Source organism: Zingiber officinale, chromosome 2A (genome assembly GCF_018446385.1).
Source record: "Zingiber officinale cultivar Zhangliang chromosome 2A, Zo_v1.1, whole genome shotgun sequence".
NCBI lineage: Eukaryota > Viridiplantae > Streptophyta > Magnoliopsida > Zingiberales > Zingiberaceae > Zingiber > Zingiber officinale.
This window is the reverse complement of record NC_055988.1, coordinates 2025420-2168293: the sequence shown is the minus strand read 5'-3', so window position 1 is coordinate 2168293 and position 142874 is coordinate 2025420. Positions and strand designations below refer to the sequence as shown.

Genomic DNA, 142874 nt, shown 5'->3' with positions numbered 1-142874 from the left:
AGATTGTCATAAAAAGACAGGCGACTTATGCCTCAAAGGAACTCCCACAAGCTTCAGTACCAGAATATTCAGAACCCCCCTGTCTTTCTGTGAAGTCTAAGATACATGATTCTGCTGCTGGTGGATTGGTGGTCTCAAAAGGTGGAATTGGATGTTTTGCTTATACTGACACATGCAGATCTGGCTTGATAAGGAAGTCTTCTGTTATCACAGAAGTTGAAGAAGAAAAAGCTGAGTTGACGAGAGTTGTGAAATATGAAGACCAGATGACTCAAAATAGGTCAGAACTCAATTCTATGGATATGTACTGCTTGGAGGATCCTATGGGCTTGGATGTCAAACCTCCTGCTCCAGCTAGTTCCGACAGTAGTGCTGAAGTTCCTGTGTGCAGGGATTATCCCTGTATTAGTCCAATGCCCAAGCATGAAAGTGGCATGGAACATATTGTACATAAAGATGATGACGATAACTTTTCTGGGTGCACTCTCCCTAGTAGTACTACTAATAAGGTATCTTGGCCGACAAATTGTACAGGAGATCATGGAAAACGGAGGCTTTCCACATCAAAGTATTGGAAAACCGCCACTAATATGTCAAAGTATGGTCAGATTTCTCATCATGGTATGCATTTATGCTTAATTTCCTTATTGGTGATGCCCAATTGATTTTTTGTTAAGGTTTACAATTAGTGCTTCTGAATATCACTAACTGTTACCATTTATATGATTGGATTTAGTAGATTTGATTATATTCTCCTCCCAGATCCAAAAAGGAAGGCCTTTTTACATGGGAAGCAAATGTGTTACACCCGTCAAAGAACACACAGAAGCTATTTCAAGAGGAGGTTTTTTGAGCATCGCTCTGCATCAACATCAAATGGAGGAATATTTAGAATGGAGGTTTCCAATATGCATGAGAAGAACAACAACAATGTAAAAATGCATAATCCACATGGAACTGATATTCAAGGTTTATTACATCCCAAAGATTTTCAATTCTTGCATGTTGTTTTGTGTGCTTACCTGGACTCTGATATGCTTTCATGCAGCAGATGGTGCAACATCTACTAAAGTGGAGCAAAGTTCATATAAATCAGGTGATTATCATAGTTGATTAGATAACTAAAACAGTGGGCAATAATTGGTAATTTTCATTCATATACTGGAATATCATGTCTTGAGGGATTGCATCGTCTTTCTCTTTTTTCAGTGAAATTCAGCATAAAATCTTTTAAGATTCCAGAACTTTATATCGAGATACCTGAGACTGCTACAGTAGGTTCCTTGAAGGTAATGTTCAATCTATGTGTTAGCTATTTAGTACACATGCTATTAATGAATCTGAATGATTCAAATAAATACTATGCATATTTGTAAATTGTCAAATATCATGGTGCTAACATGATGGAAATTCCTTCAATATTTTTGATAGCGGCTTATATAATATCTTAGCATAACTTGAGGTGAGGGATCAAATATGTTACTAGGTACTTGTTCCTTGGAACATGTATTTGATTCACTTTCTTGGGTTAATTCAGATCAAAACTCAATCCATTCTTTTGTATTCATGTTGATTTCCTTCATGACTTTCTGAAAAAATCTGTATGTTTTTACACAGAGGGCAGTTATGGAAGCAGTCACTGCTATACTTCAAGGTGGACTGCGGGTTGGTGTCATCCTTCAAGGAAAGAGGGTTAGAGATGATAACAAGACTCTATGCCAATTTGGTATTTCTAATGGAGAGACACTAAATAGCTTAGGATTCACACTGGAGCCGACAGAGACTCAAACACCGCCATCACTAACATGTTCTAAAAATTCCCATATTCTGTGTTTCAATGATGCTGTTGAACCATTAGCAAGGTAGGTGGATATTCTTATTGTTTATTGATCTTATTTCCTTTTATAATAATCCTTACTACTCATCTTGGAAAAATTTCTAGATGTGGTTTGTTTTTTAAAATCAATTGAATGATTTCTTATGCTGGATGTTATGATCTTAAACTTTGCATAATAGAAATTGTAATTTTAGGACATTTTAATGCGTGGTTGCAATTTCCTTCTTTTTTTTTTTTCAGGATACCTTCTATATCTCTTCCTACAGACCAGGATTCCTCTGCTGCCTCTCTTCAACCTGTAGTTACCACCTGCCCTGAAAGTGATCGTGATTCTGTTCACTCACCGGCTGATGCATTATCACTAGATAAAACAACTGAAAACAAACTGGTGCTGGTTGCTCTCCCAGCCACGAGCGTTGGAGCACTTGCTGTTGTTCCACTCTGCAAGCCGAAGCGCCTTGAGCTTGCTCAGCGACGAATCAGGAGACCCTTCTCTGTTGCTGAAGTGGAAGCACTGGTTGAGGCAGTTGAAAAGTTTGGAACTGGAAGGTCTCTTTTCTGTTTGATTCTCTTCCAAATGATCGGACAATCATTGGTTAATGCAAAGCGTGACCATTTCTCACATCTATCTCCATCCATTTTCAGGTGGAGAGATGTCAAGCTTCGAGCATTTGACAGTGCAAAACATCGAACCTATGTTGATCTCAAGGTACTTGTTATACTACCCGTTCCACAATATTATGATCCTTCTTCTTCTTCTTCTTCAATTTCTGTGCTTGTTCCTCTAATTGTTCTGAAACAAGTGCATCTTTTAAACCATCTCCATGTATTTCATGAACAGTTTGTTTTCCCTAAACATTAGTAGCAAATTTGAACACCATCAAGTTAGGAAGATCAGTTTTGAAAACCCAGCTTTTGACTAACGTGTGTTGAACTGTTGATCCATGCAGGATAAGTGGAAGACTCTGGTGCACACAGCCAAGATCTCCCCGCAGCAGCGGCGCGGTGAACCGGTCCCCCAAGAACTGTTGGACCGGGTTCTCGCAGCCCAAGCCCACTGGTCTCAGCAGCACGCTAAGCTCCAGATCAAGGAAGAACCCGTCTGCTCCGACCCAAAGCAGCAGCTCACTTCATCTTCCTTGCTGGAAGAAACCTGAGAAGTTGATTTGTCAATGTAAAATTCCTCAAAAAAACTGAAAAAAAGAACAAAATTAAAAATAAATTAGTCCTGTGTATTACTAATACTCTCTCACACCATCATTCTTTTCTAAGCCAGGATTATTTCCCCTATTTTTATTTTGAAAAGGGGCTTTCTTTGGCTCATGATGTACATGGTTGTCCAGTGATCCAGGGAAACCCACAAAAGCACTGATGGAATAAGAAAACTGTTCTCACTTTTTTTTCTTCTATGATTGAAATGTCTATCTTTTGAAAAACTAAGTTTAATATGTGGATTATGAAATTTTTTAAAATTAGTTTCTATTTTCCCTTCAGTTTAATATGTGGATTATGAGATTTTTTAAAATTAGTTTCTATTTTCCCTTCAGTTTAATATGTGGATCAGAGGAAAATGGGTTGACTCAGGTTGGTAATATGGGCCGCGGAAACTGCAGGCCCAATGGAGTACTAATGAGCAATCCGGAACTCAAAATTTCCAAAGCTCAATTTAACTTGGTTTCCCTCTTAAATTTGAGGCGGTTCCCTGCGCCTCGTCTCACTCCCACGAACGCCACTCGATTTTAGGGCTCGCTTCGTAACGCTCGCCCCCGCTCTCGGAGCTCGTCGACGACGGCGAATCGGCGAGGCGATCCGTTTCAGTGAACTGTAAGATCCTTCTCTTCGCCTCCCGGCTTGGCTTTCGATTGTGATTTATTGGCGTCGAGCTGTTTCGGATTTCAGGGATTTTGATCGGGGGTATGGCTGCGGTGGATCTGAGTCGGGGAGCGATCGCGGCGATATCGGAGGGGCGGGGGGAGGAGGGCGCTAAGCCGGTGGTGCAGGTGTGGGATTTGAGGTTGGTGAACACTCAGCAGACCACCACGGAGAGGTACCGGATGTTGCTGTCCGACGGGACTCATATGCAGCAGGCCATGCTCGCGACGCAGATGAATGGGATCGTCAAATCGGGGTCTCTTCAGAAGCACTCCATCGTCCAGCTCAACGAGTTCATCTGCAACGTCATCCAGAACCGCACGTATGTTCTCTTCCTGTTCTTTGCCTGCTGGATAACTTGCTAATATTTTGTGGGTTTATTTCTTCTTTGTTTATAGAGGGGGTACATTACAGAGATTAGAACTTATATTTATTCAAAATATGATGCTAATGCGTACAGAAATGTGATTGTTTTACAAGTGGAAAGAAATATGTTTATACTCGTTGCACTTATTTATAGTCCTACTATTCTAACAGAATTTCATTTTCACATTAGAAATAGACAAGTGATGAATTTAGTTTTGTGTAGTTTCTAAGTTATCACAGTTAATAAACTCAAGCAAAGAGGTACTGTTTGATTTCGTTTTAGCATGATTATGTTTGAGTTGGTGGATTATGTTAAGGCATGGTTTGTTTCTTACTATCTATTATTTGGTGGATTCATAGATACAATGTTGTCTATTAATTGGATTAGCAATGCTGCTAAAATAATTCAGCGCGTGATATAATGAGTTTAAAGCTGTGAAATATAGCCCTACAAAAGTCCATTTTATCTCTAGCAAGTATTTCCTAGTTTTTATTTTCAATGTAAGTCTCAACTGTTCATCTGTTTAATAGGAATATTACAGAAACAGTCGTGTTTCAGATTTTAAATAAAGAGTGTATGAACATTGATCAGATGATTGCTAATGCATTACTCTTAATGAATGTATAGAAAAAATATTCCATTTCTGAATGTTTCCTTTTAGTCAAAAATAAGTTATTTCTTGTGGCTATGATTATAGTTTATCCTTTGTTAATCATGTTTATTAATCAATGTCAAATTCCAGAATTATTATTGTCATCAACCTGGATGTCCTTGTCAGTAGTAACAGCGCTATAGGAGAACCAAAAATGTTTGATAATGGTACTTCTTTACAAAACCGAGCTTCAATGCCTGCTCAGCCATCCAGTGTAGATCAACCAGCCATAGCTGCAGCTAATCGTCAAACATATGGTCTGCACTCTGCTACTCCCAACATTGGACAGAATGTTTCTGGAGGAGCTTCTCTGCATCAGCAGGCTGAGCCCAGGACAAACAACCCATCATTTGGTGGTAATTATGGTCCTGTGGCTAGTAGGAATATGAACATTGAGAATATTGAACATCCAAAAGTTGAACATGGTACGGGGCTGTTGTCTGAGTCACATCCATATAGTGGTAACCAGAACCTGAGGTCAAATTCAACATCAGTTGGTGTGTTCCGTCCACCTGCCATTTCTAATGTGCGTCCTGCCCAGTCTGTTGATCGGCAGCCCCCTCCAATGTACTCAAATAGGGGGCCTTTAGCTAGAAATGAAGCTCCTGCTCGAATTATCCCAATTGCTGCTTTGAATCCTTACCAGGGCAGATGGACGATTAAGGCAAGAGTAACAACTAAAGGGGACCTTAGGCGCTATAACAATCCTAGAGGAGAAGGAAAAGTCTTTTCTTTTGATCTTCTGGATTCTGATGGTGGAGAGATACGAGTCACTTGCTTTAACACGATAGCTGATCAGTTCTTTGATCAGATTGAAGTTGGTAAAGTTTACCTGATTTCTAAAGGTAGCTTGAAGCCTGCCCAGAAGAGCTTTAATCATCTGAATAATGAATATGAAATCTTTTTAGAATCTCAGTCAGTCATTCAGCCTTGTTTAGATGAAGACCCCACCATTCTGAAGCAACACTTCAACTTTCGTGCAATAAATGAAATTGAAGGCCTGGAAAACAATTCAATGGTCGATATAATTGGCGTTGTCACTTCAATAAATCCTTCGGTTTCAATCATGAGGAAAAATGGCACTGAAACTAATAAACAAACTCTTCAGTTGAAGGACATGTCGGGCCGAAGCGTCGATGTGACTTTGTGGGGAAATTTTTGTACCATGGATGGTAAACAGCTGCAAAGTATGTGTGACTCTGGTGTGAATCCTATATTGGCGATTAAAGCTGGTCGAGTTAGTGATTTTGGTGGAAAATCAGTAGGTACTATCATGACCAGCCAACTGTTTATAAATCCTGATTTTACTGAGGCCCACAGATTGAGAGAATGGTGTAATGGTGAAGGGAAGACTATGGCTGCTCCTTCAATATCCAGAGACGCCACCACCATGGGTAGACATGATGTTCGGAAGTCTGTTGCACAGATCAAGGACGAGGGGTTGGGAAGGTCAGAGAAACCTGACTGGATAACTGTCAAGGCAACTGTTACGTTCGTAAAAGTTGATAATTTCTGCTATACAGCTTGTCCACTAATGGTGGGGGACAGATCATGCAATAAAAAGGTTAATAACAATGGTAATGGCACCTGGCATTGTGATCGCTGCGACCAGGATTTTCCCGAGTGTGACTACAGATACCTTCTCCAGTTTCAGATCCAGGATCATACAGGCATGACCTGGGTTACTGCATTCCAAGAATGCGGGGAGGAGATTTTGGGCGTCGCTGCCAAGGAGCTTTACTTGTTGAAATACGAGGAACAAGATGATATGAAGTTCGCAGAAATCATCCGGACAGTCATCTTCCATCAATACTTATTCAAGTTGAAAGTTAAAGAAGAGACATTCAGTGATGAGCAACGTGTGAAATCAACCGTTGTCAAAGTCGAAAGAATAAATCCATCTGCTGAGAGCAGGTTTGTCTTGGGTCTGATTGAGAAGCTCTCGACTAAAGATCCCAATGTCTCTGCGGGGGCGCACGGGACTTTCACTTCAACTTCTGAGATTTCTACCTCCATGTATGGCTCTGTTGAATCGAACTGTAATATCTATGCTGCTACCAATAACTATAGCCCCTTTCACAACCCTGATGGATATAGAATGGGAGCACCGACAAACCAATCAGCCCAGTATTCAAATAACTATGGTGGAGTCATCAAACAAAATTTTAACCAAAACGAAGTTCAACTACATTGTAACAATTGCGGCGGCAACGGTCACAGCTTCCAAAATTGTCCAAGAGGCATAAATTGGCAAGCACAACAATCTGATCCAGGAGCTGGAACCTTTGCAGCAGCATATGGCGGTTCTGGCACATCAGGAAGATTCACCAGACAACATGTAGGTGGGTTCTGAAACTCTGTTCATAGTGTTTGCCCTGAATTAGGAATATTCTAGTGATCTATCAGCATTCTTTTGGCGTTTTTGTTTTTATGATCGTTCTTTGTACAGTGGAATTTGTGTGTTGGACTAGACATTGCCCGAGCTGTTTTCTTGATGTTTAGTTGCCAAATTAACTGCCGATAGGCGTTTTAGAAGCTTTTGATTCTCATTGAACGTTTTTCTCCCGCCAAATTTTTTTATTTGTGTTGGTATATTGTTTTATTGTTACGTTTTGTTCTCAAATACATTTAGTTTGTCGTGGTATTTATTTTATTTGAATATAAGTGACGAAAAAGCTCAAAATATTTGTTTACTTGAGCAGTATGCCAAAAAAAAGATCACTCATAAACCTTAGTATATAGAACAAGCAATAGATAATACACATTATAAAAGAGGGTGATCAGCACTGAAGAAGCTGAGCTGAAACAAAAACAGACTCTTAGGGGGAAGAGGAAATAAGTTTCAATAAGTTGGTGGATAGTAGTATCCACTGGCTGCAGGATTGTATGCTGCTGGCATCCCGTAGGGCATCACCGGGATCGGCATGAGGGTGCTGTTGGTCAGCTTGGACAAGCTGGCTTGGCCCTGCATTCCATCCTTGGCGTACTGCTGCCACAAGACCTGCTCATGCACCAACAATTGTTGCTTCTTCTCAATCTCAGCCATCTGGACATAGGAAGGTGGAGGAACACTGAGGGATGCTGCAAACGGATCCTGCCCGATCGTCTGCACAGTGCCATCAGGTGCCGGAAGGGCGAGCACCGGTGCCATGCCACGTCCAGGCACTGGCAAGGCCACGCTGCTTGCACTCCCGCTGCTAGCCTGGGCTTGCACTTGCTGCCTCACAGTGCCTTGGTCATACATGCCGTTCAGCAGAAGCGGATCCAGCCCTCCGGCCATTGCAGCCTTCTGCTTCGAAAGGTTGCTGGCAGTTTCCACAAGGACGAGTTCCCAGTCAGCTTTGCCAGCTTCTGCTGCAGGATTTTGCCAGGCAGAACTCACTCCAGAATCCCCATCGGTCAATGGGAATGCTTCCCATGAGCCATTTGCGCCATCACCTCCCGATGGTCCTTGGAAAAGTGCTAATGCAAGTTTATTAGATTGATCCTCAGCAGTCAGACCGTTCTCTCTGAGATCCACCAGGTCAGGTTGTTGCGGCTGCTTGACTGGTTCCGCAGTCGCTTTCGCTGGCAGCTCCGTCTGTGGCTCCTCTTCCTTGTAGTCGGAAGGTGCAGGGAGAGCCTTGATGCTGTTCATGTCCTGCTCTGGTTCCTTGTCCACAGCAGGTGCAGCGACTGCCTCTTTGGGAGGGCTCTTCGGCCTCCTCCCTCGATCCCTCACAAACTCTTCCAGTGTCTCCAGAAGCTTGTCGGTAATGCGTTGCACCTCTGGATACTCCGACGACCTGGCCACCCCTGTATCCTTGCACCATGCATAGAAAGCACAGAGCTCGTCAATCTGCTTCGCAGCACTAGCATATGCCTCGAATGATCTAACACAGTCAGGGTACTCCATGTCGAAGAAGCGGTCGAGAAGGACTGCCAGTATCTCACATATATCAGCATAGAGCTGGAAGCTCTCGCTGACGATAGGGTAGAGAGCGATCAGAACCATCCTGCTGTGCTTTGCATTGCCAGTGGGTCGGCAGGCTAGGAAGCGCTCGAGCAATTGCTGCAAGTGATGCATCTTGCCAAACACTCTTTCTGGCTTCATGTCCCTCAGTGGTGTCGGGGGCTTCTTCTCTTCCCCATTCCGAGGTTCCTCATACCGATCTCCTCCGTTTGGGGATGAGTACGACGATCTTCCATAATTGCCATATGCATAAGGATCATGATCACCATAATCAGATCGATTCCGGCGGTCAGCTCCAAATTCAGTTGTGCGGCCGCTGCCCCCGCCTTTTTTCCTTTCATACATTATGAACTCCAAACGTTGATCCAGATACAGAGCATACGTGCGAACAAAAGCGGAGTGATCCCACGAATTGGAGTGTGCCTCATCGCGGAAATCAGACATGTTTAGGAGCCGCGTCCCTCTACGAGTCGCGTAGAGAATCTCATGTTGGAATGCAGGGTCTCCATCTGCGAGGAGACGATGAACAAGCGTGAGGGCCTTCAGGGCCACGATCCAATCACGAGTTTTACCGAGTCGCCTAGACACGGTCGCAATGCAAGCACTGACATGGCCCTTGGAGTAGGATGTCATGTTCAGGATCTCTCGCAAGTACTTCTCGCTGGCTGGTTCTTCGTCATGACTGGTCGCCTTCACTATAGCCACATCGAGCTCGGGGGCCATGTTGCTCGAGACCTTGGCCAGACTAATGCTGGTCTGGTCCTTCACTGTTCCCAGAGCCTTTCTCATTTCTTCCTATTCCTTTTCCAATCGCTTCACAAATGTATTGCCTGAAGGACTGTCTTGATGTCCTGCACAAGAAGCATAATCTCAAAACTCTACTATCGATTGAAAGAACTCAAGAAGATAAATCTTGAAGCCTGTTCTAACAAACAATTATAGAAAATATAATTCATGGCAATGTTATTATACCAATAGTGATTGCGCTTCATAGTGTTCAAGAACACATTGAATGTTTAAAGACAAACACGATCTAAACTAAATTTTCGGCTACTCGAGATTGGAATGCTGTTCGAAGATGAAGTCTTTTGCAATGCTTCAGGACATATTGGAATTGGATCCGGTGTCCTTATTCCCACTCCAAAGAAAACTCGGTCGATCAAAGAGTCAAGAGCATGAGTGATTGGGATCTCCGGAAACCTCGGTTGATCAAGAGGATTCACACAAGAATTCCGATTAGAAAAAAGAAAGGAAAAAAAAAACGAATTGAGGAGCATCTTTCACCGGCGATCTCTCACTCCGCCTGACTCCTGGAAACATCTATCTGATCCGGAGCCAGACAAGCGGAAGTAGCAAACGCCTAAGAACTGGCAGATCTACACACGGTGCTCATAAACCTAATCGAATAACGGAAAACAACAATCACCTTATCAATAGCCTCCTCTGGCGAGCGATTCCTCCCTCGGACGCACCGATCTGCTACCTCGCACGCCGATCTACCTCGGATCTCCGAGCCTTGGCAGAGTTGACTCGGCGAAGAACCGAGGAGCAGGCCGACAGAGAGAGATAGCGACGCCACTCCTCCGCTTCTTCTGGCGGTGAACAAGTACAGGCGGCGCCGGAACCGATATCCGAAGAGAGATTCGGGCGGCTGAAATCGCCGTGGCGGAGCGGCGGCACCCGCAAAAGCACTCCGAAGCGAAAGGTGCGAACCAGGAAAGGACTAAGGGGGCTGGTTTTAATTTCAATAAAAAAGACAGTAAATATTTCAGTTTCCACCCTAATTTCCCTTTTTGCTAGTTTAATCCCACAACCTTTCAAAATTATCACTTCAATACATTCTACTGACTTGAAAAAGTTTTCCACTCAGCTCTTGAACTTTAATCGGGAAGAGTTCTTGATTCCATCTGACTTAAAAACTCATTAGAAATTGTAAAACAAATAAGGAGCGAAATGATAAACCTTAAACTTTGTAGGCTTTTGAGAAAGGAAATTAAATTCGAGAAGACACTCGATTAAGTGGGCATCTTTTTATGTCTTAGTTATTAAGTGATTCCTTTCCTCACTCAATTATTTATTACCTTTTCTTTTGCTTCTTTTATAAAGGACCTCGTGATCCAACATCCAACGTTAATATCTTAACTCTTAAAGAGGGATTTATAGGTAGTTTTCAAAAGAATTGACATTTCTACACTTTTTGAAAAAAAAATAAAATATTATCTAAAAATATATAGATCGGTTATATTAACGATCTCATAAATATAGAGAAATGTACATATAAATACATAGATGTCAAATGGATGATAAAATAAATCTTAGATCATTAATTTTTATACCAGAGATATCATACATCCATCATTTACACTACGCCTAAATAAAATACTATCTAAACCTTTTAACACCAAAGGGTTTATAATTTTAAACAAAAGTCAAAAGCATCCTTTTTTATTTTGAATTATTAAAATGAAACCCAAATTATTTTTATCAAAGGAGTTTTTTTATCTCTACACGTATAATTACTCAGCTTATCCTCCCCTAACTTATTTATATTATTATCTTCAATTTTTTCTATCTAAATTGAAACATGATAATTTTTTGAAATTAAAACGTTATAGATTCTACCTCATAACTAATTGTCAAATTTTGAATAAACTTTGATTTAATATATTATTTATTGTGTAATTCAACTGGGTCAAACTAAAAAATTATATAACAATTACAAAACCACTATATTTATATAATAACTATAAAATTATAACAGTTATAAATCTAAATTATTATTAAAATGTTTTTTAAATATTCTAAATAATTTATCTTAACTTTTTTCCATATTATAAACAAATTATAGGGGGACGTTTGATTTAGGGTAATAAGAGTGGGGAATGGAAATGGGAATCATTGATTCCCATTGTTAATTTTTGGATTATAAGAATAGGAATACAAATAAGAGAATGAATCCTTGAAATTGGGTAATAACTCATTCTCATGTATCTCCCTTTCAATGAATCATTACCCTATTTTCATCAATCAAAATATTCCCTTATTCCAAAAATACTCTTGACTTAAAACTAAAATTTTCTCCATTAATATCAAATATTAAAATATATTTATTTATTTTTTCTTTCATATCACTTATCTCTCCTTATTGTCTCTCATTATATTTTCTCTCTCATCATAGTTTCTCTCTCATCATTTTAGCACACACTTTTTCTCGCCTTAATCTCTCCTATCATACTCTCTTTCCTCTTTTTTTTCATTATACTTTCTCTCTCATCATACTTTTTCTCTCCTCAATTTCTTCCATCGCACTCTCTTCTTTCTTTTTTCCCTCATCACACTTTCTCTCTCATCACACTTTCTCTCTCCGCAATCTCTCTCATCACACTCTTTTTTTTCTCATCACACTTTCTCTCTCCTCGATCTCTTTTATCACATTTCCTCTTTTTTTCCTCATCATACTTTTTCTCTCCTCAATCTCTCTTATTACACTTACTCCTTTTTTCCTCAACACACTTTCTCTCTCATCACACTTTCTCTCTCCGCAATCTCTCTCATCACACTCTCTTATCACATTTCCTCCTTTTTTCCTCAACACTTTCTCTCTCATCATACTTTTTCTCTCCTCAATCTCTCTTATTACACTTACTCCTTTTTTCCTCAACACATTTTCTCTCTCATCATACTTTCTCTCTCCTCAATCTCTCTCATCATATTCACTGTTCTCTTTTTCTATCACCATACTTTCTCTCTTCTCAATCTCTCTCATAATACTCTCTCTTCTCATTTTTTCTCATTATATTTTCTCTCTCTTCATCCTCTCCTATCATATTTTCTCTCACATCATATTTTCTCTCATCATGCTCTTTTCAATCACACTCTCTTTTTTCATTTTCTCTCATCACACTTTCTCTCTTTTCATTTTTTTTATCACACTTTCTCTCTCATAATATTTTCTCTCTCGTAATATTTTCTCTCTTATCATTCTCTTTCATCATATTTTTCTCTCACATTCATTTTTCTCTCACATCAAATTTTTTCTCTTATTTTCCTTTAAGGGTAAAAAAGGAAACTTTGATTTATTCCGATAGAAGATATACAATTAACCAAACATTGCTTTTAAAAGTGATATTCATACTCATACCATTTCCCATTCCACAATACAATGATTTCCATTCCGATTCCTATTCCTAAAAAAAAACCAAACGCCCCCTAACTATTATAACCATATAACAACTTAATTATAAAAGTTACAAAATATAATAGTATAACATTTATAAAATCATAACTAATACAACACCAAAATATTTATAATTGCTAACACGCCGATTTAAGCAAGAAAAAAATAAAATATAGATAATAATGTAAATATGTTATTACTATATAATAAAATGTAGTTGGGTAATTATACGATAAAAAATACTTTTGATAATAAGAAAAAATATACTTTTTCAATAAACAACAAATACTTTGACAGCGTATTTATAAAACAATTTCCTTCAAATAATGACATAATCAAAGGTTGCCAAGATTGTAAGCAGATCACCCCATGTACTTTTTGATTTATTCTCTGATCGATGAAAAATTTCCATTAAAATCAAATCAATCACCTAGAGATAAACAGTAAGACTAATTAGAATTATCAAATTTTTTATCTTAGTTATTACCCATGGGAAACATCTATTTAAATATACAAATGAATCAAATCACTGGTAAGCCAATCACAAGCAACTCAGTCAAAGTTCAACTTGAGCTTAAAGTTGACCAAGCTCAAGCTGAATTCAAGTCAACTCAATTAACATTCAAGCTGAACTCACTAGCTCGAAAATTCATTCACGCTTATCAAAACAAATCAAATTAATTTAATATTTTAATAATTAAAATTACTAATATTTTTAAAATAAAAAATAAATTAAAAAAAAAAGTTAATAGCTAAAATATGTCATTTGGTATATTTGAGATATACAGCTTAATTAAGCTCAAGTTCAAGCCTATATAATTTTCTCGATCTTAAGCTGGCATGAGCTAGAACCCTACATCTGTTTATAGTTTTCTCGATCTTAAGCTGGCATGCGCTAGAACCCTACATCTGTTTAGAGTCTTTCTAAATTGCATTCTATGCGCCAAGTTCCCTTAAATTTCAATTTTTTTTTTAAACTCCTTAAAAAAAATTATCAAAATGTCAGTAATTTCAAATCATGTTAGAGAGCATTAGGGTTTAAGATTAGAGAAGAACAAACGCAAAGAACACTTCAAAAAAAACCTAAATCGATCGCATGGCAACCGATCCGATTCGATTACGTTCTTAATTTTGCTCTTCACTGCAAGAGGATTAGAGCGTAAGCAGATCTAGCCCCCGAAGCCATAGAGAGTCCTTCCCTGCCTCTTGAGGGCGTAGACGACGTCCATGGCGGTGACGGTCTTCCTCCTGGCGTGCTCGGTGTAGGTCACGGCGTCGCGGATGACGTTCTCGAGGAAGATCTTCAGTACGCCGCGGGTCTCCTCATAGATGAGGCCGCTGATGCGCTTCACCCCGCCCCTCCTCGCGAGGCGCCGGATAGCCGGCTTGGTGATGCCCTGGATGTTGTCTCGGAGGACCTTGCGGTGCCGCTTCGCACCGCCCTTGCCCAAACCCTTGCCGCCCTTTCCTCGTCCAGACATGCCGCAGATTCGAGCGCGATGGTCAGATTTCTGAAGCAAAACGAAAGGAGATCAGCTTAACGCACGATAAATCAAGAGAAAACTCACTGGAGGGGAATTGAAACGATCGATTGATCGAAGTAGGAGAGAGGGCTCTGTTCTTACGTAACACTGCGTTGTCGGCGGAGATCAGATCGATGAAGAACAGTTTGGGGGTTTGTGGTATTTATTGCAACGAAGCGCAACTGCGGATCCTGGTGCGGACATGGAGGTGATTTGAACCGTTGATTTGGGAAAACTGGACGGCTGATGATGGGTTAAGGGGACTCCCACGGATAGCTGGAGGATTTTATATCAAAAAGCGCTCCAATTTTTATAAAAAATATCAATGACCGTTTTTATTTTTTCAAAAACACTATTAAAACGTCAAAATTGACTTATTTAATAGATGATAATCCTCCCTCCGGTTTTCTCCCAAACCAATTCAGATCTCATTGAATACCAAAAAAATGAGTAATGTTAAAATCGTGCAAAACGTGTCACTCTGCTTTGCCCTGCCAAAACTAGTAGCCTCGAAAATCTTTAGTTTTTCCGGGTGTATTTAATTTAAGTCATCATCATAATCTTGATTATGTGATTATCAATTAATCACATAATCAAGATTATAAAAAATACAACATAACTTATTAGGTATTTAGTTCAATTAAAATTATACAATTACTTAGTTTTACATTTACTAATTTACTCCAATTCACCACTCAAGGATTAAATATATAGAAGTAAAGTACCACTTTGTAAGGGATCACGTAGCTAAGGGTGATATTGTACTTAACTACGTTGAGTCAAAATCAAACCTAGTTGACATATTCACAAAGCCCTTACCTGAACTTGAGTTCAGTTCACTTAAAAGATAAATAGGGATGTACTTAATAGAATAAAACTTATTTCAACTTACTTTTTAATCTTAGGAGATATACTTTTTCAAAATCCCAATTTCTTAGACTTTCAAATTTTGGACTTAGTCTAGGAATTTACCCCTAGAAATCATGTTCCCTTATATTACAGCCAGAGCATCTCATAAGCACACTAGGCTTAACTTGTTTATGTTTGATAAACTTAAAATGGGTGAGATGCATAGGATACAGTCTAGACTTTAGTATACTTATTTTTGTGCATCACAGTAAGTCTGGATAATAAATATCAAAATTACAGTAATCAAGTTAAGTTATCCAGACTTAGTCAAATATAACTGGATCACTAGCTTAACTTGACTAACCAAGTGAAAGATGTTACCCTCTAGGTAATCAGCTAGTAACTATGGTTAAACTTGTGGCCAAGGAATTTAAGTGTTACTCATGTTTGGACTTTAGGAATTTTTTTTTTTTGTTTTACTTTGTTTAAGTGAAAATGACTTTAATTAAAATTTTACAAGTTTGTCAAGTTAAGCATTTGTTTTAATTATTTCCAAAAAAGGAAAAACAAAATTTTTTAAAGTTTTTTACTAAGTCTCTATATTTCAAACTTAGCCTTTAAAGCAATTCCAAATTTTTTTTGTACTAAGTGTCTTTCAAATGCTTATTAAATTTGGCAAAGTACTTATTTTCAAAGTCAAAAACTTCACTTAGCTAAAAGTTATAAAAATAAAATTAAGTGTTTTCCGAAATGTGTTTAATCCTCTACTTAAAAACTTTTATGTTTCTTAAACTTTAATTCTCTCCTTAAAAACTAAGTATTAAAAACTAAGATAAAAAATCACTCTCCAAACTAACTAAGGCAATTTATCATTATATGCTCCCTTAAATTGTTTTTATATATGGCAAAGGAGAAGAGTAGAAAAATTCAAATGTATAGAGAAATTCAAATTCATTATTCAATTCAAAGAAAATTAAAGAAAAGAAAGTTTGAAATTTGAAATTTTTAAGGGGAGCTTTTATTAAGGGGGAGTTTTTGTAAGATTCTATTAAGGGAGAGCTTTATTTGTGCGTATCATGCTTGTGCTAAACTTTTAACATCTTTATTATCTTTTTGCTTAACTTTGAATTTCTGTTGTCATAATCAAAAAGGGGTGAGATTGTTGGTACGGGAAGCATCCGACGATCAAATCTTAGTTTTGATAATGGCAAAAGAGATTCAAAGTTAAGTTTAATTGTTATCTAATGAGCTTAAACAAGTTTACAAGAAAGTCCTAACTGCGGTTAGGCAGGAGAAAAATCCTAGGGGATGGTAACCCTAGGTCCTAGGGGGTGGTAACCCTAGGTGGAGGAGAAATCCTAAGGAGGGGTAACCTTAGGTCGTAGGGGGTGGTAACCCTAGGTGGAGGAGAAATCCTAAGGAGGGGTAACCTTAGGTCGTAGGGGGTGGTAACCCTAGGTGGAGGAGAAATCCTAAGGAGGGGTAACCTTAGGTCCTAGGGGGTGGTAACCCTAGGTGGAGGAGAAATCCTATGGGGGGTAACCTTAGGCCCTAAGGGGTGGTAACCCTAGGTGGAGAAAAACTCTAGGGGGTGGTAACCCTAGATCCTAGGAGGTGGTAACCCTAGGCAGAAAAGTCCAGTCGATCTGGAGGACCGGACTGGCGAATAGGTATGCTCTCCTGAGTGGAGTAGGTGAGGATGCGTTCCCCAGAAGAGGGAACAGTAGGCATCGGTTCGACCTAGGGTTTTCGGTCGGAAATCCGAAGTCAGAACCGGACAGTCTGATGACTGTAAGACTTTATATTTATGATATTATATGCTAATTTTGTATTACAGGATATTTTTTGGACTAACGTATCTTGCAGGTACAAAGGAGCAACCTTAAGCCTCGGATGAATAGTGTCCGAGGCGCTTCCATGGAGCTTGGAGGCGCCTTGGGTGCAAAGGAGTAGAGCTTGTGCGTGGTAGAGCTGGAGCCGCCTCGGACTGAGCTGGAGGCACCTTGGACCGCAGATTGGAGGCGCCTTCAAGTAGATCAGAGAAGAAGTTTTCAGCGCTGATCCATGCGGCTGACTCGGCAGCATGGAGGCGCTTTGGAAGGAGTTTGAGGCGCCTCAAGTAGGCTATTTAAGAAGGGTAGCAGCACCTTATTCAATCACCTAAAAAGCGATCTTTCATCAACTTGCTGCTAACGAGACATTCCGGTTGAGCTACAAGGAGACTCCGACAACCTAAAGCTGCGACTCTTCTAATTCTTGTTGTCGGTATACTTTTTCAGTATTATTTTTATAATAATCTCTTGTACATTTTGCGGGATTATAGTGATCCGGATCACAGGAGAGGGGATAGAGGGGATTAGGGAGAAAAGAGGGGGCATATGCGTCATTTAGGAGTGGGAGGGTTAGAGGGGCAAGGGGGAGCCGGTTCGTGAAAGAGGAGGAGGGGCTCGCGTTTGTGAAAGGGGGCGCCGCCAGAGAGAAACGGGAGGAGGGGGGTTCGTGATTTTTGCCGCCGCCAGCCATCAAGGAGACTCTCTCTCCTTCTCCAGCTCTCCGCCGGCGCCGACGAAGCCGCCGGCGCTCCCTTCTTCTCCTCCTCTCCTCCCTCGCCGGCAGCCTCCGCGCGCACAGCGCCTCCCTCGCCGGCAGCCTCCGCGCGCACAGCAGCTCCCTCGCCGGCAGCCTCCGCGCGCACAGCGCCTCCCTCGCCGGCAGCCTCCGCGCGCACAGCAGCTCCCTCGCCGGCAGCCTCTACACGCAGAGCAGCCCTCCTCCGGCACTTACCGGCAGTCCTGGTGCCGACTTTGCCTAGTGTTCCGGCCTATGCGCCGTTGTCACATTCCGGCCTGCGAGCCGATGTCGTACGCCGGTCGTGTCGCCGTTGTATTCCGATTGTGTGTCACCTTTCAGATTCATGCCACATTCGGCTCTGCGTTGTCACCTCCGGACCCAGCTCCTCTTCGGTCGGTTCAGAGGCATCCACCCTTCCGGGTCACGACGACTCGGTCAGTTTCACGACCATCTCACTCATCCATCCGAGGGCGCCCCCCTGGGCCAGGGTACGTTCTCGTACCTTCTTTGCATTTATTTCAATATTCTATTATTATCCGGATATTTATGCATCTGTGGGATTCGCCTCGAGCACCGAGGTACCAGAGACCGGGGGAACCCGGTCGCTGGATACAGGTACAGTTGACCGGAGGAGGACTTCTGACGATCTGGTCAACGTAGAGGACAGCTCATCGACCGGGTCAAGAGGATGCGGTCAACCTTCCAGACACGTCACACCGGCAGGTTCGTCTCCTCAGCTTCCAGACAGGATCATATAGTATTGCCCAAAGTAAACGCTCAATGAGCGTAAGTCTTGGAGTAAAAGTCACCCTAAGCTCCGAACCAAGTAAAATCTTAGTGTGCTCTTCTCTGTTTATGTGTTTTGTTTTATTCCGCTGCGTTACTCATTGAGTTTTTCGAATCTGAAACGCGTGAAAGCCACGAGCGCTATTCACCCCCCTCTAGCGCGATCTCGATCCAACAGTTCGGTCGATTGATAAACCCAACGGCCGACTGATCCGTTCTGTGGATTAAACCTCCTATCGGTCAATTGATCCATGTGTTTTCCTTTTTTGCTGAGATTCGATCTTCGTGCATTTATGATTTTTAATGGTTCGGTTGACCAATCACCATGTTCAGTCGATCGAATAGTGAACTTTCTCTGTTCACCGAGATTCACATTTAATTCTTCATTAATTATGTGATCGTTCGATCAACCGATCCTTGTGTTCGGTCGACCGATCAGCCTAGCTTCCTTCTTCGCTTTGGCTCGATCTGATATCTACCATGTCATCATGGTTCGATCTACCGATAAGCCTTTAATCAAACTATATTCTGCTCTGGTCTGAATTCTGGTCTGAGTCGATCTGGTTCAGTCAATTGATCCCCTGGTTCGGTCAATCGATCAGGTCAGTTCTTATAAAACAGAGTTAAACACAATATATCCCTACAAAATAAAGTTAGAATAGAACTATCTTAATCTCAACTTGGAAACATTCCCAGTTTCTTCAATTGGATCAGGGACCTAAGGTTTGTTCTTTCCCAGGACACGACTTCACTGTCACTCCTCTCCTGTTTATTTACCTCAACTTACCTGCTAAACATTGGTCCTCAAAATTTATTTGAACTTTGTTGCTTAGCATCGAATCGGCTCACCAGGACTTCCTCTCGATCTTCAGTGCTCCAAACTTATCGAGCTACCTTACAAAGTGTCGGGTCATTTCGACCCACTTGGGCTTCCTGCCTAGCTTCCACAATTTGCTAAGACTTCCTAGGTTGAGTAAACATTCTATATACTTAGTTAACTTGTTAGATCACAATATGACTTAACGTAAACCTTTGATAACATCAAAACTCAGGTTCGATTCTGGTGCACCTTGCACCAACACTTGATGCCCTTGAGTCAAATGATGATGATGATGATTTGATTAGGTATTGTGAGACCATCCTTGCTTGGACTAAATGGAAAGACAAGCTTGTGGATGATATGTTCACGAGTTGGTAGTCATTAGTTAATTAAATATAATATTCTTTCTTGAAATTTGGGTTTCATTTCCATGTATTTGAACTATTTGATTATGTTATATTTGAGTTTATTATTCATTTAAATAGTTTGAACAATTGGATTAAGTTTGAACAATTTGATTGTATTTGGGTTTTGTATGTTATTCATTTCGAACAATTTGATTATGATTTATGCAAGAACAATGGGTTATTTGGATGGTTTAATTTCAATTTACAATGGAAGGAAAGAGGTAGAAGTGACTAAAAGTAGTAGCAAATACCAATGATGTGTTGGGCTAAGGGGAACTAGAGTGTGGGAGGAGAGGGGGGCGGTGAATAACTCGTTTGCTTCGATGAAGATGATCTTGCAGCATAATTCTTGAAGTGAAAAGTCTCCAATGCTAACACAAGAATTTACTTGGTATCAACCTCCTTAAGGCGACTAATATAGGGATCCACATAGTGCACACATGTAAACTATAAAAATACTCCTTATCGGAAATAGACCATGAGCGGAGAAGTCTCGTACAAGCTCACAACGCAAAATACACCAACAAAAGCAAGAACAAATATAATGAAACCTTACACGAGATTACAACAATGAAATCTTAGCTTGCTCTCTTCTTGTTACTTGAATCTGCCTCTTGGTAAAAGGAAATACAACAACACTTAGCTCCAAGAACACCCAAGAACTAGCGTTGAGTGTTGTGTAAAGAACGGTCACGAAAAACCCTTTTTTATGGTTACCTCAGGCGCTTTAATTGCTTAAGAATCTCTTAAGCGATTACTACGCCGGCAACCTACTAAAAACGGTTATATTTTTGAAACTTAAGTGATTATCCCAATCACATAAGGGGAGCATAATTGATTAGCCTGATTAATTTCGCTTCCTTCTACTCGATCACAAGAAAGGTCATAGACGATTAAGTTTTCCTGCTTAATCGCTTACCACAGCCTTTGTTTCAAACAAAAAAGGCCTTAAGCGATTAATCTAATCGCTTAAATCATGCTGAATCGATTCACTGGATCAATTTAGCACCATTCTATGCTTTTGCGAAGAATAACTCTTAATCGATTAAGATTATCCCTTAATCGATTACCACATGCTGAATTACTTACCTTAAGCGACCCTTATGTTTATTCATAAATTTTAGCTCCTAAGCGATTAAGCATAGTGCTTGATTGCTTAAGCACTACCAAATTGATTGTTCTAATTGATTTGACAACCCTAGCTCCTAAATTCGAGCTCCAGGGTTCCTTGTGTTAGAGTGTATACTAAAAGTCTAGCTTTTGGTATAAACATTTATCTAGAAATAAGAATCACATTGGTCAAATGTCTACATTTGTGATAAATGTAGTTGTTCAATTAATTTATATTGTAGATAACATGGTGTGTGGTGTCACACACAGAGGATCATGTTATCAGTACCTTATAAATTATAAACAGTAGCTCACGACCAAGATGGAAAGGAACAAACCATTTGAAGGTCGTAGTGTAATTAGGAATTAATTTATCTTTACTATATAATTACACTAGTACACTTAGAGTGTATTGAGTAGGACCATTAGAGGTCGTTTCTTTTATACTGACTTTATAAAGAAACAAAGACCTCAGTTATTATGGAAGTGTGTGCTCTTAATCCTAATATAATAACAAGCACATATATTTGATATTTATTTCTTTAATTTGTCAATGGGTGAGATTTAGTTCGATGAATCAATAAGCTCGATAAGTTGGGAAATGATATCACTTATAGTGTGTGTTGTTGATTATAGAAGGAAACTGTGTCCTAGAGATACTAGGTTGAGAATGTCCCCAAGAGGAGCTCAAAAGGATTGTCATGTTAAACCCTGTAGGTGGACTTAGTCCGATATGACGATGAAGTTGAGTGGTACTACTCTTGGAGCTAGATATTAATTAAGTGAGTTGTCAGTAACTTACTTAATTAGTGGACATTTGTTATCTTAAACACAGGGAGACTAACACACTCATAATAAGAAGGAGCCCAAAAATGTAATTTGGGATTGGTGCGGTAGTTCAATAATAATTCTCTAGTGGAATGAATTATTATTGATAAAATTAAGTTGTGTGTTCGGGGCGAACACGGGATGCTTAATTTTATCGGAAGACCAAAACCAATTCCTCCTCTCGGTCCCTATCGTAGCCTCTTAATTATAGAGTACTATACCCACATATACCCACCTTCTTACCCATCCTATAGGGGGCCGGCCAAGCTAGCTTGGAGACCAAGCTAGGGCCGGCCATGTTTTGGTTCATGGGTGAATTCATGTGGCCGGCCCTAGCTTGAACTCAAGCTTAGGTGGCCGGCCCTATTAAAATAAAAAGGAATTTTATTTTTAAAATTTTTCTCATGTGGATAACATGATTTAAAAGAGAGTTTAAAAATTTAAATCTTTCCTTTTATAAGATTCTACAAAAGATTAAGAGAAGAGTTAAATCTCTTTCCTTATTTGTAGATTAAAAGGTTGATTTTAATTTTGGTAAAAACTTTCCTTTTAATCATGTTCATGATTTAAAAGAGAGTTTAAAAATTAAATATCTCTTTTATAAAGCTTCTACAAGGATTAAGAAAAGATTAGATATCTTTCCTTATTTGTAGATTGGAAGAGATTTTAATTTTAAAAATAACTTTCTTTTTATCCACATGTTTAAAAGAAATATTTTAATTTATAAAATTTCCTTTTTATTGACCATCATGAAGGGAAAATTATTAGAGAAATTTTTTATAAAATTTCCGGAAACAAATTAGGAAAGTTTTAATTCTTGATTGAATTAAATTTCCCTTGCTTGGTTTAAAGTGGTCGGCCACATTGTTGATGAGAAAAAAATTATTTTTAATTAAATAAATTTTCCTTATCAATGGCAAAAGAATTAAGGAAATTTTTATTTAAATTTCCTTATTTGCCAAGGCCAAGGATTATAAAAGAGTGGGTAGAGGTGCCTTCATTGAGAACAACTCTATTATTTTTCCTCTCTCTTTTTCTTCCTTGGTGTGGCCGGCCATCCTCTCCTCCTTTCTTCTCTTTGATGGCCGAACCTCATCCTTCTTGTGGAGACCCATATGGTGGCCGGATCAAGTTTAGAGAAGAAGAAGAAGGAGAGAAAGAAAGCTTTGTTTCTAGCATCCCTTGGAGCATGGTGGTGGTGGCCGAACCTCTTCATCCTAGAAGAAGTTTTGATGGCCGAAACTTGCAAGGAAGAAGAAGGTGCTTGGTGGTTCTCATCTCGGAAGATCGTTGCCCACACAACGTCTGAGATTAGAAGAGGAATACGGTAGAAGATCAAGAGGTTTTTCTAAAAGGTATAACTAGTAATTTTTCTTTCCGCATCATACTAGTTATTTTTGGAAATAATACTAAATACAAGAGGCATACGATTCTAGAGTTTCGAATTTGTTTTTGATATAGTGTTCTTTTGTTTTTCTTGTCCTTGTGATTTGATTGTTCTTTTCGGTTAACCTAAAGTTATTTTAGGAAATTAAATATTAGCTTTCTATAAAAGGTTTTGTCTAGTCGGTGGTGGTTGCTCCCATATCCAAGAAGGCCATGTGCCTCGCCACGTCAGTACTGGGAACCGATTATGGAAATTAATATTTAATGGAATTAATAACTTAAGGTGACTTGGGTCGAACGTGTTAAGTTCCGCAGGAGATCCAAGTCAAAACCTAAAAGAACAAATAGATTAAGTTTTGGATCAAACGTGTTAAGTTCCGCAGGCGATCCAAAATTTAATTTAAAAGAACACATGGTAGCTAGGAAAAGGTTCAGACCTTTATACAAAATTTTTGTACAGTGGAACCTCTAGGCTTTCCAAGTAGCAACCAACAATTGGTGGAGGTAGGGTTGTGTCGATCTGAGTATTTGGAATTCCATACATAATTTTAGGCAGGATAATAGTAGGATGTGCTAACTTTGTGGATGCAGGATTCAACTATTATGGCTTATAGTTTTATGTGTGTGATTGGACCCTTGGACATGTCAAGGGCATTTATATGTGTGCATGATTGTATTATAAAATACAGCAGGCGTATTTAGTTTTATTAGGATTTTATTTTTGATCTAGATACATGTACATTCCTTTTATGGAATATAGGATCAAAATTGTAAAATTCTATTTATGTCGCGGATCGAATCTTGCAAAGCGTGGAACCTTCTAAGGACCAGAGGCGCAGCGGAACAAGGAGTTAGATGGATGCGACAGCTAGACCCGGTGGCGGTGGCCAAATATGGCAGCAGCTTGGGATGACAACACACGGAGGACAACTAGAGATAAAAACCATAATAGTTGAAAATTAGATTTTCTATTTATTGCTTTTATATTGTGCTGTGTGTGCATGTTAGTTTACAAGTTTAGTAGGCTAGCATAGTTAAAATTCCTCATTAATAAATAACTAAGTGGGAGAGAGATTTTTAAGTAAATCCCATGGTCTCCATTACTGGTTTGTAAGTGATGCAAACAAGCTTGCGCGTTGGCTCTGAGTGCCTTCCTCCATAACGGATGAGCTAGTTTGCAGATCACTAGAAAACTTCCATTTTGGATGACTATAGGAAGTTAATTAAGAGCGTGTGATCTTCCCCAACGGAAGGGGCATAATCTTATTAATGGACTTAGTGTCAAGTAATGGTATACACTTAGACACATCTAATAGTATCCTCCACATCGGAGTCACTGTTATTATTTGTGTGACCAAATGAAACCAACTATTAATTTGTCATAAAACTAGGTTGACAAGATAATAAAATTAAAGGGTTAAAACCCCTCTTACAAATGATTGATTTTGTATACGTCCACACTAACGTGGCATACAAAATTAACGGTGTTTGAGATAATTTTATTTGTCATAAAGTTACGTTGACAAGATAGTTAATGGGTAAAATCCTCCTCTTACAAATGTTGATTTTGTATACGTCCACACTAACGTGGCATGCAAAATTTACGGTGTTTTGAGGTGTTGGTAAATTTAAATAATATTGTTAGAGGAATCAATATTATTTTAAATTTAGAAGTCTTGACCAAATATTTGATTAAAGATAGACCAACTATTAATTTTATTCGTCATAAAGTAAGGTTGACGAGATAATAAAATTAAATGATAAAATTTCCTCTTTGAATTTGTATACGTCCACACTAACGTGGCATACAAAATTCATGGGGATTTTTAAGGAGTTGGTCTTAACCAAATATTTTTGTGATTCTTAGGATGATGGTCAATCCCTAGCTAATATACTTTAGGATAGACTTAGTGGTCCCAATTATAATTGATTGGAAATAGGATTTGGACATTAAGGTAGACTGTCCTCTTAGAACTAAGAACAATATAGGTGTATTTTATTTATTAGTTGAAACATGTTTAGTGGTGTTATTGTTAGAGTGTATACTAAAAGCTTAGCTTTTGGTATAAACATTTATCTAGAAATAAGAATCACATTGGTCAAATGTCTACATTTATGATAAATGTAGTTGCTCAATAAATTTATATTGTAGATAACATGGTGTGTGGTGTCACATACAGGAGATCATGTTATCGGTTCCTTATAAATTATAAACAGTAGCTCACGACCAAGATGGAAAGGAACAAACCATTGGAAGGTCGTAGTGTAATTAGGTATTAGTTTATCTTAACTATATAATTACACTAGTACACTTAGAGTGTATTGAGTAGGACCATTTGAGGTCGTTCCTTTTATACTGACTTTATAAAGGAACAAAGACCTCAGTTATTATGGAAGTGTGTGCTCTTAATCCTAATATAATAACAATCACATATATTTGATATTTATTTCTTTAATTTATCAATGGGTGAGATTTAGTTCGATGAATCAATAAGCCCGATAAGTTGGGAAATGATATCACTTATAGTGTGTGTTGTTGATTATAAAAGGAAACTGTGTCCTAGTAATCTAGGTTGAGAATGTCCTCAAGAGGAGCTCATAAGGATTGTCATGTTAAACCCTGCAGGTGGACTTAGTCCGACATGACGATAAGGTTGAGTGGTACTACTCTTGGACTAAGATATTAATTAAATGAGTTGTCAGTAACTCGCTTAATTAATGGACATTTGACATCTTAAACACAGGGAGACTAACACACTCATAATAAGAAGGAGCCCAAAATGTAATTTGGGATTGGTGCGGTAGTTCAATAATAGTTCTTTAGTGGAATGAATTATTATTGATGGAATTAAGTTGTGTGTTCGGGGCGAACACGGGAAGCTTAATTTCATCGGGAGACCAAAACCAATTCCTCCTCTCGGTCCCTATCGTAGCCTCTTGTATATAGAGATTTATACCCACTACATACCCACCTTCTTACCCAACCAATAGGGGTCTTAGGGCCGGCCAAGCCTAAAGGTTGGCCTTAAGGTGGTCGGCCAATAGCTTGGAGCCCAAGCTTAAGTGGCCGGCCACATCATATTAAAAAGGATTTTTTATTAAAATTATTTCTTATGTGGATATCATAGTTTTAAAAGAGAGTTTAAAAATTAAATCTTTCCTTTTAAAGCTTTCTACAAAAGATTAAGAAAAGATTTGAAATCTTTCCTTATTTGTAGATTGAAAGGAGATTTTATTTTTAAGAAAAACTTTCCTTTTTAACCATGATAATAATTTAAAAGAGAAGTTTAAAAATTAAATATTCTCTTTTATTAGTTTCTACAAAAGATTAAGAAAAGATTTGATATCTTTCCTTATTTGTAGATTAAGAGAGATTTTAATTTTTTAGAGATAACTTTCTTTTTATCCACATGTTTAAAAGAAAGATTTTAATTTATTAAATTTCCTTTTTATTAACCACCATGAAGGGAAAAATTATTTGAGAAATTTTTATAAATTTTCGAAAGCAAATTAGGAAGTTTTAATTCTTGTGTGAATTAAAATTTCCTTGATTAAAGGGATTAAGGTGACCAGCCATTACAAATAGAAAAGAAAATTTATTTTTAATTAAATAAAATTTCCTTTTTAATTGCAAAAGAATTAAGAAAGTTTTTTATTAAATTTTCCTTATTTGCCAAGACCAAGGATTATAAAAGAGGGGGTAGAGGAGGCTTCAAGGTGAATGTCTCTATTTATTTTTCTCCCTCTTTTCTTCTTTGGGTGTGGCCGGCCCTTTCTTTTCTTTCCTCTCCTTTGTGTGGCCGAAACTTTCTCATGGTGGAGTTAGCTTTGGTGGCCGGATCTAAGAAGGAGAAGAAGGAGAGAAAAGAAGCCTCTTTTCTAGCATCCCTTGGAGCATGGTGGTGGTGGCCGAACCTCTTCATCCTAGAAGAAGTTTTGATGGCCGAAACTTGCAAGGAAGAAGAAGGTGCTTGGTGGTTCTCATCTCGGAAGATCGTTGCCCACACAACGTCCGAGGTTAGAAGAGGAATACGGTAGAAGATCAAGAGGTCTTTCTAAAAGGTATAACTAGTAATTTTTCTTTCCGCATCATACTAGTTATTTTTGGAAATAATACCAAATACAAGAGGCTTACGTTCTAGTATTTCGAATATGTTTTTCGAAGTTGTGTTCTTTTGTTTTGTTTTTTTTTCCCTTGTGATTTGATTGTTCTTTTCGGTTAACCTAAAGTTCTTTTAGGAAATTAAATATTAGCTTTCTATAAAAGGTTTTGTCTAGTCGGTGGTGGTTGCTCCCATATCCAAGAAGGCCGTGTGCCTCGCCACGTCAGTACTGGGAACCAATTATGGAAATTAATATTTAATGGAATTAATAACTTAAGGTGATTTGGGTCGAACGTGTTAAGTTCCGCAGGAGACCCAAGTCAAAACCTAAAAGAACAAATAGATTAAGTTTTGGATCAAACGTGTTAAGTTCCGCAGGCGATCCAAAATTTAATTTAAAAGAACACATGGTAGCTAGGAAAAGGTTCAGACCTTTGTACAAAATTTTGTACAGTGGAACCTCTAGGTTTTCCGAGTAGCAACCAACAGTTATCTACCAGAACCTGGAGTGTAGATACAGATGCCATTAATCATGTCCGCAATTCATTGCAGGGTTCCAGGAAACCCGACAACTAAATGAAAATAAAAACACCGTCCACATGGGCACTGCTGTAAAAGTGGCAGCTGTTGCAGTGGGAGATGTTTATCTTTTGATAAAAATAAAACATGGATTTTTGAGTAATTGTCTTTACGCACCAAGTTTAGAAAGAACTAGTTTTCAGTTTCTAAACTATTCAAAGAACATGATATTCTGCCTCTTTTAATAATAAAGTTGTTATTAAGAAAAAGAGGGAAGTTATCTGTTCTGGTACGTTGGTTGGCAATTTATAAATCCAATAACTCTCACGATGCAAAAAATGGAAATTAGTAACACATCTTCTAACTTTAAGAGAAAGTAACCTTCGGAAATGAACCAATTATATATTTGGCATCTAAGGCTAGGTTATATTAACTTGAGTATGATTCATTGGTAGCTGATGAACTTTTGGGTTCATTAGTAGTGAAAATCTTTCCAACCTGCGAGTCTTACTTGGAAGGAAAAATAACCAAGAAGCTTTCAAGTCTAAGGGGTATGGAGTCAAAGATATGTTGAAATTGGTTCATTCTGATTTGTGTGATCCTATGACTATCCAAGCAAGAGGTTGTTTCAAATATTTCGTCTATTTTATAGAAAACTATTTGATATACGGATACATTTTCTTGATGTGCCACAAGTCTAAGTGCTTTGATTAGTTCAAAGAGTATGAGGCTGATGTGGAGAAATGTCAAGGTAAAAGTATCAAGACACTACGGTGAGATCGTAGTGGCAAGTACCTCTTGGGAGAATTTAGGAGTCACTTATCAAAAGTAGGGATTCAATCCCAACTAACTACACCTAGGTATATCCCAACAGAATGGTGTAGAAAAAGGAAGGTATAGGACTCTTATGGAAATAAGTAGATTGATGATGAGTAAATTACCAAATTCATTTTAAGGATATACTCTGGAAACGGAAGTGAACATAGTACCTTCCAAAGTCAGAACTCTCTACTCATATAAAATTGCTGAATAGGTGTAAGCCTATTTTGAAGCATATTCGGATTCGGGTAGTCCAGCACATATGCTGAAGAGAGACAATGATAAGTTGGACAGGAATTCACTTGTTTGTGGGTTATCCTAGAGAAATGAAAGTAGGTTTATAGTCTTAAAAATCAGAAGGTTATTGTTAGCATCAATGACCGATTTTTAGAAAAGGACTATGTAATAAACCTCATGCCCATAAGAAAATTTGTTCTTAAGGAAATAATAAAAGACATGTCTAATCTAGTACCAACTGTACAAGATGAGATACCACAAGGAAACTGCAACACGTATCACAAATGATACACAATTGCAGAAAGTGTCTCATCGTAGTGGGAGGGTTGTTAGGCAACCTAAAAAGATTTATGTTTTGGGAGAGTTTTTGGACTCGATCCCTGGAGGACATGAACCTGATCTCCGGACATATGACTAAGCACTCCAAGATAAAGATGCAATATCTTGGCAAAGAGTAATGAATAACAGAATTAGAATATATGTATTCTAATAAAATCTGGAAGCTTATAGAAGCACCAAATGATATAAAAGCCTTTGGGTGTAAAAATGTCTATATTAGGAAAAGAGGGATAGACAGGAAGGTAGAAACTTTCAAAGCAAGGCTAGATGAAAAAGGAAACTTTTTCACTGGTAGCCATGCTTAAGTCTATCCGGATTCTTTTATCTATTTGGCAAGTGGATGTCAAGACAGCATTCCTTAATGGAAGTCTTGAAGAAAACATCAATATAAAGCAACCAGAAGGGTTCATTGCAAAGGGCTAAGAGTATCTTGTGTGTAAGCTCAATCAGTCTATGGACTGAGGCAAAGCTTCAAGGTCTTGGAACATCCGGTTTATCAAAGTAATCCAGATCTATGGATTTAGTAACCGGATAAGTCTTGTGTATACAAAAGATGTGATGGAAACGTGGTGGTATTTCTTGTACTATACTTAGATAACATTTTTGGTAGTTGGAAACAATATCAAAATGTTGTCAGAAGTAAGGGTATGGTTGTCCAAACAATTCGATATAAAGGACTTGGGAGAATGTATATATTCTTGAGATCAAAGTAATAAGGGATCGCAAGAAAAGAATATTTTACTTATCCCAAGCTTCATACATCGGAAAAATCCTTGCTCGTTTTAAGCATACAAAACTCCAAAAAAGGTTTCTTACCTTTTCAGGATGGAGTAACTTTATCTAAAGATATGTCTCTGTAGACATCAAAGGAGATAAAGGAAATAAAGGCAGTTCTTTATGCTACGGATGTTGGAAGCCTAATGTATGCTATGCACGAGATCAGAAATCTGTTTTGCCAAGGGCATAGTTAGCAGATATCAAAGTAACCCTGGACAAGGACAGTGGACTGCAGTAAAGCATATATTGTAGTACCTTAGAGGCACTAGAGATTATATGCTAGCTTACAAGGCAGTTAATTTAGTCCTTGTGGGTTGCATGGATTTTGAGTTCCAATCGGATAGGGACAATAATAAGTCAACCTCGGGGTTTTGTTTACTTTAGGAGGTAAAGTCATAACTATGGAAGAGTGATAAGCATAGGTGTTTTTCTGGACTCCACCATAGAAGCTTAGTATATGGCAAGCCTCTGAGGTAGCCATAAAAGCTGAATGACTCAATAACCTCAAGATAGACTTAGATATGATTTCTAGTTTGTCCAAAAATTATTACAATTTATTGTAATAATGTTGGTGCAGTAGCAAACTCGAAGAAACCATAAGTCTATAAGGCAAGTAAACACAATAGAGCGCAAGTACCACCCAATACGAGGAATCGTATAAACGAGGAGAAGTTGTTGCCGCCTAGATTGCATCAGGTGATGACCTATAGATCCTTTCACTAAGGTCCTTAAGGCAAGAGATTTTGATGGGCATGTTGAAGGGATGGGAATCAGATATATGGCAGCAGATATGACAGCTTAGTCTTTTAGTATAAGTGGGAGATTGTTAGAGTGTATACTAAAAGCCTAACTTTTGGTATAAACATTTATCTAGAAATAAGAATCACATTGGTCAAATGTCTACATTTGTGATAAATGTAGTTGTTCAATTAATTTATATTGTAGATAACATGGTGTGTGGTGTCACACATAGAGGATCATGTTATCAGTACCTTATAAATTATAAACAGTAGCTCACGACCAAGATGGAAAGGAACAAACCATTTGAAGGTCGTAGTGTAATTAGATATTAGTTTATCTTAACTATATAATTACACTAGTACACTTAGAGTGTATTGAGTAGGACCATTAGAGGTCGTTTCTTTTATACTGACTTTATAAAGAAACAAAGACCTCAGTTATTATGGAAGTGTGTGCTCTTAATCCTAATATAATAACAAGCACATATATTTGATATTTATTTCTTTAATTTGTCAATGGGTGAGATTTAGTTCGATGAATCAATAAGCCCGATAAGTTGTGAAATGATATCACTTATAGTGTGTGTTGTTGATTATAGAAGGAAACTGTGTCCTAGAGATACTAGGTTGAGAATGTCCCCAAGAGGAGCTCAAAAGGATTGTCATGTTAAACCCTGCAGGTGGACTTAGTCCGACATGACGATGAAGTTGAGTGGTACTACTCTTGGAGCTAGATATTAATTAAGTGAGTTGTCAGTAACTTACTTAATTAGTGGACATTTGTTATCTTAAACACAGGGAGACTAACACACTCATAATAAGAAGGAGCCCAAAAATGTAATTTGGGATTGGTGCGGTAGTTCAATAATAATTCTCTAGTGGAATGAATTATTATTGATAAAATTAAGTTGTGTGCTCGGGGCGAACGCTTAATTTTATCGGAGACCAAAACCAATTCCTCCTCTCGGTCCCTATCGTAGCCTCTTAATTATAGAGTACTATACCCACCTATACCCACCTTCTTACCCATCCTATAGGGGCCGGCCAAGCTAGCTTGGAGACCAAGCTAGGGCCTCATGGGTGAATTCATGTGGCCGGCCCTAGCTTGAACTCAAGCTTAGGTGGCCGGCCCTATTAAAATAAAAAGGAATTTTTAAAATTTTTCTCATGTGGATAACATGATTTAAAAGAGAGTTTAAAAATTTAAATCTTTCCTTTTATAAGATTCTATAAAAGATTAAGAGAAGAGTTAAATCTCTTTCCTTATTTGTAGATTAAAAGGTTAATTTTAATTTTGGTAAAATCTTTCCTTTTAATCATGTTCATGATTTAAAAGAGAGTTTAAAAATTAAATATCTCTTTTATAAAGCTTCTACAAGGATTAAGAAAAGATTAGATATCTTTCCTTATTTGTAGATTGGAAGAGATTTTAATTTTAAAAATAACTTTCTTTTTATCCACATGTTTAAAAGAAATATTTTAATTTATAAAATTTCCTTTTTATTGACCATCATGAAGGGAAAATTATTAGATAAATTTTTTATAAAATTTCCGGAAACAAATTAGGAAAGTTTTAATTCTTGATTGAATTAAATTTCCCTTGCTTGGTTTAAAGTGGCCGGCCACATTGTTGATGAGAAAAAAATTATTTTTAATTAAATAAATTTTCCTTATCAATGGCAAAAGAATTAAGGAAATTTTTATTTAAATTTCCTTATTTGCCAATGCCAAGGATTATAAAAGAGAGGGTAGAGGTGCCTTCATTGAGAACAACTCTATTATTTTTCCTCTCTCTTTTTCTTCCTTGGTGTGGCCGGCCATCCTCTCCTCCTTTCTTCTCTTTGATGGCCGAACCTCATCCTTCTTGTGGAGACCCATATTGTTAGAGTGTATACTTAAAGCCTAGCTTTTGGTATAAACATTTATCTAGAAATAAGAATTACATTGGTCAAATGTCTACATTTATGATAAATGTAGTTGTTCAATTAATTTATATTGTAGATAGCATGGTGTGTGGTGTCACACACAGAGGATCATGTTATTAGTATCTTATAAATTATAAACAGTAGCTCACGACCATAATGGAAAGGAACAAACCATTGGAAGGTCGTAGTGTAATTAGGTATCAGTTTATCTTGACTGTATAATTACACTAGTACACTCAGAGTGTGTTGAGTAGGACCATTTGAGGTCGTTTCTTTTATACTGACTTTATAAAGAAACAAAGACCTCGGTTATTATGGAAGTGTGTGCTCTTAATCCTAATATAATAACAAGCACATATATTTGATATTTATTTCTTTAATTTATCAATGGGTGAGATTTAGTTCGATAAATCAATAAGCCCGATAAGTTGGGAAATGATATCATTTATAGTGTGTGTTGTTGATTATAAAAGGAAACTGTGTCCTAGAGATACTAGGTTGATAATGTCCTCAAGAGGAGCTCATAAGGATTGTCATGTTAAACCCTGCAGGTGGACTTAGTCCGACATGATAATAAGGTTGAGTGGTACTACTCTTGGACTAAGATATTAATTAAATGAGTTGTCAGTAACTCACTTAATTAGTGGGCATTCGATATCTTAAACACAGGGAGACTAACATGCTCATAATAAGAAGGAGCCCAAAAATGTAATTTGGGATTGGTGCGGTAGTTCAATAATAGTTCTCTAGTGGAATGAATTATTATTGATAAAATTAAGTTGTGTGTTCGGGACGAACACGGGATGCTTAATTTTATCAGGAGACCAAAACCAATTCCTCCTCTCGGTCCCTATCGTAGCCTCTTATTTATAGAGTTCTATACCACCTATACCCACCCAATAGGGGCCGGCCAAGCTAGCTTGGGAACCAAGTATAATTGGGTTGCGGGCCTTAGCTTAAACCCAAGCTAGTGGGGGCCGGCCAAATTAAATTAAAAAAGAAATTTAATTTTAATTTTTATTATTATGTGGAAGATATAATTTAAAGAGAATTAAAAAAAATATCTCTCTTGTAAAAGATCTACAAAAGATTAAAGAAAGAGATTAGATCTCATTCCTTATTTGTAGATTGGAGAGATGTTTTATTTTCTCTTTAAAAATTATTCACATGTTGATAAAATTAAAATTATAGAAATTTCCTTTTATCAACCATGAAGAGATTTTAAAGAGAAATTTTATTTTTTAAAATTTCCGGAAACAAATTAGGAAGTTTTAATTGTTGATTAAAACTTGTCCAATTTGCTCTCCAATGATGTGGCCGGCCATTGAAGTTTAATTTGGAAAATTTGTTTTATTTTTCTAAATTAAATCATGTCAAGGAAATTGAGGAAATTTTATTGTAATTAAATTTTCTAATTTGCCTAGGCCAAGGAATATAAAAGAAGGGGTGAGGGTGCCTTCATGAAAAAAAAAAAAACCTCTATTGTTTTCTCTCCCTCTTTTCCTTGGTGTTGTGGCCGGCCATCATCTCTTCTCTTCTTCCTCTTTGTGGTGGCCGAAACTCTCTATTGCTTGGAGGTCTTGTGGAGGCCGGATACTACTTGGAGAAGAAGAAGGAGAGGAAGCTTGCATCTCTTAGAGCTTGGTTGGTGTTGTTCTTCTTCCTTGGTGGAGCTTTCTTGTTTTGGCCGAACCTAGCTAGGAGGAGAAGAAGGTGCTTGGTGGTTTCTCATCTCGGAAGATCGTTGCCCACACAACGTCCGAGGTTAGAAGAGGAATACGGTAGAAGATCAAGAGGTTTTTCTACAAGGTATAACTAGTAATTTTTCTTTCCGCATCATGCTAGTTATTTATGGAAATAATACCAAATACAAGAGGCTTACGATTCTAGAATTTCGAATATGTTTTTCGATGTTGTGTTCTTTTGTTTTTTCTTTTCCTTGTGATTTGATTGTTCTTTTCGGTTAACCTAAAGTTATTTTAGGAAATTAAATATTAGCTTTCTATAAAAGGTTTTGTCTAGTCGGTGGTGGTTGCTCCCATATCCAAGAAGGCCATGTGCCTCGCCACGTCAATACTGGGAACCGATTATGGAAATTAATATTTAATGGAATTAATAACTTAAGCCGATTTGGGTCGAACGTGTCAAGTTCCGCAGGAGACCCAAGTCAAAACCTAAAAGAACGAATAGATTAAGTTTTGGATCAAACGTGTTAAGTTCCGCAGGCGATCCAAAATTTAATTTAAAAGAACACATGGTAGCTAGGAAAAGGTTCAGACCTTTGTACAAAATTTTTGTACAGTGGAACCTCTAGGCTTTCCGAGTAGCAACCAACACATATGGTGGCCGGATCAAGTTTAGAGAAGAAGAAGAAGAAGGAGAGAAAGAAAGCTTTGTTTCTAGCATCCCTTGGAGCATGGTGGTGGTGGCCGAACCTCTTCATCCTAGAAGAAGTTTTGATGGTCGAAACTTGCAAGGAAGAAGAAGGTGCTTGGTGGTTCTCATCTCGGAAGATCGTTGCCCACACAACGTCCGAGGTTAGAAGAGGAATACGGTAGAAGATCAAGAGGTTTTTCTAAAAGGTATAACTAGTAATTTTTCTTTCCGCATCATACTAGTTATTTTTGGAAATAATACTAAATACAAGAGGCATACGATTCTAGAGTTTCGAATTTGTTTTCGATATAGTGTTCTTTTGATTTTCTTGTCCTTGTGATTTGATTGTTCTTTTCGGTTAACCTAAAGTTATTTTAGGAAATTAAATATTAGCTTTCTATAAAAGGTTTTGTCTAGTCGGTGGTGGTTGCTCCCATATCCAAGAAGGTCATGTGCCTCGCCACGTCAGTACTGGGAACCGATTATGGAAATTAATATTTAATGGAATTAATAACTTAAGGTGACTTGGGTCGAACGTGTTAAGTTCCGCAGGAGATCCAAGTCAAAACCTAAAAGAACAAATAGATTAAGTTTTGGATCAAACGTGTTAAGTTCCGTAGGCGATCCAAAATTTAATTTAAAAGAACACATGGTAGCTAGGAAAAGGTTCAGACCTTTGTACAAAATTTTTGTACAGTGGAACCTCTAGGCTTTCCGAGTAGCAACCAACACCTTGTCCAACATTCGGTCAACCCTAAACTGTTGGGACTCTTCATTGCCTAACATTTGGTCACCTTTGACCTGTTGGGACCTGTTGGGGCTCTTTTTCTTTTGTAGATCCACTTGCATCAAACGGCTTTTACACCATCAGGTGGTTCTACAAGCTCCTAGACCTTATTAGAGTACATAGACTCTATTTCAGAATTCATTGCATTTTGCCAAGATACTGCATCTATATCTTGGAGTGCTTCGTTATATGTTCGGGGATCAGGTTCATGTTTACCCGGGATCAAGTCCGAAGACTCTCCCAAAAACATGAATCTCTCAGGTTCCCTCACAACTCTTCCACTACGACGAGGCACCGTCTGTGGTTGTGTATCATGTGTGACACGTGTTGCAGTCTCTTGTGGTACTTCATCTTGTACTGTTGGTACTAAAGTAGGCATGTCCTCTCTAAGTTCTTCTAGAACAATTTTGCTACTAGACTTGTAATCCATTATATAGTCTTCTTCTAAAAACTGGGCATTGGTGCTAACAATAACCTTCTGGTCTTTAGGATTATAAAATAAACCACCTTTCGTTCCTCTGGGATACCCCACAAACACGCGAACTTCTGTACGAGATTCTAACTTATCAGCATATGGTTTCAACACATGTGCTGGACTACCCTAAATCCGAATATGTCTTAGACTGGGCTTTCACCCATTCCACAATTCTGTGGGAGTAGAAGATACTGATTTAGAAGGTACTAAGTTCAGAATATGCGCTGCTGTTTCCAGAGCGTATCCCCAAAACGAATTTGGTAATTCTGAATAACTAATCATTGATCTAACCATCTTCATAAGAGTCCTATTCCTTCGTTCTGCCACACCATTCTGTTGGGGTGTACCAGGTGCGAACAATTGGGATTGAATCCCAGCCTCTGATAAGTAATTCCTAAACTCTCCTAAGAGGTATTCGCCACCACGATCAGACCGTAGTCTCTTGATACTTTTACCTAGTAGTTTCTCCATATCAACCTTGTACTCTTTGAACTTATCAAAGCACTCGGACTTGCGGCGCATTAGGTAAATGTATCCGTATCTTGAATAATCGTCTATAAAAGAGATAAAATATTCAAAACCACCTCTCGCCTGGATAGACATAGGACCACACAAATCAGAATGAACCAATTCTAACGCTTCTTTGGCTCTATACCCCTTGGCCTTAAAAGGCCTCTTGGTCATTTTACCTTCCAAGCAAGATTCACAAGTTGGAAAATTTTCCAACTCTAATGAACCCAAGAGTCCATCGGCTATAAGCCTTTGAATCCTACTTAAGTTAATATGACCAAGCTTTAGATGTCAAAGATACGCTTGGTTCATCTCTGAAGGTTGTTTTCTCTTATTAGAGTTAGAAGATGTGTTATTAATTTTCATATTTTGCTTTGTGGGATAAATTGGATTTAAAATATATAAACTGTCACTTAATGCACCAGAACAGATAATCACTTTATTTCTCTTTATAACTACATTGTTATTAAAAGAAACAGAATATCCATCCAAATATAGTTTAGAAACTGAAATTAAATTCTTTTTAAAACTGGGTACATAAAGACAATGATCATGTCCAAACGCTGAATCAATGGACGATGGGCACGTGGCGCTCTCCGCGTTGCTGACGTAGATCCCCGACCGATCGTACGATCCTCCGGCGAACCTGCAGGGAAGTCGGGCCGGGAAGGGGTTCCCGGCGACGACCCTCCGACGCTCAAGTCAGGTAAAGCTCAATAAAGAAGTGACTCCAAATATCGTAGAATGCGTACCTCCGGTGAAGGGTGAGGCCCTTTATATAGGGATGGAAAGGGACTCACGCACACATATCGAGGTGCATACGTGTCCTCAGCCCATACCTCCATATGGGCTTGTCAGGAAAGCTTACCTGACCCCTTACTGCTACAGTCCGAGCACGTCTTGACGGGACAGCGGACCCCTGTCATAAGATCCTGCGTATGGCCTGCTCCTCGAACATACCCGCTGTCAGAGGATGTTTCCTTGTCCTATTCTCCTTACTATTTGGCGAGTATTCGGCCGGTCGGTAGTCCCTTTTCATCCGGCCGGTCATACATGCTGGTCCACTTGAGATATTCCCGGTAGTGTGCTATGTAGACTGATCACAATATTGCTACTTTATGCCTTCGGCCGAGTGGGCCACCCGCTCGGCCGTAAAATCCTGTTCAACGAGCGTCGGAACCCTGACTCCTCGCCGGGTGCCTTGGACTCCGGTGGGACCCCGTTTGGCCGACCGGTCTCCTCTCCTCCGATCGGTCGTTCGTCCCTTTAACTTCCTTGACTTCCCTCAGATGTGGGTCCCTATTCTTATCGCCGGATCAGACAATTTCTTAAAACTAATTTTCTATTCCTATCAAAAGATAAGTAGACATCTCCCACTACAACAGCCGTCATCTTAGTAGCATTGCCCATGTAGATGGTTATTTCTCCTTCATATAGTCGTCGGGTTTCCTGGAACCCTACAAAGAATTACAGACATGATCAGTGACTCCCGTATCTACACACCAGGTGCTGGTAAATAATACCGCTAAACATGTTTCAACAACTAGAGAATGAGATATACCTTTGTTGTTTTGATTCCTACGAGGACAGTCCGCCTTCCAATGCCCTAACTGCTTGCAGATGAAGCACTTGCCCTTCGGCTTCTTCACTCCAGCTTTAGGTCCTGTACTCTGAGATTTATTTACCTTCTTTGCTGAGCTAACTTGTTTCTTCTTCTTCTTTCCTTTCGGTTTAGAAGTAGAACCATTTTCAGTATAGTGAATATGAGAATTGTGACGAAACAAACCTTCTGCTGCCTGAAGTTTGTCAGTAGTTCAGCCAATGAATATACCCTTTTATTCATATTATAATTCAGGCGGAATTGCTCAAAACTTCTAGGTAGCGTTTGGAGGATCATATCGATCTGGGTTTCCCCATCAATTTCTCCTCCAAGGATTTGTATTTCATTTAGATAAGTCATCATTTTTAGGATATAATCCCTCACAGGAGTACCTTCTTGCATGGTGGCCGTCATTAACTTTCTCATGGCTTCTTACCTAGAGGCCCGATCCTGGTGACCAAAGAGTTCCTTGAGATTGTTCATAATATCATAAGCTGTTGGTAAATCTTGATGCTGATGTTGCAATACATTTGACATTGAAGCCAAAATGTAACACCGCGCCATCTCATATACTTTTACCCATTTCTTATGATACTCAATCTCCTCTTGGGTAGATTCACCATTAGGTGCATCAGGGCAAGGTTCAGTCAATACAAACTTATAGCGTTCAGTAGTAAGAACAATGTACAGGTTCCTTTTCCAATCTATGTAATTAGGACCAGTAAGTCTGTTCTCTTTTAGTATGGTGGCCAGTGGGTTGAAAGTCATCCTAAGAATCACAAAAAACTTTGGTCAGGACTCTAAATTTAGAATAATATTGATTCCTCAAACAATACTATTTTAAATTAACCAATACCTCAAAACACCGTGAATTTTGTATGTCATGATAGTGTAGACGTATACAAATTCAACATTTGTAAAAGGAGGATATAACCCATTAATTTTATTATCTTGTCAATCTAATTTTTTGACAAATAAAATTAATAGTTGGTTTTCTTTGGTCACACGAATAACAACAGTGACTCCGATGGGGAGGATACTATAAGACGTGCCTAAGTGTATACCATTACTTGACACTAAGTCCATTAATAAGATTGTGCTCCTTCCGATGGGGAAGATCATATGCTCTTAATTAATTTCCTATAGTCATCCAAAATGGAAGTTTGATCTAGTGATCCACAAACAAACTCATCCGATATGGAGGAATGCACTCAGAGCCAAATGCACAAGTTTGTTTGCATCACTTACAAACTAGTAATGGAGACCGTGGAATTTATTTAAAAAAGGTAGATCCGCTACCTTAGCGGCCCCCCTAGTGTCGGCCCCACGGATATGGAGGGAGGTTCATGCAGGTACACAGGCCATAGGCGCATGGTGGGGTAAACCCAGGTCGTCAGTTCCTGAGAATCAACCCCTGGCCATTACGCCAGAGATACCATGCGCCCACCGTCTGCGCTACGCCCTGGGGGCCCGTAGAATTTATTTAAAATCTCTCTCTCACTTAGTTATTTAAAGTGAGGAATTTTGACTATGTTAGCCTACTTAACATGCATACTAACAAGCACACACAGCATAACATAAAAGCAATAAATAGAAAAACTAATTTTCAACTATTATGGCTTTTATCTATTGTTGTCCTCTGTGTGTTGCCTGTTAGAGTGTATACTGAAAGCCTAAGCTTTTGTAAACATTTATTTTGAATAAAGAATAACATTTAGTCAAATTGTCTACATTTAGTTGTAGTTGTTCAATTAATTTATATTGAAGATAACATAGTATGTGGTGCCACATACAGAAGATGATGTTATCAGTACCTTATAAATTATAAACAGTAGCTCACGACCAAAATGGAAAGGAACAAACCATTGGAAGGTCGTAGTGTAATTAGGAATTAATTTATCTTTACTATATAATTACACTAGTACACTTAGAGTGTATTGAGTAGGACCATTAGAGGTCGTTTCTTTTATACTAACTTTATAAAGAAACAAATACCTCAGTTATTATGGAAGTGTGTGCTCTTAATCCTAATATAATAACAAACACATATATTTGATATTTATTTCTTTAATTTATCAATGGGTGAGATTTAGTTCGATGAATCAATAAGCCCGATAAGTTGGGAAATGATATCACTTATAGTGTGTGTTTTTGATTATAGAAGGAAACTGTGTCATAGTAATCTAGGTTGATAATGTCCCCAAGATGAGCTCATAAAGATTGTCATGTTAAACCCTGCAGGTGGACTTAGTCCGACATGACGATAAGGTTGAGTGGTACTATTCTTGGATGAAGATATTAATTAAATGAGTTGTCAGTAACTCACTTAATTAGTGGACATTTGACATCTTAAACACAGGGAGACTAACACACTCATAATAAGAAGGAACCCAAAAATATAATTTGGGATTAGTGCGGTAGTTCAATAATAGTTCTCTAGTGGAATGAATTATTATTGATAAAATTAAGTTGTGTGTTCGGGGCGAACACGGGATGCTTAATTTTATCGGGAGACCAAAACCAATTCCTCCTCTCGGTCCCTATCGTAGCCTCTTATTTATAGAGTACTATACCCACCTATACCCACCTTCATACCCATGATAAGGGGGCTGGCCAAGCTAGCTTGTGGATAAAGCTAGGGCCGGCCAAGCCTTGATTCATGGGTGGCCGACCCTAGCTTGAACCCAAGCTTAGGTGGTCGACCCCCATTAAATTTAAAAGAATTTTAATTTTAAAATTTTCTTATGTGGAAAATATAATTTATTGGAGAGAATTAAAATTAAAATATCTCTTCTACAAAAGATTAAGAAAAGAGATTAGATCTCTTTCCTTATTTGTAGATAGGAAAGATATTTTATTTTTTCTCTTTGTAAATTATTCACATGTTGAAAAATTAAAATTATAGAAATTTCTTTTTATCAACCATAAAGGGATTTTAAAGGAAAATTTTATTTTTTAAAATTTTCGAAGACAAATAAGAAATTTTAATTGTTGATTGAAATTGCCTTGTTTGCTCTTGTTGATGTGGCCGGCCAAGACTTGGAGTTTTAAGAAATTTTGTTTAATTTTTCTTAATTAATTCATGTCAAGGAAAGTTAAGGAAATTTTATTGAAATTAAATTTCCTTATTTACCAAAGCTAAGGAATATAAAAGAGGGGGTTGGGGTGCCTTCATGGGAGAACAACCTCTATTATTCTCTCCCTCTTTTCCTTGGTGTTATGGCCGGCCATCCTCTCTCCCTCTCTTCCTCTTTGTGGTGGTCGAAACCTTATTTTGCTTGGAGCTCTTGTGGTGGTCGGATACTACTTGGAGAATAAGAAGAAGAAGGAGAGAAAGCTTGCATCCCTTGGAGCTTAGTTGGTGGAAAAAGTTCTTCATCCTTGGATTTTGATGCTTGGCCGAAACTTGAAGGAAGAAGAAGAAGGTGCTAGGTGGTCCTCATCTTGGAAGATCGTTGCCCACACAACGTCCGAGGTTAGAAGAGGAATACGGTAGAAGATCAAGAGGTCTTTCTAAAAGGTATAACTAGTATTTTTCCTTTCCGTATCATACTAGTTATTTTTGGAAATAATACCAAATACAAGAGGCATACGATTCTAGTATTTCGAATTTGTTTTCGATGTTGTGTTCTTTTGTTTTTTTCTTTTCCTTGTGATTTGATTGTTCTTTTCGGTTGACCTAAAGTTATTTAAGGAAATTAAATATTAACTTTCCTTAAAAGACTTTGTCTAGTCGGTGGTGGTTGTTCTCATATCCAAGAAGGTCATGTGCCTCGCCACGTCAGTACTGGGAGCCAATTTTGGAAACTAATATTTAATGAAATTAATAACCTAGGTGATTTGGATCGAACGTGTTAAGTTCCGCAGGAGATCCGAGTCTAAACCTAAAAGAACAAATAGATTAAACTTTGGATCAAACGTGTTAAGTTTCGTAGGCGATCCAAGTTTAATTTAAAAGAACACATGGTAGTTAGGAAAAGGTTCAGACCTTTGTACAAAATTTTTGTATAGTGGAACCATTAGGTTTTTCGAGTAGCAACCAACAATTGGTATCACATTTGGTCACCGGAAAACCATTAGCTTAGGCTTTCAGTATCCAAGCCATAATTGTGGGTCCGGAAAACAATTATGGCTTGGATACCATGCGCCCACCGTCTGCGCTACGCTCTGGGGGCCCGTGGAATTTATTTAAAATCCCTCTCTCACTTAGTTATTTAAAGTGAGGAATTTTGACTATGTTAGCCTACTTAACATGCATACTAACAAGCACACACAGCACAACATAAAAACAATAAATAGAAAAACTAATTTTCAACTATTATTGCTTTTATCTATTGTTGTCCTCCGTGTGTTGTCATCCCTAGCTGCTGTCATTTTTGGCCACCGCCACCGGGTCTAGTTGTCACATCCATCTTGCTCCTTGTTCCGCTGCGCCTCTGGTCCTCAAAAGGTTCCACGCCTTGCAAGATTCGATCCGCGACATAAATAGAATTTTACATTTTTCGATCCTATATTCCTCGAAGGAATGCACATGTATCTAGATAAAAAAAATCCTAATAAAACTAAATACAGCTCCTGCTGTATTTTATAATACAATCATGCACACATAATAAAATGCCCTTGACATGTCCAAGGGTCCAATCACACACACAATACCTATAAGCCATAATAGTTGGATCCTGCATCCACAAAATTAGCATATCCTACTATTATCTTGCCTAAATTATGTATAACATGTGCATAATTAAACTAATACCAAATACACATAGGCAAAAATCCTAGCTCTGCTACCAATTGTTGGTTGCTACTTGGAAAGCCTAATGGTTCCACTGTACAAAACTTTTGTACAAAGGTCTAAACCTTTTCCTAACTACCATGTGTTCTTTTAAATTAAACTTGGATCGCCTGCGGAATTTAACACGTTTAATCCTAAGTTTAACTTATTTGTTCTTTTAGGTTTAGACTTGGATCTCCTGCAGAACTTAACACGTTCGATCCAAATCACCTAGGTCACGAAGACAATTAAATATCTATTTCCAAAATCGGCTTCCAGTACTGCATGGCGAGGCACTAGGCCTTCTTGGATATGGGAGCAACCACCACTGACTAGACAAAGCCTTTTAAGGAAATTAAATATTTAACCTTCCCATAGTAACCCTAGGTTAACCACTAAGAACAATCAAATCACAAGGAAAAGAAAAAAAAAACAAAAGAACACAACTTCGAAAACTAATTCGAAAAACTAGAATCGCATGCCTCTTGTATTTGATATTTTTACAAAGAAACAAAACTAACATGATGCGGAAAACAATTATTAGTTATACCTTTCTTTGTGAATAATGACCTCTTAATCTTCTACCGTATTTCTCTTTTAATCTCGGATGTTGTGTGGGCAACGATCTTCCGAGATGAGAACCACCTAGCACCTTCTTCTTCTTCCTTCAAGTTTCGGCCAAGCACAAAACTCCTAAGGAAGAAGAACTTTTTCCACCAACCAAGCTCCAAGGGATGCAAGCTTTCTCTCCTTCTTCTCCAAGCCAGGATCCGGCCACCACTTGATCTCCAAGAAAGAAGAGAGGTTCGGCCACACCAAGGAGAGGAGAGAACTTGAAGGGGTCAGCCACACCAAGGAAGAAAAGAGGGAGAAATAGAATAGAGGTTGTGTCTCTTGAAGACACCCAAAAATCCCTCTTTTATAATCCTTAGCCTTGGCAAATAAGGAAAATTTAATAAAACCTTCCTTAATTCTTTTGCCATTGAAAATAAAATTTTTAATTAATTAAAATTAAAATCCTTTTCTTAATGTATATGGCCGGCCACATCAAAACAAGCAAACAAGGAAATTTTTCGCTAGAAAAATTAAAGCTTCCTAATTTGCTTCCGGAAAAATTTTAAAATAAAATTTCTCTTTAATAATCCCTTCATGGTTGATGTTATAAAAGGAAATTTCTATAATTTTAAAATTTATCTTTTTAACATGTGGATGATTTATAAATAAGGAAAGTTTTTATCAAAATTAAAATTAACCTTTTAATCTATAAATAAGGAAAGAGATTTTAACTCTTCTCTTAATCTTTTGTAGAATCTTATAAAAGGAAATATTTTTAATTTTTAAACTCTTTTTTAAATCATGTATTCCACACAAGAAAAATTTTAAAATTAAAATTCCTTTTCTATTTTTAATGGTCGGCCACACATAGGTTGAACCCATGCTTGGGCCGACCACAATCAATCCTATCTAAACATGGTTTGGCCGACCCCTTGCTTGGGCTCCAAGCAAGGCTTGGTCGGCTCCCTTTAGATGGGTGTGAAGGTGGGTATAGGTGGGTATAGTACTCTGTAATTAAGAGGTTACGATAGGGACCGAGAGGAGGAATTGGTTTTGGTCTCCCGATAAAATTAAGCATCCCGTGTTCGCCCCGAACACATAACTTAATTTTATCAATAATAAGTCATTCCACTAGAGAACTATTATTGAACTACCGCACCAATCCCAAATTACATTTTTGGGCTCCTTCTTATTATGAGTATGTTAGTTTCCCTGTGTTTAAGATAATGAATCCACTAATTAAATGAATTACTGACAACTCACTTAATTAATATCTCAGCCCAAGAATAGTACCACTCAACCTTATCATCATGTCGGACTAAGTCCACCTGCAGGGTTTAACATGACAATCCTTATGAGCTCCTCTTGGGAGCATTCTCAACCTAGATTTTTAGGACACAGTTTCCTTTTATAATTAACAACACACACTATAAGTGATATCATTTCCCAACTTATCAGGCTTATTTATTTATCAAACTAAATCTCACCCATTGATAAATTAAAGAAATAAATATCAAATATATGTGCTTGTTATTATATTAGGATTAAGAGCGCACACTTCCATAATAACTGAGGTCTTTGTTCCTGATCCGGTTGTAAGAACATAGGCCCCCCGTCCGGTGGGGTCAACGCCACGTGGAAGTCAATGTAACGACCACCCTTCTTACTACTACTACTCTCTAAAGATGACCGTTACTTAACTACTAACTCTACTTAACCGGTATGATTAAAAATCACATGGAAACCCTACCGAAAAATTTCGGCAGAGTCTCCCCTGTACCGGTGACCAAATCAACAATACAAACAAACTATACTCAGCCACAGGCGGCTGGAACATATATTTTCACAACCAAAAGGAATAACATCACCACGCAGTTTAATGAAATCAAAGCATGCAAGTAATAAATAGCGGAAACAAAATAAAAACATACAGTTAACTAACAGCGGAAGACTAAATGACTCATCTAATACATTCTTAATAAATTCTTAAACTAAGTCCCAAGGCTTCCATAGTCCTGGCATCACACATCCCTCGAACACCTCCTTGTCGCCTTCCTTTCTATATCTTTTCCTTTCCTGTATCTGCAGTAAGAGGAAGTGTAGTCTATAAGCAAAATTTGCTTAGTAAGCGCTATCTAACTCACAAAAACTCGATGTGCATGTATATAAATAAAAACATGCTAAAACTGAATGCTAACATGTAAAGCTACTCATGCTCATAAATAGCAAATAACAGTAAGCTAACTCATGCTCTTCTAATAGTAAAGAAACATACTGAAAGGCTAAACATGTAAGACAAGTCTATACTATCATGCTAGCATAAAGAATTTAACTTTCTGAATTCTAAACACTTTCTGATTCTTATTAAACTTACTTAAAAACTTATTCTTTTATTTCACTTATTTAAACTTATTCTTTAATACTTGTAAACTTTTGTAAACACATTGTTTTATTAGTTCAAAAGCTTATACTTATAATACTTCAAAATAATAATCAACTTCTTCTTGGGTCCAGGCGTAGTACCATCTTATGCGCGTTCCCTAATAGGTTGGGGTAGCGAGCCACCAATCCTAAAAGAGCAGACCTCGGTCTACCAGGGCCAAGACCTCGGAATTGGACACCTGGATTTGTTTAACGACAACCTCGGAAGTCGGGTACTAGCCTCTTCTTAAAAGTAAAATACTTATAATCTTAATCACTTCTTCTTTAAATGCCTTGGCATTTTAATAGACACCTTGTGTGCCAAAAATCCCTAAAGTCTTGACTTTGGGATCTACTTAAGGCCTCGGCCTTTTCTTTCTTTTCTTTATCTTTCTTATACTTTTCTTTATCTTTCTTATGCATCTATGAATGAAACTAACTATGTAACACATAATCATGCATAGAATACGAAAGAAATCTGCACATACAATACTTATCAAAAATCTGCACTAATGCTTAACAAAAATCTGCATACTGGCTTGATAAAAATCTGCATAATAGCTTAATATAAATCTGCATACTAGCTTAACAAAATCTGCACTTGCTAAAGGAAATAAACTGAAATTCAAAGGAAACTAGATATTTGATGCAAGAATCTGAAATGCTTAACGCCTACTGTACATGTCCAATTAATTGCAACCTAACTCGAAACTGAATTACTAATCTATCACAAGATTCCAGCAAGCATAACATGTTTATAAAGAAAATTCCAATACTACTAGACCGTGCTCATAACTTTAGCAATGCCATCAACTAATTTGTTTCCAGAAGAGTTCAACCTAATTCATCTATATAGGAATGCAAACCAAGCCTCTCCATGGAAACAAGGTCTGTAACAAGAAGGAAAACTCATCTACTGGTTATGTACAGCCTAAGTCCAATGCTACTATGGAGAGATCAAGTTAAGCTTGCTGTAAAATTTAAAACACAACCTATGTAATCAAATTCTCAACTTAAACTTTTGCAAGGCAACCAAAACTCCCTACAAATCAAAATCTGGAAACTAGGGAAACAATTCCTCCTGGAACTGTGGTATGGCAGGGAACCAAAAAAAAATGAATGTTATGCTGAACAAAACATTACAGCACAAATCCAAAACCTAATCCAACCAAAACCCCCTTTTATCTTCTTTATGTGATACACGGCAGCAACCCTAAATCATCAATCTTCACAACAAAATTCTAAGGCAAGAAGAAACTAAATCCCTAGAAATTCCGAGATTCTTTACAACAAATCCGAAAGCTTTAAAAGGGAAGAACAATCTTCTTTATAAAACTCACGGCACATTCACAAACAGAACAGAATCCAACAAAATCTAAAGCAAGCAACTCACGGCAGCAAGCAATCCCAATCAAAGAAGGAAGCTAAAACCTAAATCAAATTTGTCCTTCATGCCTAAACTAAACTAATTCTTCTCTTCTTTATTTAGGGTTCGCGGCAGCAAACAAAAACAAGTTTCTTCACGGCAAAACTCAAGGAAACAAGGAAACACCAAAGCAAAATCGGAGCAACTCTTACCGCAGGTGAGTAGCGACTTACCTTGCTGTTCTTGAGCTTACTACCGAAAGAGAAAGGCGGCTCTAGGGTTCCCGAGATACTTGAGTTCCCGGTTCCTCCTCGTGCCCACAAGCTCTCCTCGACGAGAAGATCACAATGGTGTAGAAGACTCTCGGCTTTGATCCTAGGCTGGCTGCCGGAGACCAAAAACCCAGCTCCTTCGCTGTCGCCCGAGCAGAAACGCCGCACGCAGACGGAATCGGGAGGAGGGAAAAGAATTAGGTTTAGGTTACGGAAAATTAAGGCCTTAAGTTCTCCTCTCTTATAACCTCATATTCTGTTAACTTGTTAATAAATTTTCTTACCTTTTCTAAACAAAACCGACGGCTGGATCACTTGGTCAGCCGGATTTTGACCAACTCTAAGGTCACGGTTTCGATTCCTTAGCCGCGCACTTTCCGTTTCGATTTATTTCCAATGTTCCTAACTATACCTTATATACATTTTATTCCATATATAATTAACAAAACCTTTGCAGACCAGTTGGTTGGTTGGGTTCGGTTAAGACACGGGCTAAGTCCGAGGTCTTGGGTTCAAAACCTAGCTTCAATACTTTTTTTTTTCTTTTTTTTTTAACTTCTTCCGTTTGGTAAAAATACCAAACGAACTCCAAAAATTACATAAAAATACTCTATAAATTCCTAAAAATCTCTAGAAATTTTCTAAAACATTTCTAGATTTTAATAAGGTCTTTTAGAACTCCAAATCATGAAATTTGGGGTGTTACAATCCTCCCCACCTTATAAAAAGTTCGTCCTCGAACTTAGAATAATTCCGAAGATTTCTATCTCATACTATCCTCACGTTCCTAAGTAACTTCCTCATGCTTCTGATTCTAAATGACTCCCACTAATGATACTCTTTGTTCTTTAATCTTTTAACTTCTCGGTCCTCTATCATTTATCTCGCATCGTACCCATTAGTGGTCTTTGGAAGACTTGATATCTTCCCTATCCTTTCTAAACATACTTATATATATATGAATATAAGAGAAACAAAACTAAAATTGTCTCTATTCTTTCTAAGCATATGTATCAAAACATAGAAAATTAAAACATGAATTTTCTCCTTTCCTAAGCACATATAAGCAGATACTCTATACTATAAATAATAAAGAAAGCATAAAAGAAAATTAAATACTTTCTTACTTGAAGACGGCAAGGATGGTGCTGATGTATGATGCTGGAGAATGGGAACTGCTCTGATACCAACTGTAACGACCACCCTTCTTACTACTACTACTATCTAAGGATGACCGTTACTTAACTACTAACTCTACTTAACCGGTATGATTAAAAATCACATGGAAACCCTACCGAAAAATTTCGGCAGAGTCTCCCCTGTACCGGTGACCAAATCAACAATACAAACAAACTATACTCAGCCACAGGCGGCTGGAACATATATTTTCACAACCAAAAGGAATAACATCACCACGCAGTTTAATGAAATCAAAGCATGCAAGTAATAAATAGCGGAAACAAAATAAAAACATACAGTTAACTAACAGCGGAAGACTAAATGACTCATCTAATACATTCTTAATAAATTCTTAAACTAAGTCCCAAGGCTTCCATAGTCCTGGCATCACACATCCCTCGAACACCTCCTTGTCGCCTTCCTTTCTATATCTTTTCCTTTCCTGTATCTGCAGTAAGAGGAAGTGTAGTCTATAAGCAAAATTTACTTAGTAAGTGCTATCTAACTCACAAAAACTCGATGTGCATGTATATAAATAAAAACATGCTAAAACTGAATGCTAACATGTAAAGCTACTCATGCTCATAAATAGCAAATAACAGTAAGCTAACTCATGCTCTTCTAATAGTAAAGAAACATACTGAAAGGCTAAACATGTAAGACAAGTCTATACTATCATGCTAGCATAAAGAATTTAACTTTCTGAATTCTAAACACTTTCTGATTCTTATTAAACTTACTTAAAAACTTATTCTTTTATTTCACTTATTTAAACTTATTCTTTAATACTTGTAAACTTTTGTAAACACATTGTTTTATTAGTTCAAAAGCTTATACTTATAATACTTCAAAATAATAATCAACTTCTTCTTGGGCCCAGGCATAGTACCATCTTATGCGCGTTCCCTAATAGGTTGGGGTAGCGAGCCACCAATCCTAAAAGAGCAGACCTCGGTCTACCAGGGCCAAGACCTCGGAATTGGACACCTGGATTTGTTTAACGACAACCTCGGAAGTCGGGTACTAGCCTCTTCTTAAAAGTAAAATACTTATAATCTTAATCACTTCTTCTTTAAATGCCTTGACATTTTAATAGACACCTTGTGTGCCAAAATCTCTAAAGTCTTGACTTTGGGATCTACTTAAGGCCTCGGCCTTTTCTTTCTTTTCTTTATCTTTCTTATACTTTTCTTTATCTTTCTTATGCATCTATGAATGAAACTAACTATGTAACACATAATCATGCATAGAATACAAAAGAAATCTGCACATACAATACTTATCAAAAATCTGCACTAATGCTTAACAAAAATCTGCATACTGGCTTGATAAAAATCTGCATAATAGCTTAATATAAATCTGCATACTAGCTTAACAAAATCTGCACTTGCTAAAGGAAATAAACTGAAATTCAAAGGAAACTAGATATTTGATGCAAGAATCTGAAATGCTTAACGCCTACTGTACATGTCCAATTAATTGCAACCTAACTCGAAACTGAATTACTAATCTATCACAAGATTCCAGCAAGCATAACATGTTTATAAAGAAAATTCCAGTACTACTAGACCGTGCTCATAACTTTAGCAATGCCATCAACTAATTTGTTTCCAGAAGAGTTCAACCTAATTCATCTATATAGGAATGCAAACCAAGCCTCTCCATGGAAACAAGGTATGTAGCAAGAAGGAAAACTCATCTACTGGTTATGTACAGCCTAAGTCCAATGCTACTATGGAGAGATCAAGTTAAGCTTGCTGTAAAATTTAAAACACAACCTATGTAATCAAATTCTCAACTTAAACTTTTGCAAGGCAACCAAAACTCCCTACAAATCAAAATCTGGAAACTAGGGAAACAATTCCTCCTGGAACTGTGGTATGGCGGGGAACCAAAAAAAAATGAATGTTATGCTGAACAAAACATTACAGCACAAATCCAAAACCTAATCCAACCAAAACCCCCTTTTATCTTCTTTATGTGATACACGGCAGCAACCCTAAATCATCAATCTTCACAACAAAATTCTAAGGCAAGAAGAAACTAAATCCCTAGAAATTCCGAGATTCTTTACAACAAATCCGAAAGCTTTAAAAGGGAAGAACAATCTTCTTTATAAAACTCACGGCACATTCACAAACAGAACAGAATCCAACAAAATCTAAAGCAAGCAACTCACGGCAGCAAGCAATCCCAATCAAAGAAGGAAGCTAAAACCTAAATCAAATCTGTCCTTCATGCCTAAACTGAACTAATTCTTCTCTTCTTTATTTAGGGTTCGCGGCAGCAAACAAAAACAAGTTTCTTCACGGCAAAACTCAAGGAAACAAGGAATCACCAAAGCAAAATCGGAGCAACTCTTACCGCAGGTGAGTAGCGACTTACCTTGCTGTTCTTGAGCTTACTACCGAAAGAGAAAGGCGGCTCTAGGGTTCCCGAGATACTTGAGTTCCCGGTTCCTCCTCGTGCCCACAAGCTCTCCTCGACGAGAAGATCACAATGGTGTAGAAGACTCTCGGCTTTGATCCTAGGCTGGCTGCCGGAGACCAAAAACCCAGCTCCTTCGCTGTCGCCCGAGCAGAAACGCCGCACGCAGACGGAATCGGGAGGAGGGAAAAGAATTAGGTTTAGGTTACGGAAAATTAAGGCCTTAAGTTCTCCTCTCTTATAACCTCATATTCTGTTAACTTATTAATAAATTTTCTTACCTTTTCTAAACAAAACCGACGGCTGGATCACTTGGTCAGCCAGATTTTGACCAACTCTAAGGTCACGGTTTCGATTCCTTAGCCGCGCACTTTCCGTTTCGATTTATTTCCAATGTTCCTAACTATACCTTATATACATTTTATTCCATATATAATTAACAAAACCTTTGCAGACCAGTTGGTTGGTTGGGTTCGGTTAAGACACGGGCTAAGTCCGAGGTCTTGGGTTCAAAACCCGGCTTCAATACTTTCTTTTTTTTTCTTTTTTTTTAACTTCTTCCGTTTGGTAAAAATACCAAACGAACTCCAAAAATTACATAAAAATACTCTATAAATTCCTAAAAATCTCTAGAAATTTTCTAAAACATTTCTAGATTTTAATAAGGTCTTTTAGAACTCCAAATCATGAAATTTGGGGTGTTCTGTTGTCCCATCGGAGACATGCTTGGACTGTAGCAGTATGGCGTCAGGTAAGCTTTCTGACAGACACATACCGAGGTATGGGCTACGGACACGTATGCGCCTCGGTGGATGTGCAGGAGCTCTTTCACCGCTCTATATAAAGAGCCTCATGCTTCGCCGGAGGTACGCGTAATGCACCTTTGGAGCCACTTTTTTCACTACTTGCTTGCCTGACTTGAGCGTCGGAGGGTCACAGCCGGGAACCCCTTCCCGGCCCGACTTCTGTGCAGGTTCGCCGGAGCTTCGTGCAACCAGTCGAAGATCCACGTCAGCAGCCGGGGAGCGCCACGTGCCCAGCGTCCGTTGGTTCAGCATTCGGACAGGATCAGTTCCTTTATAAAGTCAGTATAAAAGAAATGACCTCTAATGGTCCTACTCAATACACTCTAAGTGTACTAGTGTAATTATATAATTAAAATAAACTAATACCTAATTACACTACGACCTTCAAATGGTTTGTTCCTTTCCATCTTGGTCGTGAGCTACTGTTTATAATTTATAAGGTACTGATAACATGATCCTCTATGTGTGACACCACACACCATGTTATCTACAATATAAATTAATTGAACAACTACATTTATCACAAATGTAGACATTTAACCAATGTGATTCTTATTTCTAGATAAATGTTTATACCAAAAGCTAGGCTTTTAGTATACACTCTAACAAGTCCGTATGGGACTCAGGCCGAAGATATACATCACTCCTTCGTGAAGCAGCTTTTTGATGTCAAGGCGCAGGCCGGCTAGCATATTTGCAGCATGGAGGTAGTCCGGTCGGGTCTTGAATTTCTTCAGCTCGGGAGGGGGAGGTAGGCTGACCTGCCACTAGGTCGGGAAGTTGGCCCGATCGGGCATACGGATGTAGAAAAAATACTCCTTCCAATGTTTATTGGAAGAGGGTAGTTTGTTGAAGAAGACTAAGCCGGGCCGAGCTTGGAACATGAAAGTGCCCCGCTCAGCTTGCTTGGGATAATAGAAATAAAAAAAGACCTCCGGTCGGAGGGGGATGTTGTGAATCTTGAACAAAACAACAACACCACAGAGGAGACGAAAGGTGTTGGGTACCAGACTGCCGAGCGGCACACCGAAAAAATTACAAACATCTATGATGAACGGATGTACAGGGAAACACAGACCGGCAGTAAACTGGTCGCGGAAGACACAGAAAGCTCCACGCGGCGGCTTGTGCGGGCGAGCGGAAGGACCGGCTAAACGAATTTCGAAATCATCTGGGATTTCAAAATTGTCTGTCAGAACATCGAAGTCCCGCTGTTCGAATCGGGACTGCATGGTAGTGTACCATGGACCGAGGGGCTGGTCTTCAGGATGAGAAGAACTAGTCATGATCCGAGCGGGAGAAATCAAAAAGGCAGAAAGGTAGAAGAAAGACGGTATCAAGTGAAAAGAGCACCCTGAAAGCGAAAACTGGGGAAAGAAATGCGAATAAAGTACCGGAGACGAGAAAGAAAAGGAGAGAATCTTACGGAAAAAAAAGAGGATCGAGGGAAGAACACCGAGGATCAGCGAAAGCAGGAGAACACGATCGCCGGAGCTCTAGAACGAGACGAATAACTGGGGGCACGCGCAAGGAGGAGTGAGGCAACGGTGGAGCAAACGAAGATTTTATAGGGTGGAGGCCGGGAGGCCTTTACCGTTGGATCCAGTCACAGGAATCAAAGTGCACATCGCGTCGTCCATTTCGAACCGCCTCGATCCCATCAAAGCACCACACCGCCTCCGCCGTACGATGACGATAGTTCGCCATGTGGCGTTAAGCCATTCGAGGCATTTAATGAGCGCATGCTCAGCCTTAATGTCAAAGATTAGCACGGGGTACGAGGAGAATCGATGAAGGTTGCTGTTGACTAACCTTAAAGGCCATCCCTGTGAAAAGCCGAGCGGATTAGGGGTGCCTGAAGGCGCCGCCCGGCCAGGCTAACAGTCCAGTCAGTCGGACTAATCGCCTCCTTCGACTAGACTTGAAGGGGAGGCAAGTGATCCGGTTGTAAGAACAGAGGCCCCCCCGTCCGGTGGGGTCAACGCCACGTGGAAGTCAAAGTGGCAGGTGGCCGGCCGGAGAAGGGTGGGTTCGATCGACTAGGCGGCCGGTCGGTGTCCAGTTGATGGTTAAAGGCGCCCTGTCGAAAGTCAGGGTTCCGGCGCTCAGCGGACAGGATCGCAGGGCCGATCGGGCCGCACGCTCGGCCAAAGCCATCATGTGACATACTGCTAAACAGTCCCTCCATAGCACCCTACCGAAAATATCCCCAGCATAGCGATGCCAACGGCAGGCCGGATGTGATGTGAGTGCCGTTCGGCCGGCGCGTAAGATGAGGGTCTTCGCCGGGAAGATGAGGTCGGACGTGTATCACCGAGCGGGAGTCGGAGTGTACTCCCCATCCAGCCGGCCTGCCGGGCGCCCTAGCCTGTGGTCGGTAGAGAAGGACAAGAACATCTTCTGACAGCTGTCAAGTCCTATGGCTAGGCCATACTCCCAGTCTGACAACGAGGTGTTCTGTTGTCCCATCGGAGACATGCTTGGACTGTAGCAGTATGGCGTCAGGTAAGCTTTCTGACAGACACATACCGAGGTATGGGCTACGGACACGTATGCGCCTCGGTGGATGTGCAGGAGCTCTTTCACCGCTCTATATAAAGAGCCTCATGCTTCGCCGGAGGTACGCGTAATGCACCTTTGGAGCCACTTTTTTTACTACTTGCTTGCCTGACTTGAGCGTCGGAGGGTCGCCGCCGGGAACCCCTTCCCGGCCCGACTTCTGTGCAGGTTCGCCGGAGCTTCGTGCAACCAGTCAAAGATCCACGTCAGCAGCCGGGGAGCGCCACGTGCCCAGCGTCCGTTGGTTCAGCATTCGGACAGGATCAGTTCCTTTATAAAGTCAGTATAAAAGAAATGACCTCTAATGGTCCTACTCAATACACTCTAAGTGTACTAGTGTAATTATATAATTAAGATAAACTAATACCTAATTACACTATGACTATTTCAATGGTTTGTTTCTTTCCATCTTAGTCGTGAGCTACTGTTTATAATTTATAAGGTACTGATAACATTATCTTCTGTATGTGACACCACATACTATGTTATCTACAATATAAATTAATTGAACAACTACAAATAAATGTAGATAATTTGACCAAATGTGATTCTTTATTCAAAATAAATGTCTACAAAAGCTTAGACTTTCAGCATACACTCTAAAAAAAAGATGTCTTTGATAGTTGGATTAAGGTAACATTTTCTATTTTTGTGTTTTTTTCATTTCTTTGATGATTGGAGTTTTTTTTTGCTAACGATATATTTTTAATTTAGAGTCATCTGGTTGCTACTAATTTAAGGAATAAAGAGTCTCCTATCTTGATGACTTGTGGTCAATTTACTTAGAAAGACAGATTCACAAACTGAGGAAAATTTTCCACGCGAAAAACTTTTCGTTGTTTATTTTATAAGGAGGGATGGATTATTTATCCTTTCCCACGTTTACTTGTTATGAAATAATGGATGAATGAATTTATGAAATCATCCGCTGATCAATTTGTTAACAATTTTTTATCCACCCAAAATCAGGTGGAGCGTGTTCCCATCGCATCTCTTGCATCCCTGTCCTCAACCTCGCGTTCTTGTCCTCAATCTCGCTCCCACCTTGTCCTCAACCTCTAGAGTCGCTGACGACCCTCCTCTTACGACAAGAATAGCTCATTCCTCGTCCTTGCTTGATTCAGCAGCACACAAATTTTTCTCACCAAGAGTTTGGATTCGAACAGGGTACTGAAATTCGATCTGAGAAGTTGCTACCGCCTCTTTGTCCTCCTTTTACTCATCGTGTTGCTTCCCGAGCAGGTGTTGCAGTTTGGTCATTCTCCTTTTTCCCTCAACCTCAAATCGAATCAAGAACAAAAAAGAAGAAAAACAAAGGAACATACAAGCAAAAAAGATTCTTCGAATCACTGTCAACTGAGGGCTTGTCTTAAGAAGATGAATAAAGCAAGACACGAATTTATATTATGAATGAAATCTGAAGTGTTTCCCATCAAAACCAAACCTGCAGCCATGGAAATCGAAAAAAGTGAAGATCTTAAGATTTCCCGACCAAGTTATTTTTAAAAAATCATATTTGTATTTTGAAATATGAAGTGCTCACAGCCACTCACAACCGCTTGCGAGCACGACCGCTTGAGATCGAACCATCACAGAAGAAACAAGGATTAGAAATATTTGGGAACAGAAATCGGAGCTTACTTTGCTTGTAATTAGAGGGAGGCTTCTTCACGAAGAAGCAAATGAGGTTGATACTTCTACTTCCAGTTGTAAGGGTGGATTGGCTACTTTTGCAAATCGAAGATTGATGTTTCGAGGATACAGAGAGGAAGGATTTTGAGGTGAGGGAGAGATGGGCCTTTCTCTCTTCCTTCTTTTCTCTTCCCTTTCGTTCTTTTTCTTTTCTCTTCCATTCCCAAAAGGATTTTTTTTCCTTCAATGATTCCTTTCCTTCCTAAATCTATGCCTCCAAGTAAACAGAGCACTGATGTTTGTGTGGGGGAAATATTGCATCACATAAGCTAGTGCAGAAACCCCAGATGCATTAGACTAGATAAATTTATGCGATGAAAAGACTGACACGTTTGAGTGTGAAAAAGACAAACATATTGAAGGTCACGGAGATGAAGAATCTAATTATGACAACCAAATAATAAGGAAACCTGAGACTCCAAATTCATCAATTTATCCATCAAACAAGAAGTCAACCATCAGAAAAAAAAAATGAAAGTCTAATGATGTTCTAGGTGACTTAGTGGAAGAGATGCAAAGTATGTCATTGAGACTAATGAGGAGATAAAAAGAATTTCCACATATTTCAAGAAACAAACCAAAAGTAGTGATAGAAAAATGAAAATATATGATGAGCTTATAGAACTTTTTTAATTATCTGAGTAAGAAATTATGGATGTTGGAGAGTACATTCTCAAGGATGAACACAAAGTTGACAACGCATTGCCAAAGACATTTTATGAGAAATTATGTGGTGAAAAAGCTCTCTGAGATCTATCCAAATTAAAATGGATTAGATATTTTAATTAGGATGTTGGTACTTATATTTTGATGTACTTTTCGACGGTAATGATATTATTTTGAACTTTGATGAATGTGCGATTAGAAAATTTATCTTTTTGTTTTTGTTTTCAAAAGGTCTCATTCTTCTTGAAGATTTATTCCACATTTTATATGGTTTCATTATTTGTTATATACTCTAGAATGTTAATTGTTACATGGATAATTAGATATTTGATGAGATATTGACATCATATTGTGTTAGCTATAAAATGGGGACGGGCGCCCCCACGGGCGGGATCAACTGGTTATGACATGGATTCTTGCAGCATGAGTCGAGAGGTCGAGGGTCTGCGGCAGCAATTGCGATAACATCAATATCTGTCCGTGCTAAACACCTAAGACCGCCATGTCATAGCTGGGCCCGTATTCACCGTGATTTACTCCCTCTCATACTTGTGGGGCCGGGTTGAGTGGGCCGCTAGGTTGGCGGTTCCAACCTTGCAGTATAAAATGGGGACGGGTTATAAATAGTGTCTGGAGTGAACTTAATTACCTTTTGCTACATTATAAAATGTCTATATATATGTCATAAATATCCTTTACACAAGACTCTATCTTTATCATGGAAACTATCAAGTTCAAAGTTGCCTATTGAACAATCCACTCTATGATGGCTACTCTGCAATCCAGATTGATTCGGCTAGGGTCCAATCCACCTATCTACACAGTTTTAGAGTATTTTTAGTGATTTGAGACTAGATTTCGACTGGAGTTTTGGCACTACTAGATTGTTTGTAAAGAGGAGGATGTTCCTTTAGTAGCTATTTTTTTCAGAAAATATTATCTATATTTTTTAGAAAATAGATATAAAAAATATAAATCAAACATAATTTTTCAAAAAATACATATTTTTTAGAAAATAAAAATAGAAAACTCGCAAGTCAAATGTGCCCTAATCTTCTTAGGATTCGTTAAGATCTTGCATGGTGTCTCTAGTCGATCGGCTCAATCCTTTTCTTTTCTCCTTTCGATTAATTGACCTGCCATAGCTGGGATTGTATGCATGGCTAGTAATGTTCCAGATCAAGCTGCCTTGGACGTAAAGATGGAGCATCCAAAATTTATGATCATCGAAAGGTTTTGTAATTCAATGTTCGGATCGCAGACGAATGCACATCTTAAAGTCTTGTTTGTTGACGTCGTCCAATTCCATACTTGTGAACTAATTGAACCCGTCCATTTTACAATGTTTGTTTGTTTATTTGTAAATGGACGGGTTCGATTAGTATCCTTGCTTCTCTGCTAATTAGGCCATATAGCCTGCACCACTTATTGGGCCTTGAATTAAGCCCGACTACAATTTTCTATTGGGCCTTAATTGAATTGGCCGGATTGGATGCGGTTTCGGGTCCGGGGGATCCTTGGTCAATTATACTCAACAATCCTGACCGTCGATATTGTTTACATTATTTATGAATCTAACGATGAAGACAGTAGACAACTCATCGATCCGGTCACGAATCATTCTCCCCAATCACCGCTCTTCTCTCTATATAAACTACCCACCCATCGATTCGTTCCCATCTCCAAACGCCATCTCGATCTCTGTTTCGATTCCTCGCTCCTTCGTCGATAACGATCCCAATGGCGCCCAAGGCCGCGGAGAAGAAGCCCGCGGAGAAGAAGCCCGCCGCCTCCGACAAGCAGGCGGAGGAGAAGGAGAAGAAGGCCGCTGCGGAGAAGGCGCCGGCGGAAAAGAAGCCTAAGGCCGGCAAGCGCCTCCCATCCAAGGACGGCTCCGCTGCTGGCGTCGACAAGAAAAAGAAGAAGGTGAAGAAGAGTTCCGAGACCTATAGGATCTACATCTTCAAGGTGCTCAAGCAAGTTCATCCCGACATCGGGATCTCCAGCAAGGCCATGTCCATCATGAACTCCTTCATCAATGACATCTTCGAGAAGCTCGCCCAGGAGGCAGCCCGCCTGGCTCGCTACAACAAGAAGCCGACCATCACCTCCCGCGAGATCCAGACCTCCGTCCGCCTGGTCCTTCCCGGTGAGCTCGCGAAGCATGCCGTCTCTGAGGGTACCAAGGCCGTCACCAAGTTCACCAGTTCTTGAATTGAGCTACGTCAAAATTGTTTCCTCATTGATCTCGTTATCTAGGGTTTGTAATATAGTACTTTCTGATTTTCTCCCCAAAGTTTCGTTGAATTTACCCGCTATTTTCCCATGACTTTTTCTAATCTTGATTGTAAACATTGTCATGTTTTAATGTCAGGTCTTCAAATATCATACAAAAATATCAGTCAGTAGGAAAAAAACAATAACACATCAATTTTATAATAATTTTAAAATAAAGAGTAAAGAGCAAAGATTACAAAATGCAGATGCAGTTCATCATAAGAAAAACCCACAATTTCGGACACTATGAAATTTAAGTGTTTCCACCAAATGTTAGTAAGAAAAGATTTGATACGATCTCAGATAAATCCACCTTCTGACCACTGCGAAACAGAGTGCCCATTTTGCTGGGAAGCCTTGTTTGATGAATTGTAATTGTACTTGTAATTGCCATATTCGTCGTCATTCTTTGCTTCATTGTCCCAAGCTGCCCAGCCTTCGCTGCTTTGCTTTCCATTGCTCGGCTCTTCTTTGACCTCCTTATCGTCCCAGTCGTCCCAGGGGCTGATGGAGTTGTAGTGTTTGTTTGAATTTTCTTGCACAAATTTTTCATAGTAGCTGTTGTTGCTGGGGTTCTCGTCGCGGGGAGGCCACTTGTCCATCTTCCAGTCGATACCTTCTTTGGTGTATTCCTCGACTTTCTGCGACGCGATTGCCATGACGCCTCTCATGATTCCCCAAGTCTTCTGCCCGAGTTCAGTGGTTTTGGCAGTTACCACACCAACTGTTTCAGTGACTTTCTGATCGTACCCTGACTCTTTCATCTGGTGTTATCAAATCAGCAATTACAACACAACAAGAACTAAGATAAGCAAAACAAAAAACCAAGTTCACATTGAAAAACAAGACATCAATCATCTCTTTATCCTTGTTAAGAAAATCAAGTCTGGTTTTTTTCCTGATAGATCAAGCTTTTAGATTTTTAGTTACCCAATTAATTTTAACATGGTGAAAGAGCTGAGTTGAAATTATGTCTATGTTAAAACTAAAATCTCATCTATTTATGAGCTGAGCTAGTCGAATCAAGTATGCTTGCTCATGGAGCATTAAGAACAGAAATATTTAATTTTGTGTCTTTCTTAATAGCTCGAGCTTTTAGAATAAATGGCAAAAGTAACATTCACAAAACTTTCACACACCCAAATCAAATGACTTTATCTACTTAACCTTGTCACTTCCAACAATCATTCAATGCCAAAGTAATCTTGACATTGGATGTACTAAACTAGCATTGTCAAGATCCTTAAAAGTGTCATCGAACATGAAGTTATACAAAGTCCTCTTGAATCCTGTACGCCTAATTTGTGGAATTTAGACTATTTAGTAGCTTTGAGGATCCCAATTTGGTCCAAGGTTAACACCTTAACATAACTAGTGCAGCTAATGGATGAACTCCATTAACCTAAAAAGCTTACTTATGAAACTCTGCAGAAGGTACGAACCATAATGGAGACATTGTCAAATTGTACTAACTTCCTTCGGCATCAATCACATAAGGAAAAAATAAAAAAGAACATGAAACACTTCATACTCCATTTGACTCTGAACCAATATATCATTTCAAATCCTGGATCCAACATGATTGGGAAAAACAATGGTCATACCTAACTTTAGAATAAAAAAAAACTATAGTAATTTTTTTAATGTCACAATGATTCTAAATAGCTCAATTAAAACAAATGCTGTTAATTCAACAAACATTTTAATCTGATAATTAAGAGTGGATCCATAGGAATATGGACACATGGAGGAAACTAAGGATGCATTTGATTTATACGTTTTCCATTTTTATTTTCTGAAAAATACGTATTTATGAAAAATGATATTTGATTTGCATTTTCTATGTATGCTTTCTAAAAAATTAGATACTATTTTTTGGAAAAATATAAAATGTCTAAAAGTAATTTTCTATTTTTAGAAAACGGGCAAACCAAATGCAGCCTAACTTTTCCATACAGTTATGTCAAGAAAAATCTTATAGCAAGTCATGTAGGAACTTAGTTGTCTAAGTCGAGAATTAATTGAACTAACAGTTGTCTGTTTGTTATGGAAAACACCACCAAGGTCATAAGTGAAACTAAGTTTTTTTTTTTTTTTTATTTTTTATTTTTCACTGCTAATTGCAAAGACAACAAAGATAAAATAGCAGTATCTGACATAGTAGAATGCGTGTGCACAGCATACTGTCAGTAAAATCTATACAAGAAGTAGCAGTACCTTGGATGACAGCTCCTTTGTTCCTGCTTGAACAACATTAGCAGCAGATTGTGCAGCAGAGCTTGCAACTAAGGATAGTCGGCCAAAACCCTATTGATATGAGCAAGTAGTCAGTCAATTTATTTTCTTAGCATCGGTTGTAAGTTATTCATTCAAATACTAACGACAACAACAAAATTCAATTGAGCATAACTGAAAGGTCAACTTAAAATTTTGTTACCTAATACAAATGTGATAACCATACAATAATAGGTTGGTGTTAGAAGCACATATAACAGATTTAGTTAATTTCAGTACTATATTTGATGGAAAAGTGATGTGATGCATGTGGCATATCTGCCAAATAGTTATTATGCTAGGTGATGTTATGCATATGTGGCACACATTAGGGCATCCACAGCGGTTAGAGCCCATTATTGAGAGCTCCTTCGTTGCCACGTCTGCACCACATCAAAAGTTAAAAACCTCATACCTTTTTCCACTATCAAAAAACCTCTCAACAACTCCTTCATGGGTCCCACACTTTTCACTATATATAATTCCCATTTCTCCTCCATATTTTACATTATAGACATGATCCCATATTTTTTAAACCTTCAAACCATATATATTTCTTTCGTAATTAAAAAAGCATCTCTAATATTATATTTAAATTAAAAAAACTTATTTTAATTAAAAAAATAAAAAAAGCGGTGAAGGAGCAGCTCCATACAGATGGAGCCGCTCCTTGCCAAATGGGGAAGAAGCTCCCTCCCACTCCGCAGTGGGAGCTGCGAAGGAGCTCCCACTGTGGATGCTCTTAGGACACCCATTTGAGAATAAGACCTCACTTGTTAAGTCGATATTAGTGTATTAGATGATCAGTTAAGTGATTCAGATTCTTGCTTTCTTTTTCAGCACACTCTGCCAATATGTAGAGCGATTCAGAAGTGTTAGTGGAAAAAGAGATCTTTCAAAGTCAAAAAATATGCAAAATATTTCAGATAAATTTTTATTGGCAACGGTTGATAATAATTTAAAATAAATAACAGATTCTTAGATGCCTAATATTTATTTCGCTTGCATGAAACTAAATATATCATATTGATCTCAATGATCTAATTATCAGTTTATGTCTCTTATCAATTCACAAATACAAACACTTAAAAATCCAATAAGCTGCTAAGTATGTAAGGAATCATACTTTTAATAAACCTAAAACATTTATTTGAGAGTATATAGTTCTCAATTGAAGCAAATGCAAAAAATGATCAAATAGTCAATAAAACACTATAATGATACGTATGCAACAGTAAAATTTCATGATATATATGCTAGAATCAAACTTGAAAGGGAAAATACAAAGTCAGATTTTTGACTGACATACAAATATATACTTGTGTGCACGCACAATTATGTTAAAAAAAAAAGTTTTGGTCTTCATGTAGTAGTACCCATTTCAGTAGCATATGGCACAGGGTGCATGTGCAATGACTACCGGTATGTCTTCCTAGAGATTCTTAAAGAGAATGTTGTCACAATTATGAGAAAATAGCAAAGCACTATGGTACATTGTCAATTAAATTAGCTTTTCCATGAAATATATTCTACTAGAGATAGAGATAGTAGATAGGCAAGAAAGTCGTGAACTTAAAGCCATGATATTATAAAGAAGATTCAGGTAGATTGTTCATCACCTGAGAGACGACGGAAACCGTGTCCCGCAACGCATCACTTTGGGGATTGTTCCTCTGAGGCGGAGGTGCTGACCCGAATCCCACATACTTCCCCCCTTGTGATGGTGGAATTCCTTCGGGTCGAGATTCATTTTCCTCCATCTTCCTCATAAAGAAGCTTTCCTTGTTAGCTGCCGATGCCTCCATCTGCGACCTAGTGTATTTCTCCTCTGTCGATATGGATATGGCAGTTAGCTTCGATCCCCCAAATCCTCCGCCAGTCCCAGCCCTAATAGCACCTGCCGACTGGTTCCTCGTCGCGTCTGAGTGGAAACCGTCTTCATCCCAGCTATCCCACCCGCCGTTGCTCGACAACTTCTTGCTATTCCCACCATTCAGGCCCAAGGGCGGCCTTTTGCCCACGGAATTGAGGGCTTCCTTGACGACCGGAGGGTCCTGCCAGGGTCTGCTCTCGGCGAGAGCCTGGATCCGGTCGCGGTACACGGAAGCGGCACGGGTGTTGTACTTGGCCACGATGTCAGTTTCCTTATCGACTCCGTAGCCGGCGAGAAAGGCGTTGAGGCGATCATTCCCGCCGGCCTCCATCTTCTTCAGCTGGATCTCAGACCACGAGTCCATGGTGACGGAGCGGACAAAGCTGATGTGGACGCCGAGGCCGCGGTGCTTCCCGGAGCACTCGAGGCACATAAATACGCCGTAGGACACCGATGCCCACTGCGGGTTCTTCTGCGCGCAGTCGACGCAAGTCTTGTTCCCCGGCCGCGCCTGTAGATCGCGCAAACGTCGCGACGCCGCCGCCATGACAGATCCGAGATCGATCCGAGTGAAAAGGAAGGAGACGGAAGCGACAGAGAGAGGAGGAGGAGGAGGCTTCTAGAGATCCGGCGTGCCTATCTCCTCCTCTCTCGTGTGCTTGGGACGGCGACAAAAGGGCTTAATATTTTCGCCCACCGCCGACAGTTCGCCTAAACGGAAAATATGATTTTAACCCCAAATTGTTATAACATTTTCAATATACCCTCCCTATTTTCAAAAGTTAACAAAACGCACCTCCACCTTTTATCATACAAGGGTAAAATACAAATTAGAAAAACTCCTGAGGCCAAGTGAAATTTTGCTTCCTGCTTGAGTGGGAGGTGAGGTGGCCATATGACTACTTTACTTTGTTGGCACCGGCGGCCAAATTGTATTTGAATTGTGACATTAATTTAACGAGTTTTCAAAAAAATTTAAAAAAAAATAGCAGATTAAATTCAAGAGAATTATGAGTAATAAAAAACGAGAAGTAGAATGTTACATGATCGACAACCTACTGAGAAACTACCAAGAAAGTAACACGACCAACAAGAAAAACCCTAGATATCGAGATCACAGGCAGGATCAGCGGAGAACCAATTGAAGTAGGTCAATTCAAGAACTGGTAAACTTGGTGACGGATTTGGTGCCTTCGGAGACGGCATGCTTCGCGAGTTCACCCGGAAGAACGAGGCGGACGGAGGTCTGGATCTCGCGGGAGGTGATGGTCGGCTTCTTGTTGTAGCGAGCCAGGCGGGCCGCCTCCTGGGCGAGCTTCTCGAAGATGTCATTGATGAAGGAGTTCATGATGGACATGGCCTTGCTGGAGATCCCGATGTCCGGGTGAACCTGCTTGAGCACCCTGAAGATGTAGATTTTATAGGTCTCGGATCCCTTCTTCGCCTTCGTCTTCTTCTTCTTCTTGTCGCCGGAGGCAGCGGAGCTGTCCTTGGATGGGAGGCGCTTGCCGACCTTGGGCTTCTTCTCCGCCGGTGCCTTCTCCGCAGCGGCCTTCTTCTCCTTCTCCTCCGCCGGCTTGTCAGAGGCGGCGGGTTTCTTCTCCGCTGGCTTCTTCTCGGCAGCCTTGGGCGCCATGGGAGATCGCGATCGACAAAGAGGAACGAGGGATCGGAAGAGAAATTGAGAAGGCGGTAGGAATGGAAAAGAATTGATGGGCGGGTAGTTTATATTGAAGAAGAGGATGGCGGTGATTGGGGAGAATGTTTCAGGACCGGATCGATGAGGTGTACAGTGTCTTTATCGTTGGATTCAGGAATCAATAAACCGCATCGGCAGTCAAGATCATTGAGTATATATATGGAATAATGCTATTATGCTAACCATCAATAAAATATCATAGCGCTTATTTAATTTAAATTCTTCATTAAAGTTCATTTTATATTTTTCTTACAGAAAAAAAAACTGTAAAATTATGTTAAAATAAAATACATTTTTTGTTATTTAAATTGAAACTTTTTAACTTTTATAAAAACTCTATTAAAAATATTAAAAATAGTCGATCGAACCAGTTTTGCACTCTTTAATATTTGGGCGAATTATTGAACTGAATGGAAACGTTTTCAAAATACATAAATTTCTAGTTTTGAAATTAACAAATCGTATCCAATATCAATTCTCAAAATCAGAAAATTAAAAGACGTTACTCGATATGATTATGAAGTCTTTAAGTTTATAAGTCACTTTCAGTCAAAATTAATCAAGGGACCTATAAAATTAAAATAATATAAAATAAAATATTATATATTCATTTAATTCTTTTGATTTTATATATATTTTTAAATATTAATTTTGATACATGATATCACAAACAATGATATTTAAATACTAATTAAATTTTTTAATCATAAAACAAAAAAAAATAATGTGAATCTATTATTGATCATCAAATAAAACATGTTGAATCAATTACTATACTATAACAATCGATTAAAAAGTCTCATTCGTATTTAAAAATTTATTACTCTTAATATATTATGTCAAATTGATATATAATGAATGATATAAATATAATCAGAAGAACTATAAGAGTATGACTTGATTTAATATCATTCTAATTTTACTAAGTCTATTAATCGATTTTAGTAAACTAATTGATAGACCTAGAGATCTTAAAATAATATAGAATTAAGTAGTTTTATATGCTCGTTTAATTCTCCTGATTATATCTATGCCTTCGTATATAAATTTAGTATAATATATGAAAATTAATGATTGTTTGAAACATAAATAAGATTTTTATGATTATAAAAATATTTTTAAATGAATTGCTAATGAGTTACATTTATCATATAAATATGGTAATAATTGATTAAAAAATTAATTTGTGTTTAAAGATTTATTGCTCTATATAGTATGTCAAATTAATATTTGAGGACATATATATAATCAATAGAACTAGACGAGTATATATGATTGGTTCCATGTTATTTATATTGGTGCAGTTTCTCCTTAGTCAAGATTGACTAAGCTTGAGTCATGTTTGAGTTTTGATGTTTCATAATATATGGAGATTGCAAGTGTAATTGTCTATATGAAAGATAGATAGTCAAAGTTTAACCAGAAGTTAAGTAGGCCAATGTTGACCGAATACTTCACTGGAAAGTCTTAATTGGAATTTAGGCAAGGGCAAGTCCAACGAGAATGTTAGCAGAAAAAAAATCCAAGTGAATCAGTGGTGACCGTACAATTAGTGTGGAAAGTTCTAGTAAGTGCAGCCAAACAGATTGAAAATCCTAGCGAGTGAAACTAGGAGATCAAAAACCTCAGTGAATGAAGTTAGGCAGATATAAAAAGTCCTGGTGAGTGAAGATAGATAGATTGGAAAATCCTGGTGAATTAAGTCGGGTGAAAAGCCCAAGTGAGTGAAAACAGACAGATTGGAAAATCCTAATGAGTGAAGTCGGGTGAAAAACCCTAATGAGTGAAGCCAGGCAAAAAGTCCTAGTGAGTGAAGCCAGGCGAAAAGCCTAGTGAGTGAAGCTAGGCAGGTAGGAAAGCCCTAGTGAGTGAAGTTAGACAATGAAGAAGTCTTGGTGAGTGAAGTCAAACAGTTGAAATCTAGGTGAGTCAAAGTTAACTAGACATTTAGTAAGTGGAAGTCCAAGTGGGTAATGGATGATCAGATACTTCGCACGAGAAAGAAAGTCCATGATAGTCAAAGGATTGACCGGATACTTGGTACGAGCAGAAAAGTTCAAGTGAATCAAAGTACTGATCGAACACTTGGTAAAGAAGTTCCAGCAGGTTAAGGTTGACCGGATGTTAGGCAAGGAGGAGTCCCAATAGGTCACGGTTGATCAGATGTTGGGCAAAGGATCCCTAGACTTATGTTTAGAAGTTAGGGTTTTTGATAATCGATTAGGCTAATCGATTACTATAGTTAAGCGATTACCCTAATCACTTAAGCTCATTATCGCGAGAAACATAATGAAGTTGAATCGATTAAGGTAATCGATTCAGCAAACCTTAATCGATTAAAGTTATTTATGTGGGAAACAATAGCTACGATAAGCGATTAAGCAGGGAATACTTACAAGTCATTCTCGTGCAAACAAAAGCATGCCTAATCGATTAGGCTAGTCGATTAGGCATGTGTAATCGACTGTGTTAGTCGATTAAGATTAAGAAAATTAGTCGTTATGCAGGTTGCTGACATAGTAATCGATTAACGAGACAATTCTTAATCGATTAAGGTGGCAACAATAGCCTTAGAAACGAGTTTTTCATGCACTGTTTCATTAGAGCTCCATACACATATTCTCGACAACTACACACTAGTTCTTAGAGACTTAGAAAGAAGTGTTGTTGTACTTCCAAGTTGATCAAGAGGTGTCTTTAGAAGATCTTGTGGTCGGCTAGAAGGGAGGTTGAATAGTCGTGCCCCTAATTAATCGCTTCCTACATATTTGTTTGTTGCACAGCGAAAATCTAATACTAAATACAAATACGAAAGCTAAAGACTAAAAACTAAGAAAGGAAATGCAAATCAATACACGTTGATGTAACATGGTTCGGAGATAGCTTGCTCATACTCTATTGTTGCCCATAAGGTGGACGATCTCTCAATCCGTCGGTAGATTAGTCCCCCGGAAACTCTTGCTAGCTTAAAACTCCTTGTGGATGGAGAAACCTCGCCACAAACTCACAAATACCTCTTGGACATAAGAGAAACCTTGAGCACTGATAGACTATTAATTAGACTTTAACCAAGTCCAATTTTGTCAACCTCGACCAAACTCCCAAGGCTTGGTTATATAGGTCGCGGGTTGGAAAACCCCGCCTACCAGTCGACTGGTGAAAATGTCAGTCGACTGTCCTATGTGGAGATTCAACCATTACAACACAACGGCTCGATACCAGTCGACTGGTAAAAGTACCAATCGACTACTCCATACTGACCGAGCGAACAGAGACATTCTGTTCGCTCCCAGTCAATTGCCTAGTCGACTACACCAGTCGACTGATGAAATCACCAGTCGACTGGTACCCGAGTACAATCTCTCAGCACTCGGACCCTCACCCTTATGACTCACTTGACGCTTCGTTGCAGCTTTGACCTCTTGTCTTCAAGCCTACTTCTTCTAGCTCTCGTCCCTCGGATGCATCCAAGCCTGCGGCTCGTTTCAATGTTATCATTCATGTATGTCTCGAAGTTGCTTCTCTCGGCTCTTGTCCATTATCCCTCGGATGCTCTATCCTTCACCGGACTCGAAGTCATCAACCTGAGTCATATGTGTATCATGCAAACCTGCACACTCACATACACATATCAAATAACAAGGGTAAACCTAACTTAAACCCTTTGCCCAAACACCAAAACACATGGGTGCACGGACCATCGGGATTGCTCTAATAGTGTCTATAAGCAAGGAGAGACCTGTTGGTTGCTACTCGGAAAACCTAGAGGTTCCACTGTACAAAAATTTTGTACAAAGGTCTGAACCTTTTCCTAGCTACCATGTGTTCTTTTAAATTAAATTTTGGATCGCCTACGGAACTTAACATGTTTGATCCAAAACTTAATCTATTTGTTCTTTTAGGTTTTGACTTGGATCTCCTACGGAACTTAACACGTTCGATCCAAATCACCTAAGTTATTAATTCCATTAAATATTAATTTCCATAATTAGTTTCCAGTACTGACGTGGCGAGGCAATGACCTTCTTGGATATGGGAACAACTACCACCGACTAGACAAAACCATTTAAGGAAAGCTAATATTTAATTTCCTAAAATAACTTTAGGTCAACCGAAAAGAACAATCAAATCACAAGGAAAAGAAAAAACAAAGAACACAATATCGAAAACAAATTCGAAATACTAGAATCGTATGCCTCTTGTATTTAGTATTATTTCCAAAAATAACTAGTATGATGCGGAAAGGAAAAATACTAGTTATACCTTTTAGAAAGACCTCTTGATCTTCTACCGTATTCCTCTTCTAACCTCAGACGTTGTGTGGGCAACGATCTTCCGAGATGAGAACCACCAAGCACCTTCTTCTTCCTTGCAAGTTTCGGCCATCAAAACTTCTCCTAAGATAAAGAGGTTCGGCCACCACCACCATGCTCCAAGGGATGCTAAAAACAAAGCTTTCTTTCTCTCCTTCTTCTTCTTCTTCTTCTCTAAACTTGATCCGGCCACCATATGTATCTCCACAAGAAGGATGAGGTTCGACCATCAAAGAGAAGAGAGGAGGAGAGGATGGCCGGCCACACCAAGGAAGAAAAAGAGGGAGAAAATAGAATAGAGTTCTTGTCACGAAGGCACCTCTACCCCCTCTTTTATAATCTTTGGTTTTGGCAAATAAGGAAATTTTAATAAAAAAAACTTCCTTAATTCCTTTGCCATGAAAAATAAATTTAATTGATATAAAATCAAATTTTCTTCAACATGGTCGGCCACACCAATTAAGCAAAGGAAATTTAATTCAATCAAGAATTAAAACCTTCCTAATTTGTTTCCAGAAAATTTAAAAAATTCTCCAATAATTTTTATCCCTTCATGATTGGTTAATAAAAGAAAATTTTATAAATTAAATATTTCTTTAAACATGTGGATAATTTCCGGAAAGTTATCTTAAAAATTAAAATCTCCTTTCAATCTACAAATAAGGAAAGATATCAAATCTTTTCTTAATCTTTTGTAAAAACTAATAAAAGAGAATTATTAATTTTTTAAACTTTCTTTTAAATCATGAACATGGTTAAAAAAGAAAGTTTTTACCAAAAATAAAATCAACCTTTTAATCTACAAATAAGGAAAGAGATTTAACTCTTCTCTTAATTTTTTGTAGAATCTTATAAAAGGAAAGATTTAAATTTTTAAACTCTCTTTTAAATCATGTTATCCACATAAGAAAAATTTTTAAAAATAAAAATCCTTTTATTTTAATTTGGGCCGGCCACACCAAGCTTGAACCCAAGCTAGGGCCGACCACCTTGAAGCACCCATGAACCAAACTTTGGCCGGCCCTAGCTTGGTCTCCAAGCTAGCTTGGTCGGCCCCTATGGGATGGGTAAGAAGGTGAGTATATGTGGGTATAGTACTCTATAATTAACAGGCTATGATAGGGTCCGAGAGGAGGAATTGGTTTTGGTCTCCCGATAAAATTAAGCATCCCGTGTTCGCCCCAAACACACAACTTAATTTTATCAATAATAATTCATTCCACTAGAGAACTATTATTGAACCCGCACTAATTCCAAATTACATTTTGGGCTCCTTCTTATTATGAGTGTGTTAGTCTCCCTGTGTTTAAGATAACAAATGTCCACTAATTAAGTAAGTTACTGACAACTCACTTAATTAATATCTAGCTCCAAGAGTAGTACCACTCAACTTCATCGTCATGTCGGACTAAGTCCACCTGCATGATTTAACATGACAATCCTTATGAGCTCCTCTTGGGGACATTCTCAACCTAGATCACTAGGACACAGTTTCCTTCTATAATCAACAACACACACTATAAGTGATATCATTTCCCAACTTATCGGGCTTATTGATTTATCGAACTAAATCTCACACATTGATAAATTAAAGAAATAAATATCAAATATATGTGCTTGTTATTATATTAGGATTAAGATCACACACTTCCATAATAACTGAGGTCTTTGTTCCTTCATAAAGTCAGTATAAAAGGAACGACCTCAAATGGTCCTACTCAATACACTCTTAGTGTACTAGTGTAATTATATAGTTAAGATAAACTAATATCTAATTACACTACGACCTTCCAATGGTTTGTTCCTTTCCATCTCGGTCGTGAGCTACTGTTTATAATTTATAAGGAACTGATAACATGATCTTCTGCGTGTGACACCACACACCATGTTATCTACAATATAAATTAATTGAGCAACTACATTTATCATAAATGTAGACATTTGACCAATGTGATTCTTATTTTTAGATAAATGTTTATACCAAAAGCTAAACTTTTAGTATACATCCTAACAAGACCAAGATAGAGTTTTATCATTGTAAATCTTGTAAGATTTCATTTGTATTAACTTGTATCTTTCTCTTCTTATATCTTCTTTGTGTGTGAACTTGTACGACGTTTTTCTGCCTCCGAATTATTTCCGAGAATGAGCTCTTTCATAGTGGATGTGTGAGAGAGGGGGTCAGATCCTTGGATTAGTCATCTCGTTTGAGGTGGATAATAAGTAAATTCATCTGGTTAGCATTGGAAGAGCTTGCTTTAAGTATTCCGCTGCAATCATCATCTTTCGAAGTGAGCGAGGTATTCACTCCCTCTCTAGCTCCGAAGTGTCCCAACAAATTCTAGTTCTCTAGGTCTATGTGCTAGTATAGTCAGTGTCGTAGCTAGGATTTTCAACCAAGGGGCAATTTTTAAAAATTCTAAATATTAGTGTTGATTAATTTTCACCATCTAAAAGCTAAATTTCGAATTTAAAGAGGTTGAAACGAACTTAAATTTGAATATTTTGACTATAACCCTTAGTTCTAGTTGAAACATGGATCCATCGATCTACAAAACTTATCTATCACTCAAAATTGAAAAATCATTTGTGATATCATTTTCTCATAATATTTAACATTTTTACGTATGAGATCTTCATTGTGATCTAAATAATCATCCTAACTAGCAACCTAATAAAATAAAGTTTTATACTTTACAACTCTTATTCAATTAATGAAACATAAAAGAAGAAAGGGATAACTTACTACTCTTCAAAGACCATTGCTTTTGAGAAAAATAAAAAAGATAAGATAGAGAGGAGGAAGCAAAAGAGGAAAGCTTTACCTTCTTCATTAGCAACCTCGACTAGTTTTGGTTAGTTCTGCAATGACACAAAAAGAGGAAGGCAAGGCAAAATATGACTATTCTTGCGGTGCCAATAAAACCCCAAAGAACACGAGAAGAGGAAGAAGAAGCAAAAGCTGAAGTTTGCTCTTGTTGCTAGAAGATAGCAGGTGTTGCATTTCTTACTTGTTGGAGAAGGGAAATGAGAAAAAAAGAGAACTTTGTACTTAGAAGAAAAAGTTATAGGTTTACTACCGTTGGAGAAGAGAAAGAGAAGAAGTAAATAAGGAAAAAGATGAAGTGAAAAATAAAAGAGAGAGACAGGCAAAGGTGTGACATATAGTATGACAGGATTGCAACGTGATTACGTGAGTACGAAGAAAAGGAAGAGAAAAAAATGACATAGAAGGTGTTCTCTAAAAATATCCTAATTCATTTTAAATCCTTAAATCTTAAACTTGGTTCATATATGACTTAACCAAATCAACTCCGAATCAATCCGAATTTAAGCCAACATAATCCTTATATTCACACCTACCAATTAGATTTAGTTTAAATCCGATTCAGTTTTAATTGAAAAATAATAATAAACTCAATTAGCCTAATTGATTAGCCCTAGGGGTAATCGGCTCGACTTCACGAAATTTTCTTATCGATAACCACGGTAAATCGGGAAGCGCTTGTAGCTGGTGGCCAAGAAGCCCAACATTCTTGGTTGTATGTCCCATTTGAAAATAAATTTCTATAAATTCGTCATAGCGATTCAATTTTAATTTAATGCCTTCACTTATGTCCTATGGTTTAATTGATCTATTTATTATTATATATTTTATTTTTAAAATTCAATACTTAATATTTCAAGTATATTTTCTAATAAAAGTGATACCGATGGATAATTTATGTCATGAGCTTTCTAACCACACGATCCATTTCATTTTTTGACAATGAACAATGATTGGATCAATCAAAGTGATATGAGAGTTTTCAAATATATAATATTAATTTTTTAACTAAATATGAGAGTCATCTGCCTATTTTCTATACAGTTATATCTTTATGTCTAATTCTCTTGATTATATTTATATTTTTAAATATTAATTTGATATATCTTCTTGAGAGCATTGAAATTTTGATCCTAGAATTTTTTAATTATGTTAAAAAAATATGTTCGAATGATTGCTATAGGAATGACTGGAGGATAATAATAAACTCAATTAGCCTAATTGATTAGCCCTAGGGGTAATCGGCTTGGCTTCACGAAATTTTCTTATCGGTAACCACAGTAAATCGGGAAGTGCTTGTAGCTAGTGGCCAAGAAGTCCAACATTCTTGGTTGTATGCCCCATTTTAATTTAGTGCCTTCACTTATGTCCTATGGTTTAATTGATCCATTTATTATTATATATTTTATTTTTAAAATTCAATACTTAATATTTCAAGTCGTGATATTTTCTAATAAAAGTGATACTAATGGATAATTTATGTCATGAGGTTTCTAACCACACGATCCATTTTATTTTTTGGCAATGAACAATGATTGGATCAATCAAAGTGATATGAGAGTTTTCAAATATATAATATTAATTTTTTAACTAAATATGAGAGTCATCCGTCTCTTTTCTATATAATTATATGTTTATGTCTAATTCTCTTGATTATATTTATATTTTTAAATATTAATTTAATATATCTTATTGAGAGCATCGAAATTTTGATCTAGAATTTTTTAATTATGTTAAAAAAATATGTTCGAATGATTGCTATAGGAATGACTGGAGGAGTCAAATGGATATTAAGTACCTAATTTGGTAATTTTATAATAAAGATAGGTAATTCAGATAATTGAAAATTTTCTTCGTAATTTACCGTTGATATTTTGGATTAAAAACAAAATTGAGCGTTTTTTTATATAAAATTCTCTAGCTATCCGTGGGAGTTCCCTTTACCTATCATCCGCCGTCCATGTTTCCGTAATCAACGGTTCAAATCACCTCCAAGTCCCTACCAGGGATCCGCGGTTTCGCTTCATCGCTATAAGTACCGCAACAACCCAATTCTCCTGCATTGCTTTGTCTCCGCCAACAACGCAGTCCATAGGTAAGGACGCAGCCCTCTCTCCTACTTCGATCGATCGTTCGTTTCAATTGCTCACGAGCAATTTTCCCGTTGATTTATCGTGTGTAAAGCTGTTTTGCTTCAGAAATCCTTCGATCGCGCTTGATTCTGAAGCATGTCGGGACGAGGAAAGGGCGGCAAGGGTTTGGGCAAGGGCGGGGCGAAGCGCCACCGCAAGGTCCTCCGAGACAACATCCAGGGCATAACCAAGCCGGCGATCCGGCGTCTCGCGAGGAGAGGCGGCGTGAAGCGCATTAGCGGCCTCATCTACGAGGAGACCCGCGGCGTCCTGAAGATCTTTCTCGAGAACGTGATCCGAGACGCCGTGACCTACACCGAGCACGCCCGGAGGAAGACCGTCACCGCCATGGACGTTGTCTACGCCCTCAAGAGGCAGGGAAGGACTCTCTATGGTTTCGGTGGTTAGATCTGCTCGCACTCTAAACCCCTCTGTTGTCGAGAAAAGACTAAGATCAAAACTGGATCGAATCGTTCGCATTGTGAGAATTTTTAATTTTGGTTCAAAGCTGTGTGTAACTGCTGATCTGTTCTCTCTTTTCTTCGGTTTATGGATCTATGTTTCTAGTTATTCCTTGTTACTTTTGTCTATGTTTTTATGATCTCTCATTGAGCATGTTTTGTTGTCCAATTCGTTTTTATTGAGATATAAAGCCAGAGCCTGTGCAATCTTTCTCCTTCTCTATTCTTCCTTTCGTTGTGAGTTGGAGCGCAGGCTACTGAAGGTGATCTCCTCCTACGTGATGCAAGACGAGAGAGAGGGGCTGCCGGTGATGAGTTTTTTTCGGTTCGGTTTAACTGATTCTGCATTTTTAAAATCAAAATCGATTATATTAAAATAATAATAATAATTTTTTTAAAAACATAATATTTAAGATTTGAATTTAATTTATTTTAACTAATTTTTATTTGCGTACCGGTAGCCCGGATCAGAAACTATCAATGCTTTAATATTTTTTAAAACTCAGATCCTGTTAGTGGATTTATATATTTTTAATATTTTTTAAAACTCAATTTAAATGGAATTAGTAATTTAATTTCTTTCTAAATTTCTGAATTCTTTCTTTTTAAATTTTAATTTCAGCTCTATGTGAAAAATATTTCAAAATTATTTTAGATATTAAAAGTACAATTTTTAAAAAGATTTTTTTAAAAGTATTTTCCTTATTGGCGAATGGTGCGGTCCATTGCAGCCATCCGGGCCCACTTGTTTCAGGTGTCTATATATAGAACGGCCGGAAACCACGGCGGTGCGCTACCAAGTCCCACCCCGGCCTCGCCACCGCTCTCGCTGGCCTTTTCGTCCTCCTTCGAGAACTTCGATCCATCAAATCCCGATCTCTTCCTCCTCCACTTGGGCGATTTTCCGTCGATCTTCCATCCGTTCTTCACCGATCCATTCTGACCTCTCATCTGCCTACTCCCCCTCGATGTCGTGGCTGAGATCGGCCGTACACAAGGCCGTAGAGGTCAGCGGCAAGAACAACCTCACGCGCACAGTCAGGAACTACGCAGGCACCGTTGTTCAGCACGCCGGCCAGGCAGTCGCCGGGGGGACCAGGATCATCCAGAGCCGCATCGTAACACTCTCCCCCTCCCAGACCCCGCCCTTTATTGATTCTAAATTGCTGGCATTACATTGTTGGCCTTGACCTCCGCTATCTAATTTTATTTATTTTTCCGATAATGAAGTCCTGAAGAACCTACTTAATAGTGAATATTATATGGATGCTTAGCACTTCTCTTCATGTCAAAGTTTGATAGGTAAATATTTAGATTTGATCTGGTTTTATATTTGGTGGCATTACAGGGATGATCAAGAATGTAAGTATATAGTATTGAGTTTACTGTATCATTATTGTGATTAGTCTTGTATAAATTGATCAAAACCTTGCTATTGTTGTTTATTATGAATACTGAACATGGATTAAATCACAGTGCAACAAGCGTTATCTAGGCTTGTTCCTACCAGTATGCAATTGAGGCTTCTCTGTGTCTTGATGGTTTGTCTGAGAATGTTGACTTTGAATAGATGCATTATTTAAAGAAATGCAACATCATTATTTTGCAGGGTAATAAAAACTCTCAAAGCTTCAAGCAGACTGCGAAAAGATTGGAAGACATTGCTGTATCATGCAAGGGAATAGAGAGAGTTCAGCTATTACAAACATGGTTGTTTTCTTTGCTAGAAATTGAAAGAGTAATTGGAGATTCAACCGATCATAAGCTGTTGGAACAGCCACTGTCATCTGTTGACAGCAACTCACATCCTGGAAAAGTTTCGATGGTTAGATAAAATTGTTTTAGCACCAAGTATTCTGATGTTTGAAAAGGCAAAAATTGACTCTTGTACATGAATCCTCTTCCTGAATTAGATTCTTAGGCATGAAACACACAGCTCAATATGCCTCACTGCCCTCTGTCATGCACATTTTGTCCTTTCAATTGATAATGAATATTTTTACAAATTTTCTGCTCTACATTAGAATATGAGATAATTTTCTGTACTGTGATTTTTTTTTTTCAAAGATGATAATATAGTGAGCTTCCAAATGCATCTTTGGACTTAATATTTGTTGAAATTAGCTAATGAATGAAAATTGATGGTTCTTCTATATGGTTGTGCAGATCTTATATTTCCTCGGGGATGAAACTATGAACTTCAAGGAAGTGCTTCTTTATAGCCAAGCCCTTGAAAGCGTTATATTATCCATGGTAAGTTTGATTATTAACATAATGATTTGCAAGTTATCACTCTTGTTTTGCTTTTTTTTTTTTAAAGTATAGAGATACAAGTGTTAAAAACAAAGGATAACAAGAGGTGAAACAAGGAACCCAACAGATGTTAATAGTAGGAAAACTAAATGAACAGTTCATAGATCAGCTCCACAACAGTTGTTCAAAGGTAGTAAGTTGACTAGATAGAGCGTCTAACAAAATGGGTTTACTCAAAAGCTCCAACATTGGAGAAAAGAGAACCAAGTGAGGAGGGCATCCATTGAACTGAATCTTGTCGTGGAAAGTAACATCAGTCCTTGTCTACTGAATTGTGTACAACTAGGATTGGGTAAATGTGATAAACACCCGAGAAGAAATCCATTGCGTCAAAGAAATCATTGCGATCTCAATCATCCACTAGCCATTAGGGATGGCAATGGGTATTTTATAATCGAGTATCCACAAGTACCCATCCATTGCCATCTTATAATCAAATATCCACAAGTACCCGTCCTGTTCAGGTTCAATACTTGAATATGCTTAATAATTAAGTTTAGATTGTTTACCCATTTAAGAAGGGTACTTATTTATCATCCAAAGTGAGCGAGTGCAGGTTCACATAGCATCTAAAAGCCGCGGTATACAATCTACTGCCATCACTAGAAGCCATTTCTTGTTCGTTGAGCTGAATGCAGGAGAAAAGATGAGTCCACACACAATTTTGCAATATTACATTGGAAGAATATGTGCACTATGGTCTCCTTGTTACTGAAATGGAGCCAAAGAACACAATCAACATTGAGCTCCATTACTCCTTTTTTTATTGAGGAAAGTAGTGTCATCACCAATTGGATAATTTGAAAGTCAGGTGAGTAGCAATTGAATAATTAGTGAGCAAGATAAATAGGTAGAGACATAGATGATTACCCTGCCTAATTTACCTACCATAAGCAAATTCATTTCCAGCTTGTTTATTAACCACCACAGTGCCATGAATTGTCAGGAGTTCATGACCCAACAAATCCATTGAACTAGAAAGCCCTGCAACTGAAGCACCTGCTCTAGAGCATCCCATTTGACAATATCTGGCATGTTTCATTGTCAAGCTTTATCAAGACATACTTCTATATGTTTCCACCAATTTAATACTTCAGTAACGCACACATAGCAGGTCCCTTGAGAATTACAAATTGATGAGCACTAATTAATGCCTCCAGAAACCTTTGTAACTGGGTGGTAAAAACTTTGGGGATTAATTTAAGAAGAAGATATTTCAGGGTAATAGGGAGAAAATCAGAGGTGGTATGTCTCTAGAAGTCAGATTTAATTTGATGCCATAAATGTAATAGGAACATAGCATTGGACACATCCAATTTATGACTTCTTGAATTTCCCAAGTTTCTTCGTTGCAAAATGAATCTCAGACTCAAAAAGGAGAAGACAAGTCTTCTCATATCAACAAGAGTGATCAAGCAAAGAGTGAGCTGCTCAATCTCATTGTTAGAGGGGTCAAGGTTCCCATAAGTGGTAAAAAGTGGGCTGTTGATGCTCTAAACCAGGAATCAAAGAATGAGCTGCTCGCTCAATCTCTTGGCTAGTGGGGTCAAGATCCCCATAAGAGATGAAAAGTTACCCATTTTCCCTGAATTCCATCTCATGATCTACTATGAAATGAATTACATTTACAACTATCCCCATTACATTTGCTTGCTTTAGGCTGATTAGTTATTCCACACAAAAATTGACAGGTTCATTTTGCACATTTTATGCCCATTAGCATAAATAATTGGACAGATGTCCTAATTACTTCTGTAAGTTTGATATTTGTTTTTATGAACTTTCTGGGCAAAAATTTATTGTTTCACTGTTTAATCTATAATTGAAGGTTTTACATACTTTGAAAGTATTATTCATCATATTTGATCTTAGGCATTGTTCTTGCTGATCATGGAGGTTAACCGCAGGTTAAATCTTTTCTGTGACTCAGATTCTGGAAGCTCCAAATGAACAAGAAGTTTCTCTGCTCTTGCAAATATTTGGGTTGGTGGGAATCGTGTGATTATGCATTCTCTTTCACTTGCCATTTATTCCTTCATAGCATAGTTCTAATTTTAGAAATAACTACACACGAAGTTGAATGCTATAAATATCACAAGACCTTTTGTATTGACTCTGAGACTGTTCAGAATTTTCTTTTATCAATCTTTTCTTTCTGGTTAAACTTGTACATACTATTTAAAATTCAATTTCCAGCTAGATAGCTGCAAATATTGTTAATGATTTATCTTTAATAACTTTAACAACTGTTAGGTGTAACATAATCTATTAGAAGAGTGGTTCAACAGAACGTTGATTATAGCTTCAATATGCCACTCACACAATTTAAAATTCAACTGGAAATCTTACTCTTTATATAGTCTATCTCAGTAGTGTTTTGTTATTTCTCAGCCCATTTTAGTTCCACGTTAAAACTATGAGCTATATGGTGAAGGGTTTAGAAGGGTGCATTTCAGATGAATTACCAGTAATATGTGCTTAACCATTTTGGTTGGTTTGAGTTATCTAGTTAATGAACTAATTTTTCTGAAGGTTGTCAAGATCGAGAACTCACCTAGAAACTGAGTTGTTCATAGGAATTATTTCATTAGATCCTATAATTTAACAACAGTTTTTTTTTAAGAATAATTTATTCATGCATCTTAAAATGCATATAATTTATCAATAGACTTTTGTTTGTAATAAATATGGAAGTGAACAATTTGTTAATAGCTTGGAATTGCTCATAAGATGTGTAGCTGGCCCCAAACATTTAGCAAGATGATTTTAATTGTTCTATAATGAGTTATATGTTCTTTCGATTTAATTTGAAGTGATTTTATTCTATCTGATTCGCTACTCTAGATAGTGCAGTTGTGTCCTTTAAATTTACTACTAATCAACAGCTTACAGATCTCATTACAACATATCATATAGAATCACTTTTGTTTTTTATTTTGCTTTTCAATTTATAGCTATGATATGTAAATATTTTCTCGTGTTTTTGAGTTTATACAGACACTGTCTGATCGGGGATAAGGAAGATCACAATGATATTATAAGCAGGATACAACAACTTTCAAAAGCATTTTCAGCTTACGAAGAGGAAGTTTTGGTATACTTCATTGTTTCTTTCATAGACTACAATATCTGATGCCTTGTCTATTTGCTCCTGTAGCCTGACTTTAGGAATTCCAGCAAAGTATAAATTTGAAAGTTAATTAAATAATAATACTTGTTACATAAGTTTGTCGCTTGTTGATTGGGTTTCTTTTTATTACTGTGAATCTATAGAATGACTTGCATTAAAGTACATGTTTTTGCACAAGAGTATTTAGAGAGGCATTAAGTGATAAATAGTCTTTCAATTCTTTTCTTTTGTACGATTCTATTTTTTGGGGATCAAATATGATTCATTATTTTTTAATGTCTCGTCCAAATCATATTTGCCAAATTTTTATTTTCATGCACATTTTCAAATGTTTCAGGTGAAGCGTGACGAGCTTCTTCAATTTGCTCAAGGTGCAATTTCAGGACTAAAAGTAAATGCTGACATAGCAAGGTTACCAATAGACATTTATTTATTGTTTCCTGGTTTCATATGCAAAATGCTGTCCACGTTATTTGAACAAGCAATCGACTAACATAGCAATGTTACCAATAGACATTCATTTATGGTTTCCTTGGTCTTTCTCAGACAACTTGTGTTGTATTGCAAAATACTTTCCATGTAATTTGAACAAGCAATGGAGCATTAGGGATTCCAAAATATTGAATTCTCTCCTAGATTAAGCAATCTGAAGAAAAGATCTTTCCATGATGCTGATGTTACGACTCAGATTGGCATCTTCTTTCATTCAGTTCTAGAAATCAAGGAACAGATCCTTTGAAAAGAGGAGATATGAAGATGGGAGCACATTTGTCAGATTTGGTGGGAGGCTCTTTTTCTAGATGGTGGAGGTTGTTGACATGCTGAAGCTGGTATATTTTAAGTCATTGGACCTATGAACTACAGACATTTATGGTTGGAAAAATTATGTATCTACTTTGAAAGGTAAGAGTGATCCATGTGGACTACCAGAAAGAATAAACAGGTAGCAAATATATTCAAGGTCCCAGGTTCAAAATCCACCTTAGTCATAAAAGGTTGGAGCTCGAGAGCTCCCACTCATACATTGTCAAAAAAAATGTAAAGAATAAAAGTTACTAGGTTTTAGTTGAAAACATTGAGTCACATAGAATTAAATATGAATAGTACATTCAAACTTGTTTGGGAAATTGCTAATGAAGGTTGGAGCTTGCGAATTCCCACTCATACATTGCCAAAAAAAAAAGGTAAAGAATAAAAGTTACTGAGTTTTTTGTTGAAAAAATTGTCTCGGAGTATCAAATATGATTAGTAAATTGAAGCTTGTTTGGGAAATTGCTAATGAAGCCTATGTTAGAATCCCTACCCAGTATGTTGAGGGTTTTATTGTCAAGTTTTGTCGGATTATTATCTAGTCTTGTAGTTATTCCCATTCCTAATTCAAAATTCGTTTTAATTAGGTTGGGCTCAGATATCATGATGGTTATTTTAAGATTATCTTGTATTGTTACTCCCAATCTGCAATAATTTTGTTCCTATTCTTGTCAGATTAGAATATGAAATCTCAAAGCTTCAAAAGAACGTCGATGGAATAGAAGTATTGCAAATGACCTCAAGCCAAGATCATGCTGGTACAAAAAAGATTTCAGATATGGTGGAGGTATGATTAATGCTTAAGATAGCAGATTCTGTTTTTATTTTGGTAAATAGGCAAGATATGATGCATTTGTAGTCAAACTAGATCATGTTGAAGATGAATAACTTGTGGAAGAATAACACATTGCTTCTTGGTTGGAAGCCTTAGTTTTTATGTGTAGGGTCCTTTCAGAAATATGCCTCGGTGATTTACTATTTAACTTTGCTTCATCATTTTTCAATAGAATTATTATATAAGAGTTATGCTTTATGGCACATTTCTCTTCAAAATTTGGTTCTTGTGAAGTTTACAGTGGCTTCAAAAGTTTTCTTTGAAGATATTTATTGCCCTGTTTTTGTAAAGTTAATTGATGAAGATGCAATTTGATCCTAAGACCCTTTACAAGAACATTTGTGCTTTTATCCAGGTGCTATCCCATGTCTATTTAAAACTTTAACATATAAAATTCTTCTACTTTTGATAAACATATACTCCTGAAAAAAAATATTCCCTCAAAAAAATATCTTGAAAAGAATATTACTTTTCACACTTTACCAGACCCTTATAATTTAGACGATCCCAAATTGTTGGAACACACTTGCTTACGATGATGACAGCCAACTTCATGTAATTTCATGCCTATAGTTTTGGGACTCTCTAGTTGAGACCAAAAGGAACTCTACTCAAATAAAAAGATCTAAATGACTTGGGTATTTTTGGCAGTATATCCTTCAAATGGATGTCAATGGAAGGATATATCCATGTAACTCATTCCGAATAGGTGGGATGAACTGTCATTGTTGTTTTGGTTGCCTTGGGGTTGTCTCATTTGTTGTTTTATCAAAGTTCAGGCTAGATTGAGGTTGGTATACTTTTTTCAGAAGCCTAAGCATACAGTTTAAATTGCATCTAGTATGTAAAATGAGTGATCTGGAAGTTTTAGAATTGCAAATTTGTCTTAATTTTTTTGTGCAGATAGTACAACTCATTTTATTGAGTAATTGAAGGATTTGAATGTTTAAATTAAGAAGAATCATGCATGCATTATATGTTATATCCATAACATTCATCCAGGATGGTCATTGAATTTCTATAGTAATTTGTTTCAAGAGAATGTCTAAAGCAAGAAAAAGCATGCATGCATTATATGCTATATCTCATAATATTTATCCAGGATGATCATTGAATTCCTATAGTAATTTGGTTCAGCAGAAACTCTAGGATTTTCAGAGGTTGTATAGAGATGTATGCTCATGATGGTTATATCATGCCGTGTCAAGATGCCATGTATTGAGGGAGCCTCTCACCACATAAAATTTCTATTTTTCTGGATGAATTTACTGCTGCTGCTGCAAAAAAAAAAAATGCTCATCCTCATATTCTGTTGATGCATTGTAAATTCTCATACTGATATAGCATTTTGATTTTGATTGTTTTATGGCATTTTCTGGTGGATAATAATTGTCTAGGATTCTACTCGTTACTTAGACTTGCAGTTGTGTCCTCTAAAGATAAAGGTGCTCCATTAATACATGACAATATAATTAGCGGTACAAGTTTGGCTAGTGGGCATGGTTGCTCATACACATTTCTCTTTGGAACAACTTGTTTAGCCAACTTTTGAGTGTACATTCCTCTTGATTGCTTCATTTCAACATTATCTTCATAGTTAACTATGCTCAATTTGTAGATTCTGCAAGAGGCACTAGTAGAAGTCCGCCTATGCTCTAGATTGGAAACCCTGCTTTTAAAGATAAAAGGCATAAAAAGTGGGAACTCACTGGATGTCCATTCTCAAAAGGTACATGCTTCTGTTTTTCTTTAAAATTTTACTGCCTCGTCATTGTTTTCGGTTGGTTGCATGGGTTTATCTCCCTATTGAACAATATCTATCAGTAATTTTAGATCTCTTAAATCTTTTTTAATTATGGTAACTTAAATTTCATTGATATTCCTCTACTTCTTGCACCTTCAGGCTTCAACTCCAATTCATTCAACTTGTCTAACTATCAATTTGTCTAATTACAAAATCTATTGCTAATCTTTAAACATGTCCTAATCAACTCTAACAATGTATCATTATTGTGCTAAATTGTAATGCTTTGCAGGTAGTTTAGTTAAAAATAAACTCTGAATCAATTCTGTTTAAAATTTTGTGTTACAAAGTTACCTGATTGTTTTTGTCCCTTGAGAACTTTTTTGTAATATGCAATGGTGCCCACTTACACCTTAGTTTGTCCATCGATAGATATTGAAGTAATCTCCGATAAGTGACAGTTACTATGAACCCAAGTTATAGAACCTCATTTTGATCCTTCGACCATTCAAATTGCCCTCATACAAATAAATGTAGTACATCTATTCAAGAGTTGTTTTGATTGCATGTTATATTATAGCACCTAATTAGTGGCAATCTTGGTTTTACTCTGGGAATTGATGCAGTATGATTTTTGTTATTTATCATGGTGGCAAGCCATCATTAATATTATTTGTTTGCTGAGCCCAAAGAAACATAGTTCATTAAAGTATCTATGTGAATATAAATTATATTATATAAATATTATGTAATTGTGAAATTTTTTGAGGATTTGCCTAAAAGGCATGTGCTATGAACTTGTTATCTTAGAAAATAGTGCTTGTGTTGAATGGTGCATTGGCTAGATTTACCCGTAAAAATGAACTCTTCCTTCTTTTTTTTAAAGGTCCAGTGTCACAGCGTCATCTTAGATCCTTGAGATATTATACATTTGTTAACTTTACTAGTTTTTCAGAATGAGTTATGTTCGCCAATCAGATGATGTTAAAATGACTGTTTGACATTTATTGAGGGATGTATTTGTGATGCCGTACTTGACCTCTCCCTCTCTGGCTACTATTCGTGCAGTCAATCATAGGCACTGGAATCATCATGCGCTTATTCTTTATTGTAATAGTATTTAGTATTTACGCTATATGGATTATCTTGCAGATATTCTTTAAGGTTTAAGTGGTCTCTAGCGATGGAACTAACTTTTTTCACAATTGTTGAAACTTATTGTAATAATGTTTATATGAAGCTGACAGGTTGATAAGTTGACAGTTCTTGTCGAATCTCTTGCCAACTCTTCCTCAAAAGCAGAACAGCGTATCCTAGATCATAGGTACAATGTTGCCTCTCCTAATCTATGAATCACAAGTTTGTAACTTGTTCACACCACCCTGTTAGGAATCAAGCACGCAAACTAGATTTATTATTTGTCCTAATGTTTACACAAAAAAAGTGGGACTATTTATAATTGACTGTATTATTGCAGATTCTTTAAATGTTGGTGTAAACATATGTTGGTCAATCTTGACAGCTTGCTAGTTACTTAGCAGTATTTATCTTGGTTGGCTCAGAGATGTTTTTAGGTTCTGTCCCTAGAATCTTGTAGGATGTCCTAGGTGTTGTTCAATTAGTTCTACCGAATACATCGGTAAATCTTTTCTATTGGGTGATCTTAATTACAGGGAAATAAACTTATACTCTGTGGTACTGACCTTTTGTCATTCAAAAATCATAAATTATGACTTGAACTTGTAAAGAAGAATGTGATGCATCATTTCAACTGTGTTCTTCCTCCATTTTCAAAGCAGGCATCAGAAAGAAGAGGCTCTTAACTATCATCTAGCTAAAGCTAATGAAGCTAGGGGCATTGAGAAGGTAATATTCTTCTGGCTTCTACTTTCTGCATTTTTCTTCCTATTACGATTTGTGCATCTTTCTTTATTTTCTATTTCTTTGTGAGATTTAATCAACCTTCCTTGTACCTGCTTTAAAGGTTTTACATCATTTATGTTACAAAGAATTTTGGACAGTTGAGAAATAACATGCATAAATTCAGATTTTTTAGAATATTTGGCTGACATCAACTACTCACTTTTCATTCTTGAACCAGCTCCTGTAGTTTTGGCTATTAATCACTAAATGTTGGTAATAGATATATAGCTTATGATCAGGTGCACAATCGAGTCCTGGAAAGCTTCCCTCCTGTATTAGGGTTTTTTTTTTTTCATATCCCTTAGTAATCTTTGAACTTCCTATGTTTTACGCTGTATTTTGGCAGATCTGATAGAAACCTCACTTGGAACTTCTTTCTCATGTCTTATAGATTTTTTATCAAGAACCTTGCCAAGCTTTGTTATAGTCAAACTATGAGTCGATGAATATTTGGATAAATGATTTGTATTTCACAAGCTGGTTGTTTGTATACTACATGATTTCATGTGGTACACACAATATATATGAACTAGTATGTGGTGTACATCCCCCTAGGGCATGGTGTGGTGGTAAGAGGCGTGGTGGTAAGAGGCAGGGAGCTTTACCCAAGCAACCAGAGTTCGAAACCCACACAGCGCATGCATATGGCGTTCGAACAACTGGTGACGCTGAGGCACCACGTCAGGAGCCACCTCGCTTCCTATATTTACTTGGTGCGCAGAATGTGAGGCCGGACTGTACATCCCGTGATTAGTTGGCTTGTAAGATCCAGATACCCGGTTACAAAAAAAAACTGCAGCAAGGTAATACATATAACATCAAAGTTATGGCGTCAGGTGGAAAGTATTTTCCTTCATTTAAGAGATCTTACTAAGGTTGTTCTGGTCGTTTTGGGTTCCATTTGATCTTAGAAAAGAACTGGAGCAGCAAGGTCCAATTACCAGTCTCAGGCATGGTGCTATCAGATACAATGGCCATATTTATATTCTCCTCTTGCTGCTACCTCTTCTACTTCCTTTACAGTGACTGAAAGCATTTCAAATTTTTAATGCCTAGTAATAGACCACAATCTTCTCTGAAAAGGCTGGTCTGTCTCTTTGTTTCGAGTTGCATGATCAATTTAAAGATCATTGCATTGCATAATGTTCTAGTATATGAAGATATTCTACTTCTTGGAACTTCATATCTTGTTTTGTTAATTACTAATCATATCAAAATTTCTATTTTGGCATTTGCAATTTTTACTTGATTTGTTATTTATTGTGTGGTAGCTCTTTGATGACCGAAGATATGTTCATAATCAAGGTTATGTAATATCTAATTTTCATGACCAAACCTCCAGAATCTTAAGGCTGTCCTGTCTCCTATTCTCTGTTAAGTGATGACTTGTATTCTACTTACCAGTTCTTTCTGTATCCTTTTCCTATCAAGGCATTTCTGGATCACATCACTGATTTAAAATGTAGGGCCAACCTTGCAAGTCACAATTACATTAATTTACAATAGTGATTTTATAAGGATAACCATTGGTTGAAAGCGTGAAACTTATAGTTCGATCCTCAGACCTCGTCTTAGTAGCAGTACCAGGATGCCATTTTTAATATTTGGCCAGGCATGTGCTTACATCATCCATTTCCATTTATTGTGACAATTTGTTAGCTGATCATAAATACGAAGACGGCTCTCTACCTATGCATCTAAACTTTCATGTTTATGGATGGTGACTTGGTGTTTTGAACCTACCTGGATATCAGTTATTGGTTTTATTTTGTCAATTTAAATCAGGAGTTACTCTCTGATATTGCTAGGCTGGAGGATCAAAGAGACGGACTTGAGGCTGAGCTAAAGAAGGTATTTTTTTTGTAGAAATTTCCTTTTTAAGTTTCATGAGATTTTCTTTTCTTATATTGGAGTCTTCCCCTGTTCATGGTGTGTACTTTATATCAGGTTAATTCTTCTCTGGCAGCTGCTTCTGCACGACTCAAGAAAACCAGGGAGGAGAAAGACCAGTTTGATGATGCGAGCAATCAAATGATTATGCACCTCAAAACAAAGGTTTTCAAAGTCCAATTATTTGTCTAAAGGTTTATCATTCTAAAGAAATTATTATGGCAATATTTGACTATTCTTTAAATAACAGGAAGATGAGCTTGCAAAATCTGTCACTTTATGCAATGTAGAAGCTGATATTGTCCATATGTGGATTAATTTCTTACAAGATACCTGGAAGGTTCAATCTTCATGCATAAAGCTAAAAGATAAGCAAATTAAGTAAGCTCTCGATGCCCTAGGATGATGAATATAATCTGAATTCATAATATATCAACTTCAGTAAGTTGTTTATGATTTGTATGTACTTTACCATCAATTTTCTTGTCATTGTAGCGAGGAAGTGGAAAAATATGGGAATCATTTTGTACAATTGATTAGGTATCACCTTTCTTCATTCAAGGTATTTCTCTTGAATTCTCTGTAGTTTGGTTCTTCAGTCATATGAAGGTTTTGTCCACCTGATGAACACTCATTTAACCTAGTAATTTACTTCTTGTTCGGCTTTGATCTCTATTCTCCTTCCAGGATGATCTTAACACTTCAATCATTCATATTAGTACATTGGTAGAGAACTTGAAGAGATTCAATGATAGGTGAACTCATGTTGTTTGCATATTCATGTGGTGATGTGTCTTTCTCTATGTTAAATTTTTTTCTTCTCTCCGCCTTTTCTAGATTTGAAGGGACACAAGGTTGGGACAACAATTTAGCCAAAGAGTTGAACCCAAAGAAATGTCTCGAGGAGGAATATTTGACAATTGAAACTAAGGTGTGCCACTTCTAGGCTTATAAATAAATATATGATCATTTTCCATCATTAGCCTTTGCTTCAGGCAGAATGCAAGCAATAAGAAAATTCTACCATTATGAATTACTTAGCACATATGGCAAATTTACCATAAACCTGAATTATCTGTATCATGATTGAGAAACACGCACTAAACCATCTTCTGTGCTTTCTTTCAGATTGTGACCGCATTCAGCATAGTTGATCGTATGGAGGATTTGTTTTATACTGAAAGGGAAAAAGGTTCCAGGTACTTCTTTCTTTTTCCCTTTTGCGGCACATTGAGGGTGTCTCGACTTGATACTCGATTTCCCTTTCTCATTTTGTGGCATATTGATCACTAAACCATTAGTTTGTTAACAATCAAGCTTTTTTGTTGAAGTAATTATAGACTGTTTTCGAGATTCAATAAAATGTCAAAGAGATCTTAGGTGATTTCCGGTATGTAAAAATTTGTGCAAGTTCTTTGAACTAGGGCTGTAAACGACAATCTCGAGCCAGCCTAGGCTCGAGCTCGAGCTCGCTCGATTTTGTAGAGTTGAGCTTGATATTTAATTATTGGCTCGGGCTCGAGTTTGAATTTTTTTTTATTATTTTTAATAAATAAATTAATATATTATATATTATAAATATATATATATAAATATATATTATTACGGGCTCGTTTGGCTCAATGAGCCATCGAGTTAGTAATAATTAGGCTCGAGCTCGGCTCGATTTCTAATCAAGCTGGCTCGAGTTCGGTCAACTTCGAGCTCGAGTCGAGTTTTGACCGAGCCGCTTGTGAGCGGTTCATGAGCGGCTTAGCTCATTTGCATATGTACTTTGAACAATTAAATTGCAGCCTTAAGATAAGATATGAACATAAAACATTAACCTCCATGGAATTCCACCAAACAACACCTTCACAACATATTGTTATTGTCATCGAAGTAGGGACTGGTTGCTATCAAATCAACCATTTGAGCACTAATATGCGAACACGAGACTAATGGACATTCTTTTTTGCAGGAGAGATGATCCCGCTGTCAACGAGCTGTTTGAATCAATCGAGAAGCTGCGGTTACATTTTGAGTCCATCGAAAGACCTATTCTAGAGATCGAAGAAACGGCAAGGGAATTCGCAGATAAATTGCAAAAGGAGCCTTGTTCCACTGTTAAAATCAGTTCGCCAAGGCTCAGAAACATCGAGACGCCTAGATCGACTCCAAGGACACCGTATTATCTTTCTGATCCAGAATCAGAAATCACACAACTTGAATTGGAATTCCAAAAGGCAGGCAAGCAGTTCTCGGTACACGATATCAATGGTTGGGACTTTGATTGATTGGAGCACTAGTCACCCATTCAACTCCAATGGAAACCCAGATAGAAACAGAGTCCAACCATAAAACTTTGTTGGCTATATATTTCTTCTTCTTTTTGTACATTCTTTGAATCATTGAAATACAATAGATTCAAACATTTTTTTGTACAATAACTTGTGAGCTTGATCGAGCATGACATAATTCAAACCAATATAAATATGTTGAATGAGCTAAGTTTTAAAATTCGAACAGGATATTTTGAAGATCGTTTGTAAATATGTATAAATTGTATTTCAAATTAAATGAATCATGAGAGAAGGCGGTCTAATTGAGATTAGTCTGCTGAAGTCTAAACACTTTGATTACAAAAGAAGTCAATAATAATAATTGATATGTTCATAAAGGTGGAGTCTGATAAGGTTAAACAGTCGGAAGTCAAGGGGACGTGACAGTCGGTAGTTATGGAGAAGGAGTTAGACCGCCTGATGTTATCAACCGTATAATTTTCGATCGGGTATTGACAGATCAGGATCCCAGATCAGAGACATGAGATGCAGCCTGGAGTAAGGCCTAACCTTCCCCGACTGGTCTGGTTTCCTCAACCTGATCTGCACAGACATACCTAATACTTTCAGTAAGATAACTCCCGGTCGATCCTTCAGTACTCCAAGCGTAAAAAATGAGACCCTTGTCGCAGATCGCCTCCCTCATAAAGACTCGGGCCAAGCGCCACACCCTAACGGTCAGCCTGAACTGCTCATAACTAAACCCGGGAGCAGAAGGCACTAGGCGACAACAATGTCAAGGAATAACTCCCATATGTCAGGGAATATTCAGTGGCCTGCTGTCATCTGCGAATAGAACCTTCTCTCAATCCCTAAGAGGGCGCCCCGTTTCCTCCATCACCCAATGGGCCTTGACTCCTGACATTCTCTGACAGTGGTCAGGTTCTAGAGGTACGCAGTGTCATATTAAAAAGAGATGTCTTCTCCCTTGTGTAAGTACGCTCTTTTGCATATTCGTACTCGTCTCCTTCGTACACTGTTATTCTGGGGAAAAAGTACCTGACTTGAGCGTTAGAGGGTCTGCGCTGGTGACTTTTTCCCTGATTTCGGATCTCTAACGTTTCGTGTGCTTGTCTAAGTGTGTGCAGAGCCTAAGTACTGTCGGTTATGTCATCACCGTACTTTAGTTCCATGTGGGGGTCTATTTTCCGGTGCACATACGCCAGGTGTATCCAAGTTGTCTCTCCGTCAACATTGACGACACCTCAGCCAATCTTCGTCTGACTCAGATTCCAAACAGCATCAATAATAATTAAATTATATTTGTAAAAATAACATGACTTGTTAAATTTCTTTTGGTGCAAGGAATTAAAATTGAAGTGTTAACGTGTACAAAGAAATTAACGTAAGGAAAAGGAGACTTTGTTGTACAACGTAGGGGAAATTTGAACACGCGTACTTTAATATGTCGTTCGAATCATATAATTTTTATATTTTAATTATTAAGAAAAGATGAAGTAGTTAAGAAAATTCATCATTAATACTTTTCTACTAGTTTCTTTGACAATATAAAGAAAAAAAAAAGAGATTTTTTTTCATTAGTAGACCTTTTCTTCTATTTTCTTGGGAAAAAAGAAGAAAAAAGTTACGAAAATTTTCAAGCTTTTGTCATCATTAGTTTTTTTTTTTCATTAGTTTTTTTCTACTATTTTCTTGTCATTGTTTTAATAATATGAATGCACATGTTTTTTAAATATCTTTTATGATTTTAAGACTCTCGTGGTTGTGACCTCTTGTTTGAACTTTTTCAAATATCCTCGAGACATTAAGCAGCCTTTTGAAATGTGTTTTGCATTTGCATTCAAAGCTATTTGAGGTAGACACACGTGTCTTTTATTTGAGACCAGATCTCCGGGTAAAAAAAAATAAAAAATGACCAGATCTGATTAAGTCAGAGATTGATACAATTTAGTCATAATTGGTGACCCCTTTCAAATTGTCAGGTGCTGAGCAAGAGGTGGCCTCCAGATGATAGGTTATTTGTTTCGATCCAAATTATAATTTGATGGGGACGATAAACTCAAGGAGGAATCGTAATCAATTACAACTAGATCATAGTTACGATTTAACTGTAATTGAGAGTGATCCATCTCCTGATTAACTTTTGTATGGATCAAGATATTTGCTCCCTTTTTATTTTATAGGTCGACGTATCTCAAAATGAGACTAGATCCTCTGGTCTAGAAAATTCTGGACTAGAAGAAATCTTATTCATTCATTAATTGGATAGACTAGATCCCATCAATAAAAATCCTGGATCAGAGGATCTCCTCTCAAAATCTACCGCCTCCTTACTAAATCTTAATATAAAATTAACCAGATTCGTATATGTGGTTCATTATTTTTTTAATATAAATTTAACAAAATCTGAAATGCTTAAGTTATCTTCCAATAACGATAATGAAGAGTGAATAAAGATGATAAAAATATAATAAAGGAAAAATTATAAGAGAGGGGAGCTTGGATTGGATCCTTTAATGTTGTCAACCTTACCACTTTTATACGACTAGGATCTAACCGGAAAGTTTGGTGGGCTCGGAGAGGGACTTCAAGTATAGTGCTGGTTGAATGATGCAATTATAACTCCATAATCTTTTCATTATATTTCCAATGAAGTCACTGTTATTATTCTCATTCTTCGGAGCACCACATGCCTTGGAGTTTATCATATTTACTAAGGGCCCTCTACCATCATGGTTCAAGCCTCCTACACCTCCTTTATTAATGTTCTCCACGTGGCTCCATTTTCAACATGAGACATAAGTCTTCATGGATTTATTGTTGAGTTTTATCCAAAATATCTCATATCAATTTAGATATCTTCCATCTTAAAATCTCATGATCTTTTTCATGTATTTTTAATGAAACTCCCTACCATTATTCTCATGGTTCAGAGCGTCACATACCTCAAGAGCTTATCATGAATTTTACTAGGAGTTCCCTTATTATCATGATTTCAGGCCTCCCCCAATCTCCTTTGTTAAGGTTTTCCACATGACTCATCTTGACCATGATGATTGGACAGATAGAATTCACATATTTTCATAATAGTATGGTATGATATTACCTGTCTACTTTGGACATGAACCCTCATAAATTTATTTTTGAGCTTTATCAAAAATATCACATATTAATGGAATTTATTTTTAGGTTTCCCACATGGCTCCACCTTGACCATGGTTGTTGGACCAATGGAATTTACGTATCTCCACAATGATATATAATGTGGATATATCTTAAGGACAGGGTATGAATTAGGAGAGGAGGGGGGGGGGGGGGGGGAGGACTATTTTTATCTTTTCATTGTGTACGACTTTAAGGAGGAGGAGGAGGAGGTATTGTTCAGGGGAGTTCTCTTCGTGGTTTTGGGGCTGCCGCCAAGGGGATGGCGAACGAGCTCCCTCTCTCGCTCATCTCTCCTTGCCGACGTCAACTGTCGCTCCCCGCTGTTCCTGCCTCCCATCGCCATCTCCATCGGGGGTGCGTTTTTGTGTGGCTCAGCTGTTTCGTTGGGTTTCACCGTCGCCACCACAAGGAAGGGGGGCTGCTGCGTTTTTGGGCAGCCGCCATCTCTTCCTCGCTCTAGGCCATTGTGACCCAGGACAAACGTTGCCACCCCTGGCGTTGTCTTCTCCCTCGTCGCCTGCAATTCACCACTCCCCTGCCCTCCTCTCTCCTTCTCCTCTCGTCGGCAAACACCTCCAACCGCCGCCTCTGTCAGGCATGCCAACGCCACCTTCGCGAGGATGTCGACTGCCACTCCCCTTCTCCTCCTCATGCTGTCGTTACCATCGGACGAACTCGACACAACCTTCATCATGCAGTCGCCGATCTCTAACGCCAACTGCATCCCACGTCGGTCGCCTCTCCTTCAACGGCCAAGCGTCGCCCCCCTGTCATGCGTCTGACAGTTCACGCGTTGTCTTCGACAGACCCCCCACACCGTCAACAACTCACAGTGCCCCAGCCACCTCTCGCCGCACAACGCCGCGGCTTCCATGTGGCCTCAGGCACTGTTGTCGTCTCTTCATGGGCACGCGGCAACCCACGTGTCATCTCTCTTCTCTTGGCACGCCGACATCCCATGCATGCGCCCCCATCGTCAGATCCGACCACTCGACACTCTCATCTCTCGGAGTCTTAGTTGTTATTCTGCTTCGACCATCGAGCCATTATTGTATTCCGCCTTCGTACCATTGTTATATTCCGATCTGAATGCCGATGTTATATCCCCAGCCTACGTGTCGCTGTCATATCCCAGCCGGCATGGCGCGGCAAGATCTCAGCCTGCATGTCATCTTCCACATCAAGGTCACACTCAACTAGGTGCCGTCAGATCCAACTCTTCATCCTGCTTAGAGTTATCTGCTCTTCCAGGTCATGACAACTAGAGCAGTGTCGCGACCAACTCACATATCCACTAGAGAGCGCCCCCTGGACCAGGGTATATTCTCGTACTCACTCTACATTCATCATTTTACTATTAGACTGTTCCTTATATATTCGTTGGATCTGCCTTGAGCATCGGGGTACCAGAGACCGGCGCAACCTGATCGCTGGCTGCAGGTAGCGTTGATCAGAGGACTTCTGATAACTTAGTCAACATAGAAGTCATCTCATCATACCCCTTTCCGAACCATAGCGATTTGGTCAATATTCCATCCAGCTCACCCAACGGTCTATCTGACTCAATTTCTAGACAGGATCAATATATATTATATTATGAACTTTGGACATAAGCCATCACCTCCTTTGCCAAGGTTTTCTCAATTTGATCATGACCATGATATTCCTTGTTGGTTGATGGAATTCATATATTTTCATAATTATACAATATTATTCACTTTAATCAAACTTTATAAATTTATTTTTATATTCTAAAAAAATCTTATATTAGTGAAGATATTATAAATATTGATTTTTTTTTATTATAATCCCAATCGTGTTTGAGTCGAGAATCCAAGTTGTCATGGTGCTCGAGATGCAAACACTAGGAAATTAGTTGGGGTCAATATGCCAACTAGATGGGAAGGGATCGCTGTCATATGAATATACCATCAGTTAAGGTTTTAAAAATTCATATTTTATACCGAGTCAAACTTCTAGAGAGATTATTTTATTTAGCAAATCAGTTAAATCAATATCTTTATAACGTAAAAATAAAATAAGTTTTTATCTTTCCCATTAATCTAATCACTACGACAAATCGCATAGACTTGTTGGATTTTATTGAATGGTTCAAATGTTGATGCTGTTGAATCTTTCAATCAAATCGGATATTATTTTTCTAAAAAAATTTATTATTCTTAAATCAATCGAATTCCAGAAGAAAAAAAGTGAAATATTACATGACCAAGAGAAAAAAAAAATAAAGAAAAATAAGTCACACTCGCATTCAATTACCTTTCCCCTAATTAGATGGATATAAGAAATACTATTTAATCTTGTCTGATAGTCGAAACAGTGAATGTTGGGGATATGATGTTCACGTTGACGGGATGTAGACTTCGCACGACTGAGACCTGTAACTACAAAACGTCAGTGCCGAGCCAAGGAAGGATTCCCCGATGTTGGTCATTCGACGCTCAAGTCAGATCTCTGACAGAAGCAATAAGGAAGTGAAGAGAAACGAAAGTGGCGGAGTAACAGTAGCTACAGTAGAATCGATCATACCTCTATCAAAGCTTAGGATCCCTTATATAGGCTTCTCGGAAACGCACGTGCACACCTCTCGAGGTGTGCACGCATCTCAAAGATTTCTCTGATAAGATGTGTCAGGAAAGTGTTCCCGACACCATACCTTAATAACCCGAGCATATCCTGATAAGATAGTGAAGCTTCCGTCGTACGATTCTCTGCCTGACAACGCCGTCCACTATTCTATCTGTCGGTGGCACGAGTCCCTGTGAGGATAGCAGTCGATCCTCGTTTTGTCGGTTACTGAGCCGAGCGAGATGACCGCTCGTCCAGCCTTCATTAGGTTACTTGCCACTTTGCCCTTCGACCGAGTGATGTATCTACTCGGCCCACATCCATTGTTCGCGCCGAGCGGGTTGTCCGCTTGGCCTATGCTTTGCTGGTACATAGGTTTTCTGAGCGCCGGAAGCTCGGTTCGATGGCCGAGCTATGATACTATCAGGTCAGGTCTTCTGATCGGGCAAGTGGGTTGCCCCAAGTGGACGATGGTATGAGGGCATTAACGTTAGCTGTCTTGATTTTGACTTTCCACATGATCATGACCCCTGCAGGGCAGGGGCCCCACCTTACTATCGGATCACTATTATTTACTTGTTTATCAAGTACAATAAACTCAAATTTTCTATTGACAAATTCACAATAAAATTGATATTTTTTTGCTAATTATTGTAATTATGTATGATAACACTCCACGTGCCGCAAGGAGAAGAAATTCAGATTGGAAGACCAACTAACCACAAATTACAAAATGCCATACTAAACGACAAAAGAAGACCCCCACAAATCATGAAGTTAATCTGAATTTAGAATAAGCAAGTCAAATCTAATTTAATCACTGTAAAATTTCTATAAATCTCATTGCACTTGTTCGATCAGCGGAAGCAATCTTCTAGCAATTAATTTTGTTGTTGTTGCTGTCTTTTTTTTTTTTTGGTGAATTTTGTTGGTTTCAAGCTGTAGCAGAGGAGATGGCGAGAAAGAGTCTGCGCAGCCTTTTGCCTTCTTACTCCTTCGGCCGCCGTGGCGGATCGCCGGAGTCGTCGCCTCGGCCGGCGCCGCAGCAGCAAAGGCGTAGGGTATCGGATGATGTGATTGAGAAATGGGTCGCGGCGGCTGAGGCCCTGGTCGCGAAGTGGGATCGCGACGTCGGCTCCGCCGCCGTTCTGTTCTGTGACGACCACCGCGAGGAGGCGCGTGCGTTTCTCGATGCGGTGGGTGACCTCCAGCGCGCCATGCTCAGCTTCGTCTCCGGCGCGGGGGGCGTGGCGGCGGCGGAGTCGTCCCACGCCGCTCTCGTTAGCGCACAGTCGATGATGCAGGCCGCTATGCGTCGCCTCGAGAAGGAGTTCCGCCGGATTCTCACTGACAACCGATACTTCTGTCGCGATCTGAAAGCCGTCTCCGTTCGGTCTTCCTCCCGGTTGAGCGCCTCCGAGGATGGCGACGACAGCAGCGTTGGCAGGGCAGATGATTCCGCCGGCGAAGTCGAGAACGCCGCCGCGGTCGCCGTTGCCATGGGCGACCTTCGGGCCATCGCTGAGACCATGGTCTCCGCCGGGTACAGGAAGGAGTGCGTCAAGGTATATAAGCTCCTCCGCAAGTCCGTCGTCGACGAGGAGCTCCGGCGACTCAAATTCGACAGTCTCTCCCCGAATTCGCAGGTCCGCAAGCTGGATTGGGCGGCGCTCGAGATCAAAATCAGATCTTGGCTCTCCGCCGCGCCCGCCGCCTTCTCCACTCTGTTTTCCGGCGAGCGGATTCTCTTGGAGCACGTCTTCGCTGGATGCGACTCCATCCGCGACGCCGTCTTTGGCGAAATTGCGAACGATGCCGCCGTCCATTTCTTACGGCTGCCGGAGGCGGTGGCCAAATCGAAGCGGTCGAGGGACAAAACGGCTCGACTTCTGGACCTCTACGATGCGGTCTCCGAGCTGCTACCGGAGGTGAACTCGTTGTTCTCCTTCGATTCTACTTCCGCCGTCCGGGAGCAGGCCCTCGCCTCGCTCTCTAAGCTCGGAGAGACCATCCGCACTACCGTCGCCGACTTCGAAGAGGCTCTGTTGAAGGAGAACTCAAAGTTTCTGTTTCCCGGCGGCGGAATTCACCCGCTCACGCGTCGAGCGATGGACTACATCGCCGTGCTTGCGGACTACAAAACCTCACTCGCCGAGATCTTCGACGGGTCGCACACGACGGCGAATCCGTTGTCGCCGTCGATTAGCGAGCCGCGGCAAGCCGGGTCGGAGGTGGCCAGGCTGTTGGCGCGGCTAATGCTGGCGCTGAACTGCAAGCTCGACGCGAAGGCGGCGGCGTATGGAGACGCCGCCTTGTCCCACCTCTTCCTGGCGAACAACTTCCAGTACGTGGCCAACAGGGCGCGGGCATGCTCGCTGAGCGGTGTGCTGGGAGAGGAATGGGCGGCGCGGCACGAGGGGAAAGCGAGGCAGCACGCGGAGGGATACGAGCGTGCGGCGTGGGGTAAGGTGGCAGCGGCGGTGCCGGCCAGGGAGGTGGCGCCGGGGGAGGCGCGCGAGCGGATGCGGGCGTTCAGCGCGGGGCTGGAGGGTGCGTGCGCCGCGCAAGAAGGGTGGGTGGTGGTGGACTCCAGAATGAGGGAGGACGTGAGCGCGGTGGTCAGGGGGATGATCCTTCCGGCGTACCGGAGTTTCCACGAGCGTTGGCGGTCGACGCCGGAGGTGGCGACGGTGGCCAGATTCTCGCCGGAGGAGGTCGGTGTCCGGATAGCGGACCTCTTCGCCGGGTCGGATGACGGACCCGATCCCAATTCTTATTCGAGTTATCGGATCGGGCACGACTCCGACTCCTCTCGATCCGATGGCTCGGGCTCTTCCCGCCATTCCCGGTCCGTTTAAACTTCGAACCGCCAAAACAAACGGATTCGGGCGCGACGTAATGTATTATGAACATTAGCACAGAACCTAAAGCAAATGATGCTTATTCTTATCAATAAAAGAGTTTAAAGTGTGTGCTTAGTGAAATCACTTTAATATAAGTGAACAATGTCTGAAAAATTGATGGAAAAGGCAAAAATATCAACTTGAAAAACAATATTACACACAGAAATAAATAAAAAAGGACATCAAATTCAAGACTTGAAGTTGCACAACCCAGAAGAAGAAGATCATGTCTCCAGAACTTGATAAAAATGGTAAAATTATGGAGATTTGCAGTGCATATAACAAAAAACTTCAACTTGTAAGATACAACTTGCAGAGGGATGGCTGAAGAGGCATTGCTCTAGATTTGTTGGTAGATGTTTAGCAAGAACAAGTCATTCATTCATTATACAGCAGATCTGTTGCAGAAGGAGAAGGAAAATGGAGGTTGATCAGAGGAAGCTCCATTCAGATGTTGGGGATCATAACTTGAGTTTTGATACTGCCGATTTGTGTTTCTTATAACATGTAGCGAAGGAGATCTCAGTTAGATGGCAAAGATCCTGTCGACTTCGGAGTCGGAGAATTCTGTGTCTGGATGCCATGAGTCGGAGGCTTTCTTCATGGACTTCACCCTCTTCCTGAACGAACGTGTTCGCTTCGATTTCACGACGTAGAAAGTCATGGTCCCGAGAACACCAGCCATTATAATTCCTCCGATGAGTGTAACCAGAATAGCAGCCCATTGAAAGTGGCGACCGACAACGATGTACGACGATGCGATAAAAGCAACTGTGGTGCAAACAGAAGCGAGCCACATCAACTTGTTTATGATCTCGACGACTCGCCGCTCTGCCTTTGTTTCTCCCCGGACGAGTGTTATTTGGACCACCACCACAGCCAAAGAAGTGAATAGCGCAATGGCATTGAAAATGAAAAATATCTTGAAAGATGCTGTTTTGACTGCCACTGCTACTCCATTGTCTTCGGTTCCACCGGGAACCGTAAAGATGGCTGCGAAAGCCACAGTTGCAAAGAGCACAGCGACGACTGTAACCGAGTTAGTAGCATTGTTAATTCCTTCTCTGTGAAGTTTCCTGAGCTCCTTGGCAATCCCATGGACATTCTTGTTTGTTTTTCTTGTCTGCTCGAGCTGTATATGAACATCCTTTTTGATCTCGGTTACGGTCTTCCTCAACTCATCTCGAGGCTGATTTAGTTCATCAGCTTTACATGCTCCGCATCGAGATAAACATTCCCTAATTTCAGCAGAATCTTCTGAAAGAGGCAGACCTTCAGCAATGTCAAAAGCAGTTTTATGGTTTCTTGACAATGCATTCACATTGGTATCTGGGAGGAGCAGTAGCAGATTTACGATCTGCAAGAAGTGACAAAGAGTTGGAAGTATTTATGCATCAAAGATATCCAGTTCATGAGCTAGTTAGCAATCCATACAAACAAAATGTCAAATAGCATATGCAGTTAATCAGTGCTCGTGGAAAGGAGAGACGGTAACCGCCTTCGAGCTTTCCTGTTAATGCATATGCAGTTAATGCTGTTGGCAACAAGAAGTGATTACACAGACACTAATGAGTACAGGAACACATGATTTAATGGAAAAACTAGACATATATGTATCGTTCCAAAACAATTATTTTACCATTTATCACTGAGCAAATTATCGAAATTGGATGACTAGGTGAGAATTTTAAACTGATTGCAATTTCAAACACAAGCTTCCTACAAACTCATGTTTCTGCTTTCAGTTCACTAGATTCTCTTTACTATGGTCTCATATAAGCCGATGAACAAACAGAAAGTTCTATCCATTGCTTATTCTTGATGTTAGGAAGCAATCGAGACAAGGATATCAGACATGCATATAGACAGAAGTACTCTATCAGATATCACCAAAACGAAACATGAAATAATACCTCCGCGCGCTTTTTCCGTGTTGCAACATGTAATGCTGTATTTCCAGCTCTGTCTGGTAGCATCACGATTGCTGCATCAGCATCCACAAGGGCTTGAACGACGGCACAACTGGTCCCCTTCACAGCCATGTGCAATGCAGTCTGGCCTTTCTTATCAGTTCTTCTGGCAAGTTGTGGATCCTTCTTCAACAATGCTTTGGCAATTTCTGCGTGCCCCTGTCGAGAAGCAAAGTGCAGGGCATTTTTTCCGTTGTTTTTGGACAATTCGATCAAGCTAGCATCTTGCTCTAGCAAGAGGTTCACAATTTCAGTATGCCCTCTAGTCGCCGCAGTTATGAGTGGAGTCGCATTGGATTGACCAAATGTCCTGACAAGACTTGGATCATGTTTCAAAAGTACCTGAACAATCTCTGTACATCACCTCATTAGCTAAGCCAAGAACTAAACATGAAGCAAAACTTCATAAGGGAGAAATACCTCTTTTTTTTCAGAGAAACAAGAACATAAATAGCATGAATAAAGTTCTTTTCCATTAACTAGTTGGAAAAAAAAGTTTCAGAGATTTGAATGATGAGACTTACATTGAAATAAGAAAATTAAACACCTATAACTTCGTTTAATTCGCAGTTTATGTGACCCCATGAGTAAATGAAAATACATAAGGAATTAGCTACATAGCACAGTTAACTACATACGAATATGAAATTTCAAACAACTCAGCAATGACATTTTATTAGTTTGTGTTCTTGATTCAACAAGTTGAAATAGCTCAACATGGAGCAAGAAAGAGTATCAAATATAAATCGAAGATGAATTCTTCCTCCAAACCCTGAAAGAAGATACAGAAACTTTATGATCCAAATGTAAAAGTAATGCCAAATTACCTATATCATTTTCATAAGGATTGTTGTGTTAATGAAAGGACTAAGAAAGCCTAATACCTTTGTCTTCTCCTACATAATCAACAATTTGAGAACAGATAAACAGGATAAATTCTGAAACGGAGCAAATTGGGCAAAACTAGAGCTTTTGGTTAAGATCATGGTCAAAAGGAAATCCAGTAATGGAATCAGCACTCACCTTTGTGTCCTTCTCTCACAGCGATATGGAGAACGTCAAACCCGGATCTGTTCTTCCTGGTAAGGCTCTCCGGGTCGGAGTACTTGAGCAGCTCAACGGCCAGATCGAGAAACCCTTTCTCGGCTGCCGTGAACAGGGGCGTCTCATTCTCCTCGTTGACGTCATTGACGACGGCCGCCCGAATCTCGGCCAACTGGGCGTCGAAGTCGGCTCCCATTGCGGTCCCCGTCATCTGCTCCTCGATCTCGCCCAGGATCATCCGGACGCCGTCGAGGTCCCCGCGCTGCGCCGCGAGGTGGAGCTCCGTGTCATTGTGCCGCCCGGTCACCTGCTTCACGTACTTCTTCTTCCCCGAGGGGTCCATCCGCTTCCCGGAGTTGGAGAAGACGAGCGACGGCGAGCCCGGATCTATCCGTTTCCCGGAGTTGGACAGCACCAGGGAGGGCTTGGCTGGCGACGCGGAGGGGGAGGGAACCCAGTCCTGGTCCAGGCGCTTCCCGGAATTTGAGAGAGCCATGACGCGGACCGGAGAGAGCGAGTGGGTGAATCCCATCGGCCCCCATTCGAATTCCCTCTCTCCTCCTCCGCCTTCGTGAAGGAAACGAAGCGATTAAGGGCGGAAGAAGAACGAGAATGGGGCAAAGGCGTTACCTTTATCGAATCCAGGCGGCATCATCGTCGTCGTCGTCTTCCTCCAGCTCCTCCTCCTCCTCGCGCTCACGAATGGAAGGAACCGCCGTGGTACGCCAAGTTGTACGGTAGAAGAACCGAACGGAGAGGAAAAGAAACGACAGAAAATAATTACAAAAATAATAATAAATAATAAATAATAAATTATACATATAATAATAATTCAAATAGAAAATAGAGGAATTTAATGATCTTTAAATTTAATTATTTTATTGAGATTTATAATTAATTAAATCGTTAAATCTAATATTCGGACTAATATTACTCTTTTATCCTTTTATGATAGATAATAATATATAATTATTTTCGATCGTGCTCAAATTGGAAAAGGTAAACGAGGGGAGCCGACGGCTTAATATATTACTAATTCGGTGATAGAGACATATTAACCTTCCAGTTGACCGACGACCTCTCGGCGATTCGAGCGTTGACTTTTGCATTAATGGTCAACTTAGCCCGGGCAATGTTAGTTGGGTTTATAGTGAGAAATTTGGGATTTATAAATTTGATCCATTTAATTGAATTATCAGATATTTGAGTCTGATTATGAGATGGATAATTTTATGTTATTCTAAATTTTTTAGGGTCATCTTTTATTTTTCGATTGTATTTATTTTGATTTTCTAATAAATTAAATTTTGGGATGAATCCTTATTAGTCTTCAATTTGTCACAAAATTTGCTCGTTTGACATTGATTTGTAACAAATTATGCACAGAAATTTATTTATTATTATTTTACGATAATTTTTTTCGTTACTAATTAACAACAAATTTTATTTTCACTCAAAATTTATCACAAATTTATAACGAATATTTTTCATCCCAAAAATTCATCCCTAAATATATGTTTTATTTTTGTAGTGATTGTCAAATGGATTCATCTTATTACCGAACTTTCTACTTTTTAATCCTGATCTGGTTGTAGGAACAGAGGCCCCTTGTCCGGTGCAGTCAGCGCCACGTGGAAGTCAAAGTGGCAGGTGGCAGGTGGCCGGCCGGAGAGGGATGCGTTCGACCGGCCGGGCGGCCGGCCGGGGTCTAGTTGATAAAGGTGTCGAAAGTCAGGGTTCCGGCGCTCAGAGGATAAGATCGTAGGGCCGAGCGGACTGCACGCTCGGCCAAAGCCATAAGGTAGCATACTGCTAATAGTCTCCACAAAGCACGATTGAGAATCTCCCCAAGTAAACCACCGTATACGTCCGTCCGGATGTCGCGGAAGTTGGCCGGCCGGACGCCCTCCAGGGAGTAAGGGCAAAAGGACAAGTGACATCTTTTTCTGACAGCGGGTATGCTCCACATGTAGGCTATACTCCAAATCTTATGACGGGGTTCCGCTATCCCAACGAGGACATGCTTGGACTGTAGCAGTATGGGTCAGGTAAGCTCATTGACAAGCCCTTACTGGGGTATGGGCCACGGACACGTGTATACCTCGGTATGTGTACACTTGCTTCTCCGCTGCCCTATATAAAGACCCTCATCCTTCGCCGGAGGTACGCGTTCAACACCTTTGGAGCCACTTTTTTCATTGCTTGCTTGCCTGACTTGAGCGTTGGAGGGTTGCCGCCGGGAACCCCTTCCCGGCCCGACTTCTGTGCAGGTTCGCGGAGTTTCGTACGACTAGCCGGAGATCTACATCAGCAAATCGGAGAATGCCACGTGCCCAGCGTCCGTTGATTCAGCATTCGGACAGGATCAATTTGGCGCCGTCTGTGGGAACGCTCCTGCATCCGAACGGAAACAATGGACGAGGCTGGACGACAACACACGGTGACGCTTTCCATGGAGGAACTCGACGCTCTGATCGAGTTTAGGGCCGCCAAGCTTGTGGAGCAAAAACAGAAAGCAACGGCAGAGCGGCCGGAGCAGCAAGCAACGTCAGCGTCTGGTGGTCGAGCGGAAGCACCACCGGCCACCGTTGCATTTCATCGAGCCCTATTCCGCACTCCCGAAGCCGCAGCAGCTCATAGAGATCGGGGATCTTCTTCGGATGAAATGCCTAGACGAGATGACAGAAAAGGAAAAGCCCCCCGCGCGGACTCATCGCCCGAGCGGATTAATCGCCAATTTTCAGAGGCTATTCTACGAGACCCTCTACCCAAGCACTACGTGCCTCCGACGATCGGCGAGTACAATGGAACCACCGATCCGGATGATCATTTGGGCAAGTTTGATAACACGACAACCCTGCATCAATACACAGATGGGGTGAAGTTTTGGGTTTTCCTCACCACTCTCTCGGGATCGGCTCAACGGTGGTTTCGGAGCTGCCGGACGGATCCATCACAAGCTTCAAGGACTTCCGGACGACCTTCCTCCATCACTTTGCAAGCAGTCGGCGCTATAAAAAAACCAGTGTTAGTCTGTTTGCCATCAAACAGGAAACCCGCGAATCACTCCGAGCCTACATCCAGCGGTTCAACAGAGTGGCCATGGACATTCCAACGGCCACCTCGGAGACCATGATGAATGTCTTCACACAAGGCCTCGTGGACGGGGATTTCTTCTGATCACTCATTCGGAAGCCGCCCCGAGACTACGACCACATGCTACACCGGGCCAACGAATACATCAACGTGGAAGAAGCGCAAGCGGCCCGGAAAAAAGAAACTCCAGCCGAGCGGGCTCCCCATGCCGAACGGAAACCGCACGCTGCTCATCAGCCGCCTAGAGGACCACGGGCCGAAACAATTCGTGCTCATCCAAGACCTCATGTTCAAGAAGTAGCAGCCGAGCGGCCCAGGACAAAGAAGAGATGGACCCCAATGTTCTGCTCCTTCCACCGGACGAACACACATAACACCAGAGATTGCCGCAGTCTTCCTCTAATCGCCCACCCCATTCCCAGAGGCGGTGGTCGTCAGTCGCCATCAGCCGACAGGCGGCAGAGACCTCGTGAAGTCGATCGGACGGTAGCCGACGGACGACAACAACAGACTCCCGAGTGGCATCGCTCTCCGAGACGGGAGAGTCTCCGGACGTCTAGGGAACGCCCCCGACCGTCCGCTCGGGAAGAAGAAAATAGAAGCAATACTTCCCGAGGCGAGATCAACATCATAGCTGGTGGGCCGACCGGAGGAGACTCCAACCGAGCAAGAAAGGCGAGCGTCCGGCAGCTCCAGATCCATGCAGTCGGTTGCAGCCGAGTGCGGGCGAGTGGACCCGAAATTAGTTTTGGGCCCTGGGACTTGGAAGGAGTTGAAGTGCCCCACGACGACGCTCTGCTCATCAAAGCGGTAATAGCCAATTACACTATTCACCGCGTTTTTATTGACACAGGGAGCTCGGTCAACATCATATTCAAAAAGGCGTTCGATCAACTACAAATTGACCGAGCCAACGAATACCTTTATCGAATCCAGGCGGCATCATCGTCGTCGTCGTCTTCCTCCAGCTCCTCCTCCTCCTCGCGCTCACGAATGGAAGGAACCGCCGTGGTACGCCAAGTTGTACGGTGGAAGAACCGAACGGAGAGGAAAAGAAACGACAGAAAATAATTACAAAAATAATAATAAATAATAAATAATAAATAATAAATTATACATATAATAATAATTCAAATAGAAAATAGAGGAATTTAATGATCTTTAAATTTAATTATTTTATTGAGATTTATAATTAATTAAATCGTTAAATCTAATATTTGGACTAATATTACTCTTTTATCCTTTTATGATAGATAATAATATATAATTATTTTCGATCGTGCTCAAATTGGAAAAGGTAAACGAGGGGAGCCGACGGCTTAATATATTACTAATTCGGTGATAGAGACATATTAACCTTCCAGTTGACCGACGACGTCTCGGCGATTCGAGCGTTGACTTTTGCATTAATTGTCAACTTAGCCCGGGCAATGTTAGTTGGGTTTATAGTGAGAAATTTGGGATTTATAAATTTGATCCATTTAATTGAATTATAAAAATATATATCAGATATTTGAGTCTGATTATGAGATGGATAATTTTATGTCATTCTAAATTTTTTAGGGTCATCTTTTATTTTTCGATTGTATTTATTTTGATTTTCTAATAAATTAAATTTTGGGATGAATCCTTATTAGTCTTCAATTTGTCACAAAATTTGCTCGTTTGACATTGATTTGTAAAAAATTATGCACAGAAATTTATTTATTGTTATTTTACGATAATTTTTTTCGTTGCTAATTAACAACAAATTTTATTTTCACTCAAAATTTATAACGAATATTTTTCATCCCAAAAATTCATCCCTAAATATATGTTTTATTTTTGTAGTGATTGTCAAATGGATTCATCTTATTACCGAACTTTCTACTTTTTAACCTTGATCCGGTTGTAGGAACAGAGGCCCCCTGTCCGGTGCAGTCAGCGCCACATGGAAGTCAAAGTGGCAGGTGGCCGGCCGGAGAGGGATGCGTTCGACCGGCCGGGCGGCCGGCCGGGGTCTAGTTGATAAAGGTGTCGAAAGTCAGGGTTCCGGCGCTCAGAGGATAAGATCGTAGGGCCGAGCGGACTGCACGCTCGGCCAAAGCCATAAGGTAGCATACTGCTAATAGTCTCCACAAAGCACGATTGAGAATCTCCCCAAGTAAACCACCGTATACGTCCGTCCGGATGTCGCGGAAGCTGGCCGGCCGGACGCCCTCCAGGGAGTAAGGGCAAAAGGACAAGTGACATCTTTTTCTGACAGCGGGTATGCTCCACATGTAGGCTATACTCCAAATCTTATGACGGGGTTCCGCTATCCCAACGAGGACATGCTTGGACTGTAGCAGTATGGGTCAGGTAAGCTCACTGACAAGCCCTTAATGGGGTATGGGCCACGGACACGTGTATACCTCGGTATGTGTACACTTGCTTCTCCGCTGCTCTATATAAAGACCCTCATCTTTCGCCGGAGGTACGCGTTCAACACCTTTGGAGCCACTTTTTTCATTGCTTGCTTGCCTGACTTGAGCGTCGGAGGGTTGCCGCCGGGAACCCCTTCCCGGCCCGACTTCTGTGCAGGTTCGCCGGAGTTTCGTACGACTAGCCGGAGATCTACATCAGCAAATCGGAGAGCGCCACGTGCCCAGCGTCCGTTGATTCAGCATTCGGACAGGATCAATTTGGCGCCGTCTGTGGGAACGCTCCTGCATCCGAACGGAAACAATGGACGAGGCTGGACGACAACACACGGTGACGCTTTCCACGGAGGAACTCGACGCTCTGATCGAGTTTAGGGCCGCCAAGCTTGTGGAGCAAAAACAGAAAGCAACGGCCGAGCGGCCGGAGCAGCAAGCAACGTCAGCGTCTGGTGGTCGAGCGGAAGCACCACCGGCCACCGTTGCATTTCATCGAGCCCTATTCCGCACTCCCGAAGCCGCAGCAGCTCATAGAGATCGGGGATCTTTTTCGGATGAAATGCCTAGACGAGATGACAGAAAAGGAAAAGCCCCCCGCGTGGACTCATCGCCCGAGCGGATTAATTGCCAATTTTCAGAGGCTATTCTACGAGACCCTCTACCCAAGCACTACGTGCCTCCGACGATCGGCGAGTACAATGGAACCACCGATCCGGATGATCATTTGGGCAAGTTTGATAACACGACAACCCTGCATCAATACACAGATGGGGTGAAGTGTTGGGTTTTCCTCACCACTCTCTCGGGATCGGCTCAACGGTGGTTTCGGAGCTGCCGGACGGATCCATCACAAGCTTCAAGGACTTCCGGACGACCTTCCTCCATCACTTTGCAAGCAGTCGGCGCTATCAAAAAACCAGTGTTAGTCTGTTTGCCATCAAACAGGAAGCCCGCGAATCACTCCGAGCCTACATCCAGCGGTTCAACAGAGTGGCCATGGACATTCCAACGGCCACCTCAGAGACCATGATGAATGCCTTCACACAAGGCCTCGTGGACGGGGATTTCTTCCGATCACTCATTCGGAAGCCGCCCCGAGACTACGACCACATGCTACACCGGGCCAACGAATACATCAACGTGGAAGAAGCGCAAGCGGCCCGGAAAAAAGAAACTCCAGCCGAGCGGGCTCCCCATGCCGAACGGAAACCGCACGCTGCTCATCAGCCGCCCAGAGGACCACGGGCCGAAACAATTCGTGCTCATCCAAGACCTCATGTTCAAGAAGTAGCAGCCGAGCGGCCCAGGACAAAGAAGAGATGGACCCCAATGTTCTGCTCCTTCCACCGGACGAACACACATAACACCAGAGATTGCCGCAGTCTTCCTCTAATCGCCCACCCCATTCCCAGAGGCGGTGGTCGTCAGTCGCCATCAGCCGACAGGCGGCAGAGACCTCGTGAAGTCGATCGGACGGTAGCCGACGGACGACAACAACAGACTCCCGAGTGGCATCGCTCTCCGAGACGGGAGAGTCTCCGGACGTCTAGGGAACGCCCCCGACCGTCTGCTCGGGAAGAAGAAAATAGAAGCAATACTTCCCGAGGCGAGATCAACATCATAGCTGGTGGGCCGACCGGAGGAGACTCCAACCGAGCAAGAAAGGCGAGCGTCCGGCAGCTCCAGATCCATGCAGTCGGTTGCAGCCGAGTGCGGGCGAGTGGACCCGAAATTAGTTTTGGGCCCTGGGACTTGGAAGGAGTTGAAGTGCCCCACGACGACGCTCTGCTCATCAAAGCGGTAATAGCCAATTACACTATTCACCGCGTTTTTATTGACACAGGGAGCTCGGTCAACATCATATTCAAAAAGGCGTTCGATCAACTACAAATTGACCGAGCCGAGCTGCTGCCCATGACAACCCCGCTCTATGGGTTTACGGGCAATGAAGTCCTGCCGGTCGGGCAAATCCGGCTGGCTATCTCGCTGGGAGAGGAGCCGCTCAGGAGGACACGGACAGCAAACTTCGTGGTGGTCGACTCTCCCTCATCATACAACGTCATTTTGGGACGACCGGGGCTCAGCGAGTTCCGGGCGGCCGTCTCCACCTTCCACCAGAAGATCAAGTTCCCCGTCGAAGACAAAGTGGGAGAGGTATGTGGAGATCAACTGGCAGCTCGGCGATGCTACGTCGAGATGGTCCGAGCAGAGGCCAATGCCGCTCGGAAGGCGCCCCGGATCGAGGTAAACGCCATCACCGAAAAGCCACCCTCTTTAATTTATGAAGAAAAAGAGGAAGTGCAGATTCACCTAACCCGATCGGAGGCCACGACCTTTATTGCGTCCGATCTGGAGGCCAACCAGAAGGAGGAAGTGATCAAATGCCTCCAGAGAAATTGTGACGTCTTCGTCTGGTTGACGCATGAGCTGCCCGGAATTTCACCGAGCATAATGCAGCACGAGCTACATGACCAACCGAACGCTCGGCCGGTGAAGCAGAGAAAAAAAGATTTCAGCGCCGAGCAGAATGCCATCATCCGGGCAGAGGTTGAGAAGCTTCTGGAAGCCGGCCATATACGCGAGGTGCAGTTCCCGAGCTGGCTGGCGAACGTAGTATTAGTCTCCAAGCCGGGCAACAAGTGGAGAGTATGCATAGATTTTCGGGATCTCAACAAAGCTTGCCCGAAAGACTTTTATCCTCTGCCCCGGATAGATCAGCTGGTGGACTCTACGACCGGCTGCAAATTAATATGTATGCTCGACGCTTACCAAGGCTATCATCAAGTGCCGCTCGCCCGTGAAGATCAAGAAAAAGTTAGCTTCGTGACGGCCGACGACACCTATTGCTATAATGTGATGCCGTTCGGATTGAAGAATGCGGGAGCCACATATCAGCGCTTGATGAATAAAGTATTCAGAGAGCAGATCGGGCGAAATCTGGAAGTGTACGTAGACGACATTCTCATCAAGTCCTTCTGAGCGGCCGATCTCTTCAAAGACATGGAGGAAACCTTCCGAACGCTACGCAAATATGGAGTCAAGCTAAATCCCCAGAAGTGCCTGTTCGGAGCAAAAGGAGGGCGTTTCTTGGGGTACATAGTGACCGAGCGGGGTATTGAAGCAAATCCCAGCAAAGTAAAAGCCCTACAAGACATGTCGCCCCCCGGGAAATCTGAGGGAAGTGCAGCGTCCATACTTCCTGGCGCATACCATAATTGTCAAAACCAATAGCCCGCTCGGGCGTGTATTACTGAACCCAGAAGCGTCCGGGCGGCTCATCAAATGAACGACGGAGTTAAGTGAATTTGACATCCAATACCAGACCCGCTCAGCAATCAAAGCGCAGTCCTTGACAGATTTTGTGACTGAGGTACAGAATTCAGAGCTGGAAGCTATGTGAAAATATTTGTGGACGGATCATCCACTCGGCTCGGAAGCGGGATTGGAATACTGTTGCTCTCCCCTCAAGAAGAAAAGATACACTTATCCGTCCGGCTGGATTATAAAGTTACAAATAATGAAGCAGAGTATGAGGCCCTCATAGCCGGCTTGCAGGCAGCACGACATGTGGGAGCCGGTCGGGTAACGCTTCATTCGGATTCCCAGTTGGCTGCTCAGCAACTCTCTGGTACCTTCGAAATCAACAGTGCTCGGCTCAAGCTCTACGCTGAAGCCTTTGAGAAGCTTAAAGCCAATTTTAGAGAAGTCATTGTCCAGAAGATACCCAGAGCAGAAAATCAAGCGGCCGATGAGTTAGCCAAACTCGCGAGCTCAATAACGCCGATCGCCATTTAGCAGCCAATTGAACAAGTATTGTTGGTGGCGCATGTCGACCGTATGGAAGGCCTTACGTTTCCGAGCGACTAGAGGACACCCATCACGGAGTTTCTGCGCTTGGGCGCCACACCGTCCGATCAGAATGAAGCCCAGCTGCTAAGGAGGAGAGCCGGTTGGTTCACACTCATCGGCGATCAGCTTTACAAGAAGGCTTTCTCACGCCCGCTGTTGAAATGCGTGAGCTCAGAGGACTCGGCTTACATCCTCCAAGAAGTACATCAAGGATCATGTGGAGGACATCTGGGCGGACGATCGCTAGCTAAGAAGATCCTATTGGCTGGGTACTTCTGGCCAACCTTACAAGCAGACGCCGCTTGGACCGTGTCGACGTGCCTTTCGTGCCAGAAGTACCATAACTTCTACCACCGACCGGCAGAGGAAATGAAGGCATCAACAGTCTCATGTCCGTTCGATCAGTGGGGAATGGATATCGTTGGTCGATTTCCTATGGCGACCGGACAGCGGAAATTTCTGCTGGTGGCGGTCGATTATTTTTCCAAGTGGGTGGAGGCCGAGCCGCTAGCCAGGATCACCGAGCAGATGGTCAAAAAGTTCATATGGCAGCACATCATCTGTCGGTTCGGCATCCCTCGCCGACTGATATCCGACAACGGGCGGCAATTCACAGGGAAGTTGCTCGAGGATTGGTGCAAAAGCTATGGCATTGAGCAACACTTCATATCCGTGGCCTATCCCTAAAGTAACGGTCAGGCCGAAGTAGCCAATCGGGAAATTCTCCGTGTTCTGCGCGCTCGGCTCGATCACTTGGGAGGAAGCTGGGTAGATGAAGTGTCGGGCGTATGGGCCATCCGAACGACTCCAAAGGAAGGAATGGGTGTCACGCCTTTCCATCTGGTATACGGCGGCGAAGCGGTGGTTCCTGTCGAAGTCGGTGTCGAGTCCGTCCGGATCCAGAATTATGATGAAGGCAACGCCGAGCGGAGGAACATGGAACTGGATTTGGTTGACGAGGAACGAGCCAAGGCTTCCGTCCGACTGATGGCGTACCGGCAGCGGATGAAGCAAAACTACAACAAGCGCGTAATCCCTAGATCATTCCAGGTCGGCGATCTTGTCTGGAAGAAAGTTAAGCCGGTCGGCGACGTCGGCAAGCTGGAGGCTCCTTGGGCGGGCCCCTTCAAGGTTATCGAAAAGCTCCGCTCGGGCGCTTACTACTTGGAGGACGAAGACGGGCGGCAGTTGGACCGACCTTGGAGCGCAAATCATCTCCAGCCTTATTGAGCTGGGTGAAAGGTGCACTGATGTAACTCGCTTTTGTGTATATTCTAGTCGCCCATGTCCTTGTAATGCAGGAAGCAAAATTAATTCAAAGGATGGCCAATGGGTTTGTCGAGCAGCAGTATTAAAGTTAGCCTTAAAAAGGCCGTCGAGCTCCGACGTTAAATATCGAGAGACGAGCCGGCGTCTATAAACGTCCGAGCGGAAGACCGTCGAGCTCCGACGTTAAATATCGAGAGACGAGCCGGCGTCTATAAACGTCCGAGCGGAAGACCGTCGAGCTCCGACGTTAAATATCGAGAGACGAGTCGGCATCTATAAACGTCCGAGCGGAAGACCGTCGAGCTCCGACGTTAAATATCGAGAGACGAGCCGGCGTCTATAAACTCTCCGAGCGGAAGACCGTCGAGCTCCGACGTTAAATATCGAGAGACGAGCCGGCGTCTATAAACGTCCGAGCGGAAGACCGTCGAGCTCCGACGTTAAATATCGAGAGACGAGCCGGCGTCTATAAACGTCCGAGCGGAAGACCGTCGAGCTCCGACGTTAAATATCGAGAGACGAGCCGACGCCTATAAACGTCTGAGCGGAAGACCGTCGAGCTCTGACGTTAAATATCGAGAGACGAGCCGGCGTCTATAAACCCTCCGAGCGGAAGACCGTCGAGCTCCGACGTTAAATATCGAGAGACGAGCCGGCGTCTATAAACCCTCCGAGCGGAAGACCGTCGAGCTCTGACGTTAAATATCGAGAGACGAGCCGATGTCTATAAACCCTCCGAGCGGAAGACCGTCGAGCCCCGACGTTAAATATCGAGAGACGAGCCGGCGTCTATAAATCTTCCGAGCGGAGGATGCCGATAAAAAGGATGCAATGACCCCAAAAACTCGCCTTTAATATTGTTAGACCGTCTCTGCGTTCCGCTCGGCCCAGCACCCAAAGGTACTTCATCGGTATCTAGCAAGCGATATCTGCTATCAAAGCGGAATATTAAGTAGTCGAAATATTACATATTAAGCTGGACGGAAGTGTAATGCCGAATACCTAGTAAAAATACCAGAGGGGTGATAATAGGCGAGCGGGTAACACACATATTCACCAGCGAAAGGACAGAGTACAGGAAAGAAAAACATTGCATTAAAATTGAAACTTTCGGCCGAGCGGCCTAAGTACAGAAAAGACCATTTTTCGGCCTAGCGGCCCGATTACATTTACCGACGTCTACTCAATGTAATCATAAAGGGTCTTGGGGATGTTATCCAGAAGTGCCACCTGATCGCCGACCGGAATATTAGTGGACTCCGGAAGAAGGCCCTTAGACTTTAGATATGTCATGGTGGCGGTCATAGCCAAATCAAAGGCTGTGTACATCCGCTCGCAGATTTTCTCCGAGAATTCGGGCGAGCGGATGTAGCCCTGTCTTAGAGCTGCAACCCGACTCGACTCAGCCTCTTGGTACTCTTTGAAGGCCAATTGAGCTGCAGCGAGGGATTCCTGCAAAGTGGTCAGCTCGTCCTTATGCTTGGTTGCGTCGGCCGAGCAGCTCGCTCTCTCTTGGTCAAGTTGCTCCCTCAACTCCTTAACCTTCAGCTCCAGACCCCGGGCCTCCACGTTCTTTTTCTCCAAGTCAGAAATGGTCGTATTCTTCCTAGTGGTGGCCAGGGTAACTTTTTGGTCGAGCGACTTGACTTGCCGCTCGAGCTCGGCCAGATGATGAGCCTGGTCAGTTGTTTTCTTCTGTTCGGCTGCCAGCATATCTTGAGCCTTCTTAAGCTCCTTCTGCAGCTCGGAGTATGACGGTCCTTGAGAGCCGGATGGATCGCACGCCGCCTTCAGTTGCCTTAACTCCTCATCCACCATGGCTAGGCGGTTGGAGACTGCAATCTCCTCCACCCATCTCTGGCAAAAGAAAAGTTATAGTTGTTAGTGTCCGATCGGAAAGAATGCATACAAAACTTTGGAGAAAGCGAACTTACCCCCGTGGCCTCCTGCATGTGGCTATTGGCCAAGTTTCGGAGGGGGATCAGTGCGATGTGCGCCCGAGCATCGGCCCACATCTCAGCTAGGGGCCCTTTCAAGGTAATGGTGTGCTCGGGCGCGGTTGGTCGGGCGGCCTTTGACAACAGTTCTTCAGTCGGGAGATGAAGAGTAACCCGAATCGTGCGGCCATGACCGGGGGTCGTCCGACCGGCAGTCGGAAGGGGATCAGAGGCCGGCGCAGAAAACTGGGAATGAATGGTTGAGCGCTGGACTGAGTGACGAGCGGGCGGAAGAGCGTTGACCGGAGTAGCCTCAATTGGAGCAGCTGGCTCGTCCCATTCAGAAGGTGTCCGGTCGGACGAAATGGTTTCGGCCTCTGGCGCCTTGCCCCGAGCAGTCGTAGTGACCTGCTTGGATGGTTGGACCACGGAGGTTGCCGACCGCAGGGGAGTCTCCACTCGGCGCCTCTTTTGTAGAGGCTGCTGCTCCTCCCGAGCGGAACCTTCCTCAGGGGCAGTTGGTTCTCCGGGGGGGGGGGGGGGGGGCTCCGTTGGCCACGTTTTGTTGAGAAGCTTGAGCAGCCGACTCAGCCTGAGTCCCGCTCTCTCCTTCGTGGGATCCGACCGGCTGGATACCCAATGCTTCCATTTCTTTGGCCGCCGCGGCTTCTAGCGCTGCCGCCTTTCTCTTCAAAACGTCGGCCATCACCGAATCCATGACGATGTCCGCTGCAAGGGAAAGAAAAGAAATCAGTTAGCAATTAAAGCAAATGCCCAAGCAAAATTCTTACCGAAGCCGGTCGGAAGAGGAGTCCGTATGGGACTCAGGCCGAAGATGTACATCACTCCTTCGTGAAGAAGCTTATTGATGTCAAGTCGCAGACCGGCTAGTATATTTGCAACGTGGAGATAGTCCGGTCGGGTCTTGAATTTCTTCAGCTCGGGAGTGGGGGGCAAGTTGACCTGCCACTTGGTCGGGAAGTTGGCCTGATCGGGCATACGGATGTAGAAAAAATAATCCTTCCAATGTTTATTGGAAGTAGGTAGCTTGTTGAAGAAGACTAAGCCGGGTCGAGCTTGGAACATGAAGGTGCCCGGCTCGGCTTGCTTGGGGTAATAAAAATAAAAAAAGACCTCCGGTCGGAGGGGGATGTTGTGAATCTTGAATAAAACAACAACACCACAGAGGAGACGAAAGGTGTTGGGTACCAGACTGCCGAGCGGAACACCGAAAAAATTACAAACGTCTATGATGAAAGAATGTACAGGGAAACGCAGACTGGCAGTAAACTGGTCGCGGAAGACACAGAAAGCTTCGCGCGGCGGCCTGTGCGGCCGAGCGGAAGGACCGGCTAAAAGAAGTTCAAAATCTTCGGGGATTTCGAAATTATCGGTTAGAATGTCAAAGTCACGTTGATCAAATCGTGACTGCATGGTAGTGTACCAAGGGCCGAGGGACTGGTTTTCGGGATGGGAAGAGCTAGCCATGGGCCGATTGGAAGGAATCAAAAAGGCGAAAAGGCAGGAGAAAAACAACAGCAAGCGAAAGGAGGTTGCAAGGATTGAAACTGGGGAGAAAAATACGGAGTAATTACCGGAAACAAGAAAGAAGAGGTATAGAGCCTTACTGCGAGAAAAAAGGATCAAGGAAGAGGCGCCGGGGAACGTCGGAAAGCAGGAATGAAATCGTCAGAGCACCGAAACACCGGAGACAAAGGTAGAAATCACGAAGGCAAGTGAGGGGAATAGGGAAAAGCGAAGATTTTATATAGCGGGGGCCGGGCGGCCTCCGCCGTTGGATCCAGGTCACGGGAATCAAAGTGCACATCGCGCCGTCCATTTCGAACCGCCTCGATCCCATCAAAGCACCACACCGCCGCCGCCGTACGATGACGACAGTGCTTCACGTGGCGTTCGGTCATTCGATGCATTTAATGAGCGCATGCTCAGCCTTAATGTCGAAGATTGGCACAAGTTACGAGGAGATCCGAGGAAGGTTGCTGTTGACTAACCTTTTAAGGCCATCCCTGTGAAAAGCCGAACGGATTAGTGTGCCTGAAGGCGCTGCCCGGCTAGGCTAACAGTCCAGTCAGTCGGACTAATCGCCTCCTTCGACTAGACTTGAAGGGGAGGCAAGTGATCCGGTTGTAGGAACAGAGGCCCCCCGTCCGGTGTAGTCAGCGCCATGTGGAAGTCAAAGTGGCAGGTGGCCGGCCCGAGAGGGATGCGTTCGACCGGCCGAGCGGCCGACCGGGGTCTAGTTGATAAAGGTGTCGAAAGTCAGGGTTCCGGCGCTCAGAGGATAAGATCGTAGGGCCGAGCGGACTGCACGCTCGGCCAAAGCCATAAGGTAGCATACTGCTAATAGTCTCCACAAAGCACGATTGAGAATCTCCCCAAGTAAACCACCGTATACATCCGTCCGGATGTCGCGGAAGCTGGCCGGCCAGACGCCCTCCAGGGAGTAAGGGCAAAAGGACAAGTGACATCTTTTTTTGACAGCGGGTATGCTCCACATGTAGGCCATACTCCAAATCTTATGACGGGGTTCCGCTGTCCCATCGAGGACATGCTTGGACTGTAGCAGTATGGGTCAGGTAAGCTCACTGACAAGCCCTTACTGGGGTATGGGCCACGGACACGTGTGTACCTCGGTATATGTACACTCGCTTCTCCGCTGCCCTATATAAAGGCCCTCATCCTTCGCCGGAGGTACGCGTTCAACACCTTTGGAGCCACTTTTTTCATTGCTTGCTTGCCTGATTTGAGCATCGGAGGGTTGCCGCCGGGAACCCCTTCCCGGCCCGACTTCTGTGCAGGTTCGCCGGAGTTTCGTACGACTAGCCGGAGATCTACATCAGCAAATCAGAGAGCGCCACGTGCCCAGCGTCCGTTCATTCAGCATTCGGACATGATCAAACCCAATATTTTATTTTATTTTCTATGGTAATTTACTGAAAGGCACACGTAGGTTTTCAAATTGATAAAAAACATACACTACTTTATTTACCTAAGAGTATATTTAATTATGCGTTCTTTCCGTTCTATCTCTCTTGCTAAATATATTACTTCTCCTCTTTCTCTTTTTTCTTTATCTCTTCTCTTTCCTCTTTCTTACATGTATGCGTAAATATTTATATTAGGCCTACATTGAGTCTGATATGTCCACGTTTAGATTTAGAGATGATTCTTTTAATAACATTTTAACACCTCCGGAGAAACTAAAATAAACAATGGAGGGCATCGTTGGACTCTTGCCACCTCAGAAATCCATAGGATCTAAAATGGGTCAAATCGGACCTATTTAAGTCCATTAGTAAATTTAGTCAAACATGTTCGCAAATATTATTCACGAGTGTTAATGAGTTAAACACATATGTGTTTTAGCTTGTTCATTTAGTTTAACTATAAAATTGGTGCACGTCGATAGAGGGGGAATGAATATTGACCGTCGAAACCTAAAGTTTGATTGCATCAACATAAACGAGTTGTTGAAGCTTATTTATTTAATTGATCTTATGTATATTGAATGAACATAAATATGCTTTTACTAAGGGAGTGTTTAAGAGAGCTTTGCTTATTTAAAAATAATTCTTCTAAAGATTATTTTAAAGTTAGTGAAAAGCTAAAATATAGAGTGTTTGGAAATAGAAGTCAAAAGCTAATATAAAGTAAAGTTTGAGTGTTTGACCAATAATTACTTCCAAACTTAATTTTTAGTTAAATATAATAATATCCTTAAACTATATAAATTAATCTTTTTTAATTATCTAAATATAATTTTGATACATCATCAATAATAATGTGTTTATATAGTTATTCTTATATTTAAAATATTATATCAAAATTATTTTTTATATAACATGAATATTTGAATTTTTTTTATAAAATTAATAAAAATAAAATATAAAAATGACAAAATTTATATAAACACATAAAAATATATAAAAATTATAGAAATACAAATTATATAAAAATATAAAATATTATTTTAAAAATAAATACTTATAATAAAATATGATTATTGATCATGTCGGGAATCTGAGAAGACGGTACGACCGGTACGACATGTCTGGAATATTGACTGCATCTCCATGACCAGGAGAGTGAGTTGTTTTTTGTGTTGACTAAGTCATCAGAAATCCTCTGGTCAACAATACCTGCAGCCAGTGACCGGGTTGCCCCGATCCCTGGTACCTCGACGCTCGAGGCAGATCCCACGAATGTATAAGCAGCCAAACAATAGTAGAACAACGAAAAGAACGAATAATGAGTACGAGAACGTACCCTGGCCCCAAGGGAGCACCCTCGGATGGGTCGGTGAGCTAGTCGCAATGCTATCGAGTCGTCACTGCCCTAAAGGGTTAAGAAATGTGAGTTAGCTGAGGAGAGCTGGATCTGACGACACGGAACTGGACGCAGTGGCACGAAACTGGATGGGACCTTGGCACGCATGCCGAGATATAATACTGGCACGCAGGCCGAGATAAGACATTGGCACGCATGCCGGGAGATACTAGCGGCACGCAGGCCGGGGTACAATAATGGTCCCAGTGTAACACCCCACCCTCCTCGCTACTAGTCTGTGAGGGCGGAGCGCTACTGGACTACTAACTTTACTTAATTAGAGTTGTTCACATGTAAAGATCAATACATAAACTCTCTAAAAATGCAATTAACTAGCAGTGGAAAACTAAATGACTCATCTAATACATTCTTAATAAATGACAATCTTAATAAATCCTTATGCTAGGTTCCAAGGTTTCTATAGTCCAGGCATCACACATCCATCTGCACCGCCTTGTCGCATTCCTTTGCTATAACTTTTCCTTTCCTTTATCTGCAGTAAGAGGAAAATGCAACTATAAGCAAAATTGCTTAGTAAGCGCTATCTAACTCACAAAACTTGAATATGCATGTAACTGGAAGAAGTCTAAAACTGAATGCTCAGAAAGAAATACTACTCATACTCATCTACTAATAAAAGAACAAGACATGCTGAAATGCCAAACATGTAAAGCTACTCATGCTCAGAAAATAGCAAAGAACAGTAAGCTAATCTAAATAACATGCTAGCATAAAAGAAAACTCAGCTTGCTGATTTTAAAACAAAGTGAAACTTAATTCATCTGTTCTAAACTTATTCTTTAATTCACTTGTTTAAAACTTATTCTTTAATACTTTATACTTATGTAAAAATTGCTTTACTTGTTCAAAAACTTATACTTATAATACTTCAAAATAATAATCAACTTCTCTTGGGCCCGACAACTGTGCTTTTACTTTTGTAACGACCCGACCCATTTGGCGGCCCATTTGGCGACCCTCGAGTCGTCAACCGTCGACCATCGGCCGTGCCGTTACTACTAGGTTATCTAAACCTAGGGACCACTATGGGAGCCCAACCCAAGGACAACTGAGAGTTCAGCATAGTGCCACTGATAAAAGTAAAATACTTGTTATCTTTTAATACTTCTAATATATAATGCCTCGGCATTTTCTTTAGCACCTTGTGTGCCAAATTCCCTAAAGTCTTGACTTTGGAATCTACTTAAGGCCTTGGCCTTTTTCTTTCTTTTCTTTATCTTTTTTATACTTTTCTTAAACTCAAAATACTGATAGGGAACTCAAAATTTGTAATTGAAATGCTTAATGAAAAATCTACATTGCAATGCTTAATTAAAATCTGCATTATAAGCTTACATAAAAATCTGCACTTATAAGCTTAATTAAAATCTGCACTATAGGCTTAATTAAAATCTGCACTATAAGCTTAAATAAAAATCTGCACTATAAGCTTAATTAAAATCTGCACTATAGGCTTAATTAAAATCTGCACTATAGACTTAATTAAAATCTGCACTATAAGCCTAAATAAAAATCTGCACTATGAGCTTAATTAAAATCTGCACTATAGGCTTAATTAAAATCTGCACTATAAGCTTAATTAAAATCTGCTCTATAAGCTTAATTAAAATCTGCACTATAAGCTTACATAAAAATCTACATATGAGCTTAATTAAAAATCTGCACTATAAGCGCTCATCATGCTTCGAATTCAAGAAGAACAAAGGTCCGAAACTACTCTTACTGTAGGTGAGAAGCACTTACCTTGATTCTTGGACTCACAACCGAACAAAAAGGGCTTCTAGGACCTTGGCCGGCCGCCGGAGACGATGCCCTAACTCCCTTTCATTTTCTGCCCGGGCTCCGCCATCGTACGCAGAAGAGAAGGAGAGAATGATTTAAGTCACAGGAAAATAGAGCATCAACTTATCCCTTTTTATAACTTAATATTTCTGTTAACTCCTTAAATAAATTCGCTATCTTTTCTAAACAGACAAAACCAACATCAACTTATCCCTTTTATAATATTCTGTTAACTATCTTAGATAAATTCGCTACCTTTTCTAAACAGACAAATCCAACATCAACTTATCCCTTTTATAATCCAATATTCTGTTAACTATCTTAAATAAATTCGCTACCTTTTCTAAATAGAAGAATCTGTTTGCCCTTCTGGTCGGTTGGGTTTTGACCGAGCCAAAGGTCGTGGGTTCAATTCTCGGCTTGGACATTTTTTTATCGAAACTTCCTTCGTTTAGTAAAAATACCAAACGACCTCCAAAAATTACATAAAAATACTCTAAAAATTTCTAAAAAACCCTAGAATATTTCTATAGCATTTTTAAATATTTTTAAATTACTTTTAGGACTCTAATTGAGGAAATTTGGGTCGTTACAATTCCCCATATCTTATAAAAAGTTCGTCCTCGAACTTAGAATAATTCTATAGTATGTTCTCTACCTTGTACATGCATTAGTTAGCGTCCATAATCTAATGTACCAAGGAAAATCACATCAAAGGTATCTTAGGACCTCCTAACCTACATACAATGAACATAAGAATAAGCAGTGACATAAGCATGACAGCATAAATGTAAGCATGGTAGATGAACTAAACATAATGATAGACTCGATCACAAGCATGTCCATATGCATAGGCAAAAACATAACATGAACATAACGTAGATCTAAACATAAACGTAAATATAAACATAACATGACTTGAACATACTTGCATGCATACTCAGAAACATACTATTGTGGCGGCCTAGTTGCACTTAGTAGTACCATAACATAAGTTGTTGATCAGACAACTACCCTAGCGCTATGTTGGTAGGGGTCCGAACTTAGGACCAGAGTTCCCCTTTATTCTGGCGCGCTCACCGGGCTTAGGTCCCCGGATCATACCACAATCTCAGAACATATCTTGTTTGGTTCTAGCGCGCTCACTGGGCTTAGGTCCCCAGATCATACCACCATCCCAAAACATATCTTGTTTGATTCTGGCACGCTCACCGGGCTTAGGTCCCCGGATCATACCACCATCCCAGAACACATCTTGTTTGATTCTGGCACGCTCACCGGGCTTAGGTCCCCGAATCATACCACCATCCCAGAACACATCTTGTTATGTAAAAGAAACTAAACAGAATTCTTAACTTTATAAGCACTTCTAAACATCTCCCTATTCTATACATATAATCTAATACTTCTAAGGATTTCTCTTTATTGTAAAGAATAAAGAAAAGCATACTAAAAATTAAATACTTTCTTACTTGAAGACGGCAAGGTTGGTGCTGACGTGTTATGTTGGAGAATAGGAACTGCTCTGATACCAACTGTAACACCGCACCCTCCTCGCTACTAGTCTGTGAGGGCGGAGCGCTACTGGACTACTAACTTTACTTAATTAGAGTTGTTCACATGTAAAGATCAATACATAAACTCTCTAAAAATACAATTAACTAGCAGTGGAAAACTAAATGACTCATCTAATACATTCTTAATAAATGACAATCTTAATAAATCCTTATGCTAGGTTCCAAGGTTTCTATAGTCCAGGCATCACACATCCATCTGCACCGCCTTGTCGCATTCCTTTGCTATAACTTTTCCTTTCCTTTATCTGCAGTAAGAGGAAAATGCAACTATAAGTAAAATTGCTTAGTAAGCGCTATCTAACTCACAAAACTTGAATATGCATGTAACTGGAAGAAGTCTAAAACTGAATGCTCAGAAAGAAATACTACTCATACTCATCTACTAATAAAAGAACAAGACATGCTGAAATGCCAAACATGTAAAGCTACTCATGCTCAGAAAATAGCAAAGAACAGTAAGCTAATCTAAATAACATGCTAGCATAAAAGAAAACTCAGCTTGCTGATTTTAAAACAAAGTGAAACTTAATTCATCTGTTCTAAACTTATTCTTTAATTCACTTGTTTAAAACTTATTCTTTAATACTTTATACTTATGTAAAAATTGCTTTACTTGTTCAAAAACTTATACTTATAATACTTCAAAATAATAATCAATTTCTCTTGGGCCCGACAACTGTGCTTTTACTTTTGTAACGACCCGACCCATTTGGCGACCCTCGAGTCGTCAACCGTCGACCATCGGCCGTGCCGTTACTACTAGGTTATCTAAACCTAGGGACGACTATGGGAGCCCAACCCAAGGACAACTGAGAGTTCAGCATAGTGCCACTGATAAAAGTAAAATACTTGTTATCTTTTAATACTTCTAATATATAATGCCTCGGCATTTTCTTTAGCACCTTGTGTGCCAAATTCCCTAAAGTCTTGACTTTGGGATCTACTTAAGGCATTGGCCTTTTTCTTTCTTTTCTTTATCTTTCTTATACTTTTCTTAAACTCAAAATACTGATAGGGAACTCAAAATTTGTAATTGAAATGCTTAATGAAAAATCTACACTGCAATGCTTAATTAAAATCTGCATTATAAGCTTACATAAAAATCTGCACTTATAATCTTAATTAAAATCTGCACTATAGGCTTAATTAAAATCTGCACTATAAACTTAAATAAAAATCTGCACTATAAGCTTAATTAAAATCTGCACTATAGGCTTAATTAAAATCTGCACTATAAGCCTAAATAAAAATCTGCACTATGAGCTTAATTAAAATCTGCACTATAGGCTTAATTAAAATCTGCACTATAAGCTTAATTAAAATCTGCTCTATAAGCTTACTTAAAATCTGCACTATAGGCTTAATTAAAATCTGCACTATAAGCCTAAATAAAAATCTGCACTATGAGCTTAATTAAAATCTGCACTATAGGCTTAAATAAAATCTGCACTATAAGCTTAATTAAAATCTGCTCTATATGCTTAATTAAAATCTGCACTATAAGCTTACATAAAAATCTACATATGAGCTTAATTAAAAATCTGCACTATAAGCGCTCATCATGCTTCGAATTCAAGAAGAACAAAGGTCCGAAACTACTCCTACTGCAGGTGAGAAGCACTTACCTTGATTCTTGGACTCACAACCGAACAAAAAGGGCTTCTAGGACCTTGGCCGGCCACCGGAGACGATGCCCTAACTCCCTTTCGTTTTCTGCCCGTGCTCCGCCATCGTACGCAGAAGAGAAGGAGAGAATGATTTAAGTCACGGGAAAACAGAGCATCAACTTATCCCTTTTTATAACTTAATATTTCTGTTAACTCCTTAAATAAATTCGCTATCTTTTCTAAACAGACAAAACCAACATCAACTTATCCCTTTTATAATATTCTGTTAACTATCTTAGATAAATTCGCTACCTTTTCTAAACAGACAAATCCAACATCAACTTATCCCTTTTATAATCCAATATTCTGTTAACTATCTTAAATAAATTCGCTACCTTTTCTAAATAGAAAAATCCGTTTGCCCACCTGGTCGGTTGGGTTTTGACCGAGCCAAAGGTCGTGGGTTCAATTCTCGGCTTGGACATTTTTTTATCGAAACTTCCTTCGTTTAGTAAAAATACCAAACGACCTCCAAAAATTACATAAAAATACTCTAAAAATTTCTAAAAATCCCTAGAATATTTCTATAGCATTTTTAAATATTTTTAAATTACTTTTAGGACTCTAATTGAGGAAATTTGGGTCGTTACACCCAGTGGCTGGGATAACCACAGGTCGAGTGCCGGACAGTAACAAGAGAACGAAGGCCGCTATTGGTGCAATTTCCAGTAGGTCAAGGTTAACCTAGTTGACTAAGCGTAAACCTTGGTCATGGTTTCGATGTTTGACAATACAAAAAGACATGTAGACATGGACAATGCAGGTGCAGTTGTCCATGCGGAGAGATATTGATCAGGGTCTGATCAGGTTGGATGAAGAAGAGTCAAGTAGGTCAAGGTTGACCGGATACTTGACTGGGAAGTCCTAACTGGGATGTTAGGCAGTTCGGAAAGTCCTGGTAAGTGAAGCTAGGCAGTCGGGAAATCCTAGTGAGTGAAGCCAGGTGAAAATCCTAGTGAGTGAAGCTAGGTGAAAGTGAAAGTCCTGGTGAGTGAAGCCAGGCAGTTGGAGAAAGTCCTGGTGAGTGAAGCCAGGCAGTCGGGAAATCCTGGTGAGTGAAGCTAGGTGAAAGTGAAAGTCCTGGTGAGTGAAGCCAGGCAGTCGGGAAATCCTGGTGAGTGAAGCTAGGTGAAAGTGAAAGTCCTGGTGAGTGAAGCCAGGCAGTTGGAGAAAATCCTGGTGAGTGAAGCTAGGCGCTTGGGAAAGACCTGGTGAGTGAAGCCAGGCAGGGGAAAGACCTAGTGAGTGAAGCTAGGCAGTTTGGAAGTCCTGGTGAGTGAAGCCAGGCAAGGGAAATCCAGATGGGTCAAGGTTGACCAGACATCTGGTGAAAAGTCCAAGCAGGGAGCTTGGCACGGGAAAAGTCCAAGTATGGAGACTTGGCACGGAGAAGACCAAGTTGGAGACTTGGCACGGAAAGTCGGAGAGGGCTCGATAGCTCGTTCTCCGGACTGTGGTCAGAGAGGGCTCGGTAGCTCGTTCTTTGGACCGGACGAAGTCGGAGAGGGCTCGGTAGCTCGTTCTCTAGACTAGGTCAAGAGAGGGCTCGGTAGCTCGTTCTCAGGACCATTTAGGGTTTAGGGCTGGAGCTCTAAACCTGGATCGGTCTGGTGACCGATCCAGCGATACGCCTGAGTATCGATCGGTCAGTGACCGATCGGATAACAAATGAAGGGTTACGTAAGTCATCGATCGGTGCCCGAGACCGATCGGAGGAGTTGAGCCAATTTTACGTGAGTGAACCGATCACCGGGGACCGATCAGCGGGAGTCGATCGGTCTCCACGATCGATCGAGACGCAGCCACCTCTCTTACAGAGGTGGGATCGGTCCGGGGCGACCTCTGATCGGTCCGGGACCGATCGGTGCCTGGACCGATCGAGCTTGACTGATCGGTCCACCATCCGTTGGCTCACAACGGTCTTACATCTTCTTCTTGGCTTCTTCTTGGCAGTGGATGCGGTATAAAAGAGGTGAAGGCTTCTGGATGACTTACTTCTTCCTTCTTCTTCCTCCTCCGAATTCTGCGCTGCGCTCTTGAGCTTTCCGAAGCCCTGCGTGAGCTTCTTCGACTGAGTTGCTTGTTGGCATTCGTCCGTGAAGTTGGTGCTTCATCCGGGACTTCAGTCGACGAGAAGGCAAGCGAGTATTTGTACATTCATTGTGTATTTTGTTCTTGCTCTTCTTTGTATTTCCATATTGCTGTTGCAAGCTATTGTGGCGAGGTTTCTCCACCCACAAGGAGTATTTATTAGCCTGTTCTCCAGGGACTCATCCACCGACGGATTGATAGGGCTCGTCCACCTTACGGACACGCCGAGGAGTAGGAGTATCACCTCCGAACCTTGTTACATCCATCGAGTTTGAGGTTTGTCTTCTTCCTTTTCGTTTCTATGGTTTCATTTCCGCTGCGCTAACCCTAATCGTAGGAAGAAACGCGAAGAATTTGGGGCGGCTATTCACACCCCCCCTCTCTAGCCGCGACCGTCGATCCTAACAAGTGGTATCAGAGCAAAGGTTACTCTTCGTCGGATTAACACCCAAGGGAGCACAAGCTAGAGAATGGATGGACTTGGAGAAGACGTCACGATTCCACCCTTCTACGATCGCGACGACTTCGCGTTTTGGAAGGTAAGAATGAAATATTTTCTTATGACTAATCTTGAGAATTGGAGTTGTGTCAAGTAGGTTTCGCTCCTCCAATGGATGAAGAAGGAAAACCTATCAAGAAGAAAAAGTGGACGAAGGATCAAATCCACCGATCCGGAATCAATGACGAGGTAACGAAAATTCTGGAATTTTCATTACCTAATGATGTCTTGTGTGAGATAGGTGGTTACAACGATGCCAAGGAGTTGTGGAACAACTTGGCGAAGTTCCATGAGGAGAGCTCCAATTCAAGCCATGAGGAGGAGTCAAGTGAGCCAAGTAGCTCACATCATGGAAGTGTCGAATTAGAAGTTGAGGGTCACTCAACATCTAAGGATGAAGTGGAGGAGAGCTCCTTTTCAAGTTCGGAGCAAGAAGAAGAAGAAGCTTCTACCTCCGGACGGGATGAAGAAGAGAGCTTTCATCCATCCTCAAACCTAGGTAACTCAAGCATTTTAATTTCTAGCAAATTACACATAATGTGCTTTGAGTGTAGGGAATTTGGGCACTACAAGAGTAAGTGTCCAAAGAGGATTAGAAAGTCCCCACCGGCGCCAAAGGTCAAGAAAGCCGGAGTCCCGATACGTAAAGGCAAGGAGCACGTGGTGTGTTTTCAATGCAATCAAAGGGGACACTATAGGAGTCAATGTCCAAGGGGGAGGCAGCCTCGCAAGGAAAAGAGACAAAGCACGTGTATAGGGGGAGCTAAGGCAAACCCTAAGGTAACATTTAAAGCTCATTCTTGTAATTATAGTAAGAAACATGCTAGTAGCTTTATTGTACTTGTCGATAATAACAAGCATGATAACCCTAGAAACCAATACATGTGCTTAGGTGCCAAGCATGTTAGTCTAGGTAAGGACAACACTAGAAATACCAACCCTAGGATTAATTCATCTAAGGTTAAGGAAAATCTAGGTAGAAACCCCAAAACAACTAGACACATGCCTAGGAATACCTCAAAGAAAAATGAAAAATTAAAAATTGAGGTATTAGAGAAGGAGAATCAAGTCTTGAGGTCAAGACTTGATACTTTGGAAAATGCTCTTAAGAACTTGGAGAAGTCATCTCTAGGGTTTAAGGGTCAAAAACCAATGTCCAAGGACAAGAAAGGTTTGGGCCACAAACCTAAGTCCCAAGTGGTCAAGCCCACTTATCATAATGTTCCATTCGATTATGGAACAAAATCTAGGGCTAGGAAGACCATCACCAAGGTCACAAGGGGAGTCACCCCTAGAGTGGATCTTGATGAGTCCCAAATGACCAAGGCTTTAAAGCCTAGGAGGGTCATTAGGAGGGTTGCTAGGGAAGTCATCCCTAGTGAATATTTAGTGAATCCAATGAGCTCAAATAGGTATTGGGTTCCTAAGAGCGTGATTCCATCACGCTAGATGAGTTAGGGTGTGTCAACCTTACTTGAATAGGTAGTTAACCTAATCATGGCAAAAGGTGGCACTTTAGGAATTTTCAAGGTGTAATCAAGCCTTGGAAATGAAATGGAAAATTATTCCTATGGTGTTTAGGATGTGTCAATCACAATTGAAGAGTTTTCTAGGGTCAATCTAATTGGCACATAGTGATCTAAAAATCCTTAGTATATGATTTTAGGTCTAATACACTTAGGAATATGGATTTTATGGCAAAATGATCAAAAATGGCAACTAAGGCTAGAGTTAGGTATTTTCTATACCTTTACATGTTATTTGCCATATATTGTTTGCCATATGTCATGTCATGACATCATACTTAATTTATCATCATTTGAAATATCATGATAATGCTTAAGTTATTTATATGTCATGCTCTAGTTAAGTTTCACACTTTATGCCATGACATCATGACATTGGTACATGTTTTCATTTATGATACTATTTTATGTCATGTCATCATCTCTTGCATGTATAATCAATTAAATTGATTTAAGGACAAAAACACAACTTGATATGGAGATCAAATTGTAGTTTAGAAAACGCATGAGAATCTAGTTTAAGATAACCTAAACCCATATCTCACATCAAAATTGACTTGGATGTGTTTGATACACCTTAGATGTGTGTGAGATATTAGGATTATGAGTTAGGATCAAGGTGCATAGTTCTTGTACCTAGATGAGCCTAATTCGAAATTGGGGATTATAGGGAAAACTTGTGTACAAGTCATGTACATATAGTCCTGAGATTATGGTCCTAAATTAAAGGGTTTAAAATTATTTCAAAGTTGATTTGAAAAACCTTGATGAAGCTTTTCTAGTGATAGCATTCATCATTGAGCAAGTTGATACAAAGTTTTGAAACTTTGAGCTATTTCAAAACTTTTCGAACTTTGTATCAAGATTTGAAAATGGAAGTTATTTTCATAGAAAACTATTTTTTCTTGATAGTATATGTTATGAGGAATGTATCCTCAAAGTTTTACAATTTTTGGAATTTTATGGAATTTTCTAGGAGTTTCTGAATTTCGGGAGGAAAATCAGAAATTCTGATATCAGACTTGTGGACCGATCAGAGAGTATTCTGATCGGTCCAGGAAAGTGTGGATCGGTCACTAGGACCGATCCAGGAGAGTGTGGATCGGTCTGGTGACCGATCCAGTGAAGGCTGATCGGTCTGGTGACCGATCAGAGCGTGCCAAATGCTGATTTTTCGACTGTTGACTGAAATTTCAGCTATGGAAGTTGGTAGTTTAGAGTTCTAAAGGTTTGAAACTCTCCAAGACATTGTTGATGCAATGGTCAAGGGGGAGTTGACTTTTAGGGGGAGTTTTACCTATTGGTCAAGGGGAGTTGACTTTTAGGGGGAGTTTTACCTATTGGTCAAGGGGAGTTGACCTTTAGGGGGAGTTGTCATGAGTGATATGGGATTATCACTAAATTGACTATTGACATTAGTATCAAGGGGGAAATTAAGGGTTTCAATGAAAGGTATGAGACTTTCATTAGGAAGAAACTCTTGACCTTGATTCACTCTTTTTGATGTGTGTCAAAAAGGGGGAGAATGGAGAATGTCTAGAGAATGTTCAAGGAAGAACATTGGAGTTAGTGGGAGAGTTTGTTGATCACAACGAGTGAAGTTGTGAACAACGATAACTTACTCTTCAGGGGGAGAGTTTGTTGATGTGTGCCAATAGGGGGAGAATAAAGGGTTTAAGTTAGGCCTTCATTATCTAAGAAGGAGGTTGTCTTCTTAGAAGGAGAATGTAAGGTTGTAACTTATGTTTCATTACCTAGTGGCATGAAGAAAGTTGAGGCTATTGGATTAACCTAACTTAAAGGTATTGTCAAACATCAAAAAGGGGGAGATTGTTGGTGCAATTTCCAGTATGTCAAGGTTGACCTAGTTGACTAAGCGTAAACCTTGGTCATGGTTTCGATGTTTGACAATACAGAAAGACATGTAGACATGGACAATGCAGGTGCAGTTGTCCATGCGGAGAGATACTGATCAGGGTCTGATCAGGGTCTGATCAGGTTGGATGAAGAAGAGTCAAGTAGGTCAAGGTTGACCGGATACTTGACTGGGAAGTCCTAACTGGGATGTTAGGCAGTTCGGAAAGTCCTGGTGAGTGAAGCCAGGCAGTCGGAAAATCCTGGTGAGTGAAGCCAGGTGAAAATCCTAGTGAGTGAAGCTAGGTGAAAGTGAAAGTCCTGGTGAGTGAAGCCAGGCAGTTGGAGAAAGTCCTGGTGAGTGAAGCCAGGCAGTTGGAGAAAGTCCTGGTGAGTGAAGCTAGGTGAAAGTGAAAGTCCTGGTGAGTGAAGCCAGGCAGTTGGAGAAAGTCCTGATGAGTGAAGCTAGGCGCTTGGGAAAGACCTGGTGAGTGAAGCCAGGCAGGGGAAAGACCTAGTGAGTGAAGCTAGGCAGTTTGGAAGTCCTAGTGAGTGAAGCCAGGCAAGGGAAATCCAGATGGGTCAAGGTTGACCAGACATCTGGTGAAAAGTCCAAACAGGGAGGAAAAGTCCAAGTATGGAGACTTGGCACGGAGAAGACCAAGTTGGAGACTTGGCACGGAAAGTCGGAGAGGGCTCGGTAGCTCGTTCTCCGGACTGTGGTCAGAGAGGGCTCGGTAGCTCGTTCTCTGGACCGGACGAAGTCGGAGAGGGCTCGGTAGCTCGTTCTCCGGACTAGGTCAAGGGAGGGCTCGGTAGCTCGTTCTCGGGACCATTTAGGGTTTAGGGTTGGAGCTTAGGGATGGTCTGGTGACCGATCCAGCGATACGCTGAGATCGATCGGTCCGTGACCGATCGGATAACAAATGAAGGGTTACGTAAGTCATCGATCGGGGAGACCGATCGAGGAGTTGAGCCAATTTTCGTGAGTGAACGGTCGATCGGGGACCGTCGCAGGAGTCCGATCGGTCTCCACGATCGATCGATCAAGAGACGAGTGCGATTCTCTGTCTGTGAGAGAGCTGGGAGAGCTGGGATCGGTCTGGGGACCGATCAGGACAGATCGGTCCAGAACCATCCGTTGGCTCACAACGGTCTTCTGTCTTCTGCTGTCTTCTGGCTTCTTCTTCGCAGGTGGATGCAGGTATAAAAGAGGCTGAGGGCTTCTACAGATGACTTACTTCTTCCTTCTTCTTCCTCCTCTGAACTGAGCTGCTGTTCTTCTGAAAGCTGTGCTCTTGAGCTTTGCTGAGCTCCGAAGCTTCGTGTGAGCTTCTTCGACTGAGTTGCTTGTTGGCATTCGTCCGTGAAGTTGGTGCTTCTACGGCGTGGGAGTCTCTAACTTTGAGCCCGCGACTCTAATATAATATAATCCCGATCGATCAGCACGGGATTCTTCGACATTGAGCCCGCGGCTCTAACATAATATAATTCCGACCGATCGGCACGAGAGTCTTCGACATTGTCGACACGGGATTCTTCGACTTGATCCTGCGGCTCTACTATAATATAATCTCAGCCGATCGGCACGGGAGTCTTCAACATTGAGACCGCAACTCTACTATAATATAATCCCGATCGACCGGCATGGGAGTTTTCGATATTGAGCCCGCGGCTCTAACATAATATAATCTCGGCCGATCGGCACGGGAGTCTTCGACATTGAGACCGCGACTCTACTATAATATAATCCCGGCTGATCGGCACGGGAGTTTTTAACATTGAGCCCGTGGCTCTAACATAATATAATCCTGGTCGATCGACACGGGAGTCTTCGATCTAGAAACTATAGCAGATCCTATGATCGAAAGAGGAAATATAACGGAAAAACTGACATACCGACCAGCAGAGGATTTGACTCAATTTCTCGACTCCCGAATACCCGTGAAGTGAGGAGAATATGATATGCTCATCGAAACCCACCAAGGTCATGAGTATAACAGAATTTTCCGACGTCGTTCGTCTTCACATTTCAGATTAGGCGAAGTTCCCACAGGCGGCGCCAATATGATCCTGTCGGGAATCTGAGAAGACGGAACTGTCGGTACGACGTGTATGGAATGTTGACCGCATCTCCATGGCCCAGAGGGTGAGCTGTTTTCTGTGTTGACCAAGTCATCAGAAATGCTCTGGTCAACATTACCTGCAGCCAGTGACCGGATTGGCCCGGTCCCTGGTACCTCGATGCAAGAGGTGGATCCCACGAATGTATAAGCAGCCGAACAATAGTAGAACAACGAAACAACGGATAATGAGTACGAGAACGTACCTTGGCCCGGGGGGCGCCCTCGGATGAGTCGGTGAGCTGGTCGCAATGCTGATCGAGTCGTCACGACCCTAAAGGGTAGATGAATGTGAGTCAGCTGAGGAGAGCTGGATCTGACGACGCGGAACTGGACGCGGTGACACGAAACCAGATTGGACCTCGGCACACATGCCGGGATATAATATCGGCACGCAGGCCTGGATAAGACATTGGCACGCAGGCCGGTAGATACTAGCAGCATGTAGGTCGGGGTACAATAATGGTCCCAGGAGCCAGGATAACCACAGGTCAAGTGCCGGACAGTAACAAGAGCACAAAGGCCGCAACACAACAACAACAACATAAAGCTGGAACAGGGACGAAATCGACGCCTGGACTGCTACCAGTGACAGTAACACTGTATGGATGGCCAAGGTCATGGGTCGGCGAGGATTGAGGGTGGTCAACCAAGACAGTGGGTCGACCGAGGGCTGTCACTGGAGGTGGCGGCTGGAAGAGAGGGGAGCCGGTGTAGGGGTACGGTTGTGGCATTGGGGAGAGGTGACACTGCAGCGTCGATGTGGAGAGGGAGAAAGGGCTGTCGGCTTGTGGGCTGCTCGCTGGGGCTGCTGGTGAGCTAAAAGGGGGAGAGGAGGCAGTCCACCGTAGAGGCGGTCGGATGAGCGATGACGAGGGCAGTAGGCTGTCGGCGGGCTCAGGAGGAGGCTGCTGCAAGTGACGCCGAAGGCCTCTCGAGGTGGCAACTATGCTCTACGACGACATCGGCCTAGAGGTGCCGTGTGCGCAAGGAGTCAGAGGAGGCTTCAGAGAGCGTGGCTATGCTGACCGTTAAGGAAGGAGGAAGAGAGGAAAAAATAGTGGAGTATAGGGAGAAAGAGAGAGCTGCCGGCGTCGGATGTGACCGGTGTCGAATATAAAGGAAGCGACCTCCTTCCTCCTCCTCGTAGTGGCGGCGACCCTTTTTCATGAACGAGCCCCAAAAAACCCGCCCCCCTTAAATAGAGGTGCTACAGTAAAATGATCGAAATATCCCTCCCTCTTCTCCTAATTCCTTTTCTGCCCTTAACCTATATCCACACCAATTATTATTTTAAGTTAAAAGTACGATGATAATTATATAAAATGATAAATTTATTAAAGACATAAATGTCAACTTATAATTTTAGACTATAAACATAAATGGCAATAAAAAAATATCAAAGTTTTTACTTTTTAACTTTTAAGTAAAAATTATAAAAGCTGAATTAAACACTCAAAAGTGCTTCCGCTAGAATCTAATAAGCACTTAGTAGAAGCTCTACCAAATACTCTCTAAGTTGTACATCAAATTTATTCATAAATATTTGATTCATTTATAGACCTACGATCTGACAAAATAGAATGTATTTTTGAGCCATTGCAATCCTAATTTTAATTAAAAGCCTAGATAAAAGTGTTCGTCGATAACTCTTTAGCGACCATTGATTTTTTTTTTTTATCGACTAAACTAACAATCATGCAAACATTAAAACCTTTAGTTTTCCTAAATAATGAGCATATTGAGTGCATATTGAAGTTAAGTAAACTTTTATACCTTCTGCGATACGAGTCATACTTAAGTGGACGATTAGATATACTAAGGAACATCTCTAAAATTCGCACTAGCACAATCTCGATAACTTGCCCTTATAGTTGCTTTAGTTTGAAGCTTGTTAACAAGTTCTAGGTTGCACATTGTCTATATCGAATAAACGATCCTATACTCTAAGCTTGTTCATGAATGTTCACGGGTCAATCTCATTAGAGTTCAAGTTTTTTAAGGAAGGTTTCGCGAGATCAGTGAAAGTAAAAACACTACAATGTTGCAGAGCAAACCATCACTACTCACAATGACTTCAATGATCTTTATAAATTATGGAAAATAGGTGAAGTTATACAAGAACCAAGAATCACCTCAATGATCAATTTATACATCAAGCAATGAAAATTTGTCGACCCTAAAGCTAAAAGAGTCAAAAGGAAGGATTAAACAAACAGTTTAGGAATCACAAAAGAGTGTTTGGGGGTAAATTCAAATGATCTGCTCGGTTCTACGAACCCACTGTTAATCTCTTTTGGATCGACTGCTTGGTTTCTGTCCAGTTGAGGTGCTGATGAGGGCAGACTGCTCTAAGTGGATTGGTTCTTGTGGTGGTGAGTTTGTGTAGCCAAGTAAGAAAGAGCTGATACAACATCGGCTATCCGAGGCCTCAAGCTCGGCTGGTCCTGAACGCACATTGCAGCAATGGCAATTGCTTGGTACAAGCCCCGTATCGGGTACTGACCCTGAAGCATTGGATCAACCATCTGTGGAAACTTCTTCCTGTCCTTGAACAATGGCTTCGCCTGCAGCCAAAAAGAGCATGGTTACCAAGGTTGAACAAACATTCAAAGTAATTCTAGTTGGAAAAGTAAGTTAAGAGTAGTTCATATTGCGCAATCTAACTATGCTAGCTCATGACATCCATCTAAATTTACAAACCTATTTATTAGATCACAACTGACCGTGCAGGACTAAACTAAGATGTCATACAAGGTTTTCGACCTCTTGGCATAGCCGGAGGAGATAGCTTACCTAGATCCACTTGAAACTCGCACATGTTGTTGTGGCTTAGAGATGATGATGCCAAAGAGGCATCTTGGTATAACAGCCAAAAGTATTCAAAGGCTGAACATGATAATTGCAAATACTAACTGAACTGAATGTTTGAGGTAAAACAAAATAGAGGTGATTAATAATATTTAAACGAGAAAAAGACACACAAAGGAAACAAAAAGAGATCATTGTACTTACCCACGAAACAAGATTTCGCTCGCCTGGACGTCTAAAATTGTCCATTGCTCTTCTTCCGGATATAAGTTCTAAAAGGACAACTCCAAAGCTATAAACATCCGACTTAAGTGTCAGTTGTCCAGTCATTGCATATTCTGGAGCACAATACCCATATGTGCCCATCACTCTGGTGGAGACATGAGTATTATCGCCGACAGGACCAAGTTTTGCTAGACCAAAATCTGACAACTTTGGGTTATAGTCCTCGTCGAGTAGAATGTTTGAGCATTTTAAATCACGATAAATCACAGGAGGGTTTGCCACATCGTGCAAGTACTCTAATCCTTTTGCTGCTCCAGCAGCTATTATCATTCTGTGGTGCCAGTCGAGCCGCCTCTTATCTGAAGAAAGGCCTCCTGCATTTGACATGGCCTTCATTGTCAGTCAAAATGTATATATAGTCATATTCATAATCAGAAATACACTAAATGAACTATTTATGCATACCGTGAAGATGATCTTCCAAGGATCCTAGTGGCATATATTCATAAACCAAAAGCCTTTGGTCGCCGTCAGCACAATACCCGATTAGATTAACAAGGTTGGGGTGGTGAAGCAGACCCAACATCATGACTTCAACCATAAATTCCCTATTTCCTTGTACACCATTGAGATCAAGCTGCTTTATAGCTACTGTCTGTCAAAAGAAACAGATTCATTGTTAGTCTTAAAGCAGGTCATCATGTATTCTACAAGAAACTAGTCTTCTTAAACCAAAGGAACTTTTCAAAATGTGCCCTTGTTTTACTCTTTCCTTAAGTGGGGGATCAATAAATGCCACACTTACACCCCCAATAATTCAAATACCTTTTTCTGTAAATACAACATATTTGATTCCATCCACAAATATATTTTCTTATCATATAAGTTTTGTACTGATAAGAATTCTACTTCCTACTGTTCATATCTTACGGTATGCATATACTATACCAATTTGTTATAAATCGAAAGAAAAAGAGAAGGGAGATAAGAAAACTATTCATACAAACTTTTAGGATCAGCACCAATGATCAATTACCTTGTGCGATGGCTGCTGCGGAAAGTATTGCATAGGTTAAATTTGTGTTTCAAAACAATGATATTCAAAGTTTAGGCTTATTATTCGAAGCTAAGATATAAATACTGGTTTACAAGTTACAAATTTACTTGATGGCCAAGGAACAGACAAGTAAATGTTCACAAAAACTAACCTGTTGAATGCTTTCCAACCTGCCTTTATAAACTCGACCAAATCCTCCTTCTCCCAAGAGGCAATCATCCCTGAAATTATCAGTTGCCTCAGCCAGCTCTTTAAACGGAAATGTTTTGGCAGAAATGTGCGAAGAGCCACATTTTGAGATCTTCCTTGAACCTTTATTCTTCCAGTCGAATGAGAATTTCGAATCTGACTTGGATTTTCCTGATAGTTAGACAAAGAGAGGAATGACTAATTTCCCCATCAACAATGGAAAGAAAAGGCACAAGCTGATCAAAGATCACATATTCCGAAAAAAACCATAAACAACCGATCATATTTAGTTTTACATGGCATGACACTAACAATCATCTAATGTGAATCAGATAGTTTTTTTTTTTTTCCCACAAGAAAGAAATTTGATTCCAAAAGCAAATTCCACGTCTACAAATAGCGGGAAACAACAATTACCAGGAGCCCCATCACATTTGAATCCCTTGAAGAACAAAGATTATACCAGGAATTCAAGAACAGAAACATGCATAAAAAGACAAACTTTCAGCATTGCTCAAAATCAGAACTTTAGGGAAAAAAAAACCGTGACTTCAAGGAAGACACCAGATTTCACCATCCGGACCGCCGTCGTCGGCGGAAGAAACCCTAATATAATCAAATCGGAGAGGGGAAAAAAAAAGGTGGGGCATTTCAGGTAGAAAATTTTTCGGAATACCAAGCGGAGGGTGGGGGATCTGCTGAGCCAAATCGTCCGCCGTCAGCGCTTTGGTGCAGGGAATGCAGAAACCCATGGCGGTGCCCCGACGGATGTTCCTCCCCTTCCTTCCTCTCCCTCGCCCTTCTCGCGGCTCGCTTCCGGCGATTGAAGCAAGAGAGAGAATGGGACGAGGGGAAGGAGGAGAAATAGGAAGGGCTTAATATGGGAAGGTCCCTGACGGGGAACTTGTACCGTTGGAGCGAGTGCAACAGCCATCTCCTAACAAGCGCGTCCATCAAATGCGTCAAGACAAGTCAAAATCTTTTTCGTCTTCTTCGCAACATTTTTAAAAGAGCCCCTGGGTTTCATTAATTTCCAATGGGCTCCCTATAGTTTTGTTTTACAAAAAGGTCCCTTTCAGTTTCGGTTTTTGCAGCCTAGTTATGTAAAAGAAAACAATCTAACTTGTCCACTCAATCAGCCTAAGTTGTTAGCCTAAGCTTCTCCCCTCCCTCTCACATTATTAATCAGGCTGTGTAATATTAAATCTGGGGTGATCGATTCGATCTTATGAAAATTTTCATCGATTAACAAGATAAATCTGATTTGTCTCACATGGCTCGATAATAAGACGTTATGGGGAAACATGAGAGCACCATGATTGATTCCATCCTCTATTGGTTGGCATGACTTTACAAGGACGACGAAAATTACAAAAGATTGGCGTACTATTTCTTGAGTTATCAATAATGATAATGCCTTTTTTTTATAAATTATAAGTTAAATTATGAGTATTCTTGTATGTTTATTTTTCTTTATATAAACATATTTTAGGGGTGATCAAAATGGATTCGAGAATTTTAGGACATAAGTTGATATTTTTAGACCATGGGTGAGGTGAAATGGTAATTTTGATAGACATACAGGGGATAAATTAATGTTTGTTAACTATGAGAGGGCGAAGTGTTGAGTTTGATAAACTTTGAGGGGCAAAGTGATCTTTTCTCATTAATCGCATAATTTGCTAGATAAAGTTTCTGTTAGGACCTTGACATCCGCTAGAGGGGGGTGAATAGTGTCTCACCCAAAACATTACTTCCTATAATGTTAGTGCACAGTGGAATACAAAAACAAACTAACAAATACGAAAGTTAACTTAAAAACAAGAAGGAAGAAGACAACAAACCAAACACAAACCCTAACACAAGGTGTTTACGTGGTTCGGAGATAACTTGCTCCTACTCCACGGCATGTCCGTAAGGTGGACGATCCCTCAATCCGTCGGTGGATTAGTCCCCGGCAAACTCCGGCTAGCTCAACCTCCTTGTGGGTGGAGAAACCTCACCACAACTCCAACCAAGATCTCTTGGCACACAAAGATCTCTTGAGCACAAGTAGACTACTAATTAGACTTTAACCAAGTCCAATTTCGTTACCTTGGCCGGCCATACCAAGCTCCTTCTTATAGAGCTTGGAACAAATCAGAACCTGATTTGCCCGTTACCAGTCGACTAGTCCTTGCACCAGTCGACTGGTGCCAGCCCAACGGCTCTGCTACAGTGCATTAGTCGACTGCTACAGTCACCAGTCGACTGCTACAGTAATGCTACAGTAACGCTACCGTAAACCCTAATTCTAGGATTTTACCTCGGGTACATTCACTTAGCACTCGTTCTCGCTCGACCAACCTAGACCTAGCCTTCTAGCCTCCTCCATCAGCCTTGCGTCCCTCGGATGCCTCCCCATCCTTCACGTCTTGCCTTCTGGAGCTTCCATCGGCCTTGTCATTGTTGTCGGGTCTTCATTTGCCAAGAGGTCGTGCCTCCGGGACTTCATCCATTGCCAAGTCACACTTGGACTTACGTTGCCAAGACTACATGCTTGGACTTACACCGCCAAGACTCATCCTTGGACTTTTCTCCTTTGCCAAGATCACACTTGGACTTACGTTGCCAAGACTACATGCTTGGACTTTCACCGCCAAGACTCACCCTTGGACTTTCCTTGTTGTACCTGTATCCTGCACACTCACAATGCATATCAAATACAACAATAAACCTAACTTAAACCTTTGCCCAAACATCAAAACTTAGGGCACCTAGATTGCTCCAACAATCTCCCCCTTTTTGATGTTTGGCAACCTGTTTAAGTTAGGGAAACATAAATGCAATACATATGCAAATAAATATGCAAATCAACTCATGCATAAATAATGGAACCTAAATCCCTAGGCTCCCCCTTCACCCAAGCTCCCCCTTGAGCTAGGATTTCCCGCAAAGGTAAACTTCTCCCCCTTTGCCTAAACAATCACTCCCCCTTCACCTAAGCTCTCCCTCGAGTTAGGATTTCTTACAAAGGTGTATAGATTTCTCACTTAAACCTAGACTTCTCCCCCTTTGCCATACATCAAAAAGAGCTCCAACAATATCCCAATTGTTGAAAACATGTCATCCAAATTGATCCTAAACTCATGTATTTATCCCCCATGGATCTCATACATTTAAACGAGTTGACACGGTCAAGAACAACGTTGAAAAACATTTTTAGGCTGGTATCAGTCGACTGAACTAGGTACCAGTCGACTGCCCCCTTCGACAGAACCTTACAGAAGCATTATGTGGTCGAAATCTACTGTTACCAGTCGACTGGTATCATCACCAGTCGACTGATATCGAAAAAATGAGCTTACAGAGACATTCTGTGCTCAAAAATACTGTTACCAGTCGACTGGTATCTGTACCAGTCGACTGGCACCCTATTTCTGTAAAAATCAACCTTTTCAGGCAAACTTCAGAAATGCACCAGAAATTCCCTAGACCTCCAAAAATCCCCAAATTTTGTGGAGAGGTCTATTGTACCCTTGTCTACTTGGGAAAAATATATATAAAAATATATTTATCACAGATCCCAAGATTGACACAAAATTCAAAACTAGCTAAATAGTTCAATTGAACATTGACCAAAGTCCTAATTTTGGCTTCCTCTTGATGTATTTGCCCATACTAAATCACAATACTTCCCTAGCATGGGTTTATATGACATCTATACATCAAAAATTAATTTTTATGTAATATGACCCCTAATATCATATTTTCATGCATGAAACACATCCCAATTGTGCCAACCCACTAGGTTAGAGACTTAAAGTCTGTCTCCTAACCACTTGGCACATTTGATAACCCATATATCATGGGTCCCAAAAGCTCTTCCTATCCTTAGGAATCTTAACCTTAGTCACCTCCCTTGGTGACTCATCCACTATGGCTAGGCCACTTCGATGCACCTCGGGTGACACTTGGACTACTAAATTCACATTCTTAACCTTAGACACCTTGTCTTTGATTAATTTCTTCTTGTCCTTAATCTTGGACACCTCATCCTTGCTATAATTATATGCTACCCTAGCATATTCCTTCTTATTGACCTTGGATGACTCTCCCTTGTCCTTGGTAACACCTCTCCTACCAATGTCATGTGCTACCTTAACACTTGACCTCCTTTTGGTCTTGGAAAAGATTTTTATGTTTTCAAATAGTAACTCCCTCTAAAAATATGGTCAAACTTCTATCATTGCACTAATAATGACTTGGGGTTCTTAAATAATTAGGAAAACCAAAACTCGAAGTTTTGAGGTTCAAAGTTCAATAATGAAACTAAACTTCAACCGAAACTTCACTCTAGTTTTTCTTAACCAATTCATACTTGTTTTCATCATGAAAACTCATGTAAACATTATTTAGGGTATACTTTTATCAGGGAAAAATAGTTTTCTATGAAAATACTTTCTATTTTCAAAGATTGACACAAATTTGAAAACTCTTGAAAACTTCAATGTTTTCTCCTAATTTGTGTCTAACTTTTCAATGATGATTACTATCAAAAGATAGTCTTCACAAAGGTTTTTCAAAAGTATTTTGAAATCATTTTCAAAACCAATATCCAACCACGTTCTTTGGGCTCAATGCACATGACTTGTACATTAGCTTTCCCAATGATTGAAAGACACATAACTATGTGTTTTGATGAACCTAAAACTCAACAAGATGCACTAGATCAACATCTTGAGTTTTGTTCACCATCTTAACATCTCACTTGTATCTAACGTGTATTAAAACACAAACAAGTCACCTTATAGTTCTTTGTGAGATGTATATTTGGTCTTGCCCTAAACTAAGGGATCATGCATCTCTATCTAGGCATTGTAAAAATCATGATCATCCATCTAGGTTGTCACTTGATATGATCCCTCTTGTTGAAACACTTCCATACATAATAAATGTCTTTTGTCCTTAATCACAAGGAAATTGACATACTGCATGATGATTAATGACATACATCAAAATAAACAATTTTCAAAAGCAAAGCATGTTATAGCTACATGATGTATGTATGACATGACATGGTATTTTTGTATTTTTCATAATAAAATGTGAATGCTAAATATAATGTCATGACATATGATGGACAAATAATCATGGTAAGTTAGCATAAATAAAATTTACCTAGATTACCTATCTAAGTATTCTTATCCCTAGCTAACTCAAAATTTAACCCTAGATTACCTAATTTTATCAAGAAAATGTCAAACCCCAACTTGACATTTCTTTAATTTCTTTCTAAATTTGTGCCATTTTAAGTTAAACAAATTCCTCAAAGTATGGCACATTTTACTCTTTCCAAGAGTAAATGAAATCAAATTAAAACTTAGATTCGCCTTTAACCTTCTAAGAAAATGTCAAAACTCCAACTTGGTATTTCTTATCCTTTTCTAAATGTGTCAATTTAAATTAAGTTCAAAACCTCAAAGTTTGACACATTTTACTCTTCCAAAGAGTAAACATCTTACATTAGGACCTAGATTTTCCTTTAATTACCCTAAGAAGATACCAAACCCCAATTTGGTATTTCTTATGTTTTCCACATTGTGCCAATTTAATTCAAACATAATTCCTTAAGATTTGGCACATGTTACTCTTTCCAAGAGTGACAATTTGGATTAAGGTTTGCATTTCCCTTAATTCCATAAGAAAATGTCGAATTCCAAATTTGGCATTACTTTTGCTTCTCTCTAGTGTGTCAATTTAAATTATATTTAACTCCTCAAATTTTGACACATATATTACTCTTTCAAAGAGTAACCCAATAACCTTTTTCTTTTTCAAAGGTTAACAATAACCTTGAAAATGCTCTCAAGTGTCAACTTTACAAAGGTTGGGTTAACTACCTTTCCAATTGGAGTTGACACTCTCTAGCCTATCTAGGGTGTAGAGAATATGCTCCTAGGAACCCAAAACCTATTGGTGCTCCTTGGATGCTCTAGGTACTCACTAGGGATGACTTCCATAGATACCTTCCTAAGGACCTTTCTAGGCTTCTTAGAAACCTTGGTCACTTCCATTAGGTCACTTCTAGGGCTAACTCCCCTTGTAACATTATTTGTGACTTTGTTTAGCCTTTTTGGAGCCTTAGTCACCTTTACTAAGTCAACTCTAGGGATGACCTCCCTTGTGACCTTCTTTGTGACATTATTAGACTTCTTAGAAGTCTTAGTCACATTGGTCTTTGCAAAAGTACTCTTAGGGACAACTTCCCTTGTACTTTTAGCTTGACCACTAAACCTAGGGTTGGTCCCATAACTATATGGAACCCTATGAAAGGAAGTCACATCCTTCTTGGCTTTAGGTTTGTATCCCAAACCTATATAGCCATTGGATGGCTCTTGTCTAGCTTTTCCTAGGTTATGCTCATTTTGACCCCTAAGAATATTTTCCATTCTTGCTAGGGTTCTTTCTAAATTATCAAGTCTTGACCTCAAGACTTGGTTTTCCGTCATTGAATCCATAGACTTGGATTTTTCTTGACCCCTATGAGTATTTCTATATCTAGGCATATATCTATAATCCTTAGAGTTATTGCCTAAATTGTTATTTACCTTCCTAGCCTTAGGTGTGATAAATCTAGCATGAGGAGGGATATATTTATCCTTAGATTTATCATGCATTCTATTTTCATGATAAATAGTATTATAACGATTTAAATTTGAACTAGCATTCAAGTTAGGATTTACCTCCCTTACCCTTGAAGCTCTCTTCTTCTCCCACTTCTTCAAGTGCACCAATTTCTTGAGCTCTCCTCTCCTTGGGCACTTTGTGTGGTAGTGACCCCACTCACCACATGTAAAGCACCTAATGTGCTTCTTCTCCTCCTTCTTCTTCTTCCTACAACTCACATTAGTTTCTAAATTAACTTTAGTGAGTTGAGGGTTTACCTCCTTTACCTTCTTGAGTGAAGGACACCTACTCTTGTAGTGCCCCATCTTACCACACTCAAAGCATTTGAAGTGGTCCTTTGTGCTCTTCTTGGTACTTGAGGTGGAGGGTTGAGC

General features: G+C 40.2%; 12 protein-coding genes across 16 annotated transcripts in view; 6 read left to right on the top strand and 6 right to left on the bottom strand.

Annotated features, from left to right (window-relative positions):
* The window catches only part of LOC122040508 (telomere repeat-binding protein 2-like), a 5239-nt gene extending 2008 nt beyond the window's left edge, over positions 1-3231 (top strand). For 2 of the 3 annotated variants that reach the window (XM_042599847.1, XM_042599848.1), the window contains exons 3-10: positions 1-621; positions 763-969; positions 1049-1096; positions 1210-1289; positions 1618-1862; positions 2078-2386; positions 2483-2546; positions 2788-3231. The exon at positions 1-621 is cut by the window's left edge and continues 226 nt beyond it. In XM_042599847.1, the coding sequence (XP_042455781.1) occupies positions 1-621; positions 763-969; positions 1049-1096; positions 1210-1289; positions 1618-1862; positions 2078-2386; positions 2483-2546; positions 2788-2994 (1781 nt within the window). In that variant the 3' untranslated portion in view covers positions 2995-3231. The remainder of the gene's footprint in view (positions 622-762; positions 970-1048; positions 1097-1209; positions 1290-1617; positions 1863-2077; positions 2387-2482; positions 2547-2787) is intronic. The other variant, XM_042599849.1, reaches the window with a different exon arrangement.
* A 303-nt stretch (positions 3232-3534) lies between these two features.
* LOC122040506 (replication protein A 70 kDa DNA-binding subunit A-like) lies at positions 3535-7293 on the top strand. The gene is made up of 3 exons (XM_042599844.1): positions 3535-3661; positions 3737-4031; positions 4819-7293. Exons 2-3 carry the CDS (start codon positions 3754-3756, stop codon positions 7079-7081), a joined length of 2541 nt encoding a protein of 846 aa, XP_042455778.1. The 5' UTR covers positions 3535-3661; positions 3737-3753; the 3' UTR covers positions 7082-7293.
* A 166-nt stretch (positions 7294-7459) lies between these two features.
* Positions 7460-10406, bottom strand: LOC122040507 (probable clathrin assembly protein At4g32285). Its single transcript, XM_042599846.1, has 2 exons — positions 10107-10406; positions 7460-9531 (listed from the first exon to the last, which is right to left on the bottom strand). The coding sequence occupies exon 2, from the start codon at positions 9467-9469 to the stop codon at positions 7571-7573; it is 1899 nt and encodes a 632-aa protein (XP_042455780.1). The 5' UTR covers positions 9470-9531; positions 10107-10406; the 3' UTR covers positions 7460-7570.
* Positions 10407-13878: 3472 nt separating this feature from the next.
* On the bottom strand, positions 13879-14518 carry LOC122040505 (histone H4). Its single transcript, XM_042599843.1, has 2 exons — positions 14483-14518; positions 13879-14368 (listed from the first exon to the last, which is right to left on the bottom strand). The coding sequence occupies exon 2, from the start codon at positions 14336-14338 to the stop codon at positions 14027-14029; it is 312 nt and encodes a 103-aa protein (XP_042455777.1). The 5' UTR covers positions 14339-14368; positions 14483-14518; the 3' UTR covers positions 13879-14026.
* A 44226-nt stretch (positions 14519-58744) lies between these two features.
* LOC122040504 (histone H2B-like) lies at positions 58745-59400 on the top strand. Its single transcript, XM_042599842.1, has one exon. The coding sequence runs from the start codon at positions 58802-58804 to the stop codon at positions 59273-59275; it is 474 nt and encodes a 157-aa protein (XP_042455776.1). The 5' UTR covers positions 58745-58801; the 3' UTR covers positions 59276-59400.
* A 67-nt stretch (positions 59401-59467) lies between these two features.
* On the bottom strand, positions 59468-64164 carry LOC122040502 (probable ADP-ribosylation factor GTPase-activating protein AGD6). The gene is made up of 3 exons (XM_042599841.1): positions 63232-64164; positions 61556-61645; positions 59468-60102 (listed from the first exon to the last, which is right to left on the bottom strand). The coding sequence occupies exons 1-3, from the start codon at positions 64030-64032 to the stop codon at positions 59638-59640; spliced, it is 1356 nt and encodes a 451-aa protein (XP_042455775.1). The 5' UTR covers positions 64033-64164; the 3' UTR covers positions 59468-59637.
* A 314-nt stretch (positions 64165-64478) lies between these two features.
* Positions 64479-65203, bottom strand: LOC122040501 (histone H2B-like). The gene has a single exon (XM_042599840.1). The coding sequence runs from the start codon at positions 65119-65121 to the stop codon at positions 64642-64644; it is 480 nt and encodes a 159-aa protein (XP_042455774.1). The 5' UTR covers positions 65122-65203; the 3' UTR covers positions 64479-64641.
* Positions 65204-74380: 9177 nt separating this feature from the next.
* LOC122044348 (histone H4) lies at positions 74381-75026 on the top strand. 2 transcript variants are annotated; one of them, XM_042604845.1, is made up of 2 exons: positions 74381-74419; positions 74523-75026. In XM_042604845.1, exon 2 carries the CDS (start codon positions 74553-74555, stop codon positions 74862-74864), a length of 312 nt encoding a protein of 103 aa, XP_042460779.1. In that variant the 5' UTR covers positions 74381-74419; positions 74523-74552; the 3' UTR covers positions 74865-75026. The 2 variants fall into 2 exon arrangements, with proteins under 2 accessions (XP_042460779.1, XP_042460780.1); XM_042604846.1 differs by having other exon boundaries at positions 74509-75026.
* Positions 75027-75704: 678 nt separating this feature from the next.
* LOC122040500 lies at positions 75705-90061 on the top strand. The gene is made up of 18 exons (XM_042599839.1): positions 75705-76035; positions 76527-76742; positions 77084-77170; positions 79161-79213; positions 80228-80324; positions 80698-80771; positions 81846-81957; positions 83624-83734; positions 84997-85073; positions 85549-85615; positions 87458-87523; positions 87620-87727; positions 87813-87943; positions 88058-88124; positions 88250-88317; positions 88400-88493; positions 88691-88761; positions 89523-90061. Exons 1-18 carry the CDS (start codon positions 75886-75888, stop codon positions 89836-89838), a joined length of 1965 nt encoding a protein of 654 aa, XP_042455773.1. The 5' UTR covers positions 75705-75885; the 3' UTR covers positions 89839-90061.
* A 6487-nt stretch (positions 90062-96548) lies between these two features.
* Positions 96549-98453, top strand: LOC122040374 (exocyst complex component EXO70H1-like). The gene has a single exon (XM_042599690.1). It carries the CDS (start codon positions 96549-96551, stop codon positions 98451-98453), a length of 1905 nt encoding a protein of 634 aa, XP_042455624.1.
* A 211-nt stretch (positions 98454-98664) lies between these two features.
* LOC122040499 (ankyrin repeat-containing protein ITN1-like) lies at positions 98665-105602 on the bottom strand. 2 transcript variants are annotated; one of them, XM_042599838.1, is made up of 4 exons: positions 105530-105602; positions 101492-102079; positions 100412-100821; positions 98665-99855 (listed from the first exon to the last, which is right to left on the bottom strand). In XM_042599838.1, the coding sequence occupies exons 1-4, from the start codon at positions 105552-105554 to the stop codon at positions 99025-99027; spliced, it is 1854 nt and encodes a 617-aa protein (XP_042455772.1). In that variant the 5' UTR covers positions 105555-105602; the 3' UTR covers positions 98665-99024. The 2 variants fall into 2 exon arrangements, with proteins under 2 accessions (XP_042455772.1, XP_042455771.1); XM_042599837.1 differs by lacking the exon at positions 105530-105602 and adding an exon at positions 102143-102254.
* Positions 105603-133621: 28019 nt separating this feature from the next.
* Positions 133622-136778, bottom strand: LOC122040498 (probable serine/threonine-protein kinase PBL7). The gene is made up of 5 exons (XM_042599836.1): positions 136508-136778; positions 135794-136002; positions 135051-135240; positions 134565-134959; positions 133622-134116 (listed from the first exon to the last, which is right to left on the bottom strand). Exons 1-5 carry the CDS (start codon positions 136581-136583, stop codon positions 133901-133903), a joined length of 1086 nt encoding a protein of 361 aa, XP_042455770.1. The 5' UTR covers positions 136584-136778; the 3' UTR covers positions 133622-133900.
* Between the last annotated feature and the right edge of the window lie 6096 nt (positions 136779-142874).

Excerpts from the sequence above, each read along its gene's own strand:
- LOC122040506 (XM_042599844.1), top strand. The coding sequence starts at position 3,754 with ATGGCTGCGGTGGATCTGAGTCGGGGAGCGATCGCGGCGATATCGGAG. Across the intron at positions 4,032-4,818 it reads AACGTCATCCAGAACCGCAC|AATTATTATTGTCATCAACC; the intron begins GTATGTTCTCTT and ends GTCAAATTCCAG.
- LOC122040507 (XM_042599846.1), bottom strand. The coding sequence starts at position 9,469 with ATGAGAAAGGCTCTGGGAACAGTGAAGGACCAGACCAGCATTAGTCTG.
- LOC122040505 (XM_042599843.1), bottom strand. The coding sequence starts at position 14,338 with ATGTCTGGACGAGGAAAGGGCGGCAAGGGTTTGGGCAAGGGCGGTGCG.
- LOC122040504 (XM_042599842.1), top strand. The coding sequence starts at position 58,802 with ATGGCGCCCAAGGCCGCGGAGAAGAAGCCCGCGGAGAAGAAGCCCGCC.
- LOC122040502 (XM_042599841.1), bottom strand. The coding sequence starts at position 64,032 with ATGGCGGCGGCGTCGCGACGTTTGCGCGATCTACAGGCGCGGCCGGGG. Across the intron at positions 61,646-63,231 it reads CGGTTTCCGTCGTCTCTCAG|GGTTTTGGCCGACTATCCTT; the intron begins GTGATGAACAAT and ends TCATATCAATAG. Across the intron at positions 60,103-61,555 it reads CAAAGGAGCTGTCATCCAAG|ATGAAAGAGTCAGGGTACGA; the intron begins GTACTGCTACTT and ends TGATAACACCAG.
- LOC122040501 (XM_042599840.1), bottom strand. The coding sequence starts at position 65,121 with ATGGCGCCCAAGGCTGCCGAGAAGAAGCCAGCGGAGAAGAAACCCGCC.
- LOC122044348 (XM_042604845.1), top strand. The coding sequence starts at position 74,553 with ATGTCGGGACGAGGAAAGGGCGGCAAGGGTTTGGGCAAGGGCGGGGCG.
- LOC122040500 (XM_042599839.1), top strand. The coding sequence starts at position 75,886 with ATGTCGTGGCTGAGATCGGCCGTACACAAGGCCGTAGAGGTCAGCGGC. Across the intron at positions 88,318-88,399 it reads TTGAAGAGATTCAATGATAG|ATTTGAAGGGACACAAGGTT; the intron begins GTGAACTCATGT and ends CGCCTTTTCTAG. Across the intron at positions 88,762-89,522 it reads GAAAGGGAAAAAGGTTCCAG|GAGAGATGATCCCGCTGTCA; the intron begins GTACTTCTTTCT and ends TCTTTTTTGCAG.
- LOC122040374 (XM_042599690.1), top strand. The coding sequence starts at position 96,549 with ATGGCGAGAAAGAGTCTGCGCAGCCTTTTGCCTTCTTACTCCTTCGGC.
- LOC122040499 (XM_042599838.1), bottom strand. The coding sequence starts at position 105,554 with ATGATGCCGCCTGGATTCGATAAAG. Across the intron at positions 102,080-105,529 it reads GCCGCCTGGATTCGATAAAG|GCGGAGGAGGAGAGAGGGAA; the intron begins GTATTCGTTGGC and ends TCCTTCACGAAG. Across the intron at positions 99,856-100,411 it reads CACGGAAAAAGCGCGCGGAG|ATCGTAAATCTGCTACTGCT; the intron begins GTATTATTTCAT and ends CACTTCTTGCAG.
- LOC122040498 (XM_042599836.1), bottom strand. The coding sequence starts at position 136,583 with ATGGGTTTCTGCATTCCCTGCACCAAAGCGCTGACGGCGGACGATTTG. Across the intron at positions 136,003-136,507 it reads GATCCCCCACCCTCCGCTTG|GAAAATCCAAGTCAGATTCG; the intron begins GTATTCCGAAAA and ends TCTAACTATCAG. Across the intron at positions 135,241-135,793 it reads GGTTGGAAAGCATTCAACAG|ACAGTAGCTATAAAGCAGCT; the intron begins GTTAGTTTTTGT and ends TTCTTTTGACAG.